General features: G+C 36.8%; 10 protein-coding genes and 1 long non-coding RNA gene across 11 annotated transcripts; 4 read left to right on the top strand and 7 right to left on the bottom strand.

The window, feature by feature from the left end:
* The first annotated feature begins 11818 nt into the window (after positions 1-11818).
* Positions 11819-13033, top strand: si:ch211-217g15.3 (uncharacterized protein LOC368914 homolog). The gene is made up of 4 exons (XM_038296335.1): positions 11819-11922; positions 12003-12057; positions 12155-12192; positions 12280-13033. The coding sequence occupies exons 1-4, from the start codon at positions 11915-11917 to the stop codon at positions 12935-12937; spliced, it is 759 nt and encodes a 252-aa protein (XP_038152263.1). The 5' UTR covers positions 11819-11914; the 3' UTR covers positions 12938-13033.
* Positions 13034-14577: 1544 nt separating this feature from the next.
* fuom (fucose mutarotase) lies at positions 14578-22175 on the bottom strand. Its single transcript, XM_038296351.1, has 6 exons — positions 22006-22175; positions 21816-21884; positions 21672-21742; positions 20655-20753; positions 20503-20576; positions 14578-14792 (listed from the first exon to the last, which is right to left on the bottom strand). Exons 1-6 carry the CDS (start codon positions 22088-22090, stop codon positions 14726-14728), a joined length of 465 nt encoding a protein of 154 aa, XP_038152279.1. The 5' UTR covers positions 22091-22175; the 3' UTR covers positions 14578-14725.
* A 2595-nt stretch (positions 22176-24770) lies between these two features.
* On the bottom strand, positions 24771-29568 carry echs1 (enoyl CoA hydratase, short chain, 1, mitochondrial). The gene is made up of 8 exons (XM_038296340.1): positions 29396-29568; positions 28339-28536; positions 27902-28029; positions 26948-27047; positions 26761-26865; positions 25414-25533; positions 25264-25331; positions 24771-25172 (listed from the first exon to the last, which is right to left on the bottom strand). Exons 1-8 carry the CDS (start codon positions 29484-29486, stop codon positions 25107-25109), a joined length of 876 nt encoding a protein of 291 aa, XP_038152268.1. The 5' UTR covers positions 29487-29568; the 3' UTR covers positions 24771-25106.
* A 1307-nt stretch (positions 29569-30875) lies between these two features.
* Positions 30876-32724, top strand: sprn (shadow of prion protein). The gene is made up of 2 exons (XM_038296350.1): positions 30876-31008; positions 31498-32724. Exon 2 carries the CDS (start codon positions 31498-31500, stop codon positions 31963-31965), a length of 468 nt encoding a protein of 155 aa, XP_038152278.1. The 5' UTR covers positions 30876-31008; the 3' UTR covers positions 31966-32724.
* A 44-nt stretch (positions 32725-32768) lies between these two features.
* Positions 32769-37871, bottom strand: mtg1 (mitochondrial ribosome-associated GTPase 1). The gene is made up of 11 exons (XM_038296334.1): positions 37642-37871; positions 37507-37571; positions 36546-36650; positions 36337-36423; positions 36191-36247; positions 34887-34977; positions 34740-34801; positions 34561-34657; positions 34391-34472; positions 34170-34282; positions 32769-32991 (listed from the first exon to the last, which is right to left on the bottom strand). Exons 1-11 carry the CDS (start codon positions 37742-37744, stop codon positions 32894-32896), a joined length of 960 nt encoding a protein of 319 aa, XP_038152262.1. The 5' UTR covers positions 37745-37871; the 3' UTR covers positions 32769-32893.
* A 1003-nt stretch (positions 37872-38874) lies between these two features.
* On the bottom strand, positions 38875-45724 carry LOC119790698 (peroxisomal N(1)-acetyl-spermine/spermidine oxidase-like). Its single transcript, XM_038296357.1, has 10 exons — positions 45477-45724; positions 43124-43300; positions 42825-42955; positions 42530-42717; positions 41037-41218; positions 40696-40865; positions 40508-40593; positions 40304-40416; positions 40008-40162; positions 38875-39637 (listed from the first exon to the last, which is right to left on the bottom strand). Exons 1-10 carry the CDS (start codon positions 45628-45630, stop codon positions 39485-39487), a joined length of 1509 nt encoding a protein of 502 aa, XP_038152285.1. The 5' UTR covers positions 45631-45724; the 3' UTR covers positions 38875-39484.
* A 307-nt stretch (positions 45725-46031) lies between these two features.
* Positions 46032-51854, bottom strand: LOC119790662 (peroxisomal N(1)-acetyl-spermine/spermidine oxidase-like). Its single transcript, XM_038296295.1, has 10 exons — positions 51370-51854; positions 50470-50646; positions 50251-50381; positions 49960-50147; positions 48744-48925; positions 48346-48515; positions 48030-48115; positions 47837-47949; positions 46684-46835; positions 46032-46570 (listed from the first exon to the last, which is right to left on the bottom strand). The coding sequence occupies exons 1-10, from the start codon at positions 51521-51523 to the stop codon at positions 46424-46426; spliced, it is 1500 nt and encodes a 499-aa protein (XP_038152223.1). The 5' UTR covers positions 51524-51854; the 3' UTR covers positions 46032-46423.
* Positions 51855-54939: 3085 nt separating this feature from the next.
* On the bottom strand, positions 54940-95229 carry rassf4a (Ras association domain family member 4a). Its single transcript, XM_038296336.1, has 11 exons — positions 95110-95229; positions 77249-77306; positions 77024-77099; positions 63170-63276; positions 61075-61154; positions 60357-60526; positions 59860-59961; positions 59730-59781; positions 59525-59646; positions 57928-58025; positions 54940-55359 (listed from the first exon to the last, which is right to left on the bottom strand). Exons 2-11 carry the CDS (start codon positions 77299-77301, stop codon positions 55290-55292), a joined length of 930 nt encoding a protein of 309 aa, XP_038152264.1. The 5' UTR covers positions 77302-77306; positions 95110-95229; the 3' UTR covers positions 54940-55289.
* On the top strand, positions 68164-69124 carry LOC119790700. The gene is made up of 2 exons (XR_005281750.1): positions 68164-68314; positions 68521-69124. It is a non-coding gene; the product is annotated as an uncharacterized LOC119790700 (long non-coding RNA).
* On the top strand, positions 79516-81108 carry LOC119790694 (C-X-C motif chemokine 10-like). The gene is made up of 4 exons (XM_038296352.1): positions 79516-79673; positions 79818-79947; positions 80038-80121; positions 80549-81108. Exons 1-4 carry the CDS (start codon positions 79607-79609, stop codon positions 80673-80675), a joined length of 408 nt encoding a protein of 135 aa, XP_038152280.1. The 5' UTR covers positions 79516-79606; the 3' UTR covers positions 80676-81108.
* A 2422-nt stretch (positions 95230-97651) lies between the features above and the next one.
* tmem72 (transmembrane protein 72) lies at positions 97652-107004 on the bottom strand. The gene is made up of 5 exons (XM_038296342.1): positions 106696-107004; positions 102518-102584; positions 101998-102069; positions 99737-99876; positions 97652-98398 (listed from the first exon to the last, which is right to left on the bottom strand). The coding sequence occupies exons 1-5, from the start codon at positions 106769-106771 to the stop codon at positions 97971-97973; spliced, it is 783 nt and encodes a 260-aa protein (XP_038152270.1). The 5' UTR covers positions 106772-107004; the 3' UTR covers positions 97652-97970.
* Positions 107005-132752: the final 25748 nt, after the last annotated feature.

Raw genomic sequence — 132752 nt, 5'->3', positions numbered from 1 at the left:
TAATTAGGAGGACCATGAAATAAATATCGTCCTCTATGCCTTTAAGTATGTTTGCCAATCACCTGCCCCTGCTCCATAGACCCTCTAAGAGGTTTAGCCTCACTGGAAGCGACATATTTTGGCGTATAAGTGACCTATTTTGGCATATTATCCAATTAGGGCTCTACTTTCTCAATGCTTACCTCAATAGACCGAGGCTCAAGCCTCAACAGGGATTTGTCACAGGCAGCATCTTGCTGCTCCTGACCGGAATGGGATATCGTGTCAGAGAGCGTGCTCAACAGCTGATTAATGCACAACATAGCCTGTATAATTTGATTGAATTGTCTCTGCCAACTGCTTCCAGATTACATGTTTCGTGAATTGGTGCCATATAAATAAACTGCATTGAATTACAAGCCTCTCTGTCTGCATAAGAGCACTAATGAAACATTGTGGTACCACACCCTTGTGAGTATCAGTTAAGCAGTATTATACTCCTAAAAGTAGTTTGTTGTTACAAAAATGGGAAGAAAAAGGCGCTTCACAATAGAAGAAATCATCTTAATTAAAAGAACCTGAAAAGAAAGTTAAGCAAACTGGATGCTGCTTCCTATAGGAGCCATATTTCTCTTGATAGGAGTTCTAAGGTTACCCACAATCCTTTGAGTGCCATGATATGTTGGCACAGACCACCTTACCTGTTTAACAAAAGATTTTTTTCTTCATATGTACTCTGTGACACATCTTTGTATGTTTTGGGTTTGGGTCCATGCTGGTTTCTGTTGTGTAATGATGCCCATAAGGCTGAAGGCTGTCTGGAATCAGCTTAGCAGTCTAAAGCTCCCTCCCAACCCTGGATAGTGTTCTTACTCTTGACTCCCTGTTGAGATGAAGGGATGGGAGTAAACAGGTGGTATCAGTTACAATTTACACTATTTGAAATCAGCCAAGCTGTCAGTAAGTAGTACAATTTTCAGCACCATCAAAATCCCTTGAAACTGGGGGGAAATCTGACAGGAGGAGGTCTAGTATTCCCAAAGCCACATCTGAATCTTAGGAGAAGCTTCTGAGAGCTAACAGCCTGAGTGACAGGTGACCCATAGGACAACATTTCAAGCACAGCTTAAGAATAGTTGTAAGAAAGTCTCAGTTTCAACTGTGAAGAGAAAACTTGGAGCTGCAGGTTTGATGGGACGAGGTGCCTGCATGAGATAAAGAGGCTTCCCTGGGTCATAAAACAAAATCTTTGGACAATTAAAGACAGAAAGAAAGTATTATAGATTGATAATTAATAATTAATAATTTTTTTACTACAATGCAAATGCATAACTGTGCAATGGAATGGGACATAAAACATACTTTTTTTTTTAATCAAATAGAGGAGAAATTGGTTTGTTTTAAAATTTTTGACGTGTATTAGGTATAATTATACAAAAAACAGTTTGTATGTATGCCAGTAAAAAAATTTACTGTTGTTAACCATTCTTCTTTAATGCTGCAAATAAATAGCTTATTAGTAGCCTTAATTAAGTTGCTTTACTGCTTCTTTGAAGGTTGAGACTTATTTTTGATCTAGCCACAGAAGTAGTAGCTGTCAGCACTGACACCATTCCCCTCCTACATATTTCCTAATACGTTATGACTCACACTTGCTTCAAAAGATGCTCCAGCCACGTCGATTATGTCAGTAAATTATGGTTTCATCTATCAGAGGCTCACATAATGTTCACCACATAAGAAGAGGCCAACACTGGAACAAATTGGGGTTTTCATGCTTTACTCCAGGGCATTATTTTTCTGCTCTAAATGGTGGGAATTGCCCTTTGGATTTATTTCCCATCAGAGTAAAGATGAAATCATATGCTTCTTCAAACTTTAAGACATGAATGTACTTTTATTTGAGCTTTAAGATTTGTGTAAATATCTTGCTTAAGTCAAATTTATTAAGGTACTAACCTCATTTTTTTTTGGGGGGGGGGGGGGTTCTAATTGTAGTGAGACGCTAAACAAATACGCTGAGATCACAATAGATTCCACGTCGTCTCACGAAGCCCTGAAAGGGATGGGAGGGTGCAGCAGAGGCCCCTGAATAAACAGCCATTAAATTCTTCCTGTGGTATGAAGGGAATCTTCAGTCTTTACTTTAAAGCAACCAAAACACAAAACCAAGACACAGAGAGAGTTAAAAGAATTGGTGAGAGATTTCTGTTTGCCCATATTACCTTTTTCTTTATCTTTTTAGGCTGAGAAGATATTTGCAAACCGGAAAAAGCAGAGGTTACTGCGTGTAGCAGGAGACTGGGGGATAAAGCAGATGAAGGAGAAGATGAAAGCTTTGTTGTGTTGATGCTTAATGAGCTGGAAAACACAATTGAACTTCTTTGACTGTGGAAATCGCTTTGAGGGCATCGTAAATTAGCACCAGTGTGGGAGCTGGCCCACTGATAGAAAGAGGGCTTTGTGCAGTGAGGACATCCTCAGAACCCTTAAGCTGCTGAGATCTTCAGCATTTTCATAGTGTGATCAGCAACTGAGGTTCATTGGCTGTTCTTAGACACAGAAGGGAAGGAAGGCGGCCTTGTTCTTTGGTATTAACTCTCACCTGATCCACATTAATATAGAGGCCTTTTTATTTGAAACAGTACAGCCACAAATGTGCAAAAGGGAGAAGACGCGCCTAATTCTCCTCTGATATTTGGAGAGCTCCAAAGGATGGCTCTTCATTCTGCCTTTGCAGGCTTGGCACATGCCTTCTGTTACTAAGTGGCTTCATATTGAAAGGCTCTGTGGCTGCTATTCTCTTACCCCCCGGGTGCCAGCCTCTCTGCCCTAGCAGCTGCTGGGCTTCAGAATGAACCCATAGTTTCCACTCTGCAGGTGAGCTGAACAACCAAAACAGGGCCCCTGAAAGGCCTTTTCAGAGTCTCAATAGGAAACTGACTTGGAGAGAGAAGAGCTGGCACACAATGGCTGCCTTCTCTGGACACAGAGAAGATGGAGATGAGCTATTGGGCTTCTGCTTTAGTGTTCTTATAGCCATGTCGGGAGAGGTGAGGAGTGAAGGGAGGAGAGGATGAGTCCCCTCTTTTCCAGTCTAAGAAGGCGGGGCTCTCTTTGCCACTTGGTGGGGATAACCTGTCACCTCTGCATGTCTTGAAACCTGATAAAATGCAGTGTTTTCATCAACGTCTAGAAGGACATTAAGCTACACATCCCTAACAACCCTCTTCTCCTGTCCTCTATCTGAGCACTTTGACTTTTAACCTCTTGCACTTGGTGTAGTAAGAACTGAACTCGTATTATTCTATATCACCTAATTATATATAGTTTAGCTTAAAAGCCTACATTTGTTACAGACTTTTAAAAGTATGGTCATTGAAAAACTGATGAGGGTGTGATGGTAAAGACGAGAACAGAAAAGATTACTCCGATTGTTTTTTCTGTGTCCTCCCATTTCAGCCATACCACATTAGTATTGGTTGTTTGCATGTATCAGGGATGTTTTAACTAACAAAAACAATGGGCAGGAAAAGTTATTCATCAAATTAGTCAGAGATTTACCAGCGTACGACACCAGATGGCATTCATGACATTTCGGGGTTTCATTAACAGATTTGTATTGTTGTATTGGAATTTCAGTCTCTCATGCAGGAGACATCCTGGGGCAGACACAAAAACTGCTAGAGAGACTCTACTTGCCTTTTAGACTGTAAACACCTTAAGATTCTCAAAATGAACTGGAAAGTGATCATGATGAAAGCAATGTCTTAGTTTCCCATGATAACTTCTAGCAAACTACACATTCCCTAATTTAACTGTCTTTCAACAGTCTATAGTTTCTTAACACTCTTTAAAATAAAATACAGAGGTATGAGGTGTAAAACTAAAAGTTGTCTTGTCATCAGATTCTCCCTTATGAGCTACATTACTCCTCTCAACTTAATATGTAAATCTTGGTCGGCGTCAATGCTCTTCTTGCCTCTAAGTTTATGCAGAAAATCAGGTCTTGTTAAATTTGCTGCAAACAACCAACAAGAACTGGCGTTGTAGTTAGAGAGCACTTCTAGCACAATGCTCTTTCCATACCTGAACATGGACTAAATTGTAATCTATGAAGCTTATAATATAATTTAATAAGCTAACCCAGCTTTAACCCTATAATCCAGTCTCCAGTTTCCAGTCTGCGAGACACCTACTCTTGGTGACATCTAAAGGTGATTAGTTCCACTGAGTCAGTGGTATTAGGCTAAAGCCAAGGGGCTCAACTTTTTAAATGTTTTTTGCAAAACTCTTTAAAAAAAACAATATGGCTTTTTCTTTCCAATTCACAATCATAAGTTAATTATATGTGTGTCTACTTAACAGATTTCAATAAAATCAGTTGAGGTTTATGCTTATTATGAGCTTTTAAAAACCTAACAAAAAAAACAAGGTCATCAATTACTTGGCAAAGCACTGTAAATGTTAGCTTAATTCTAATTTTAGCATAACCCTAATCAAAATTTGAGTTCCAATCAGTGAAATGAAATACTTTTAGATTTGCTCCAATTACCATTTGAAACCATCTCAAAGTTATTCACTAAAGCTGAACTGTGCTTCTTTTTTTGCTGATTTAATCATGAAGTATTTGTTTTTTGACAGTGGGTTTTTCATGTGAAATCCCTAGTTATTGATAATCTCATATTAATTATGTCTATAACTCTCCCTCCATTGTCAAATATTTCAATATCATATACTTTTGTTATTGTTTACATTTCATCAGCGGTTGTAGAATCAGCCGTTTCTGGTGGATTATTTTGTCTTTAGGTCTCTAATATTTTCATGTTGAGAAAAATGATGCTATCAGTCCCTGTCCCGTTTTTCCTTTCTTCTCCCTGCTTCCCTCTCCTCCTTTAATCAGTTCCCCTCTGTTATTGCTGGCCCTGGGGCTGTTTGCCTCCTTGCTAAACTGCTTTCATAAGCTTAACACCAAAGCCTACTTAGATGTCTATTAGACCCTTTAAATACCATACAGCTGGCCTTGCAATCATGATCAAATCACAACACTGATGGGGTTCTCAGCTTCTAGAGCCAGAAATTATTTTCTTTCTGCAGGTAGATGACCATTTTTTAAAGGTTAAGTGTTTAAAATGAGTCCTTGTGATGCAGCAGCAGCCTGCCCATGAAGGCCCATGAAGGATGATATTGAATCCAGCACAAACAGATCAATGTAAGATCCTAGCAGTCATGCTTATAAAACAACGTGCTTCATGTTCTTCTCTCTGTAGGGGCTTTAGAAGAAAGAAGCATTTCCTGCCATGGTTCCAGCTGGGAGTGATTTAGACATTGGTAAAATCCAGCTCTGGCATTTGTTTCCTCAGGGAAGTTCAGAGGGCTATGTAAACCAACAATGTAACACTAACCCTCATGGTAACCCTGCTCATTCAGATTCATTTTGTGCTGGTTTATTTAACGTGAGTGTGCTCACCATCAATTATTGTGTTAGTTTAATTCATGGTGACTTTCAAAAGTAATTCTTTTCCTGGTAATAAAGTTAACCCATGGCTGCCAAACAATCAGATCATTGCACATATACAGAGGATTTTAGAAGTGTATGCACCTCTGCTGTCCACATTATCAACATAATTTGAAAGTAAAATTATCTGAATGCAAAAATAATTGTAAGGGAAAATAATAAAAAGTGCACACTGTTTAACTAGTGATTTGTGGATTTTTTTTTTAAATTAAATTTCAGCAACTATACTTCTCTTAGAGGTCTTTCATCATGCCAGAGTTTTATCTGGTCACTTTGCCATCTTTACATTTTTGACTGTCCAATCTACAAAAAAATATCTGATACACAGAGCTTCTAAGGTGGCTTGATGTATTATTGGATTGATTTAGGTCCTTCATTTTTTAAGTTCACTGGAAAAATTTTCATCTCTCCTGATGGAGACATTTTTTGGATGGTTTGGATGATGCTATAATGGTGTTAAAAATCTAAACTGTTTTGCATCATCAGTCTTTGGGTCAAAATTGTATGGGTTTTGGTCCTATCTTTCACTCATCATTTATCTTAAATTTATCCCACAGTATGATGCTGCCACCAGTATGTTTCATTGTGGAGCCTCAGTATTATTCACGTGGTTTGATCAGACTGTAACACACAGAAAGTTTGCATCTTTACTCTGGAAGAAAACGCCTCACAGTCAGATTAGTCCCAATATTTGGATAAAGATCCAATTTTTCAAATGTTTTTATCTGTGTTTTCAACATCAAACAAATATCTGTCATATATGCCAACTTCAATATAAAATGGGAAAATTAATCTAAACTTGTCTTTTAATTAGTTTTGAAGGAACACTTAGTTGTCGGCTATTTGGACCTTGTAACTGTACTACAAAATGCAGATCTTTAGTAATTTAAAAGATATATTCCTAATATTCATTTAATTCACTTTATCTCTGTTGTTTAATGCACTAAACATTTTTCTTTCAATTTATTTCAAGGAATTGTATTTTCTGTACTATTCAAATACTTCTTAGTTGTTCTGATTATTTCCCAAAAAGTGTTCATATAAATTAACATTTTACTTAATGTTTATCTATTGCTAAATTTAATGATTGAATTATATTTTTCTTTTCTTTTTTTTTCTGTTTGATCTCTCATCAGGGTTTCAGAATCCATGTTATTTTTTTAAAAGCATTTTTCCATCTAGTTTAAATGGCTTCTTACCGTCATTATAATTAAAAAATGTCTTTTTCTGGATCTTTGGACCAACATCACCTCTGTCAAACGCACATAGATTTACAACTCTGACTAAAAAGCCGTTATCTGACATTAATCCTTACTGGAGGGTCTTTGATGATATTTTCATTTAAGGTTTTACATTTTTTTTTACTTTCCTTTAAAAGGAACAAATATTGCATTAAACATTTTTTAAGATATTTTAAAATCTTTCGAGAAATAATACTGTCATTTCACTTAAAAAAGTGCATTTGTTGGCTCTATAGTATTCACTTTATTTAAAATACCTAGAGCCCTGTGAAGAAATAGTTTTAACACAAATTAAGGGCTAGTTATATTATCAAGTATTAAAAGACCGCCTCTGAATCCTAAATTGATTTCAGATATATTATACTTCTGCTGTAAACATAAATACTACTGACTAATTATTTTTGTTTGATATTGTATAGAATTTTTCTTAAGTCTGGAGGGCTGGTCTGGTCAGGCTTAAAAAATCCTGTACTCTGCTTTCTGCAGATACATGATAACAATCTAAAATTGTTGAAGATAAGTGTTTTACAGGGTGGAGACAAATCAGAGCCTAATGTCCATGTTCTATAGATCATTTAAAGAGTCCATATTTACCTTCTCTGCCATCTGCTGGTACACTTTTCTTCATGTAAAGAATAAAAATGTCATATCCAAGATTATTAAGATATGCAGTAAGATCATGGGTGTTCAACAGAAAAACATGACTGAAATGTATGAAGAGCAGGTAATTAGGAAGGCTGAGTCCATCTTGGATTATTACACCAATCCCCTTCATAGCGAATTCCAGTTTCTACACTCTGGTTCCCATTTTAAATATCCACCAGCTCGGACCAATAGATACAAACACTCCTTTATTCCCTCTGCTGTTGAGCTGCTAAACTCTACTAGGAAAAGCAGATAGTCATATGTTGCATGCATATAGGCCTATGCTCTCATTCATCCCCTGCACTGCTTATTTATTTATTTTCACTTATTTATTTATTTTCTTCTCTCTTTTATCCACCTTACTTTTATCTTTTTGTAATATTTTATTTGTTTCTTGTGTTTCTTTTATTTTTATTTGTGAAATGTGAATGTGTGTATGAAAGGTGTACTGAACGGAACTACTGAACTCAGAGCACAATATCTGCCGGGCGACTTTAGTCCAGCTGCAAAGACACTATAGGACATTCATTAATGGGCTGTTGGAGCTAATTTAGAAGCCTGGTTAAGATCAGCTCACTATGCCATGGATAGTCTAGGCAACAATGAATGATTAGGAGGAAACAACTTACAGTCTTATGAAAAAAGGATTTTTAGTCATTGCTCAGTAATGCTGACTCACAGATGAAAGATTCATAACAGCTGCTATATACTATGATAAAACACATTTACAAGGGAAAGCAGAAATCAAGGTAATTTGTTTCAAGCTGTAAAAGGACAGAAGTTCTGTGGAAGACCCCATTTAGCCCCTTCTGAATATTGACTTAAAATTAGTCATTATTATTATTATTAGTAGTAGTAGTAGCAATAGTAGTAGAAGTAGTTGATTAAATATTGTATTTAACATGCTGGTGAAGATTTTGGAATTGTATTTAACACATATTTATAGTATAATTGTGTAATTTTTAATACTCAAATTAACTTTATCAATGTTGTTCTGCTTTCTCTTAGAAGAGAGAATAAATTTAAGAGATCTATGTAAAATGCTGTCTGTATTAAAAGCATTATTGAAGCACACGTTTGTTCAATAAGGATGAAAGAACCGTGCTCTTGTAACTCAATCTTCCTGTAGCAGACAGCTTTTCATTAAGGATCAGCGGGGTCCGCTCTTTAAACCAGGAGCATCAGGACAGATGGGATCTTGAAAAGCAAACAGAAACCTACTCAAATCAGGAGCGTGACAAAAAATGGCCTGAGGATTCCTGATTTCAATGAGTTCGGAGAAGCGAATGGCAGCAGTGTGTAAAGAGTAAAAACTCCTGCCCCACCTGTATTCATACTTAACACCTGTGCTTGCACAGTTTCTTTTTTTTTTATATGCGCCCCTCTGTGTTTGCCAGCTAGGGGCGCGGTGGTGAATTTCATGATGCTGGGGGTCAGAGGTTAAAGGTTAGGGGTACTCCAGCTGGCAGCTAGGGCTTCGTTGGACTCCAGTCAGGAGACATTCAGCGTCTGATGAAGGAGAAAGTCCGGGGGCTGAAGGGGGAAGTAAAGATGTTTGGGCCTCTATGTCTTTATGTTTGAAGATTCATGTTTGATGTTCTCTCCCTCTAGGCTTAATTTCTGGCATGAATCCTCCCAAAACATCTCACAGAAATGCCACTGAGGTTCTTGAAATAATTCAGTTTAATGTGGGAACTGAATAGTATTCCTAAGGAAACGGCAAGGAAATAAGATCAATATATTTTAAAAGAGAAAGCACTGGGTTTAATTTAGTGACATCAAGTTACCGTTATTATTTTTCACGTCATCAATACCAAATTCAATCTAATTGGATGGGAATCTACGTTGCATTTGACGCACCACTACAAGATGAATCGACAGATTCGGCGGTATTCATTCACGGCAATTCATTGCAGCTTGGTGGCGGTGGTGTTAGCATAGTAGCATGGACGACGAGATGATTGAAAATGAACACAACGGAGATCTAGTCCTATTGGCAGACATCCATTTAAAATGTAGGCAGCGGCATGAAAAAAGTGGTTTCTACTTTTACTTTTATACTTTAAGTAAATTTACAAGCCTGTACTTTGTTACTTTTACTTGAGTAAAGAAGTTTAATCAGTACTTTCACTTTTACCAGAGTATTTTTTAACACAAGTATCTGTAGTTTTACTCAAGTACGGAAAGTGAGTACTTTTGCCATCTCTGACCAATTAACAATACCTAATTCATCTCAAGGCACTTTGCAGAGACAATTCAACTAGATCGCAGTCAGATTGGTAAAAAGTTGATAAATTCTTCATTCTTTGCTATCATATTTTCATACAAACTCGGTGCACACATTTAAGTTAAATTTAACTTTAGATAAAAAACCAGGGAAGTATAAGTGATCCATCCATCTTCTTCCACTTATCCAGGGTTGGGTCGCGGGGGTAGCAGCTTCAGTAGGGAGGCCCAGACGTTCCTCTCCCCAGCCACTTAGGCCAGCTCATCCAGGGGAATCCCAAGGCATTCCCAGGCCACCCGAGAAACATAGTCCCTCCAGCGTGTCCTGGGTGTCCTTCTGGGTCTCCTCTCGGTGGGACGTGCCCGGAACACCTCACCAGGGAGGCATCCAGGAGGCATCCTAATCAGATGCCGAAGCCACTTCAACTGGCTCCTCTCGATGGGGAGGAACAGCGGCTCCACTCTGAGTCCTCCCCGGATGACTGAGCTCCTCACCCCATCTCTAAAGCTTGTATCCAGGTATTAGTTATATCAGGTTGAAAAGTCAAAAGTGTTTTATATGTATTTTTCCAAACATTTACCCAGAAAGGAGGTTTTGAAATAAAACAGACTGTAGTTCCCCCTTTTTTTCCTTTTTTTTCCCAGCATTTGGTAAATCCTTTAAATTACTGAAGAGAGCCACATGTGCCGCTTGTTGGCATGAAATGTGTTTGATTTAATAGAGTTTTCCAAAACATTAGCTTTCCTCAAGTGGAAAATCTTTTTAATGAGAAGTGCACAAAACACTGTAAATAGCCATTAGACGTACTTTAACAGCTCCCACATGTTTACTGTGTTTATGTGGGGTGTGTCTGAGAGAAGTTTCTTGGACCTGTTTCTGCTTAAGGAGAAGCTGAGGAAGACCACCTCAGCTATTCCTTCAGAATATTTGGTCTTAAATATGTTATTTTGATGACTGACAGAGCCAAAACTGTGCAAGTTCAGCTTTGCTGCTGTGAACAAAAAGATGAATGACAATGTTGTGTGCCTCCCTCTGACAAACGCCCAAGTGCCCTATCATCTGTTACATTACATCAGACTTTCCCTCTGCTGCAGAGCTGTGCAGCCCCGTTTCCATCCCCTACTAATATTGGTTGGAGGCTGTAATGAGAATTATATGCAGTCGTCAGGTAGCTCCAGATCCCATATTATCAAAACTCTATTTTACTCACCTTAAAAAAATCTCTTAAAAATGAATTTCTTAGAAATGTTGAAAGATAGATTATTTTTCCTCTGTTCTTCTATGGAGGTCCTTCCTTTGTGCCGTGTAATTATTGCTCTAAACTCCATTAGATGTCTGATGTGTGTTCAATGAATGTTGGTGAAGCATCAGTTAAGTTAATTGCAGATCATTGAGGTAATTTTAGTCATTTAGAAAACCCTAGATTTCCAACTGTTATGAGTGTCGGGGGAATTTGACTGAGGACTTAGTGAGCAGACAGAGCTGTGGTTAGCCTCAAATAGAGCCCTGCTGCAGGGCGACTTTTATGGGATTTTCTTACAGTAATGATGCTCATCATCAGGTGTCAGATTATTGTTTTAGTGAGCTGAAGTTTCTTTTATGTTTTTCCTTCTCTTTTATAACAAAGACCCGTACAATCTGTGCCTCAGCTTAGTGTGGAGTCTTCTGTCTCCAGCTGACTGCCACCTGTTAAATAATATGTTCTCTATTTGTTTCTTTAACCAGCAGAAATTGCTTTGTTACGATGGTACACGACAGCTGCATTATAAACCTGCTGCTATTATTAACTAAGTACCAATAAACTATGCTTTAATCACAGTTAAAAGAAACATAATGAAAAGGTATTTCTATTCCCTGTATCACACACTTACACATAACACTTTATTCTTCTGTACATGTGATTCAGTAAACATGTTTAGTATATGTTTGTATGTTTTCTAACCCACTGTTGATATGGTTCAGTTCTACTATTCAAATAGTAAAAGACAAACATATGATGCAATAAATAACAATTTCTAATGCATTTTTTCTGCGCTGGTGTCAAAAATTAACAATTCACGAAGGCTTGGGACCGGCAACTGGTACACATTACTGTTAATAACAGCTTAATGGCTGTTTTTAATGCACCGTATAGACCAGATAGAGAATGGTGACTCACTTACAGCTGACTTCACTAAGGTACGAGATTACAAAGGTCAAGAAAACACAGCAGGTTTATTGCTGGGACTTTGGTCCTTTTCTTTCCACTGTGGGTTAACTCTGGGAGAGTTCCTCATTACAAACCTGACTACAGAAGTAGACGCCATGATCCGGTATGCAAGTTAAAGATCTCTTAAAATAGTTATTGGAATATGCTTGAACTCTAATTAATTTAATGTCTTTTTATGTACAGAATTTCTTTCATATTCAGCGTTTTGCTGATATTCAGTGTTAATGCAAAGCCAATGGTAAGTATATATGGGTGCTGTTCAGATCAAATGATAAAAACTTTTAAGAGTTTTTTTTTTTTGGTGATAGATGACTAATATTTGCTCTCCTCTTCAGAAAAAAATGTCAGACGAACTCTTGAAGAAAATGGTTGTGTAAGTTGACATTTTCTCTAATTAAAGGTATGATTATGTGGACTCCTAGGATGAAGGCTGAGAATGCATTTTTTTTTAAAATCACAGGTCCCTTGATGAAAAAGGGAAAATTGCCTGGGGAACTGAGGTGGAGCCTCCAGAAGACATGGATGGTATTCATTATGAGATTGACCCCAGTATGAAGATCTGGAAAAACATGAAGATCAGCGAACATCACCTGAAGCCTGAGGAGGATCTGGATGAGATGTACCATCCTTCAACTCTTGACCTTCAAGCTCAGATCAGAAAATTTGAACAAAAAGCTGAAAAGAAGAATGAGCACCAACATTCACCTGCAAAGATGGAGCAAATGAGGGAGGTGAGAATTCATCTTCAGCCTGAGGAAGACATGGATGACCTTCACCACAAAGATCTCCTCCTACCAGCACTTAAACCAGGCCTGGTTCGCGCTGCTGTTGATTTGCCATCTCAACGAAAGTACTTGAAGCCAGAGGAGGACTTGGATGATCTTTATCATAGAAAACTCCTCCTCCCAGTGGTTCAACAAGAAGTCCGTGAAGCTCCTGCTGTCCTTCCTTCTCAAAGGAAGTACACCAAGCCAGAGGAGGATCTGGATGATCTTTATCATAGAAAACTCCTCCTCCCAGTGGTTCAACAAGAAGTCCGTGAAGCTCCTGCTGTCCTTCCTTCTCAAAGGAAGTACACCAAGCCAGAGGAGGACCTGGATGGACTCTACCACCAGTGATTCAGGATTAAACATTTATTGCAAACATGTCAGATGTAATACATACATGTGGATCAGTGTAATTTGATTCTATTAAACAATTTACAGTAACACCTATGTGTTAGTATTGGTGTATTTTGTCTTTCCTGTTGAGATGTTTTTTTACACAGTCATTAAAGGCTTACGGTTTTATTTAAAGAGGAAAATGAGAAAGGCACAGGGTTAAAACAAGATCAGATTTGAACCATGAAAAGCAAACAGACCATTTTTGTTACATTGATTAAAGTAGAATACATCAAAAATGATCTTCCCATGTTAACTAAATTGTTGGTTTAATGAAAGAAAAACCATAATGGTCACAGAAATAACTTGAATCTGACAAAAGTGATATTAAATAAAGATTCTATGGAAATGGAAAAATAGGCATTGCTTTTCAATCATGCTTTGATGAAATGATTAAAAAAAATAAACTAATGAGACAAGCCTGGACAAAAAAAAATTTGCATCACAACTGTTGACTATCTTGTAATTGGTCAATGGGCCTATATATGGGGCTACAAGCAGTCACTGTGCTGTTTGGCGACATGGGCCGTACCACACTCAACATGAACCAGAGGAAGCAAAGGAAAGAGATTAGAAAGAAATCTCTTAATGAAATCTCAGGAGATTAGAAAGAAAATGATAGACAAGCATGTTAAAGGTAAAGGCCACAAGACCATCTCCAAGCATCTCAATGTTTCTGTGACTACAGTTGCACATATTCTGAAATTTAAATTCCACGGGACTGCAGCTAACATCCCTGGATGTGGCCGCAAACTGATGATAAATCAAAGAGAACGGGAATTAAAATGTTAACAAAAGTGCCCAGAATAATTTTTTTTTAAGAGATTAGAGGTGGACTTCAAGCTCAAGGACATCAGTGTCAGATCGAAATTCCAATGTTGTTTGAACCAAAGTGGACAGGCCACAAAAACTTCGGAGAAAATATCCAGATGAGATAACATTTTAAGTTCCATGGTCACAGTCGCAAAAACGAAGCAAATCAATCCCTACTCTTTTTATCTGTACTGTGAAACATGGAGGAGGTTCTGTTATGATCTGGGGCTGCTTTGCTTCATCTTGAACAGGATGACTGGAGTCTCTGCAGGGTACAATGAGAACCAAAGACTATGAATGGTGTATAGAGAGAAATGAGCTTGGTTTCAGTGGCAGGTCATGGGTCCTGCAACTGGATAATGACCCAAAACACACACCTAAAACAGCCAGGAATGATTAAAAGGAAAACATTGGATTATTCTGAAGTGGCCATCTATGAGCAATGACTTTAATTCTTTTGAGCATCTGTGGAAGGAGCTGAAACATGGCGTCTAGAACAGGCACCCTTCAAACCTCAGACAACATGTGCAGTTTGCTCATCAGGTGTGGGACAAGATACCTGCTGAGAGATGCAGAATGTTATTGACACTTACGTGACTTGTTCGACTGAAGTTATTGCCTTAAAACATCTAAAAACTATTAGGTAAAGTATATCATCTTTGTCCAGGCCTGTTTTGTGCGTTTAGTTGTTTTTAATCATTCAATAAAGCATGGTTGGAAAACAATGTCTGGCATTTCATTTATTATTTTCATAATTTTTTTTTCTTATTATTCTTTTCTTATTATTCTTATTCTTTTGTCAGATGCAAGTCATTTCTGTGATCACTGTGGATTCCTTATTTTAACCATTTTTAACAGAAAGTAATTACATGTTTGACTTAGATTCCTCAAAAACGATACAAAATTAAAACATCTATCAAAAGTAGTTTGGCTTCAATGCAGCAGCTCAGCAGGAATAACTCCCTTCTTCAATATTAGGTTTCCATACAGAGCAGTTTCCCTGGGGATAAAAAAAAAAGTTAATATCAAACTCACTGTTTTAAAAAAAAACATGAAGTGACTGATGTGTAGCTTTTCAATTCAAAGAGTGAAGACCATATTCTTAAAAAAAAAAGCTTTTGATTGTGGGTCCCTAGAACACCGAGCTCAACCACAGATCATTAATTTAAATTGTTCACATTTGCTTGCTGAAGATATTTTTTACTGTTTCACCATGGTAAATAATGTAAATGTGTTGAAGATTTAAAAGCATTTACACATATTCTGCATGTATGTCAATATAGTTGCACTGTCAGGCTACCAGTTGAATCTGTTGGATTGCATAGCTATGAGTTTGGTTCATGCCACATACTCAGGTGCTGTCAAAGACTCAACAAGTAATCAAGTGGGAATGCTTATGCATTCCCACTTATTGTTGTTCACTTAAAATTTTTCTGACTCTAACTAGTCCCGCAGTTTTCCACCGATTTCAACAATTTTGGTATCAAAACGTTCAGCTTGTTCAGGAGAATTGTGCTATGTCTTTTGGTAAAGATATTTTTTGTAGTTTTCGCGATATTCAACTTTTTCTGCGATTTTTTTGTCCCATTGAAATGCATGTAGAATTCTTAGATTTCAGCAAAATTCAGCTAAAACTTCATTATCTTTGACCTTTAACTACTTCAGCATACTTTCAGCTAGAAACACCATTCAACTTTTAAAATGTTTCCGTATCTTTCTGCTATTACTGTTTAACTCGGCTTTCAGCTAACTTTTACAGTTTTGCTTCAGTGAAGCTTCAAACTTTTAAACAATTTTTACAGATTTTCAAATTTATAATGGAAGTCTATGGACGGGATGTTCAGCTGCTAGTGTGCCACTCTAGCGTTTTCAAACATTTCACTCATGCCGAACAGCTTCAACTCACTCGCTCATTTTTTACTCTATCTAGATAAATTTTACATCAAAACGTAGGGATTTTTGTCAGGATTCAGGAAATGTAACCCTCATTTGTGTGGGATTTACAGTTTTCCAACAGTTTGGCCCAGACCACGAAGAAGCCCACACTTCCCCCATAGAAATCCAATGAGAGCTCTCTGAAAATCTGAACTGAAAATAAAAAAAAAACAGACTTTTTCGTATCGCTCCCATTCGGGAACCATTCGACCTAGCAACATGAGCCTTGTGCAAGTTGTTCCTCAGACCTTCCTAGCACTCACATTGAAGGAAGTGTGTAGATATCTTTTATCGTTTAGCTAGGAAAAAGGTTTGTTCGGGGGTAACAAATCTGTCCGAACCCCAAAATCAAGATTTTGACAATTATACACTTTTTTACATCGTCACCACGCCTAGACCAAATATTGTAGAAATATGAAAGTTACACCAGTTGTAGTCCAAAGATTGCCGACGCTCACGGTGAAAGAATGTTTTGAATACCTTTTACGGTTTTGGCTCACCGCTCGTTTGTTCAGAGGGAAAGTTTTGCTTTTGAGAGTTCTGCTCTACCATTGAGCTGCACGTTATTTAATGAGACCAGCAGGATTTATAAACCTTTATATTTCTCCTTCCCATTAAGGCTGTGAATGAGCTACAGCCATGAAAGTTACCCCAATTGGAGACAAAGGATAGCTCTCGCTTAGACTGAAAGAATTTTTTAGATACCATTTACAGTTTGTCTTCAGCACTCGTTTGTTCGGAGCTGATATTCCCATTCAAAAAAGCCTGAGAGGAAAGGAACGAAAGTGAAGCGCGTTTCTCTCTGTCACTGACAGGCTCGTTAAGCGTTGTCAAGGTAACCGAGCTTCAAAGGGATTTTACCTCTGCCACTTTAAACAGCACATTTTAATCTAATGGAGGGAGACAACACTGATTTAACATTAGGAAGTGGATACAATATGACTATTGGCCATGACCCTTCCCTTCACATGCAACCCTGATAGACTTTCAAAATAAGACTCCGGGGACCCTTCAAAATAAAAGCTCCTACATTAAACTCATATTTTTGTTCCCAGCATATGGCTCAACATTATGACCCAAACTCAACCACTTTTTTAAAAATTAGACTCTAGGGGTTTTTTAAAACACACCCCACAGAAAATTTCAAAATAAAAGCCTCCCATTGCCAGTTCATCTACTGCCCTAATAACAAGGGAAAAGAGTGATTTAACGATTGAAAAGTCATCAAGTATCACTGCTGGGTCTGACCCATTTCTCTACACACAACCCTGCTAGACTTTCAAAATAAGACTCCAGCGACTCTTCAAAATAAAAGCCTCCATATTTTACTCGTGTATTAATTGATGCAAATGGCCCAGCATTATGACCCAAACTCTACCAGCTTGTTTCTATTAGACTCTAGGGACCTTTTCAAAACATACAACAGAGCAAATTTCACAAGAAAAGTCTCCCATTTACACTCTAATACAGCATCTATTCACCCAATAACATGGAAAACCAGTGATTTCATATTTAGAAATGGATTCTATATCACTGCTGGGCATGACCCTTCCCTTGACACACATCCATGATAGACTTTCGAAATAAGACTAAAGGGACTCTACAAAATAAAAGCCTCTTCCTTACATACACTCATTCATTGTGCCGTATGGCTCGTAGCTATGACCCAGACTCAACCAATTTCTTCAAATTACACTACCAAGGCCTGTTGACCACACACCTCAGTGCATATTTCTTAATCAGGTTCTAAGATTTACACTGTAATAAAGCATCTGCTAACCTCGTAACATGCAGCCTAAGCCTGCCAACGGTGCTGTCATCAACACAGCGGCTCGTAACATGCAGGTTAAATTTTTTGATAAATTCAGCTCCTTAAGTGGTATTAGCTCTCTTTTTATAAGCTTCTCTCTCTGTCCTTTCTCTTCTTCTAATGGTCAGTCTTGCATATAGGTTTGTAGATTTTCAATCCTCAAATGATGACACTGTTTACTTTATGCTGATCAACCGACACATTTTAAATATTTTCAAATTGTTTTGCCAAGTCTTGACATTTCCACAATTTCTAAATTTTGATACTTATTCAATACCATCTTCCTCAACATTTTACTTCCCATCCTTGAGCTACTCATTTTTTCTTCAACCAGATAAGATTCAAGTTTTTCTTTGTAATTTATTTTCTGATTCAGCTAATTTAATACTTTTCAGCCAAGGCTGTGAACTTTGGCTTCATTCTGCTCTCTTTCTGGACAGGAATTAAGATTTTCTGTTTGCTGCTAATTCATAACAGGCCTGACATGTTTCTGGGCAGTAGGTGCCCCCCTTCAAAATTTCTTTAGAACATTTCCTAGAAACTTGGGAGACATTACATTTAGACCCTTCTAGTGTCCACATTGAACACATTTTTTTATATCATGTATGGTTTGGCTGTGCAGCTTTTAAGATGAGTCTGTTTCTGCCATTTTACTGCCAGATGATTCTTCCCTACAAAATCTTCAGATTATTGTTTTCTGCAGTTTGTACTTTCTGATGACTTCCTATCACATTTTTATATGTTATGCAGTTAATTTCAGCTTTTTTCATTCAGCAAAAAAAGGATTCCCACTTTGCTGTTTTTCCGAAACAGCTTTTTCTAGTTACTAGTTTTCTTTGTTTTATTGTGAGGAAAAATGATTGAAGTTTGTCCATCCATCTTCAGTGCACCAAATATTTTAAATTCATATTCTTCCACAAAGTTTCTGTTGAACTACTGTCAGGAGGAAGGCTCGACCACTCTATGACCAAAATGTGCTACTTCTTTGTTATGGCTTCACATTTCACACTATTATCACGTTGGAAGACGTATGCATCACCTTGAATTATTCCCATTCTGACTCAGGAAAGAAGATTCTCAGAGCTTCTGAAACACTGCAGTATTCGTTGGACCCTTCAGTGTGATAAAGTCAACAAACCAATCATGGGCGTAGGTTTGCATAGGGACCATAATTACCAAAATACAAAAATTTTGAACCGACCTAATTGTCCCTACCAATAATTGGATGTGAGCAACAATAATTTACAGCAGTTGCTTCTTTTCCTCTCGCAGCTCCTCTGCCTGGTCTCTCCTGTCCCTTTCATGTAGCAGCGCATGGAACTGTGCTGCGCTGTTTAACTCAACTCTCATTGGTTGTTCTGCCTTAAGTTCCGCCTTCTCTCTCTCTGATTGGCTGTTTTCTAGTCCGCGTGTGCTTGTAGCGCAACATTGAAAATTTATTCACACTAGAATGCAGCGGTTACTACAATTAATATTAGGCTACAAAACTAGTCCCGATTAAAAAAAAATTAATATCATGTACACTAAAAAACAAAAACCTTTTTTTTTCTTTTATAAAACGAAATATTCTGAGTCAGCCAGGAGTTCTGAAGACTGCTGGAAAAATGGGCAAATAAAGGCTGTAAGCCATCAACATTTCTGATTCTTAGCCACAGCCACCTAAAAAAGAAAATGTGAGGGTTTGCTTTTTACCGATATTAAGTTGATATTACTGTTTTCATTTTTTTGTTTTTATTTTTACAATTTTGATATAATAACTGATCTAAGTGGGTTGCTCTGTGGGGAAAGGCACATTTTACATTTATATTACTGTGTGTTTTAAAGTCTCTATACTCCAGTTAATGATGAATCACTTACTAAATTAGTTGACGATTATTGAAATAATCAATTAATATGATTCATTTTTTTCAGCCCCAGATGAAATACATGAAATTGGCTTCACAGAGTAACTACAGCCCAGATGTTCAACTTTTATAGTGAAGTTAATATCTTAATGAATGTATTATTTTGTTTGATACAGAGAGAGAATAGTAGGTACAAATATTAGAGTGGGGTTTAACTCTGCACAATTCTATATCTTCAGAAGAAAATACTGTATTTACCTTCTCTCTTAGTCGTTCAAAGGAAACCGTTTTCAAAGTGGAAAACAGTCCTAATTCCACATTCATCAGAGCCGGTGATACTTCAAACATTGATAAACAGCATCTAATGAGTGTAGAGCTTATAACATTTTTATTAATGGAGCAAAATGTTGCTTTTCTCTTTTAACAATGAATTCCTCTTATCAGTACGGATGCTCACATCGAGCATAAAAAAGGGCATGCATATTGCATAGCACCAATGACACCAGACCAATGTGTCCCTACCAAAGTTCAAATCAAACCTACGCCCTTGAAACCAATGCATGACTGTGTGGATATTGTGCTTGGGGTATGCTCAGAATTTCTCTACAAACAGCTTGTATTTTGTCTCATCTGACCACAGCACTTTTTGTCTGTTGTGTGAGTGGTTTAACTCTTCATTGGGTAAACAAAAGACCGGAGAATAGTTCTCTCTTCTTAATCAGCAAAGCAGGGAAGTGGCAACTGTGGTCCCAGCTGCAATCAGTAACAAACTTCTCTGATTTCTCTTCTCTGTGTTTGCAGGCTGATCCTTACCCTTCCTCATAATCATCATTACCCGACAAGTCATGAACTTATGCAGCGCTCCAGAACACCCATGAATAATGGTCATTTATTTATTTGATTTTTTTCCATATTCACTTGCAGCCCTTGTCGAGACATTCTACCTACTGTGAAGACAATGTTTTCTTGTTCATCAAACTAAAATTCAATGACTGGGTCATTAGAAAACTTCTGCATAACCCGATAAAATACTCAGGATCTATAACATGCAGGGTGCTTTTTTGGACTCTGGTAGGAAACCCCTGTCAGTATGTTTAAGTTAAGGCTGAGCAGATACATACCCGGTTGCCACAACAGCGTAGGCCTTCTTGGCTCGTTCGTAGAAAGAAAATCTTTCCACTTTCTCCAAAGGACTCTGCAAGTAAATGAAAATCAGAACTCTTTGCTATTTAACATTCTGTCCATCCACATTAAGTGATATAGTCTTTAATACCTGAGAGCCTGCTTGGCTGAGGAGTTGTGAGTAAGTTTCCCACACAGGGACAGCTAGACATCTTTGTTTGTCACTGTCTACCAGATCCATGACCGCTGCCTGTTGGCAACACATATTATGTTGAATTACTAAAGAGAAAGTTTTTTTTTTTTTTTTTGTGCATTTTGTTGAGGTGTCAGCCTTATTCCAAATGGAATCAATTAAAATATTCCTGAAGTTTATTAATGTTATATCTCTAAATTGATAGAACATTCAAACACACTCAAAGTTAACTCAGGTACATCCTGTTCCACTGTCATCCTGCAGCTATTTCCACAACTTGATTGGTCAGTTCTGCTTTTTAACATGATATGTAATGGAGCATCCTGTGTGGTCTTTGATCTTCTTTGTCTAACATTGCGTGATTGGTCAAAAATTTCATGAGTGTGAAATGCTGCAGTGGTATGGCTACGTATTCGGTCCTGGAGCTAATTCCAAAATAGTTACACAAACCAATTTATCCTGATTCAAAAGACCAAACACATAACCCATACACAATAAAAGATTTCAACAACCCAGGAGAACAACGGGTGAGTCTTGGATTTGGATCTGGATGGAGAATGGACTCCAATGTTGCTAAAAAAAAAAACTCAGCATTCCAACTACACATTGCTCTAGTGCGAGACAAGATAACTGACAAAGGTCTCCTGGATATGTGTTGAAGGTCTTAAAAAAAAACTCACAAAACTAAATGAAATTTGAAGTTGCCTCTGATTTAAAACTGTTTTTTAATTTCTGCCAGGACCTGGATGACTGAGAATTTATACAGGCTTTTCAAGACAACATTAGGGCTGTAAACACTGATCAAAAGCTCATTGTTCAAACTTTTTTCAGTTGGTAATATTTTGCATAAGTGTTTTGAAGGATACATCTAATTAACTCAATTTGGAATAAAGCTGCAACAAAAAACAAAAAAAAATTAAAAGGCACTATAATAACAAAACATCTAATTTTGACATGCGTGTGTGGATCCTGTACCGGGCTGGGGACATAGGTATCCAGGGGCAACAGCTTTAAAATTGCATCTAAAAGCTGTGGGATTCCCAAACCTGGAACCAGGATGAGACAGAATTAGAGTAAGAAATGGTTATATACTCTGGCTTGATTTTTATTTTATTTTACCATCAGCTCTTATCTCTTTAGGGCCACATGCACAAATAGAAGATGTAGGGAAATTTGCATCTGCAAGAACTGCAGAAAGTAAAACATGAAAGCTGTTCAGTAGTGTTGACATAAAATGGCTCCATGTTGCATATTAGTTCAGACTACAGCGCTCAAGCACTGAGGATATGAATAGAGCTATGGATCATACCCAGTTCATCCCCGTGGCCCATTTTGGCGAGAGCATACAGCAGATCAGGGGACAAAACAGAGGGGATCCCTTTCAGAACCACCATCCTACCATCCGAGCAGTACAGAACCAGAATGACTGAAGTGAACCGAGAGGATTTCCCTTCAATTACTTCCGCCTTTAGTTTAGTTTCTAAGCCCCTGCTGGCCAGAAAATGAATCACAAGCAAAACAAATAAATAAATCTTATCTTTAAAAAAATATCTTGTACTCAGCAGACAGATGTTTATTTATTAGATACAGAAAAGGGTAATCTAAATTCTTCAGAAATTCTGCTAAATAAGTGTGAAAACTGTTAATTCAGATGCAAAATCTCAAATCCTAATCAAATATTCCTATAGTAGCAATATATTTTTCATTTTGAACAATCTTCCGATTGTGCTGTTTTATTAATAATAAATAACACAGGGCAATTTACTTCAAATTGGCAAGACAAGATAGTTTTCCATTCAATTTTTTCATAGTTGGTTGAATCAGAAAGTCTGTCTCATGAAAATTGCACCTGATCAAAACCTTTCTATATCTAGAGTCCAAGAATAAGTTCATCAAAGAAAACCACATTTAGGGAGGGACAGACCCAGCTCAAGATTGTATAAGGATCCAGGGCAAAGCATAATTGAGGGAATAATTCTAACTACCTTTCTCTCCTATACACACAAGCTTTTTCTTATTTTTTAATTACTAAATTCTCTCGGGTGACAAGGGACAGGTTATATATATATATGTATGCAAGGGTACACACAGCTAATTAATTAATCTTTTTTTCCACTTAAGCTCGTTGTAGGTCTGATGTTTACATAAAGTCGCTTTATGCCCCGTTGGGTTGTATTACACATTTTTCACAGTGGCTTATCATTTCAGCATTAACAAAATAAAAGTAAAAAAAACACAAAACAGCAATGTTACTAAGCCTCATAGCTGCTGTGTTATTACAAAATATACGTTACTTTGGGGGGAGGTGATTTGGGGCTGCTGTGCAGAGAAAAGGAACAGTGCAGGAGTCAGGCCTGTCTGCCAAATCTGAGAGTCCCTTCTCCCTCTATGGACCCATGCTGCTCTTGCTTTATCTTGGCTTCTTTAAATGAGTTTATCACGCTATGAGAGTCTGCGCTGCCAAATTGCTACGTTTTGCCCCCTTTGTGTGTGCTGAGAGCCTCATTTGAGTCTACATTTATTATTTTGACCTTTCGGCAGCCTCAAAGAGAGGCTCCTTTTTTGCTCCTCTCAGTGGATTTTTGTGCTTTCCTGCAGAGGGAGAAGACGATTTTTTTTAGTTCCGTTTAAATGTTTTGTGAGAGGAGCTGACAAGTGAGCAACATCCAGGGGGAATACGGAATAATAGTAATAACCCTCCCCACCAAAACAATTAGACCACCTCCTTGTGAGGATATGAGGCGCCGCCATGTGAAGATCAAAGGGAGGAAAGATGCCTCCTGATGATTGGAGCAGCAACAGAAAGAGAATGTTAACCAAATTGGTTCTGGTGTTCTCTTTAAGGATCAGTGCTGCAGTTACTGTGCAAAGGATCTCTTCAAGCAACAAAAATGTTTAGAAACAGCCAAATGTTCACAAGTTGGTAAATGATTTCCTATTTACAACATTAAGTATAGCATGCAGGTACACACAAATACACTTAAGAGTTAGTTTATTTCATTATTTATATAAAAAAAGAAATTTTAAATAATGTAGTTTAAACACTAATCTCTGTGGCTCTGCTCAGGTATTAAATACACCATGAATGCTATGTAAACTCCTATCCAATAATTGACAAAACCTCAAAGATTCTCTATGGGGTTCAGGTCAGACCAGGCAACAGGAAAAATCAATAAGAAATATTAAATCAGATCTTGGTTCTTGGTTCTGCCCGAAAATAAAAAAAGCAAATCTATAAAATTCATCAACACAAAAAAGCATGAAGCAATGAGCATCGAGCAACCACAGTGGTTCTCTCCAGAATCTTTCACTGGCTATACTGTACAATCCTCTCAAGTCTCCTTTAATCTTTGTATCTTGAGCATCTTTTTCAAATAAATATTTCCTTCTACTTAACTTAATTACATATTTAAACACATTAATGTATGAACATAATGACAGTTAACATAGAACAGCTGACTGTGAATTTATGAAAGAAATTTAGAATTTTACTTTAGCTACTCATAATTTACACTACTTACTTAGTAATGCTGTTTATGAACAACAGGTCATGGGTTACATTTTCAATTACATACAGATAGAATTAAGAAAATGTGAAGGACAAATAATTTCTTTTAAACTTTTATTATAAAGAGGCTTGCTTGTCAATAGTGTAGCAAAATATCTTCTGTGTTGTTTTCTACTCTACTTTAGGACATTTCTGTTTGTGGTTTTGATTTTCATTGGGAGATCCTGTTTAAATGCATCTTTACATTCAAATGAGAAAAAAAAGCTTTCTGAGTTTTACAAGTAAAATCAGTTTTCTTAAGTTCAGAGTAATGATCACAGCACTTTAAACATTAATGTGATTGTTTACTCATATTTTCATAGGACTTTCATGAGATGTTGCTTATTACTTGTTTCCTTAGAGAACTGAAATTCAACTTCTACCCAAGTGGTCTACAGCAGATGTTGCAGAAGTTCATGATCGTTTCCTTATTACAGCTGAAATTATACTTAAGAAAAATGAGGTAAACACATAAATTTATCACCTATAGCTTTTATTATAATTTTTAGAAAAAAAAACATCAGTTATTAGTGTTTAGATTGGTTTTTGTTTTTTTATTTGCAAAATGGTATACACATTTGAAAAGTGAAAAGGCAAAATTAAAACAAACTAGTCATCTGTCGTTATCCTTCCTGAACACACAGACTATGAAACAATTATGGAATCCACATTACATTTCAACCTCCTGATGCAAGACAGCATTTCATTTCATCACTCTGCCCCAAAAGGCTGTGATTTTCAGCTACACCTCATTATTTCGCCTGTTTGCTCTGCCACATTATAGTGCCACACAATGCACCGTTAGTGAGGGAGAGATCAATTTATACCAGAAACCTCCTGATTATTGGTGATTTTTTTCTTATCTACTGATCCTTAAAATTGGCTTTTCTTTTCTCCACAAATGCTGTCATGCCCTCCTTACGGTCATCCTGTAAGAAAATCCGATTTAAGAATAATTAGTTGACTCTGAGCGACGAGGTTAATATTCATACCTGACTCCAAAGACACTATTGTACTAACCGTTGCAAAGGTAGCGTGGAACAAACGCTTTTCCAAGCGATTCCCTTCAGCCAGAGTCAGTTCGAAAGCTGCAGCGGCACAGAGGAATATATTAGCAAAAACTGAAAAAGTAGATAACTGAACATTATGAGAATAACACTCACTACGTACCTGCATTTACAGCTTCTTTAGCCATGGCCGAGACCAGTTTGGAATTTATTGCAATTTTCTCTCCACATTGAACAGCCTGAGACACAAGCTGGTCCACTGGATAAACCTTACTCACCAAACCTGACAATACACAAAATCACACATGGCAGCTTGCCATGAAGCACATAGGATACCAGCAATTTCTCTGGAAGTCATTTAGATTCATAAAAGAAAGTTTCCTTGAAGTGCAACTCATCCCAATGTAAAAGAAAAACCCATAGAAAAATGTCACAAAAGCAGTTGGGGTAAAAAGACCCCAAGTGGTGAGGTGGCGGAGGGATTGTTATATCCTTCACCCTGGAGGTCGAGGAAGCCTTTGGGGAGGCCAGTGGGTCTGAGCCTTAACAGTTGCTGACTTAGCGATGACGCAGGGCTATGATCAATAAAGCAAGTAGTATTTGAAACAATAGGAAAATATAACAGTCGCAATTCAATCCTAAGAGGGCAGCAATGAGGTGATTTTAAGAACAGAACTCTATAAGTTCATTTAACAATATAAAAACTTGTACTATAAGATTAAAATAGAGCCAACAGATCCAGTTTGTCTGCAAAAAAAATGATTTGGGATGAGTTAAACTTTAAAGCAGAACACCTATTAACTGAATGATATTTGATATTTCCTATCAAAGAACCGGAAACATTTGTTCCTTATGACTTAATTTTTCTTCTAGTAAACTCTGAAATTGTAACGATTTGTTTTTACGCACGCATTAATATTCAAGGTTTATTTTTTATACTTATATTGGTTTTTCCTTTGATCTCAGCACATTCTTTTGCAAATATCTGAGACACCTTCGTGTTTTTAACTGTTTATTTCTGAAGTTCTCCATATTACTTCACACACAAGTTCTTGACATTTGGAGGTGTGATAACTTTTATTACTAACTGTAAACTATAACTGTTTATCCATTTGAAACTGTCAGCATAAATAGCTCTGATTCAAACAAAAACTGATCCTCACAGGTTTCCCTTGATTTTGAGAACCTTTAGCATCACAAACTTATGTCATAATTGCACAATCATTGGTTTTACTACTGCTTAGTAAATCAGCTTTTAATCAGGCAATAATTTCTACTTTTTCTTTTTTTTTATGTTGTAGAGTAATTTCATAAATAAATTAAGGAAATGTAAGCTTCCAAAATACACCTAGGTGGTATAAAAAATGCTACAAAAATCAACTAGTAAAAAAAATTACATTTGTGTGATCAAACTCTAAAAAAAATGTTTGACACCAAAAAACCAACAAACAAAAGTTTATACTGGTTGGTCCATCTTTACACTACAGTGATGAAACACTGTTACCATTACCTGACTGCTTGGCCTCCTGAGCGTTAATCCTGTCTCCTGTTAGTACCATTTCCATTGCCAAGGATTTGCCAACAGCCCGAGTCAGGCGCTGGGTGCCACCCGCTCCTGCAGGTGAAAACAGTAATAAAGCGTCAGAGCTAAAGGGCTGTAATGTCTGCCCAGGAATAAAAAAAAAAAAGGTCCTTACCAGGAATGGTCCCCAGCAGGATTTCTGGTTGTCCAAACTGGGCATTCTCTCCAGCATAAATGATGTCACACATCATGGCCAGCTCACAGCCTCCACCCAGCTGCAATAGAAACAGAACCAACGGGAAGACCATCACACTCTGTATGTGGAACCTGCACAGTGCAATGATTGGGTTGGAAATGTACAGAATGTGCTGTAATCCCCCAAATACACATATCTACTGAATATAAATGTGTATATACAGGTTTGAAGGTGTAAAAATGAACTACTTTAGAGTACCATTATGCAATAATCCAAAAAGCTGGTATATGAACAGAATAACATTGGACTCTATGACCCTGAAACTACGTCTCAGTCTCTCAGATTTCTCCACTTTGTTTCTCATTGCTTCCTCCCCTGACAATGCAGATGGTAAAGACAAAATGAATACGACAGAATCAAAGAAAACTGAACCTCTCTTCTAGGTTCTGAAGATCTGTTCTTTTTTAAATATTATAAAAATTAAAGTTCATAAAAAATGTCTAGTAGTTTACTTTGCACTGATTAGTATTAGACTTGGTTCAGTGAGAAAACCTTTACAAGCACAACAGCTTTATAGCATCTAAACATGAATTGTAAAGAAAATTTTTAAAATACTCAGGCAAACTGATAAATGCAGCAACAGGAATGTAAAATGTTCTTATTTTGATATAGATCCATACATTAAAGAAAGTATATGCATTAAATTTTAGCTAAATTCTTATTCTGATGGCGCCCTCATTAAGGGACGTATTTAGTTCCCATATCTGGTTGAGCTTTACCCAGATACTAAGGGGGGCTGAGGAGATGGAGTCTGAATACACCATGTAGTCTGCTTTTATTGACAATTCCCTAAAGCCTTGGGGCATTTACATGCACGATTCTTTCTGAGAGAGAAAGAAAAAGGGAGGAAACAAATAAGTTCATGATACTTACAGCAAATCCATTAACAGCTGCGATTACAGGCTTTCTCACTGTGGACACTCTGTTCCAATGAGCCAGAAAGTTCCCACCATAACATTCTTGAAAGGTTCGATTTTGCATCTCTTTAATATCAGCTCCAGCTGAAAAATGAAATCAATAAAAATAGAATAACTGAACATTATTGAACTAACATTGGAGAAATTTAACTGCATTTAACCCATCCCATTGGGGAGCAGTGGGCTGCCATCATGGGGCACCCGGGGAGCAATAAGGGGGTTAAGGGTCTTGCTCAGAGACCCAGAGTGGCAGTCTGTGGGATCTATACCCTAATCAGTAGGCCGCCACTCCCCGCCAGAATATAAAAAGCATCATACTTCTCTGACATGCATTGTTATAATCACGTTTATCCAAGAGACCTGCCCGAAGAAAAAAAACGTTTGCTTCCATACCAGCAAAGGCTCTCTCGCTGCCAGTGATGACAACAGCTCCAATGTGTGGATCGTCCTCAAAGGCGTCCAGTGCCTTCCCCACCTCCCTCATCAGGCCGTCACAGAGAGCATTGAGAGCTTTGGGTCGATTCAGCTGAATGAAGCCAACATTATTCTGCACGCCTCGCTTTTCCACCAAAATATACTCGTACTGACCACCTGTGTGAATAGGAAAAAAGCAGGGATAAGACAACCTAGAACACGTCTGACCCAAAGTTAAACCATGTTTGCCTTTATTTTACCATATTTCCATTAACTAGACAAGGTGGCATGAGAATTTACACCCCTACCAACAGCTTCTTTGGTAAAAACAACAACAGATAACTAAACATAATGAATACAGTCTTACTTAAACATCTGGTGATTAATAAGTTAAAGTATAGTAATCAAATCCAAAAAAAATCAGACAGTTTATCCGCCAAGAAGGAGAACAATCAGTCCTTTAAATGAATGGGAACATTCCCTGACCTCTGGCACAGTTTGGTCACTTGGGTTTCAGAGATAAAACGTTGAAAAATTATAAAGTTAATGTAAGAAAAAAAACAAAATTAAAACAAATGTTAGTCGACTTAATAGGAGTAAAGAATGAGCATTTATATCAATATCCAACTTGATATATTAGATTTCTGTCCACTAAAGAGTAAAAATCTGCATGGTTCGGGCCTCCTTAGGATTATTTAAACAATAAATGAAGAATAAATGACCAGATCAATATTTTAAAACCGTTTTCATAACAAAAAATTACTTTTGCAAAAAAATCTGAAGTTTTATTTCAGCAAAAAATCCAAACCATGCTGCTATGACAGCTGCAGCCTTTTTTTTTATTTTTTAGATACACTAGTCGGGAGTTCTAAAATATGCTTTTAAAATAACAGAGCGGTTCGTCCAAATAAATCTAATAATATTAAACAGCAAGGTTCAAGGGCCTTTTATGCGCTCCGAACTTGGAGATCACCCTATTGACATTGTGCTGTAGGGGCCAGATGTTCGCACCACTGGCTGTTTTCTGACCACAGACCTGAGCTGTAGAGGCGGGCAGCCGACAGCAGAGCCGGCGCTGCTCTGGAGGACCTCAGGACTAATCCTGCGTTTCTGCACAAAAACGCCATTGCTGTGGAGCGACACTGAACTTTGCAGCAGGTTGGTCAGCGAGTCCTTCCTCTTGCAATCTCTTCTTTGTCGTTTGATAATTGTGGTGGTATGTTTAAAAGAAATTACTTTACCGCCACCTAGTGCTTTTGGACGGAAGTGCATGCAGCCGTTTAAACTTCTTTCATGGCGCAGTTTGTTGGAGAATACATTTATTTACAGCCGAGAGAGTATGGAAGACCAATCCTGCCATAATCAAAAATAAATACAGAAATAAATAGATGCTCAAAAAATAAATAAGCATACAATTAATTGTCCACCCAAAATACAATAAACAAATGTTACAGTGAGACATAAATGTACATATCTCTTTTAATTAGCTTCTTTATTTATTCGCCTTTGTAATATTTACCTTATAATTAATTACCTTATAATTACCTTATTTATTTGCATGATGAGGCAGAAATGCAGACTGAAATGTAAATACGAGAGGCAGAAATAAATAGCATAGAAGAAATAAATAGGGTAAAAAAAATACAAAGAAAGGATAATACAGACAAAATATTATATAATGCACATAAGTAAAAACTTAAAAAAATAAGTAATAAATGGATCAAGCTGAAGATTATTACAGACAACAAATGAATAAGGTAATTATTACAAAGGTGAAAAAAGAAACAAGCTAATTAAAAGAAATATACATTTATGTGTCACTGTATAATTTAATTTCTACCTATATTTATTTATTTATTGTATTGTTGAGGGCAAATTATTGCATGCTTATTTATTTTTGGAGCATTTATTTATTTCTGTATTTATTTTTAATTATGGCAGGATTGGTCCTCCATAAGAGGGAACAGATAAGCTTATCAAAAAGACCAGCTTTATACTCGGATATAAGGAAAGACTATAGCTTTTTTTTAGGATTATTGTTGGAAAATGTTTCTCCAGTCTGAGATCAATAAAGTTTAATCATTATTACTGTATTATTATGAGACTGTTCCACCAGAACCTGAGAGATATTTAACTGACAGACTGCATCTTTGAAGTACAAATTATTATTATGCCAGATCCTTGCTTCTTCTTTATTTCTATCAACAAGCTCCATCAGTTATAATGCTATTTCCATCTTATTGTATTTTGTAAATAATCTGTCGCAGTTTGAATTTTACATAAGCGTTTATTCATTTTCAAACATTCCAGCTAAATTGCACAGTTCCTTTAATCTGAGTACACAATCATAATAACTTTACAGTAGGCTATACAAAGGTTTTTCCTTCTTGCTTCAGATACAACTGAATTTCCCCACGGTAGGTAACCTAAATAAATGTATTTTAATGCTATTGCTTAAAAAAATAAATAAAAAATCAGCTTTGAATAGGATTAAGGGTTAATGAAATACACAAAGAGATAAAACATGTTAATGCGTGTGTGGATGAGCGCGCCGCGCGTTCACGGCTTCGTCTGGGGAGACGCGCCTCTCCATCCACGACAATCCGCTCTTTCTCCGTGGGCCACATCAGCAAGGATATAAGCGATAAGGTAAGCCTTATATATTATTATTATTATTATTATACGCATTATTTCCCTGCATGTGGCTGCATTCATTTTAAAGATAAACCGTCCCTGTGGGAGAAGCTCATCTAGGCTAATTTAGGAGAGGGGCGCGCATCATAGGTGATACATCCGTCCATTTGAATTATATTTAACAATCGACACACTTGTAATTTTTATTTATTTGTTTGTTTTTTACCAAATGCACTAAACACTCAAAGAAAATAGGTTAAAATGGACGTAAAAGCGCATTTATTTTAAATGGAGGCCTATTATCAGAAAGACTGTCTGCATTTTTTAATTATCATTTTATAATCCCCCACTATGACTGTTATTGCATGTAGGAGACGTGTCAGGTGTAATGCATGCTCATTTTCTTTGTTGATCAGGAGTATTTAGCTTCACAGCACCTCAGATCATCACTGATCCACCCTGAGTCCTGGATTTTCATTATCTCACTCCATTTTTCTTGCACAGATGTCAGGAATGAAGCAGCTGGTCGCAGCATGCTGGACCTGCCTGCTGATCTCCGCCTTCCTGTGTGAGCCTGCGCTCTCTAAAGGAGGTCGTGGAGGCTCCCGGGGCTCCTCTCGTGGATCCCCCTCGCGCAGCTCCACGGGAGGCACCTACCGGGGAGGAGGAGCCTACGGTGGGACGCGCTCTCGCTTCAGGGTCGCTGGACGATCGTCACCGGTGAGGGTGGCGAGCGCTGCTGCGGCCGGAGCCGCGGTGGCTTTAACTGCGGACAAATGGTACGCGTCCGCTTACCGCCGCAGCAACACGGACAGCTCCGACGAGCAGCTGGATTACTACAACAGGACCAATTACTTTGATGCACTGATGTCAAGCTCAACTCAGAACGGATCATTTCTCTCCAATGTTGTTCATGTTATTATTGCAACAGTTTCCACAAAGTATGGACTGGCGTTGGACTGTATACTGTAAAAATAAAACCCGTATTTTATGATACATTCCTGATCATAAGCCCAAAGTGGAAGGACTCAGTAAAAAAATACATTACTCTGTCATTTTATACCAGTGGAAACAAGCATTCCCTCACACAGTTTATCTTGTAAGGAGTGAACCATGCAAAATGTTCTATAACTGAGAGCCAAATATAACTGTTTTCCTACAGTTATTACTATACTGCCATTTTATTTTTGCTTACAAAACATTTAATATAGCACTAGAAAAATGCAAAGTCAACTCAGACTGTGTTCAGTGCTCTACACCTCACCTACAGTTTTATGGGGTGTGCAGACTTTGATCCAATGATAAAACCTCTTGGTGGCACATGAATAACAAACTGAAATCAAGTGGGAACCAGCATAATCCGGTCTAAAATTAAATCGCTCTTACTGAATGAGAACCTTTGCTTTTTTTTAAGGTATGTTGCACAACTATTATATCCACAAAAATATAGGTGTTTTGAATAATTTATGTCCTAGACAAAACATTTCCCTTTACAACTTTCCTTTATCGTTGGTTTGAGATGCATCACAAATATAATCAAGCAGATGTCCTCTTCATTACTCCTTTTTCCCATTTTCCTCTTGTGTCCATCCTTCCCAAGTATCTCTCTCAGGAGCAACAGACTGTTCCATCGCTATAAGTGCACTCTAATATAGTCTGCAACACGTGTACATATCAAATACAAGGATTTGTATCACTCTTTCGGCAAATAAATAAACAGTTTGAATCATACCGACATCCTCTTTTCTGTCTTACAAAGATAACTTCTCAGATTGTTTCTGTTAAATAGTTTTATTTATACACAATATGGGGAAGCAGACATCTGCCTTGTATCAGATGAGACATAAACTATTCTCTTTTGTTGACATTTAAGTAGTGAAAAAAATCAAAAAATTTAAGACTAGTCCAGCATTACTTGTCCCAATTCTCCTTTCCTAAAAGCTCTGATGAAATTGTATGCTGCTGCTGTGTAGTTTGGAATGGTGACAGTGATGTTTCCTAAAAGAAAAAGAAAGAAAAAGAGCTAATTATGTTCAGTATTTTTATAAAATCATAAAATTGGTAAATGTGTAGTGAAGAGTGTCATGCCATTTCACTGTGGGTGTTTATGAAATGTAAATATATGTAGAAACAAGCTTAATCTGACTGAAAATCTGCAATACTTCCACCTTTAATTAGAATTATTTAGTTAGCAAATAAGTTTGATTTTTAGCTCAGATGTAATAAAGCTGGAACTTTATCTTTTCTTTTCTTAAGATGAGTCTCAAATTAAGCTTCGTTGGAAGAACACTCCTGGTTTGGCTTAAAAGAAAATTGACTAAAAATGAGAATCTTATGACCATTGCCAAGCATGGTAGAGGATCTCTGATGCTGTGGGCACGTTTCTCTTCCTCAGATCCGAGGGAAACTGCTTAATAATACACCTAAACTACTGCAATGGGAAATCTAAGGGTAGCTGCTAGAAAATCAAAAATGGGTTTTCACTGGTTCTTCAGCATAATAATGATCCAAAACGACCCGGTCAGGAGGAGAAATGGTTTATATGACATCAAATTAACCTTCTGCAATGACAGTCTCTGATTAGGTTAGAAGAACTGTACACAGAATAATGATCCATCACTCAATCTGCTCCAACATTCTCTAAAATGTTCCAGAATAAAGAGAGCTTTTCTCCTGTTGGCAAAACTAGACAATATATTCAGAGCTATGCTGCAAACAGGATATAAATACTCAAATTAAATAAGTTATTAGTTTCAGTGGCAGAACATGCTGCTAGAATAAAATGAAACATATCATTAATTTACATGTACCTCTGTAAGGAGGTTAAGGCTGAATTAATACACAGAATTCCTTAACGAGCGATTTTATAAAGCATATGAACTCTGCGGGCAGTTCTCCATAATTGTGATCAAAATATAAATCTCTCGTCATCAAGTGGCAGCAAAATTAGATTTTGATTCTTCATAGAAAAACTTTTAAAAAGCCAGGAAATATCACAAGTATTAGAACTATAACGGACCTAATACCTTTATGTTATCTTTGTGTCGTCCTGGTGCTGGCAAATATATTTTATTATCTTAGAACCTTACTGTGTAGATAACAAAATGATCTGAATCTAAACTGTATATTAGAAACTGCACAAGCTAGGTTGGCCTGTAGGACTCTCTCTTTCTCACCAACTCCAGTGATGGCTTTGACTCGCTGAGTCTTTCCAAGTTTCACAGCGATGCGTTTAAGGACATGCTGGATGTCATCACTTGGCTCTGAGAGGTCATATTTTTCCACGTACCTGTAGCCAAACACCCAAATAGTTAAAAACATAAAAGGTAAGAGATAAACACATCAGAGAATTCCACTTGCAGTTAAGTATTCAAAAAATGAATAGTCAAATTTATACCCAAACTTTCCAAGCCTGTTCAAAGAAAAGAGCAGGTAGTCTGCGATGATATCTTCACCCACTAAATGGTCCAGAATAGTTCCTGAGGGAGAAAATCTGCCATAAAATCTCTTACAAAGAAAATGGAACAGATTTCCCACTAACTCTTATATTGGACGTTAACAGCTCACCACAGAGAGCCAACTTCATGCCAGTTTCCACGTTCTCGATCTTAGGAGGTAATACACCGGGGGTGTCCAGCAGGTACATCAATGGTCTCTCTGACACCTGAGAACAATGGCTTGTTTAAACTGCACAGGTATGCATGCACAAAGACAATGGACCCACAAAAATAAATGGGTTCAGACACCTGGATTTTAGTCAAGACAGCTCTAGTTATCCCTGGCTCCCCACCGACTCGGGAAGCACGGCCTGAAATTTGTATAAAAAACACACCATTAAGTGTTACGGAGGCTATATATCACAATCTTATAATTAACCAAGTAAAATTTATCACCTTTTTTCAAATTTGTTCTTCTCAGCGAGTTAATAAGTGATGACTTCCCTACATTGGGGACTCCAATCACCATCAGGCAATAATCTCTATTCTGAAAGTGTTGCAAAAAGAAAGTCAAAGGGAAATCCCTCAACAACTCAAACAATTACCAAATAAAGAAGGATGAATTCTGTATAATATTTCTGAATTATGCAATATTGTAAAATATGCTGTCGCATAGATTTGCTCTTATGTATTCTGTGAGATAAGGGATGTGAGAGGTTATCTGAGCGGGTTTAGATACACAGAGAATCTGAGCTTACAGTGCATTGTAAAAACATCAAAACCCCTCAAATGTTCCCACATTGTGCCAGAAATAAAATATAACATTTTTTTGAGTGATTACTTAAAAGGCATCACAAGTGTAAGGAAAATCAAATGCTGTTTTTTAAATCCCCTACAAGATAAAAAACAAACAAACAAAAAAAAAAAATCTAAATTTGTGAGTTTGGATTTATTCCATGAATCACTGTGCAGTTACACTTCTTCCAGCTGGTCATTCTGTTTGTAAAATAGCCCAAGCTCAATCAAAGCTAATAGACGAAGTGCTCTTGAATGTTAATTCATTCACATCATATTCTCAAGTGGATTACTTTGACAAGGACACTCTAACACATCAAACTGCTTAAATATATATATACTCCATATATATGGAGCTTAAATATAAATATAAATATGCTCCATTGTAGCTCTCTCTGTTCGTCCTGCTGAAAGTTGAACCTCTGCCCCAGTCTATGGTCTTTAACAGACCCTAACATATCTTTCTTCCAGGACATCCATGTATTTAGCTCCATCCATCTTCCAATATCCTTCGACCGACTTCCCTGATACTGCTAAAGAAAAGAATAACTGCAAAGCGATGCTGCCAGCACTCTTTATAACAGTGTGTTAAGAGTACAATGTGTAGCTTCCTGTCATATTCTGCCTTTTGGATGGCGCTCTGTTTCATTGTGGTCTCATCTGACTAGATATAAATGTGTTTTCTGAGCTTACAGTATAACTAGTATAACTCGTGTCTTAAACAAGACCTCTTCTAGATGTGCTTCAACAATGGCTTTCTTCTCACCTCTTTGCCACGTAGGCAGGATTTGTGAAATGCCGAAAAAATCCGCTGCATTTTATTGTAATTTCAGTACCAAATTTAAAGCGTTTTTTCAGGTAATCACTTCTGAAAATAATTTTATATTCCCACATTACTATTTTGCACTACTACAGTAGAATTAAATCAACTTCAAACAAGTACAGATTTAACAAAGTAGGTCTACCTCTTCTCTGTTAAAACGGGGACTGGTCTCCATTATTTCCAACACCATTGGCACCAGCTAAAAGAAAATAAGACAGGGAAAAATAAAACTTCATACTTTCATTTAAAATCACTATGTAATTTGTTAACAGTGAAGACGGTGTATACCTTTTTGATGTTGTCGTCTCGTTGCTTCAAGCAGTCTGTGAAAATAACATTACTCACTCCATCTTTTTCTAGTTTCTTCAGGACTTTCTGTAGTTTTAATGCAAAACAATAGTGTGTGGTTTAATTTATATATATATCTATATGTATATAGATATATATATATATATACAAACATAAAATAATATATATATGTAAGCAAGACCTTTTACCTGCTTGTAGGATAGATCAGCAAGATCCATCTTGTTTAGAACAAGAAGATGAGGTCTGACATTTAATGTGTCCTGAAATATGGGGTTTCTTCCAGACAAAGGGATTTGCTTACTATTAAGAAAACTTTTTTTTTAAAGTAAACTTAGTCAATGACTATGGAAAGGACATATAATCTATATAAATGGTGTAGCTTAGTTTCTTGTTTTTATGAGATAAAGTTTATTAATACATTCAGATTTCTACGTTTCCATTAGGGCCTGACTATATATGAAAACACCAATGATAAAATGTACTAAAGACTTGCACTTTAACTGCGATCTAGTGGTACCACAAAATGTAACAATGTCAGCTTTGGTAGAATGATTAACAATCATCCCACTGTCCTTTAAAGCCATGAAATACAATAACTAAAATCCAAAGCTAAATGTATCAATCTATGAGCAATGAATGTTGCCAAAAACAATAATTGTGTGTTATATGAAAGAAAATTATGACAGCAATAGTTACAGAGGGGGCCACTAGAAAAAAATAAATAAAATAGGGCCACTTGAAAAAAAAAAAAAAGTTTACTGATTTTTCTGAGATTTAAGTCAGAATTTTGACATAAAAGTCAGAATTCTGATTTTTTTGCCTTATGAAACTCAAATAAAATAACCAGTTAACTTTTTTTTGTGTTTTTCCAGAGGCCCTAATTCTCTTCCGTAAATAGTTGATTACAGGAATTTGAAGTCATGCCTATTTCATTTAGAACATTAAATAAATCATTGTACTAATTTTATAAATAGGTAGTTAAACTGTACAGATTTTTTTTCATAAAAACCCTGCACAAGGAAAAAAAAATCCTCATATTTATGTATAATAAATAAGCCTACTAACATTGTAGAATAATGACAAATCTAATGGCAAAGACATAATTAGGTTTAATTTAAGTTAAGGTAAAGGCGTCAGAATAAAGGATATTCTGGCATCATGGATTTCTATGATGCAGTCCACATTCTTGAGGTTGGCTTTCATCTGCTTTAGCCCTGCAATAATCATAACCTTTAGCAATCATTCAAAAAAATATATATTTATCCTCGAGTCTGGATATGTCACCTTTTGCCATGTGTCCTGGGAACCAGTGAGCCACATCTCGACCTCCAAAGTCGAACACAGTCCTAAACTTGTCGACATTCCTGAGGGCCTGGTACAGTCTCATCACAACAAAAATGCAGTTCAAACTAACTTCTGGGGATTCATGTATGCGATAGTTTTTACTAAGGGGGGGAAAAAAAAAACCAAACACTTTCTATGTACTTGTGTATTTACGTACCGACTAGAAAATAACCCCAGAACACATTAGTTCCGCAGCGTTCCAATGACATCACATAATGGTTATCTCACGGGTTACACAGCAGCGCCCTCTGGAGGCTTATAGACAAAGAGCATTTTCTGTTGAGAGACAAGGCCCTCTGCGTCTTAACGTTATTTTCCTTTCTTTTATTTTTTTTTTTATAAAAAAAAAAAAAAGTCATTTTCTTGTCTAACAAGCCGTTGTATGGGTATTGCCGAATGTATGCATTTCAGAAAGCTACTGTAAAGTAGAAAGAATAAACAAAACATGTTTAGCAGAGGTGAGTGCGTGGTAACTATAATTACTTGAGTAACACAACAACAAAATTATTCTTAGGAATACCCCAACCGTACTTCTTTAAAACCGTTACCTGAGAAATATTAATTTTATTTTTATGAAGTTTCATCGATACATCAATGAATATAGAACATATTTCACCCTAAAGTACTATTTGCTGAGCTTTCAATGTCATAAAAATATCTGTCTATAGATATCTAAATAAATCTATATCTATATGACATAGATCTATATAGTATATATATATATAGATGCAGATATATATACATTTATTTTTTAAAGCTACTTGTAATTCTGTTATGTTCAGGCAGTGCTGTAATTTTTGGGTGCTGTACCTACTTCGGATAGACAAAAAGATCTGCAGCGGAGAATCCTATGAATGAGAAGTTACTGTCAGTATGAATGAAAAACTTAAATGAACGAATAGTTTTGTTAGAAATGTCTGAGCTTTTTTGTGGGAAACATTAAATTATATGCAAGTGCAGAGTGAATGAAAAACATTTTACAAAATATATGTTGAATCTAGATTATTATTATTATTACTATAAATTACTAATTCTATTAATTATACTGATATGCTTCCAAAACAATTTTTTTTGGGGGATCTTTAGAAATGCAGGTAAAAAAAAAAAGTTTTTCATAGACAGCTGCAGAACAAAATGTGTCCCTTCGCCGATACTATAGTCCAAATAAAGATGTAAAAATGACATACGTAGGATTTATTCAGTAAATTACAGTCAGATTATAAACAGTAAAAAGACAAACAAAAAAATAAAGTGATTCATTTTCAGCACTACATATTTGGTGTTCAGGTGAGTCTCAGTTTATTTGGAGAATGCCTTCTGATAAGGCTTGTCAGGCTGAAAGTACTTTTTAAACTTTAAGCAGGTATTACACACAAATTTCTGCATCACACATGTTTTTTTTAATTGGTCCAATCTAATATTCTAATTCCAAAATGTAATTTCTTCATAAGCAGTAAGTAAAAAAATTAATTACAAATAACTCAGAAACAAAGGCTTGAAAACATCAGTCTGTGTGTAATCCGTCTGTATGGGTTTAATTTTGTGAAATCGGTCACAGAAAGAAAAGAACTAAAAAAAATTTAAAAGCTGCAAGCACAGCAATGTATGCATTACTGCATGATCCACTAGTTCAGCCAAGCATTTCCTCATCTCTAGTTACCTGAATTGAGTCATTTGAAAAAAATAATAATTTTCACTGTTAAAGTTATTCTCCACAACATTCTTTGTAATTTATGTCATTTAGCAGTAAGGCTCATATTACTTCATCTTTTTAATGGCTGTTTTAAAGCTTGGATGTGGGGCGCTCAGAGGGATGACTGGAAGAGTAGTGGGAGACGAGTCGGTCAGCTTCTCTCCACCCAGTGAGAAGCGCTCCATGGACGGTGGAAAAGTAGCAGAGGTGTGTTGCCTCCCCAGCGAACAACACCTGCAGGGGCTTGAAAGAAGATAAAAAAGTTACAACCCCCCATTAAACTCTAAATATTACACTTATGAGGAAATAACATAAAAACACTTTATAGAAAAATTAAATGCAAAAAAAAAAAATCAGAAGTAGAGTACAAATAATTTATATTTATCCCTACCTGCTAACAAGCAGAGCAACAAGTACAGAATATAATTGAAATCATGGTGATATATTTATAGGACATGCTTCTACATTGATGCAGCTTTTATTTGTGAATCTGCAAAAACCTTTGAGTAGGATGGAGGGATTTTTTTTTCAGTTTTTAGGGATTCTGAATATCGGAACATTGGATCCCACATGTCAGATAGTGAACCATTAATGCACATATACATTAACATACTCGAGCATGCGATCCTTTCTGTGGAAGAGGCTCCATCATGTTCTCCAGGTCCTGCTCTGAGCAGCCCGTTGCCAGGTGGCTGTAGGATCCGTTTGTCCAGGGGTCGTGGAACCAGCGTGAGCGCAGGACTCTCCGTGGAGTGATGGAGGGATTCCCTGATGGCAAACATTAGAACCAAAACATCATGAAATAAATTGGCAACTGAAACTGTTTACAGTGATAAGAGGCTGAGTTGTTTATCATAAAAACACAAGAAAAATAGGATTGCAAAAATAAAGAGAGATTATAAAACTTACCAGTGAATCTGCGGATAAGCTGTGTGATAGCAAGTGTGACCTCTTGCTCAGACAGTGTCTCCATATACTCAGACTCATGCCCTGCGATCCAGCCGCAGACAAGGTGCCCATACCTGAAAAACAGAACAAGAAAACACAGGTAATTCCAACTGTGAAATTTTACTTAAACTGGTCAGGATTTGTGAGAGATTCATCTAAGCAGACCTCTCAATGGGTTTTGCCACTGTGAAGCCAAAAAGCTTCTTTATCCAGGATCTTTGGACATCAGGCACCTGATCCACCAGTTCATCCTGATCCAAAACAGACAATAAAATACAACAAGGATGTTTTTACTGGGAAGAAATCCCTCTGAATACTATCTGATGTAGAAGTTGTGCAGCCGACTGTCTCACCTCATCCTCCCAAACCAGCTGAATGGCATCACAGTCAGCATCCCACCACGGCGCGTCAAACTCCACAAATATTTTGTTGTTGGTTCCAAAGCCCAGCCTCTGGATGGAGTGCAGCTTGTGAAGGGGGAGCGGAGGCTGGAACAGGCTGGAATGGTGTCTCTTTAGGTATCCTAACAAAACAGGATTATTCAGCAGAAACCCTGAAGAACTGATTAAAGCTATTTTATGTCCTGATAGGATTGAAGAATGAATCTGGGTGGGACTACAAAATAAATTATAGCTGTTTATAAGCCAATACTGCTTTACAGAAATACATAAGGTTTATTTTTAATTGCAAATACCTAAAGGCACTGTTACAATAACATGATCTGCCACAATCCTTTCTCCATCCTCACACTCCACCGTTACTGAGTCTTGTTTCTCCTCAGTGTTGCTCCAGTGGACGCACCGCACAGGTCGGTTATAGCTCACTAAACCATCAGGGAGCTCTGCCATCAGGTTAGTAATGAGACCTTCATAACCACTTAACAGACAAGGAAAAAAAAGAGCAAAAGAAAAAAAAAATAACTGAATGGATAAACTGCAAATCAACAAGTTTCTGGCTCATCGGCCATTAAAATACATAAAGATAAAAGTTAATGTTATCAACACACCTGCTAAATAAGGGACAAAAATTGATTCCAAAAAGTTTTAATAATCCTAATTTTAATTGTACCCTCAATTTAAGGCAATTTATTTGACTAAATAAAGTTATTACAAGTTTTGAGCCAATTTAGAGGCAAACTTTGCATAAGTTTGTTTTTTTTTTTCCTTTATTGTACACCTCTAATGTACTTTCCTTTGTGCTTTTAGTCTTTTATGTTTTGTCTAAGTGCAGCACTGACTTCTTTTGCTGCTGAAATGGGCTATAAATACTGTATGAACTTGCCTTGCCTTGCAGCAATTTGGCGCGACCTAGAGGTAAGACTGAAACCTAAATCCAGCTCATGAGCGCCACATGAATCTTGGCTCATATAGACTTGGTAAACTGTCTGAAAGAATAAAATGATTTTTAATGGCAAGATTGTTTATTTTTATATTTATTATTTATATAATTTCCCTTAAGAATTAACAAAGTATGTTTTACTGAATTAAATTTAGATTAGAGAATCACTCCCCCTCTTTTTATTAAATAGCAATAGCAAAATCAAAACTGGTATTTGTTTTCTGGTCTTTTCCAAAATCAGTTTTTATTGTTATTATCTCACCATAATGACATTTTTCTAAAACACCGGCTCTAACTCCATATACAATATACAGACATAAGTTAAAAAACCCTTACATAAAAAGACAAAGAGGCAAGCTTCCTTAGAGGAGATTTTAAAATGTAAAAAAAAAGAACATAAGTAAATAGAAAGTGGCATGGTGTGCAGCTCATGAAGTTGGCTGGAGGTTTTATTTTTTTATTTTCATCAGGGATGTTTAGAGCCATCTTGTATTAAGAAAATAACTGTTTCTGGGTCTAATTGTTTTTGATTTAATGTTTCTAAATTGTTATACAAATAAATTCAGGCATTAAAGCAGAGTTAACATAAGAAATAATGGTGACCAGATATTCTGGCTTTGATATCAATGGCTTTGTTGTTACTGTGGTTATAAATAAGACATGAAACAAAGGGCAAGATAATATTAAGATACTGTTGAATGTAGCTCTGAACATAAGCATCAGATTTTTCCTCACATATTCTCTATATTTTCCCAACACTCTCCCTGAGCTCTGTGACCTAAATGACTTCAATCTGGATCAGTGCTGGAGATATATATATAATATAAACATATCAATAAATGAACGCACCCTGGGAACGTACAGTCCAAGCCAGGCAGGATCTTGTATTGGCCAAAGGCCCCCAGACCCACCTCATCCAAGCTGTGGGCCCCATTAATACAGCACTCTCTCTTCAACATGCTACTGATCGCACACAGCTGCAGTGATCTGGTGGCTGAGTCCAAGTCTTTCCATCTCTCTGCAGCTCGTTGTCTCACCTCCATACAGACAGCAGCAAAACAACAAATCATCTCAGCAGCAGCAAGAACGTCTCAAATCAATAGTTATTTTTCTTTTTAGGTTAATAAAAGTTAATAAAACAAACCTCTGAGCGTATGAAATCTCCCACACAGGGATAGGGCTCGCCTTTTTGATTCTGAAACTCTGAACTTTCACCAAGCAGCTCAGTAAATAACTCAGCAGCTGGAGAGATGTCCTCGACATTCAGCTTCCGACCTGCATAAGCACAAAAACTTTCTTAAATGTTTGATGCTTGGTGCACAAACGCACCAGCATATAGTCGCAGATTTTTCATTTTGATACAGCAACAAAAAAATACATATTTGACAACGTGCAGTTTGTTTAATCTTTCGAACTTTCATACCAAATCAGATTGTTGACTACCTGAACTGCTGAAGATGTTGGAAACCCAGGGCAGATGTCCTCCAGTGTCCAAGGCCTGGTTCTCGAGGGTCAGGGCCTCTGGATCTAGGAGCCCATACTGGCGAGCTAAACAAAACACTGGGTTCCCCTCAGAGGGTCCATGGATCCAGTTTGCCCCAATCTCAATGACTTTATCACCTATGCAAGACATGTTTTAAAAAAGAAACTATAAACTGGACTTTTTTTTCTTCCCAGAAACTTTAGTGACATTTCAAATTAAAAAGTTATACTGTTAAGAACTGTCTTGATTACGAACCATTAAATATGAGAATTCATGTGATTGGAAAAAACAATTTCCTATATATCCCTTCATAATATTCTAATATGAGTGCTGATTTTCAAATAGGTATTCACTTAGCCGTTCTACATTTACTAGGTTACACAGTATGTGGGTGAGAGGGGTTGCCGACTGTTTTGGAAGAGAGACCAGACTCCCTCCAATTAAATGTTCTTTCAGCATTAAGCTGTTTTCTTCCAATGTCTGTAACTTGTTACAGGCATTAGTTAGAGTAATCGGGTGTGACCACAACAGGCTGGATTATTGTATCTGGTCTCCCTTAAACATAGAATAAAGTGCTGGCTTGAATCAGGAACACCAGATTCCAAGATTTTGCTGGATAAGACTTAAATGTATTTTTTTTTTCTGTAAACATCATGCTGTTACTGGCTTCTATCATTATATTTCTCTCACTTTTAAATGTGATGATTTTCATAAACACATAGAATTCCTTTTAAAGCTCTCACATAATAGTTATTTGTATAAGTATTACTTATTTATTACTTAAATAACATTTATATAATGTTAATCCATAAACCTTATACCCAGGTCGTGTTTTCTTGAGTTTTTTTTACCATGTTGGCAAAGCTGTTATATGAAGTACTTGTAGGTAAACTACAGCTTTACAGTTAATAAGTTTAGGATAAAACTCCTGACCCCCTTTTACAAACGCATAACAAGGCTATAGATAAGGCTTTATTGTTCTAGAGTAAAGACAACCTTTTAAGTTATCTTCAGTACCAAGAACAGCAATGTAAATGCAAAGGTCATGTCTTATGAAATTATGAATAATGTTTTACAGAAAAAACAGCATAGATCATGAGAAACAAACAGACGGAAACAGGTGGATCTGAACCCATTTCATGTAGACCAACTTGTAGAAATTAGCCCTGGTGTCCTTCAGATGTGAATCAGAGACACGTCACATCCAAAAAGCCTTTATACACACACGTCTTTATGTGACTAATACAGCAGGATGCACAAACCCTTTTAGGATTTATCTCCAAAAATCTCCATTTAAACAAGACTTTAAAAAGAACGCACCAAACAAACTTTACAGCCATTCTGAATAAATTCAGTAAATTGTACATGTGTATGTACAGAAAGCCAGGAGGAATGCACTGTGATGAAAGAAAAGTACAGACTGTCTTTTTTTTCTTGAGTTTTCTGGAGCTAAAACTGCTCTAAGAACCTTTAAGTAGACATAAGTAAAAAAAAAAAAAAAAAAAAGAAAAGAAAAAGTGTTTTAACTATTTCTGCCATGTCAGTTTTGAAAGAAATTGATCAAGCTCATAAATAAAAATAATCCATTCCTCAAACTAGTTTCAGTTATTTTTTTATTTAGTCTAAATTATACACACAGTTTTATACATAGACACTGTAGGTGGGTAAGAAATAAAACACAAGTTGGGATAACCCAAGTGGGCACAGTGAGGTGATTTTCTGTATATTCCACTTTTTTTCTTTAAACAAAAAAACATTTTGCTCTGTTTAAGTGGGGAGGCACCTCATCCCCCATACAGTAGTGGATTTACAGGCCCTGGGAGGCAGGTTACATTACTTGTCACTAGTATCTTTTAACTACCACCACATACATTATATATACATTTTATAGTTTAATGAAAAAAGTGATTCTAAGTATAGGCGCTCCCCCCCCCCAAAAAAATGCGTGTTATTGATTTATGTGAACTTTTTCTATATATTTAAAGTCGTAGGGAAGTCATATTTAAATTTTGTCAAATGTTGTTTTTGATAACTTTTGCAATGTTGTTGTGTAATTTTCTTCTTGTTTCATTATAGAGGTTAATTCTGCAAAGGGATATTGCGAAATCTTAATTTTAAAAACATCTACCTGCAACCTGTGGCTTTAACTGAGTGGTCTGTCAGCCAATTTCAGGGTAAATTTACAATACCCTAAAAAAATGAATGTGTCTCAGGACATTAAATTCTCCCATTTCAACTTAAAGAACCGAGTGAAATAAATGATCGTCTTTAATTAGATCGTGATTGGTTATGTATCGTGTCCATCAGACTCACCTAATCTGCCCGTTTTAATGCGCCCCCCGCTCCTTCCGGTCGCTTCCAGTATCCGGACATTATTGAACCCAGATTTAACAAGCCTGTTAGCTGCCGCTATGCCTGCGATCCCACAGCCTACAACTACAATATTTACGTTCCTATTCCCAGCCATAGCGGCACACTTCCTCTGAAAAGTCTCAGCTTCCTACTTCCTCCTGACCGACGGAAGTGCTTTCTGGTTCAGGCTTTCAAAATAAAAGCCTTTCTAAACTCAAAATTTTCCAAAGTTATTGAGAAAATAAACAAGTGCCTATTTTGTCTTTCTGTTATATTTCCAAAATTTAATATCTTTACAGTAAATATGACCCCCCCCTCAATGCTGACAAAAAGAACAACACAAACACCGGATTAATATAGAAACATTATTTAATCATCTCTTTGTAGAGAACATTAATTTTATAGCTCTGCTGAAATAAACCTCTCAAACGACAATAGTGTACCAGTAAAATATTAATAATAAAAAAACACAACACTACTACAACAGAAATTTTATTTTGATATTCTGCTTTAATACAGATGTACTCTATTAGTTAATTCATTGTATATTTTAAAGCTTTTTTTTTTTTGTCCTTACAGCTCCTGTAAGCCTTGTCTGTTCAACAGGAAACTTTTTACAGATGTTCCCTGTGGACATTCCCATTCACAAATTGTTTCTCCATCAACATTTGAATCGAACCACTGACCAAGTTACATCAAATCCCAGTCAGATTAATTGCCTATTGGTGTACCTACTGAAAATTTGTAACCTGCTACAGATTTCTAGCCACTTATCAAAGCCTCAGTTTATTACAATGTGTGGCTTTGGTGTGTTCTGAAAACTAGATTAGAGTTCCTTCTTTTAACAATGATATTGATGTTTCACTTAATTTAAAAGGATAAAAAATATTATTTTATGCTATGGAGGTTTAAATCTTTTGTGAAGGATGGGGACATGTGACAGAATAATGAGAGATGAGTCTGTCAGCTTCTCTCCACCCAGAGAGGAGTGCTCCATGGAGGCTGGAGTAATAGCTGGGATGAGTCGCCTCACCAGCAAACAATACCTGTAGGGCCTGAAGCATAACCACAAGGTCCATAAATAACAGTTTACTATTCAGTCTTTTTTGCATGAATACTTTTTAAGCAAATATGAGCTTTAATTATCTAGAAAGGTTAATCTGTGAACCTGTTGCTCTCCTGTTACAGGCAGGGGTCCCATCATGTTCTTAAAATCCTGTGCTGAACAGCCGATTGCTGGATGACAGTAGGATCCTAACGTCCAGGGATCATGGAACCACCGACTGCACACGATTCTCTTTGGTGTGATGGTATGGTCTCCTAAACACAGAATATTATGCTAAAAACAGTCAGTTTGATAATAAACAATTAAATACATACTTTATGATAATACAAGTTTAATTTATATCTGGAAACCATAGAGCCAAACTATTTAACATTAATTTGTCCCTTTGAACTTGTTAATAGACACTTAAATGTCTTAGAAACATACAAACTTATAGTAAGATACTGTATCATTATGAAGTGGAGCAGCAATGAAAGAACAAGCCTTCAATGAATATTATTTGTCAATGTACCAATCTGAAAAGTGTGGCTAATAGTTAGATGTAATAGATAAGAAAATACTAGAATGCCAGACATGACTTAAAGTTGTTTGTTATTGTATTCACAAATGTGCAAGTGGATGTACTGTAAAGAGAGAGGGTCACTCCAGCTTTTGATTCATTTATCAGTAAACCAATAAAAATGTAATCACTATGATTTGTATTTGTACTCATTCCTCCTGTTCCAACACAGTAGAACTCAAAATGATTCTTTTTGCATTTATTTTGAGCTATGTCTCCACTCCTTTTCATTTCAAGTGCATACATTTATATCTGTTATACCCCAGACTTAGTTTACTCTAAGTCTTAATTTAGTTTCAGTCTTGGTCATTTTAATGCATGAAAAGGCTTTTATCTAAAACCCTCTACTGAAGCTCTGGTTATGTGTTTAGAGCTGCCCTACTGGATGGTGAACTTCATCACCACTCTATAGTCTATGACTAACTTTAACAGGTTTATTCCAGTATTGCGCCGTAAAAAGCTCCATGCGCTTCACAAAGCTGTAACGTTACAGAGAACATCACATTGGGTTAATATGTGACAATTGGTCACAGCCCTATGAAAAAAAGTCATTTTTAAATTGCTTGCAAAAACCATAAATGTAAAACTCTATTAGGTAATTTTTTTTTTTTTTTACTAACTTTGTTTATTAAAGTCCTATTAGGAAAATAAAAGTGTAATGGCTCTTATTTTTCTCTGATAAGATGTAAGGATCACCTGTGAAAGTATGTATCAGCTCGGTGATAGAGCGCCTGACTTCCTGCTCAGGAAGCATCTCCATATGCTCTGCCTCATGTCCAGAAATCCAACCACAGAGAACATGGCTGCCTCTGTCGGGTTCATAAGGTTGGTAATGTAACTGTTTGTGTCCTGACTTGTTAAATGTCGCTTTTCATGCAATGTTGCTGACCTTTGAGAGGGTTTCACCACAGTGAACGAGGAGATCTTCCTGATCCACTTTTCACCTATTTCCAACACATGATCTGAAATATTTTCCTGAAAAAAAAAAAAAAATCCATATACTCCAAAACATACATATTTGCTATGAATTAAATATCATTAAAAGAACTGGATCAGGCCTTGGTTTGAAGTGTATTTAAAAATAACATAAGCAAAAACCTTCTTTGCTACAGGATTATTCAAGATTTTGAGAGCAAATAAAAGTAAAACACATTTTTGTTATAAATAATACAATTTCGATCTTTTAACAGAGTGGTTGTACAAACCTCGTCATCCCACAGAAGATAGATGATTTCACAGTCAGCATCCCACCAGGGGGATTCAAACTCAACATGGATTTTGTCGCATGTTCCAAATCCTATTTTATGAATCGACCGAAGCTTCTGGGCGGGAAGAGGAGGTGAAAACAGAGTAGAGTGGTGCTTCTTTAAGTATCCTGTATGAAAAAAAAGAAGCAAAACATATAAAGTTTTTTATAAGCTTTGATTAGATGTTAAAAGCTTTTTGATTATTTGTAAAAAAAAAAAAAAAAAAAAAGTATATCTGGTTAAAACGGATCACAAAGCCTTAAATATGTAAACAAAAGAGGTTGACTCTGTAAAATCCCCTTTCCCATTTATATAGATATAGTGATTATGTGTATTGTGTATGGAAACAAGCCCACCTAGAGACACAGTCACAATAACATGGTCAGCAGGGATTCTATCCCCATCCTCACATTCTACCACCACAGCATTCACTCCGCTCTTTCTGTTGCTCCAGTGAATGCAGCGCACAGGCCGACTGTAAGACACCAAGTCAGCCGGGAGCTCTGACATTAAGTTGCTTACTAAGTCCTCTGTGCCGCTGCAAGACAATAGCATGGATATAATCAGTAGGGCTACAACTCAGGCAGAGAAAAACGATACATAGAGCCTATGGGCGGCTCGTAGAGTACAGATAGAAACTATAGAACTAACTGACTGACGAAACTAAGTGACGAAATGTGTAAAGTTAACATCATTAGATGTAATAGGAGTGAACATGGCAGAGCACAAGACTGCTATCTATGCTAAGAGGGATTGCTGAAAACTAAATTTTATACTATTCAGCTTCTAGATAGACAACTTACAAACTAATAAAATATGGATTTTAATTTAACTATTGTATTGTGATTTTGTAACTGAATCAGTTTTTTCTATAGGATTGTGTTATGCAATCTAGACTTTGCTCTATTCTTATTATCAATTTGACATGTTTATCTTATAAAGGGCTATTGGATAACAATTAAGTGGAATTGGTTTCACAAAAAAAGAGATTAGAAACAATCGCTATTAAGCAGCATTTCATTTCTCAGCTTTTATTGTCATTGCACTGCCACAAGTACAGAGCAATGAAATTAACTCTTTTTATTTAACCAAGCCCATTGGGGAGTAGTGGGCTGCCATTGTGCGGGGCCCGGTGAGCAGTGTGGGGTCTTTTCGAACTCAGAACCGCAGGATTCCAAACTCTACTGTATGCCCAAAGCACTAAGCCACCACTCCCCTGGCTTCATTTTATAGATGATACATAGTGAGAAACTGGGAATGAAGGTTTCCTCATTAAACATTTGCTAAACTTTAATTACTTCCCCTGAAGGTGCAATAGGTAGTTATTGTAAAGATATATATAATACTCGTCAGTTAAAACTGTCAGTATGGAATGACGAATATAACACACTATTAAAATAACAAAAATAAGCATCTTTAGTTCCTCCCAGTAATCAGAGCCAGGTTTTTCTTAAACTGGCTTCAATGTAAAGCATATCACAGATGTTTTGTCACTGTCAATCAAGATGCATAGCTTTTTATCCGCCATCATTGGTACTTACAAGCCAATTAACGTTCACCAGAGATACAAACCTAGGAAATGTGCAGTCTACTCCCTTGATACTTTGGTACATAGAAAATCCTACTAGATCCAGCTCCTCCATAGAGTTTGTAGCACTTGAACAGCATTCCTCCTTTAACATTGTACTGATGGCACCAAGAAGCAGCTTCCTGGTGCTCTTATCTTTATCTTTCCACCTCTTAGCTGCTCGCCTTCGTACCTGTATGAAGGATGAAAAAGAACTTAAAGCATCTAAGCACCTTAATACTCTTTCTTGCTTTGGACAACAAAAACATATTATTTTTCCCTGTATAAAATAGTACCTCAGATTTAATGAAATCCCCCACACTTGGCCAGGATCTTGGTTTGTGAGTCTTAGATTGCGGAGTATTTTGAAGAAGCTCATGAAACAGCTCCAGCGCGGGATTCATGCTTTCGGGATTCACCTTCTGACCTGAGATTCATGAAATTCACCAAAATAATTTTTTTTTTCTGCAAAGTCCTATCGTTTTAATGTCAATTGGCACAGGTGATTCTCTCACCTGAGCTGGTGAACCAGTTGGGAACCAGAGGAGGGTATTCACCAACATCTACAGACTGATTCTCTGGAGTGAGGCATTTAGGGTCCAGGAGGTTATAGTCACGGGCCAAACAAAATACTGGGTTCTCCTCAGATGGACCGTGGATAAAAGCTGCACCGATTTCTATACTGGTATTACCTGTGTTAATAAAGCAAAGATGTGAAAGAATTATATTTAAACTGTTAAACTACAGAATTGATTTGTTTTTTGAAAACAGAACAATAATTTACTCAAAAACCTTAAGCCATAATCATAGTCATCAAGTGGTAGCTTATTCTTTTGGCACAAGAGTGTCTCCATTTATGAAATCTTAAACTGAACTTTGATTAACAATTCTTGCGATTTTTTTCACTTGATTTCCACCTTTTTTGTTATGGCAAACATCCAGGGCGTTAAAAAACAAACATATGCAGTAAAAACTTCCTTGCAACATGTCTACACTTCATTAAGGCAGTGCAGAAGAGCATGACTATCTCTGCACAAAAATAAAATATTTCAAAAGCTTCAATATGGAATTGAATGATACAATTAGACACGGACCGTTAAATAAATAGTAATCTTTGAATTAAGTAACTGTAACAGAGTAATGATGTTCATTTTAATATTTTTTTTGTGAATTCAAATCATATAAATTGAAGCAAATAAAATGTAGGATCGCAGTTCATAATAACAAATAATCTTTATAAAGGCACTCAGGGACTTTCCTTTTTTAGAAATAGATATTTATCAATAAGACTACAGAAGGCTATTATAAAACATACATACATATACATACATATCATACATACATACATAATACATGGGCTATATTTTGCTGCTTTATTTAACAGTCTCCAATGAATCTTTTGCTTGGCTTCTTACCCAGTCTGCATGTCTTAATTCTTCCCCCACTTCTTTGAGTCGCCTCCAGGATCCGGACATTAGAGAACCCAGATTTAAGGAGCCTTTGAGCCGCAGCAATCCCTGCTATCCCACAGCCTACTATCACTACTTTTGAATCCACATTTGTAGCCATAGCTACTTCAGATAAAATTCTGTAAAGTGTTTTCTATGTTGCTCCACACTTTGTGCCTGTCTGTTCTCACAGGCAGCAGGCGCTTTAAGTTTACAGATTTATGAGCTATTAAAATATAGAATCTAGCTTTCTTGGAAAGAGTTCCAGAGGTGAATGGATGAAAAACAACCCTTAGCTGCACCTGTTATGTCCGACCAAAGGCTGAAGGGTTGTAAAAAATGACTCATGTCCATAAAACGCCTATGTTAATAGTAAGGTTAACCATAAACGGGCTTAAAAGCCGGACTCTCGTTCAGTTTTTTGAAGACGTTTCGACATCTATCAGGAGCCTTTGTCAATTCTTTTGGCTCACATTAGAGCAATATATAGTCAGTTGGAGCGCTGATTTATTTGTTCGGCTTTGTTATAATTACCTTGTTTATTTATTGTCTTTTATAATCTTCAGTTTTATTTATTTATTACTTATTTTTTAAGTAATAAATATCTGGGGGAAGCTGGCCGTCTAATTTTAAAGCTTGTAGCAGAACCAAACCCAAAGTTATATGTCCTGGCTTTACCTGTATCCGCCCCTCCCTCCATCCAGGCTCCTTTCATTTCGGCTTTAATCAGCCTCTGCTGACACCTGTGCGCAGCAGTTGCATAGTGCAGTTAGTGCACTCCACCGACAGCCAAGCTTGGATTGTTAAAGGTGGAAAAGCAAAGACCAAAACAATCCAAACATGCAAAGCACAACCAAAAATTTTAAATAAAAGAAAAGAAAAACACAATCTTGTTTTCGCCTGGGAATGTAGTGTTGGTGCATGCAACACAACACTATAGCAGCACGCACAAGCGGCCGTGGCCTGTGGGCCGGTTCTAATGGTAATTAAATATCATTCACGGGGCAATGGATAAACAATTCACGGGCCAGATACGGCTTTGACATTAGAGTAACTCTGTACTTTCTTACTTGATCAAGCTAACCTGCAGCATTTACTACCTGCCCAGAATGTTGTAGCTTCTCCATTTAAGCCCCTGTCAAACCTTGATGATTTAGACAGCCTATGCCTGATGTACGAAAAATCTGGCAAAAATGAGGGCACCCATTGGATAAGTCATGGGCATGTTTAGTATTATGAGCACGCTGAAGCACGACATACATGTCAACATATGCTCGTAGGTGAGTCATAAGTTACAGGTAAGTTTTTTGATCGTTGATATATGTTAAGTGTAAGTTACTCATAAATCTTAAGTCTAGCTTATCCAAAATCTATGATTAACATGTGTATAACTTATGAATAACTTATCAAAAACTTATCCCCAACGCATATCAACCCATCTGACATGTTCCAGACGACCGCTGAACGTGTTTCTAACTTACAGCTACTGTTTAATGGTGTATTGGCAGCGTTTTGGTATGAAAGGCTCAACCGTCAGTACTCCTCCAGACTGCATCCGCATCATAGTATGTAACAAGTACATTTCTCCACTGTGATCAATAAAGACAATCAATCAATCAATCATAGGGTGAGTGTGGAACAGCAGCTAGGTTAATGCAGCGATCAAATAAATCTATTTATGCAGGACGTCAGGCATACGCTGTCTAAATCGTCAAGGTGTGACAGGGCCCTTACATACAAACAGAAAACCCAAGTCCAGAGATGTTTCCATTTGGTGTCTGTTGTTCCAGACACCACTTGGAAAATACTAAAAGGTTTTTCTTCCATTAAAAAAAATATTTACCTTGCAATTTGTTTAGGGTTATCAAGAAAATAAAAAGCAGTGTTTAAATAAACTACATAAAGTGGAGTAGACGGGTCTTTAAAAAATTTGGGAAAATATTCCACAATACTATTAAGGTATAGATCTACCTAAAGTTGTAGTGTATGTTGTACTTAGGGTCACTGTCCATCTGGAAGACCCATTTGTGATGAAGCTTAAACTTTCTGGCTAATGTATTGGGCGTAGTTTGAGTATTTCCCCCAAAATTTTTTCGTTTTCAAGTAATTTTAGGAAATTTATATTCGCTATACCAGAACATGATGCTTCTATCCCACATACTGCAGTCTGGATGCTTACTGTTTCATGGGACAGTACTTATTTAATATGTTGAAAATACAACCTTTTACAATCTTCAACAATATTTAAAGCTTCAATGCTTTTTTAAACACTCGTACAGATCGTCTTCCGCTTCATCCCAGTCTGGGTCGGTGGAAGCAGCAATCTCAGCAGAGACTGCAAAACTGTCCTCCATTGTGTCCTGGTTCGTACTCTAGGTGAAATGTTCCTGGAACAACTCCCACGGGAGCATCCAGGGGTATCTGAAAAATATGTCCGAGCCACCTCTGCTGACTCCTCTTGATGAGGAGGAGAAGCGGTTCTTTTCTGGGCCTCTCCTCAGTGAACAAGCTACTCTCCTCAGAGAGCGCATTTCAGCCTCCTGTATCCAGGATCTCATTCTTTCTGTCATGGTCCAGATTTCACGACCACAGGTGAGGGTGGTAACATTGACCGAGATATAAATCGAGAGCTTTGTCTTTTAGTTTTTTGTGTTCTGTTTTGTGAATACAGCTCTGGGAATTGATGTCCCAGAGCTTGAAGATAGCCCAGCAGATTTGCAAAAGCAGACCATTATGGCCGCCTTGGCATAGGTGTTTAAATCATTCATTTTCATAGTTGATTTTTCCATTCTGTCGTTGATATGCATTTCACATCTTTATTGCAGGGATACCAAAGTCATCATCTGCGTACACAGATGATCAAAGCGTTTTAAGTTATCTGGACAGACTGAAATAATGTGAACCTATGAAATAACCTACAAACAAGTCTAAACGCTTAGTTTATGTGAGGTTGTGATTTTCATTAAAGTAATAAAATCATCATTTAAGAACACGTAGTTCTGCACTTACCCTGATCAATGTTCCAAACAGCAAAAGCTTGGTCTGATTTGATGCCAGTGAGTAAAAAAAAAGGTTGTTTTATATATTGTAAAAACATGTCTGGTTTCAAATAGGTTACCTTGTGGACATTTCTATCACTGATTCTACTGATATATGTATTTAAAGTTTTTACTAAATAGTCCAAATGAATTATCTAAATGTGTGTTAAAAGCAGTAGAACAATAATCTAATTTTAACAACAGTCACCTGACTGTGGCTTCTACGAATAATAGAATAGCCTTCCCACGTGTGAAACTGTGGGAAAAAGAAAATGGCCTCGTCTCAGAATACCTCTATTGTGTAATGTTGATAGACACACATACATATCCCATGGGAACTAGCTGGCGGGCAAGGTTACTTAGAAAAAAAACAATGATTATCTTTTCATGGAAGTCAAGGAAATAATAAAAAAGTGTTTGGTCCATTATCTTACATTCTTTGGGATTTGAACTCACTGTGGTTATTATGTTTTGTGCCAGGAGAGATTCACCATCAGCATTCAGCACAAATATCAGCAGGATTTATTAAATGTTTAAGGAGTACAAAAACATCATTTATAAATATTTTCAGAATTGATTTTTATCCAAATATGTAAATATTAAAAGCACATATACAAAGTGTGATAATAAAACAATGATGAATGATACAAAATATACAAAGAAAATGAAAAGATGTGTGGTTTATAAAGTACAATTTCAATATAAGCACTTGTTCAGTTTTACATTCGTTACAGTATCGGATAATCTTGCCAAAGTAAATCAACAGTCATTAGTGTATTGTCCACCCTTTCCTTTTTTTATAGACACACACACCCACTCACAAACAGTATGTCATATAAACACAAACAGTCATACTCTGTCACTGCTAAGATCTCTGTCTTCGAGCTGAAGCAGTATCATAGATTTCAGAGCACTGTACCTGCAGGATGAAAAAAAAACACACAATTAATATCAAACACAAAGATACAGAGGCTTATGAACACACAAACATTTTCAGATTCATAATATTATTAAAGTCCAGTAAATGGTTAAAAATGTAAAATCTGCTTAAAAGACTAGGTCAGGTTTGGATTTTGTCCTTCTGGATGTTGTACTATGTATGGTTCTTGTCAGTGAATTTAAGAGTTCCTGTGGAGTTCAAGAAATGTTTACATATGAGTAATGTCTTTGAGTCCTGGTAATAATATTCCTTAATTGTGAATAAAAATATAAAAACAATTCCTATAGTCATAATATTAACTATCTTCTGGGAGTATGGGAGTTCCCCCCCCCCCTAAAATGTCAACTGCATGTGCCAAACGTTATATACTTCTAATAAGAATGAAAATCAGGCTGCAGGTCAGCGTGCCATATTGCAGATTTGTATTCCCATTTTAAACTTATTTCAATTTTGTTATGAAAAATACATGAATATTGTACTTATGTATGGAGCTTGACCACTGTGTTTTCTGTTTATTCTATTGGTATTTTGGATTAACATTACTGGTTGTAAAATGAAATCTCACCAATGTATCAATTCAATGACGTAAGCATTTTCCTAGAAACATCAGAACTTGTTTTCAATAATTTCTTCATATAATTTAAGCCAGTTTAGTTGGTATCAGCTGCATTAAGGGATAATATAAACATCATATCAATATGACTCCATGAACCTCCTACTGGTGTAAAACATTTACTAGTCACCAAATTTCCTTATGGCAGATGGGTGGAAAGTACATTAAATTATAGATTATGACAGCATTAAAGCAGTTCTAAAGGGCTTTTAGTTTTGCTTGATTTTGTTTACCCAAAGTGGAAAAAAGATATAGTGTTTTGATTGAAGAAAGACAGCATTTCCCATGGGAACCAGCGCCCTGCATTGTCAAACTGTGATTTTCAAGTCACTTGTAGTTGGTTTGAACTACTGGTGTGTCCTCTGAAGCCCAGATTCATCAGCCGATTACATCATAGCATGGCACTGTGGCCTGTTTTGATTCAAAGGGTGTGTTTGATTTTAGAGGCTGCATCCTCCAAGGATGCAGACCCAGGAATAGATTGATTACTGAACTTCTCACTGCTGTTTTGGGTGTTAATAAAATTTTCGAGGAACTTCAATAGCAGTATCGTATCAGATTTATAGTCCCCAACACTGCAAATATATTAGAATCCTAGATTTAGACAACTTTTATTGTCATTTTGTATACACAGAGTGTATACAAAATGAAATTTCGTTTTGTACAGCTTTCATGACATTTCTATTTCTTAAAGTACAGCAGCGATCAAATGTAAACAGTGTGGGAGAAAAAACATGGTGCAAATCTGTCCTTAAATATCAGCCAAACCCATTTACACAGGGACGGATAAAAACATTTCAATAAACCAAACATTACCCACCACATATCTGACTCAATAAGCATTTAAAACAACTATTTTCATTAATTGAGCACGGAGCAGCCGGCTTGCTTGGACTTTGGACAATGAATCATGGGATACCCAAGGCTACATAGAATACACCGGACCTGTCCTTCAAAACGAGCAAAAAGAAGGCTGCATTGGTATCAGCTGCATGCGAGGAGTCTTGCAATCCGAACAGACCTCGGCGCCGCGCTATGATGTAATCGGCCGACAAAAATCTGGCCTTCGGAGGACACAGCCCATGAATTCGAATTCAGTAATAGACTACTTTGTATTCAGCCTTCTTTTTCCCTGGTTGGAAGGCTCAGTCTGCTGTAACATAACCAATTGTATCTCGTGGTTCGTTGTGAGACCAAACAAGTTGGCTCCTCTGTGCTCAGAGGGAAATGGAGCAAACAATGGTGAATAGTGCAAGTGCAGTATACTATGAAACAAGTAAGTGAATAATTTCATTCTAAATTAATGAAAATAGTTATCTAAAAGTGTTAGTGAGTCTGATATGTTGTGGGTAATGTTTGGTTAATTGAAAGGTTTTATCTGTCCCTGTGCAAATGAGTTTGATTGACATTTATTTAAAATGTTTTATTAACATTTTATTTTTGGATTGCTAACATCCGAAAGAGAGGACATAAGGACAAAAACTAGGTAACAGAAGTGCAGAATAACACATGTCTACCTTTGCACAGAATAAACAAAAAGATAAAGATTTAATTTAGATTCATAAATTATAAAGTTGCAGCAAAGACACAGACCATTTAATAAATATTAATCTTTGGGTACACAAGGGGTTAAATAAATGAGTTTTTGACAGGGAACCATACACAAATATAAGAGTATTATAAACCTTCAGTCATATCTTTAGAAATCTGTTCATAACAAAATATGACTCTTCAAACATTATGGCTATTATGTGTTAATAAAAAAAAACATTAAGAAGCAAAATTTTTCCCATTTCACTTGTGGGGCCATGCTGGACTTTCTAGATTTTCTTATGTAAAGTCTACAAATGTCAGACATGTATTAGATTTACATAATGCACAGTAAATTCTATAGTTCAGGAATGTATTTTGCTAAGCAGTTACTATTTACTTACTTCTTGGTCAGTTTGATTATTTCACGTTCCTCTTCCTCTTTGAGTTTCTCCACAAAACTGTCCAAAACAGGGATCTCAAATTTGATGTATTGAGCAACCTGTAAGGGAAAGGAAATCAAATGGACATGTAAAATAGATATTTGCGTGTTTCTCATATTATTATAGGATATTATAGGACTCTACACTCACAAAATGACATTTTAAACATTAAGGGACAATATTTAGAATGCCCAAATCATTCAGAAGTTCTCTATTGGATTGAGATCTTGACTTTGACTAAGCCATTTTACTCAAAACAATGCATTGATCTAAAATATCCTTTTGAAACCATATGTTTAGAGTCATTATCATGCCAAAAGCTGAACCTTTAAGATTGTCCTGTTTTTAGATGAATCTATTTTCTTTGTCCTGCGAGTCTTCTGCTGGACATTGAACCTCAGCTCAAGTCTAAATCCAGATTTTCTTCCTCCATTTCTTTGTTTTGTCATTTATCATCCAATATACTTTGAACTTCCTGTCCTTGCTTAAAACAACAGCATCCTGACAGCACAATGCTGTCACCACTTTTCTTTAAAGTGGGATGGTGTGCAATGTTTTTTTTTTTTTTAAAGGACTTTTTCTTGTCACCTATCCATAAAATGTAGCTTTGTGGCATACACCTTATCCAATCTGAGTCTCTGATCTCTGCAGCACCTAAAGGTCTCTTGACTTCTGTCATAAACGCTCCTCTTGCTGACCTGCTCATGTACATGGAAGGCCATATCATGGCCGGTTAACAGTTGCCGGTTGAACTTAATGAGATGTTCAAATTAAAAGATTGCATATTGTTTGATAATCTGACTAGCTTTAAACTTTTCCACGACCTTAATCTGACCTTTCTGCTGCTACCTTGTGTTACATCGTTTTTTTTTATACTTATCTTCATTTCCTAATCATCTGAAGCCTTTATGGAAGACCTGTATTTAGACTGAGAATAACATTATACACAGGTGGTCTCTGCTTACTAGTTAAACAACCGGTTGCATTGGATTTTATTTAGGGGCGATAAGTAAAGAAGTCTGACAATTGTGTCAAACCTTTCATGTAAACTAATTACACACATATGGTCTTTATTTCCTAAACTTTTCATGAAGTATTACTTTTTAGTCTGTAATATGCTACTGGATGTTATTTCGGGATATCACAGAAAAGGGGCAGAATACAAATGGACTCCTCACTGTTTAGGTTTTTATTAGAAAAAGAAATATTTAAAACTTTGATCATTTTCCATCAAATCAATATGTATAAAATAATTTGTGTTTATACATTGAATAAAATGAGAACATACATTTGAAGACTGGGGTTTTAACATAGCAAAATGTGGAACATTTAAAGGGGAAGAAAGCTTTTTCAAAGCACAGAATAAATCCAACAGGAACACAATAGATCTTCAATCTCCTTAGTCCATTGTTAGATTTGTCCCAAAACAGGACGTCATTCATCAGTTTCCTAATTTAACCCAACTATTCATCATTGGCCCATTTTTTTGTTGTGCTGAGATCAAATTATATTAAAAAAAGCATAATTTGTGTTGAGCGGGATAAGAAAACAGACTCACATCGTACGTAACTTCCTCTCCCAGGTCGACTTCTGTAATAAAGATTTTGGAGATTTTTTCACACGGCCCATAGAGCACACGAGTCACCAAAGGGTGTTCATCATCCTTCAGTCGTGTCCTTTCTAAAAGGTCAGAGACAAAGGGAAAAAAATCTGCTTATAAACCTTGAAAAAGCTACAAAAAAACACAGTAATAACAGACCTACCCCCAGATTCATGCACCATGTAAAGGACAAAGTCTTCAGAATTATTCTCAACCTTAAACAAAACAAATATAAATCATTTCATAAATCATTTATCTGTATAGAAATAACTGTTTCGAGGATCTCTGCTCACCCTAAACTTGTGTAGCAGCAGGTTGAGCACTTGTCCGGTCGTCATTGAGCTGTTTACGCGAACATTAGTGACCGAACCATAAGCAGGGGTGAAAACAGACGTCTGAATGTAGAGAAAAATCAATCAGTTTACATCTTGGTAAAGTACACTCTGTTTTAGTACACTTGTAACGTTGAGTGCATGTTCCTGAACATGAACATCTCGGACATTTTGGCCAGGAAAGCAAAGAGAGAAAGGATATCCCTTCATCTGCAGCTGGACTGTGTTCAACATCAACATTAGCTCATGCTGAATCAAGTAGAAGCTAATGAGGGTAACTTTGTCTTAAGCTTTTTTTGTGTTACGCATATTAAGGCTGGCCCAGGGCAGACCATTATGAAACTTAGTAGAAGTACAGTCAGAGGAAACCGCCGCCCTTGTGCACCTGGGGATATGTCAGCAGGGGGGATACATTAACATGAGGGCATGACTTATTGGGTGTGTTTTGTTTATTGTACCTTGTGGTTGTAGAAGTGACCGTTGATTGAGAACCTATGTGTTCTCAGGCGCTGCAGGTCTCTGGCAGTATGGGTGTTTGACCTCCTTTGAACACGCATGAAGGAAGCATCACTCCTGGTCCTCAGCAGCTGAGGGGAATCCTCTTCCTCTTGTCCAACATAATCACTATCTAAAAGTTACATTTAAACCAGATCTCTAATCTGTTTACATATATTTCGTAAAGTGACATTACTACAACAATTCTAAAATAGTCCATCAGACGTTTGAATGACATCATAAAATCAAAATTCAGTAGAGAGATATAAAATAAGTATAAGCCATTGAAATGATTCACATTTTAATCAAATTTTTATATTATTCACTAATGGATGTGGGATAAATAGAGCTCATTGAGTCAAGACATGCAAATAAAATCAGAAAAAATAGAGTATACTCTGTTATCTGTCGTAAGGCACAGGAAGCTGAACAGACTGCTAATAAAAGCTACTGTGATGGGCATAAGTAGTCTAATTTTGTTTATCATGTGTTACTGATCTGATCTGATGCTTTAGCTGGGATAGAGATAACATACAGTATAACACGTGAGCCAAGCTTTCCACAAGACGTGCTGATTGAAGCGCATGTGAGGTTTTAATCTCTTTCCTCGTGTAATCTATGTTAATCCAGCAGGTTTGTGTTGGGAGGGGCAAAGGGGTGACTGCACGTGTTTATGCTCACCAGCTGGCCTCCCCGCTCTGCTCAGGGAGTTATTGTTGGACTCTGCAGATGTCTGCTTTGCCACAGTAGATATTTCATTCCTGAAAAAAAAAAAAAAATCTACCTTATTATTTTAATCTTAAATTTGTGCCCAATCAGCATTTTTTTTTTTTGCACTTAAAAAAATTTAAAATTGTTCAGCACTTAAGGCCATTTGCTTGTTTCTTGGGTATCACATAACTTACAAATATAATAAAATTATCCATCTCTTATAGTTATCATTAGGTATTAATATCATTTCAAGTTTTCATGTCTAAATAAATCTAAGAAAAGAGTAAAATTTCATTGTGTCAAATTAAAACTCAGTAATTTCAGGGTAACCAAATGTTCAGTGCATCCTATTTATTAATAAGGTTAAAGCAACCAAATACTAATTTTGTTGCTAATGAAACATTTAAACTGTGTGGCTAAAGCATCCACAGACCACCTTTGTCTCACTCCGCTATGACTGCCTTTTAATATCATACAAATAAACATTTCTGTGACTATAATCTTTGAAAAACGTATTTTGATTTCTGTATCAAATCTAACATTTTATATAAATATTTGGGCTTCTTTTAGATCACGCCTTGACAGGTTAGTCATCTTCGTCTTGTTGTTGCTTCACTGATGTCTGTACCAGACTTTTATTATGTGATTTTATCCATCCATCCATCCATCCATCCATCCATCCATCCATCCATCTTCCTCCGCTTATCCGGGGTCGGGTCGCGGGGGCAGCAGCTTAAGAAGGGAGGCCCAGACTTCCCTCTCCCCAGCCCCTTCTTCCAGCTCTTCAGGAGGAACCCCGAGGCGTTCCCAGGCCAGCCGAGAAACATAGTCTCTCCAGCGTGTCCTGGGTCTTCCCCGGGGCCTCCCCCCGGTAGGACGTGCCCGGAACACCTCACCAGGGAGGCGTCCAGGAGGCATCCTAAACAGATGCCCAAGCCACCTCAACTGGCTCCTCTCGACGTGGAGGAGCAGCGGCTCTACTCCGAGTCCCTCCCGGATGACCGAGCTTCTCAACCTATCTCTAAGGGAGAGCCCAGCCACACTACGGAGGAAACCCATTTCGGCCGCTTGTATCCGCGATCTCGTTCTTTCGGTCATGACCCAGAGTTCATGACCATAGATGAGGGTAGGAACGTAGATCGACCGGTAAATCGAGAGCTTCGCTTTTTGACTCAGCTCTCTCTTCACCACGACGGACCGGTACAGCGCCCGCTTCACGGCAGACGCTGCACCAATCCGCCTGTCGACCTCACATGTGATTTTAATGCAAGCCTTTTCTGTTTTGTGTTTTGGAAAAGTTGTATTATATCCTGTTAAAATAGAACAACTATATTATTCTAGCAATATCTTCAAGTTTTTTTTGTTTGTTCAATAAAGATATTACAGAAAACAAATTACATCACTGAACTGGTCAGACTTAAAAAAAGAAAATATTAAATAGCACAGTAAAGTTCCCTTTTTTAACATGATATATGTCTATTCTTCTACAACTATGGTGGCAGCTTTATGTTTCTACACACCTGCTTTTAGGCCTCCGGACTTTCTATTCATCAAAACGTTTAGGTGGATACAGTCATGATTCATAGTGTGTCAGTACCAAAGGTCTGTACTCGACTTAGAAAAGAATCATCTAAATAAGCTGCCACTCACACCTGTATTTTAGAATAAACTGAGAAATAGGGTAATGGTTTGGTTCAACGTTTCTAAAAGACACGCTTCTAATCCATTTAGCTAAAACACATTTTTTTAATCAAAGTGAAAGATTGTTATATATGACTTATTTGTAAGTAAATTAGTACAGCCAACTACCATTCTGAGACAACTTCTTTACAATAAGTTAACCATTTTAGTGAATTTATTGCTGTTTAAATTATATTATATAAAAAAGCTATTTTGTTTTTTTCATTTATAACCTTTTTTGTATCTTTATTTCACATAATAAAATAATTGGGTTGCCAACTAATATGAGAGTTGCCCTGTTCAGAGTGTTGCTCTCATAAGATCCTCTATTGTTAGTTGAGGCCATTAAGGCAGCTGTATATTAGTATGAATCAGACTGCTTAACCTGTTAAGCCGAAATCTTTCGTTGTCATCAAACATCTGAAGTCTTATTGGCCGGCGGAGACCCCAGTAAATATTCAGCAACCCCTCTAAGATGAGCTCTCCATCCTCCTGCACAAAGAAAAGCACACAGAACAATGACAAAATGCAGCAATGTTCATGGAGGATATCCTACTTGGCTGACTGCCACGTCGGCTCATTTTGAGGTGTACGTGCTGAAACAGTCGCATACAGCTGCAAAATAAGCCCTTGAAAACTGGAGAAAAATCAGTGAGGTTGGACACCCCTTTTTTCCACAGTGCGGGGGGGAAGTCATGTCTGAGGCACCATCAGAAAGAACAAAACAACGAATGGCTCTAGGTCACGTAGATGCAGGGGGAGGCTAATCATTTGACATACATAAACCTAATTTCAGAAAATAAAATATATCACCATTCAGAATAAAATATCGCTTCTTTCCTTTTTTATGTGTACTGTTGTGGCATTTTAGGCATATCATATAGAGAAGGTGATTGCCTAACATGCCAGGACAGATTAGCTCTACAAAAAAATATCTCAGGATGGAATCCTAATTGAATGATGATCCAGTCTCAAAAGCACACATTGATGTAATAGTAACCTGCCTTTGCATGACTTTGAAATATTTGGATTATTTGTGTTTCGGTCTGTGTGGGTGAGTGACTGTATGTGTAAAAATAGGTTTATTAGTGTTGACTGTATGTAGGCACCTGGACGTGCCCAGTTGTCAGAGTAGTAACAATGGTAAAACGCCTGCAAAACACATTACCCAACAAATTAAAACAAAAATTAAAAACAATCCACTGGACTCTGTTTCCAACTTTGGTACTTTGGACTTTGGAAAAAAGGTCCAGTGGATTGTTTTAAGCTTTTTTTTTTGGAATGACTATGACCTGGATGACTGAGATTCTTCACCAGAAACACTCAACAAAGAAAGGGTGGATCCAGCTCTAGAAGGCCCCAGCAGCTTAGGACAGACAAATGCATCCCCTGGTGCAACAATGTGTTCTTGGGAAACCATGTTGACTAAATTTGTTAGTGAATTAAGGAGCTATAGCCCCCAGGCCAAAAAGGAACAGGTGAGGGCACAGAGGTCCTCTGATCCACCCACTCAAGGCCCATGAAGCAGTCCCATTGACAACCCAGGGCCTACACCAACCCTCATCAGTAAGACCACCTACTACCAACCAGCAAAGACCTCCCAGAACAGTTTCACCAAAGTCTCCCAGTCTGTGTCACAGCACTTCGCTGCTCCCCCTCCCCTCCTCTCTCGTCACCGTCTTGTATCATCACTTGGCTCAGACAAACAACCAATATTTGTTGTGGTGAGCTAATTTTGTTTGATCATCTTAAGATTTTTGTTTTACACATTACACATTGCATTAACACCTTGATTGGTTAATGTTCCATTGATCATTTGTAATAGTAAAGTAAAAATAATAAAAATAAAAAGGTCAATAGTTTCATGATACATCAAGCTTAAATATAAAAAACAGGTATCGACATTGGCAACACTGACTCTGTATTTACTTGGATACCCGGTATTACACAGCACACATGCATACGTGGTGAATTGGTCCAAGGAGGGTAAGGCTCAGTTCTAGCCTGAGCAGGCAGATATACTAACATTGGGTATAAATCAGTTGGAAAGCAGGCCCATAATGCAACAGTCAATGGTAAACTGTAAATGGCATATACTTATATAGCACCTTTATTCAAGTCAGGAGACTTGACCAAAATGCTTTACACTACATTCATTCACCCATTCATGCACACACTCACACACTGATGGTGGCAAGCTACATTGTAGCCACAGCTGCCCCCGGGCTCACTGACAGAAGCGGGGCTGCCGTACACTGGCGCCACCGGGCCCTCTGACCACCATCAGTAGACAATGCAGGTGAAGTGTCTACCCAAGTCACTGAAAGTCGGAGTCAGGGCTTGAACCGTCAATCCTTCCATTTCAGGGCAACTCCTACATCCAACGCCACCGTCGCCACCATCAAGACTGCAGCTCCAAGGGAACAATGTTTTTTGATATCCTTTTCTAAATGTTTCTCCCCAAATGTTTATATCATCAAAATTTCAACAACTGGTTGCTGTAAGAAGTTTTCTTTCTACAATAATTTGTTTCACAGATGTAGTTATCTGATTAGGTCTAAACTGTTTCCACCGACTCTGTTAGTCCTGCTTTTGAAATCAAGTTTTATTAGCTCTTTTCCAGACTCATTTAAGCCATACTTAAATAAGTCACTCTAACCAGGCTAGCTCAACCCCCTGAGAGGTTAATAGGTAGGGATGCCCAAGGTAGCCCCTACAGCCAAGGGCTAGGACCAACACATCCTATTGGCAACCTGATTAAAGCCCAACACTGTAGGATGTGGTCCTTGCTCGGAAAAAAACAAGACCTCACTCATGAAGCTGTAGGTGACCCTCGTGCCATCCCTACACCTCCATTCCAGTCAAACAAGAACTGGAACCACAAGCAAAGGAGGACCATATTATGACCTTCCAACCCAGCCCGCATCTAAACCAGCGCAGCACCAATCGAGGTCAGGGATCCAAGAGATCATCAGAGGCCCCAATGCACCCTGGCCTGTCACTGCCACAGTTCTAAATAAAAATAGTTTAAGACTGATCTACATACTGATCTACTGATATACATCTAGTGACTAATATGCATTGAGTAGGAATTATGACAAAATATTTTGATCTCAATAGTTTGGCAAAAGCGAGCAACTAATCAAACCATTCATACTTTTTCCAAGAAAAAGGAAGAAAAAGCACCCTAACTGTAAATGTAATAAAGGCTGAAAAGGCTATCTATTCCCCCCTTTTTAAAAACATTTGTTATATAACCACCATTTCTAAGTCATTACCACACAATACAATATGGGTCTTTCAACGCAGGTCTCAGTTGTTTCAATCAGTTCTTCACAGAGATCTCAACACAAAAGTTAAACAGATAAGATAGAAATTTGTTTTTATAACTAAAAAAGTCAGGCTGATCAGGTGATGTGTGATCAGAGACTGTTTACCCCTTTTTTAATCACAGGAAACATGAAGAAAACAGAAGCCCTAATTGAAGAAATGTTTGAAAACTTCTTTGAAAATGCGTTAGTAGATAATTTAATTTAATCTGTGTAGACTACCTAGAGAAAAACAGCAAAGATGGATGAACTTGATGAAACAAAACTAGCAAAAAAAATACTGAAAACAAATGAAAACTGAGATGTTATTGAAAATCAGAAGTTCAAATGAAAAAAAAAACAATGAAAATGTCAAAACTAATTAAATCTTTCAGAGAAGGCTGTCCACCACACATCGATAAAAGTTCCTCAAGACTGAGCTCCTGAGTCCAGCGTTCCAAAGTTTCCTGGGGAAGTATTGTAGATATGCTGATGGAAGTGTTGGCCCACCAGGTGAGGTCAGTGGGTAAACACAGTCAGGTGCCTGTAGCTGGAGACCACCTCCACAGCTGCTCCTCTGAGGTAGGGGATGAAGAGGATTCTTGTCCTGTCTGAAATCCGCCTCCATCTCCTTAGTTTTCTTCACATTTATGCAGTTTATTGTTCTACAACACTGCACCAGCTATCCAACCTCTTCTCTTTATGTGGACTCATCATTGTTTGTGCATCACACTACTGCTCAGTCATCTTTAAACTTCATGATATTAGAGCTGAGCTGTCTTGCCTTGCTTTCATATATCAGCAGAGTAAACAGGAGGGGGCTCAGCATACATCCCTGGGACGAGCATGTGCTGAAGCTGATGGAGAAGGAGAAGTTGTGGATTCTGACAGTACATATAAATTGGTTCATACTGTATAAAGCAAACTTTATTCCATCATCTGAAAATTGAATAAAGATAACACAATAGCAAATCTTCAAAGAAACTGCCATCAACCAAAAGTCACAGAACATCAAAGCTCTACAAAAACACTCGCCACAAAAGGTCAATGTAAAAAAGAAGCAATCACAAGAGACATGATAACTCATGAGAAGCTGCAGAGATTCACAGAAGAATCTGTCAACAGGACTATAATGAATTATTCTGGCTTTTATAGAAAACTTTTAAGAAGATTAACATTATTAAAGAAAATAAAAAAGATATGGACTATTAAGTTTGCCACATTGGACTATGAATTTGTATTCAAATTAGTTTCTAATCAAGATTTGAGATTCTTGAGATTGTTTTTCTCCTATTCATTTCATAGTCCTCACTGATTTAGCTATAATTATTCAATGAAATGATCTAGGAATCATATCCCAGTGTTTTAACATTCCGTTTTCTGTGAAATTGTCTTTGTTTCTTCTGCAGACCCGTGATTCCAGAGTCTCCTGAGATTCTCCTTCCTTTTTCCTTGTTTATGTGTATTCTGGGATTTCATTGAATTTGTTTTATTAAATCTATTTGGGTGTTACATAAAACCTGAATAAAAGAAAAAAGGGGGGTACCTGCCACTCTCAAAGCATGGTATAAACAATCTATAAGGGTTTCTGATTATGTTACCAGACAGAATATTTAATCCTACAAAGAATGGGTTGATTATAGCCTCAGCATAACAGGGCATTTATAAAGTTCATAACTGCATGCCTATAAGTTTTTAATTTTAATTTGCCAGGATGTCTGTTGATAAAACTTTTTTCAACTTTAGAAATCTAGCTCTGTCATGGTTTTCTATCAAAAATAATTAAAATGAGTGTTCCAATAAGAGAATATCCAATCCATTAAGTTATCTTGTTTTTGATTTAATTTTTTTATTGCCAAACAGAATTTAAAAAGTCACCTCCAGGCCAAACATGGAGCAGAAACATTTCATCTATGTTTGGTTAAAACAGGCTTTCATTGTTTCTGCTATGTAAACACTGAGCCCAGCTGCACTCTGTTAATCCACCACTCCTGAGTTTCCTGAGCATGCAGGACACACCCTCAAATGTATACGCTCGCACTGAATCACACAGATGCGAGTAAGGTCAGCCTGGCTATTTTTGGATAAAGCGGCTAATCACTGTGTTGCAGCCCGCCTATAAAGCCTGGACGCATTCTCCAGACCACTCATACTACGCTCAAGGATCACACAGCACTTATTTCACTGCTGTATTTCAAGGAGCACAAACAGAAACACTGAAGGTGAGGAGATTTCTTCCTTTTCTCTCTTTACTTTGTGAGAAACTATTAAAATGTTACAATTTAATCATTGGAAAAACAGAACTAAAGGTTTTTCCCTGAAAAATATTTTAGCTAAGAACTAAGAAAAAGAATAAAAATGATCATAATTCTTTTGGTTAGTGAAAACCCTTAAACTAACATTTGTATTTTTCCTCTTATTTCTACAGAATGAAAAACAGGAGGTTGCTGTTGTCTCTTCCTCCATTACCCACAATTACAGAGACACTGGAGGAGCTACCTGTCCATCCCACCTCCTTGAAACCATCTCAGAGCTCCCACTCTTTTGAGGACTACATGTCCAGCATCCAGGCACTAGCGCGACCTGTAGAAGGCCCGAGTTACGGCCCCGTCAGACTCCAGAGGTCACCCAGGCAGCGTCAGCTCTCAAAAGCTGCACGTGTGTCTTCACGCACACCGAGGACTTCTAGAGCCTCCAGTCTGTGCACACACAGCACAGAGGAGTTTTCGCTAAAGATGAGCAGAGAACAAGACTGCCGGGGCAAAGACCCCATGGACTGGCTCTTTGGACAAATAAGGACTTGAAGAGAGACATTTTTGTTGTTGGACATAATGTGGGTACTTTGATGGAGTGAAGAAATAAATTCTGAAGGGACCTCAGGAATAACTGCTCCACCATGGCTCATAATAATAGTGCAAATTCAACCTATTTATTTCTATTTACTAAAGACTCTATGAGACCTATATGTTTACCTTTAATATTTTATGAAGTCTTAAGCTGTTGTTTCTAATAAAATCCTAATATATCAAAAATAAATTGTTTATGTTTTAATTGTTTTTTTCCTTAATGATTATGTTTCTTGTTGTTGTCATGCCCCAAAAGCATTTTTAAAGGTTTAATGAACAAAGGGACGTCTAAAAACCTATGTTAACTAGAATCTTTAAAACTTCAGGTAAAAAAATATCAGGTGAAAATTGTTTCCTAACAATTATTTCATTAACTTATTTTATTTAAATTTTATAAGAGAGCAGATTCAAGAGTAATTTTCTGTTTTTTTTTTTTTACATTTGAAGTCATGGAGTAAACTGGACCATAAGTTTGTAAATTGCGATTTAATGTAAATTAAAAACATTTTTCTATTCTAAAATACATTATAAACATATTACTGATAAAATATCTGAAAACGTATATGTTTCCATCAAAGTTTCCAATTGAATTTTTTTTATGATTTTATTTTTCTACGAAAAAAGCACTTGTTTTAATGTATGTATAACATAACTAACATTGAACAGAACTTATTGGACATTTTTATCTAAGTTTATGAGTAAAATCCTTTATCAACATATATAATTAACATTTGGTCAAATTTAACATACAATACAAATTATATGAACCAAAAGTATCAAAGCACACAGTGAAATACTCCTGGGGCTATTAGGTTTCTTTCATAACCAAATCTTTCACCGAATAAATAAATAAATAAATAAATAACAAATATGATTAATGCTCAACTCTGCTGTGTACTATAAAAAACAATCCAAACGAGCTAAACTTGTAGTAATAACTACTGTCATCTAGTGGTCCTGTTAAAACTTGAATCTAGACATACTACATATAGCCACAAGGGGGAGCTGCAGAGTTATTGGCAGCTTAATTACCTCTGCCAAGGAGCTTATGTTTTAAGAGTTTGTGTGTTTGTCTGTCAGAGGTGTCCCTCGTGCCAAGGAATAATACATTTCAGTGTGATTAAGATCCAGATCATGTGTGAGTTTTAGCTTTAGGTTTAAGTCCCAATTTGGGGCAAAATGTACTGCTTGGTAGATTTCTGTGCTAGGCCAAGTCACGTCTGTGTTTCACCACGTTATGTGTCATAGCAAGTTATCTTCATTCAATAGAGAAAGAGGTTGTAAATATTGATGGAAGAAAAGATAGGAACGCAGTGTTCTACACCTGTTATAAAAATGCAAGACATACACACTGCTTTATGTCAGCTAAAATGTTTTAGATTAATGTGGTACCCTCCAGTTTTCTTTTTTAGAGCTCCTGCATGTCATTTGGAATGACTATGACCTGGATGACTTTTATGATAAAAATACATTTTAATCAGGGACGAATTCAGTGGTAAGTTTATCTTTAAGCAGGAAAAAAATGTAATCAAAATTAACAGCAGTTTTCTTAAAGAAATTTCACTGAAGAATTCATCTGTGATGAAGCCTGGCTGTGTTAGTTTTAATACTTATAAATCAACTGGGGCCTTCAGCGCTCAGAAACATTTTCAGTATTACAGCTAATAATGAGCAGTCCTGCATGTAAGAGCTTGCTCCCTTCTCAAAGAGGTTTGGTTCATTTGCTTTAAATCACTGTTGCAAAGTCAGGCCTCCTAACACGCCCGCTCCTAAATGACTAGCCCACATCACCTGACCTGATTATAATCTAATCAATCTTGTTAACTTTCAATTCCTCCAATGTCAACCTGTTTCTTCTTGCCATGCACCACCTGCTTACACAGAGCACTCTGTTTAGGAATGAGAGACGATCTTACACGTGTGTTACATCCAAAACAATCCAAATGGTCTCCATGTTTACTAGAACTTTACAAAAGGACTTTCCAAACTTTGGCTTTTGGGCAGGCATGCATAACCAAAGAATGTTACTGCTGAGCAATGGTTTAACCCTTATATCCACAAAATATCCAATGACTAAGTCCTTACTTCCTCTGGATCAGCTGAATCTGGAGCAGATATTCCCCAGATATAAGTGGAGAATCTGGAAAATAAATCTGGTTTAGATACCAACACAGTGCAGTATTTTATGGTTGAAATTATGCTTCTTTAACCAAAGCATACAAACCTCAATAACCCATGAAACCTGATGAAATTCAGGTCCTCCAAGTCTGATTTCATTGCTCTCAAATGGAAAAGGGTGATTTGCCTGCTCCAAACAGGAGTTCCTGCCTATAGTGGCGGGATATAATAACCTCCAGGTTTTGTTCATGAGAGGGGTGAGTAGAGCGTAGATTTAACCACCAGAATCAACAAAAAAAAAAAAAACGAAGCCATTGGGTAATGCTCTTAATTTACAGATCTGTTTACCACTGGAGGTTTCTTCCTGTTAAAAGGGAGTTCCCCCCCCCCCCACTATCACTACAAGCATGCTTAGTGTGAGGGATTACATTCGAGTCAATGAGTTGATGCAATCAATTGGTTTTCCTTAGATAGAAAACTGTGAATCAATTTGACTGTATGATCTGGTGAACTGTAAAGTGCCTTGAGATGACATGTGTTGTGAATCGGCACTATAGAAATAAACTGAATTGAATTTACGTTCCGACACTCACATATGGTCATGAAATCTGGATACAAGAAATGGGCATCCAGTGCATGGTGGCAAGGCACTTCTTTAGGTATAGGGGTAGGAGCTCAGCCATTCAGAAGCCTGCTACTCCTCATCATTAAGAGGAGAATTGAGGAATTCACAATATTAAAGCCAGGAAGACATCTTTAACGTCTCAGCAGAGCCAGAGTGACCACCTCATAATGCATCACAGTAATCCACAAATCATGCAAAAGGCGAACGACCGAGTTTAAATACATTACAATACAAATAATCTTTATCAGTCTTGTTATTCATATTTTTTGGGTTTCACATAGCTTTAGACCTTAATATTCCTTTTTATTACAATAAAACCATTAATTCAGTTATGTGAAGCTGCACAGCTCAATTTATGCGGCTTCTTTAAATCATGTGATAAATCAGTCTTATGGACAATAAAAAACAATTTAGCAGCAAACTTATATTGAATCTTTTTTGCAAAGAAAGATGACATTAAAATAAAAAATGAAACAGAATTTTATCACCAAAAGTAAAACAGTAAATCTTATTAGACCACTTTAAAAGATTAGAGGAAGATATATGGCTCCTAAAAAGCAATATAAACACAAAACAAGATGGTGTAAAATTAGTCCTTTTTAAAGGTTATATGGAATGCTTCTATCCTGACTTGAATGGTAGTCACATTTGGGTAAGGCGTCTTTATATTTAGAGCTTCTCTATATATTAGAAGTGTAAAAAACCAAACAGGACAAAAGTAAATATCAGGACAACAACTTTTGGAAGGGTCCAATTTCTGCCTCTAACGGGACTCTAACGAGTCTGATAAACCATTGTCCAGCTCTAGTTGGGTTGAATAACTTGATTAACAGCCACTACCACTGCATGAAAAGTGAGATTTTCGTCCCCGTAAACCCCCGTAAACTCCCGCAGATCTGCCTGATTTTCGTCAGTTTCCGACAATTTGCAACCTGTGCTTGTCCGCGTTTGTCGTGCCACAAATTGTCGGAAACGTACCGTGACGTATGTGGAGAGCGATCAGCTGTACTAATGGCCCTAATTAGCATATGAATGCAGCAAACCCGCGCGGCTGGCCAGGTCTGGCTTGAATAACCTACTCAGTATTGGCTGAAACCACTATTCTCAAACAAATGAAATCGCTCGTGATTGGCAGCAAAACCACACGTGGCCACGCCAGGCTTTAATTTTCTTACTGAGTATTGGACGGAACCACTTCTTTTTAAACAAGTAAAGTCGCTCGTGATTGGTTGGCATATATATATATTTACATATATATATTTATTCATATATATATATATATATATATATTTATTTATTCATTCATATATTTATTCATTCATATATTTATTCATTCATATGGTGTGTATTTATGTTATCCTACACTACTACACAATTATTATGCTACCATCAAGGACATGAATGAATTTATACAGGAAATGAACATTTGCCAGGAAGCTGTTTATGCAAAGAAAGAGCTTTATTAAAACACACACAACTATATACAACGCTTACCCAAACACATGCGTTTCTAAAAATTAAAAGTCCGTGAACGGTCCGTTTGCTTCCTCGGGGTTGGAGGTAACGGGCAGCATTCCCTCCGAGGCAGGTCCGATGTGCAGACGCCTACTGTGCGTGGCTCTGTACTTCGGCATCGCTTCTAACCGGGACTGCAGCTTAACACAGAGTTCAGAGGGATCCGGCCTACGAAATGGTGGCGACCGTACAATCCATCCAGAGACACCGCTGACGACGGCGGACTTCCAGAGTTCCACTTCCTCATCTGCTAGCACACTCTGCCTCGCTTTCAGCAGCTGAAAAAAAAAACAATGAATCAGCGCACTGCGTATGGACACAACACATCTATTAATGCACCTGAAAAATAGTCACCAAATAAAGTCTTACCCTCTTTCTTCTGGCCCGACTCCGAGCAGATTGCCTCCGCGCGCAGCGTGTTGGCTGGCAGCGTATATCTGAAGCTCCTGCGTACCGTCTGAAAATACGTCTTACAGGCAGCTGGAAAACAATTAAATGAGAGCGGTATAAATAAAAAATCAAACGCAAGTCACAGTAACAAGGAAGGAGAAAACATTAAAACAAGTCACTTACACACAATGTCGTCTTTATCATCATCGTGCAAATCTGGACTTGCTGATTATGGCTCCGAGCAAAAAGGAGGTCTGTGAAAACAAAATGTAAAGCTATGATCGGTATCCATGACCTTTTACCGCAGAATGAAAGCATATTCTTTAAATCTTACCCTTGCTCCGGTTCATAGCGCCTGCAATTAGTCTCCGAGTTGTTAAGACGGCGTACTGCTTCCTGTAAATCACAAAAAATGCACTTTAATAAAGCTTGTTCTTGCAAGGCTAGGCTAGATAGGCTAATAGCTAGGCTGCTATTAGCCATAGCTCAGGCTAGGCCGCTTTTAGCTTAGCAGGCAGTAATCGAACATATATTTACCGCTAGCATCTCTTCTTTGAGTTCGTCTTGTTCGATGCAGAGTCGCCATCGCGTCCAAGAAGAGTTTTACCCCGAAATCCCACATACTCCGTCTGCGCTCCGCTCCGCCCCGCTGCGCTCCAGACCGCCTGCACAAAGCAAAGCCTACAGCCGCCGCTGTGGCTCCGTCCCCTCCTCTCTGAGTTCCTTGGAGATCGTAGAGGGCATGCGCCAGATGAACCAGGGTTTCCGCGGATCATTAAAAATAATTACAATTCATAATTCTTTTTTTAATCATGGCCTTAATTGGCACTAAAATTAATTAAATATGTTTATCGTTGCATTTATGATTCTTTAATAAAAATGCTTCTAAAAACAATTTCGTCAGATATTATATCGCTATTAATTTGCGTGGAACTGTTTATAAAGCCGTATGTTCGGAAAGGAAGCTCGAGGCGGAGAAAAAGCTAGAGAATATATATACGTATATATGTGTGTGTGTGTGTGTGTGTGTGTGTGTTTACATACATACAGGAGTCATGGAACTCTGCTTGCAGCTCCTTCATATTTCATGTACACTAATAACTTGTGTACATGGTTCTTGTTGATGGCATTAAAATCATTTCTAATAGCATTAAAATAGCATTAAATTAGAGTCACTCATTCCTGTATGAACCCTGTGAGCGCTTAATTTAATATGACATATTAAAAAAATCCCACCATCATCCAGCATATGTTCAGTTTCTGCCCAAATATATATATATATATTTTTGTAGATTTTTGTACCAGAGATAAGGATAATTCAAAACTGCTTTTTTTTTTATGAACTTGTTCTCTACAACTTAGCATCTCTTTTCATTCCTGTAATAAGAAGTTTCTTTTAACTGGATTTGATTAAACTTTAAGTCCCTCGGTATAAAATAAATATTTTAATGGAGATGAGAAATCTGCTTCCTGGTTGGTGAATAACCAATAGTTTGGATCCAATCATTTAAATAAACGGTGTTAGTTTTTTTTTTTTTTTTTTTTAGATATTTATAAGAATTGTGCTATAATTTCTAGTCACCAATCTGTTGCTGCTATATTTTAATTTGACGAACCGGAATTTGTCGATGTTCTTTTTCCTGTTTGGTGCAATTGCAATTGCGGATCTTGACCTGGCCAGACCGTATGACCACAGTGTACCAATCTTCTGATGGCTACTTCCAACAGGATAATGCGCCATGTTATAAAGTGAATCATCTCAGACTCATTTCTTGAAACTTTTCCACTTAAGTAATTGTGAATTGAGCATATTGACAGACAATATTTTATTTTTTATCTTAAATGCAAATTTTTAAAAAAATAATTACTGCTCTAAATGTATTGCTCTGTCAGCTAAAGATCTGTTTTGGTCTCTATACTTTAATTAAATAAATCAATTCAAGCTAAAATGTGAGAGGCTATACTAAGCCTGATCTCTTTGTATCACAGATTTTCTTCCTCAGAAAGATGTCACTTGGGGTAAAACCCCCCCTGCAACCCTGGTTTGCATTTGTATAGCTCACAGCATGTTCATTTACATGTTAAAGCCTCCCCTAGAATTCCATGGGGGGGAGGCATGGGGGGAACACTGCCTAAGAAATTCCACGTCAATTTCTGACAATTTACGGGAGTTTTCGACGAAGCCTGCAAATTGCCGTAAACTGCCGCTAACCTGAAGTTCCACGACAATCTACAGTGCCGTATATTGACGAAAATCCCACTTTTCATGCAGTGCTACTTCCAGTCCAATATACTCTACATCTACTTTACCCCATAAAAAATCATTGAAACAAACAACATTTTGGACTCTTCTTTAAACACACTAAATATCTTACATATATTGGTCAGATTTCTTGAAGTCCAAGACAGCACAGTCTTACATTTACCGTTATCCTTCTATTATACTATTGTTTTTTTATTATTTGCTCTCATCTCCCCAGTTAATTATGACAAGTAAACTTAAAAAAAAAATGAAACCACTTCATGAATAAATCACTAAAGAACCTAAATAATGAAAAAGGAAGTTTATATTAAAGTTGGGTGAAGTTACATCATTCAACCTCTTCTTTCATTTATTTTCATCAGCATAGTTTAAAGATGAGAAAACCTCAAAAATATTTATCAAAGCTTCAGATAGTGTTAATCCGTGGAGTAACATCCTGTAATTTATAGGGCTGAGTCAGCCTGGGCTAAACCATTTTCTATTGAATTGACATGGTTCGGTTACATATTATCTTACAAGATATTTAAGCTTTTAAGGTGGTTAAGTTGTTTTCTTCGTGGCTCATGTCTCACAAACATTTTGACATGAGGATTTTTCCCTTTCTGTGCAGCTGTGTGGGATTTCCCCCTCAAATGACAATGCCATATATGTATACTTTTGTAACTTGAGTGTGTAAAAAAGGGACACATCTTGACCACCGTACCCGGCCCCTATGCAGTACACACAGACAAACATGCATGCTTTCACTGAAAAAAACTGCTGGTGAAAATATAGGGAAAGTCCAAACCATAAAAGCCAAGAAATGATGATCAAATAAATAACATAAGAAATGAGAGCATTTTGAAAAGAAAAATAGCTTACTGTGGAAATAATTTTACTAGAGGAGAGTTTTCTGACTGAGGTAAGGGCGTCTCTCTCCTCCTTTCCTAGATTGTGAGGGATATAGGGGCTTTTTGTGGTTTCTCAGCAATTTGCCATGTTGGGATACAAGACAGGAATTGTGAAGAGTTTTGTTTCAACATTCAAAGTCAGTACATTGGTTTGCTTGGTTTTCATATCTGTTATATTTCTATATGCTTCGGCATGTTTACACGAAATGTAATTGTGTGCATCAGTTTAAATAAGCTCTCTGCTGTTTATCCTTGCATTTCCAACAGCACAACATCATCCTTACCTCACGAGTCCGCAGCTGAAAGTTTTTTCCCTCATGATAGCAGTTGTAGGTTCTCAGCAGTGACAGGATGTCAGACCTGAATAACAACACAAAGGCTGGATTAGTGCTAACTTCAGTGCTAATACGCCAACAATGCAGGCCCTGGTGGCACCAGCCCTTTACAGAAGCACATTATCTCTAATCAACATCTTGACTTTGATTTATTGTCTGTGTTCCCTAACTTACTTTGGTATGCGCTTCTCTTCACTGAGTTTCACAAAGGTCTGACGGTCACACATTGTCTCTGGAAAAAATGAGACACAAAAGTTTATTTAACTTTAAAATGGAGATATAAAGATACAAAGGTCATTTAAAAAAAGGCAGCAAACAGAGTCAGGACAGTGTATGCAAAGGTACTCATCCTAAACTTATTTGTATTTGATCACATTTCAAGCTTAAACTTTAATTTTAATCATTCGTTCAGATTACTAAAGAAAATGTAATTAACAGATCATCAAATTTTTTTTTCAAAAATACCAAAAGGTGTTTAATACGCCCAGCCCACTTTACTCAGATACCCTCAACTAAAACCCAGTGCAACAATAGGGAACCAACTTTAAATGTTTGATCCCCTTATAAATATTTGAATAAAACTGCTTTTGAAAGCTGAGAAGATTAATGAACAAACACCATTTTGAAGACCATGACAACTGCTTGGAGGTCAAGAATAATGTGAATAAACTAAAAGCAGTGCTTAAAGCAAACATTACAAAAATGTGAACATCTCAAACAGCTCTGTTCAGTCCCTGAAATCAAAATACAAAGAATACAGTACAACTAAAGCAAATTCTACTAAAACATGGCCCACACCTGGGAAAAAGGCTGGATCAATTAAAGAGGTAAACCAAAGGTCTGTGGTAACTCTGAAGGACTCACCAACGCGGAGCTCATGGGCACCAGTGTGCCCTCAAGAGTCACATGATGCCCCCTTAAGTCTCTTCTATAAAAAGCACAACTCACCTGTGAGGAGAGTCTGATAGCAATATATAATATATATGTTTCAGTTGCTTTCTTTTAAATCACACTTGCATTTATAGTGATTTGAATATGTAAAAAAAAAACAAAAAATATTTTATTACACATTACATCCCAGTGAAATCTGACACAGTTGCAGTTCATAGCCATGGTAATTGTAGACCTTTGTACAACTCAGTTGCAGCTCTAAGCTTCAAAATGGTTGGTGACCCCAGGTTTAGTTGGTATAATAAAAGAGCTACACATTTTATGCTGCCTTATGAAAGAGTGAAAAGAACAAAGCCACAATTGAAAGTAAATCAACAAGTCCCATTTTTCAGTTTACTCAGATGCAATTTGTGAAAGTCTACAACTGAACACCACTGTGAAACACAGAAGTAGCCGTATCATGCTGTGGGGATATTTTATTTCAGCAGAGACAGTAAAAATATTCATTGTAGATAAAAGTGGATGACACTAAATACAGGGCAGAATTTAATGAAAACGTAGATGTATAAAAAAAAAAAGAAAAGGTAAACAAATGGAGGTTAACCTTCCAGTAAGACAAGAGTGGACTAGTTTAGATCAAAACCTACTCATGTTGACAGAATGACAGAAACAATGACAGAAAGCAAAGTACTAAACTATAATTGTTTGACATTTTCCCAAAACTGTAAAATTCCTGATCACACTTGCACATCATCCAATCTCTATAAACTTGAACTATTTTAATAATAATATTTTATAACATTTTAGCAACAAATGACCTTGAACATGTTCAAAGCTGGTCAAAGAAAACCTAAAGAAAGACTTGCACTTGTAATAGCAGTGAAAGATATTGCTATATTTACTATGGGTGATAAATACAAGTCCGAAAATGTATATATATATATATATATATATATATATATATATATATATATATATATATATATATATATATATATATATATATATATATATATATATATATATATATATATTTTATTTATTTATTTTTTTTTTTTTTGACATAATTGCTCTGTCAGCTAAAGGCATGTTTTAGAGTCTCTATACTATATATGTTTTGTTTTCCAATCTGAACAACTTATGGAAGCCATGCTTTAGAGTTACAGGCAGGGGCAATGAATTAAGAGAAATCACATGGAGTTGTTGGCAATGGGCCCACAGAGGGAAAAACGATCCTGTGCCAAGGTTACAGAGAACCAAGAGAGAAAGCTCTTTGTGTCATTCTGGGAAAAGGTCTGCAATCATGACCCCTTTATATTAATTAAGTTTAAAATATTTTACATTTTTCCTAGCTTTAACATAAATAAGCAAAAGATGCAGAGTTTCAAAGTTTAGGTTTTCTTCTGTTGCATAGTAAAAAAAAAAGGAATGATATGAATCTCTGACTCTGAATTCAAAATATCACATATGACATATCTAAAGGAATGCTCTGCCTTCTCCATGGATCCTAGTTTTAGGTGAACAGAGGGGGAAATTCCTAGTTTGGAAAGCCCAGCTCCTGAAGAGAGGGGGAGGAGCACTGGTATAAAACAAGAACATGTGGCTGGAAAGCTCAGAGCAAAAGCTTGTCTTGTCTCCAGCATGGCGCCTAATTTTCAGGCTGTCTGTCAGCTTTCTTTTCTGAGCCTCTGCTGTCTGCTCCTAGCAGGTAAGAATCTATTTTTTGTCCGAGGCTTAAACACAAGGCAAAGCAGGTTGTTGTTCTCTCCTGCAATAAACCGGGTGAGCTTGGACTCTCACTCTCGCTGCGCTGTATTGAATTAACCTTTAATCTTGCTTTGTGTCTGTGCAGTGAGGGAGACAGAAAGCACATATTTTCCTGGAAGATGTTTGTGTCCAGAGACGCAAACAGGAGTCAGGGGGCAACTAATAGACCTTAAAGTATACCCCAAAAGTGCCACCTGCAGCAACATCACAGTCATGTGAGTACCAGGCACTGCGAAAACCCATAAATCATGCACCCTTAGCAACATAAAAACAAAAAACTTATACTATTTTTTTTCTGCATTCAGAGTGACACTGAGGAGGAACAACTTAAATGTGTGCCTGAATCCTGAGGCAGCAATGGGTAAACAGCTGATTCGATGCTGGAACAGGTAAGATCCTCAACCAACAACAGTGGTTAACAGTTGAAAATTATAACAAAAAGCAACTTTTAAATATAGTAAAGGAACCAGGCAATAACTTTGTTATAGAAATAAGTTAAAACAAAGCGCTGGGTGGGATCCACCCATCTCCGGTTTCCCATAAATGAATCATACCCATATTTGATTGTTGCTAAGCCGGTTTTGGTAAACAGAGTGCCCAGTTTATCCCTTTGTTGACCTTTTTTACATCTCAGCATTGTTGGTGCTTAAGTATCCTCCCAGTCATATTTGTGATGTTAATTTTAGTAATCATACAAATGCAAATAATGGACAAGAGTTTATAAAAGCAAATGGTTAAAGATTACATTTTAAACTAGCATAGCAAGGCATCCATATCACTTGATCTGACAATTAAGTGTTTTTCTTTTCTTTTTAGAGCTCAGAAGTTGGGTAGAGATGTGAAGGTATGCCTGCGGAGGCGAAGAAGAGCTGGACCCCGTCAGAGGCCCCAGCAGAAGGCAAGGAGGCACAACAGAAGGGCCTCATCCTCTAAATCACAATAGCTCTGCAGGTTCAAAAACAGAAAAAAAGCTACTGCGTGAAGCAGTGTGTTCAGACTGCTTTTTGCTGCATTGTGGACTGTTATGGTGAATGCTGTTCAGCTTTTCCTGCTCAAATATTCCTCAATCTGTTATAGCATTGCTCATCCTCGTGCTCGTTCTCTACCCATCTGAGCAGTGAATCTGTATTAGTGGGCAGCATGGGGCTTCATCCCCGCCAAGACTGATTTTAATCCTTAAAAACAAAGCCCTGGAGGCTTGGCATAGGTGGTGACAGGTTTCGCTTTGAGGCATTTTAAAATGGTCAATGAACTGTATATATGATATTCTGTTCAAGCAGCTGGAAATATAATTTCATGTATTTATTTTTATAAATGTTTTATAAAAATGTATTATGTTTTACAAATTGTTTTATAAATAAATGCTAAGGAACAAATCTGTGGCTGTGGTTCTTCATAACTTAGTCTTTGATAAATCATCATAATCAAAGGAAGAGGAGGATGTCCTTGCCTAGCAGGACATGAGGGGTCACTAAGACATTTAGCTTAAAAGTTACAGGAAATGAGTCAGCAGCAGGCAAGACAAATAAACTACTCTCTCTTAAAATATCAAAGGAAGGAGCTGTGTTGCTTTTGAAGCCTGGTAACATCCAGATAAAAAACAGAGCCAGGTTAATCTGTTATTCAAAAGCCTAACAACATAGATCACGAAGTAGAGTGATAAAGTTTTACATTTTTATTGCTAGTGGGACACAACAGTAATTCCTGTTTGCATGAACCACTGTATTTTATGTCAGCTCAAAGATATGCAGCCTAAGAGGTCTTGTAAAATATTTTGATAAGATACACCCAATTACAGCCACAAGAAAGGACTTGTGCAAATAACACAGTTATCCTTAAGCCCTGTGTTCTAAAAGCAAAGCATGCTCCAACCTGAGCTGGTCCTGAAAAAAAAAAAAACCTAACCATTTTTGTAAAAAGTGTTGTGAAATCGTCTTGTGACTGTTTAATCACCAAACCGTTGAAAGCACATGGTCGTGAAATGAAAAGTGAAAGCTGTTTGAAAAAGAAAGGCTTTGTTAAATGTGGGGGAAAGGGGTTTTCCGTACCTGAGGAGCTTTCAGTGAAAGTCAAATATTAGTCTGCTTCTGGGCCATGTTAAATATTAACAGTTAAATTAACTGTGAGAATGTTAAAAATCCTAATCTTCCTAGAATCTGAGAAACACTACTCAGAGTATTACTACTTAAAGTAGAAGCAAATGCTTATAAGTACCACTTCTTAAGTAAATAAAACCTCTAATCGGATTCTATGAAAGATATGATGGAAACAAAAGTCAACACATCCTCCTGATGCAACACAAGATGCTGTAACTCATTAACACGGTACTCACACACTATATTGCTATATAAAATGTAGTTAAACATAACATCAAACATTTCTAGATAGCCATTTTCCCCTCTGTTAAAACCAAAATCGTCTTTTATTATTCATTAAAATTTTGTTTTATTGAAAATTAGAGACTTACAAAAATACTGCATCTGCAGTTGGTTTAAAATATATAATATTAAGGTTTGAATGACTTTTGATTTGCTACTATTTTTTCACAATCTAATAATACAGCAGTTACAAACGAGAATATTTTAAACAAATTTAGAATTTATTTGTTGAGTTTTTCAAACCTATAGAGGCTGAAAACTGTATACATGTTAAAATCTAGATAAACACCCGCACTAATTTGTGTCTAAATATCCCTTATCTCAGGGGTGCATTCAAGTCCAGTCCTCAAGCGCTACCATCCTGTAACTCACAAGTCGCAATAAGGAGCTATTCATTTGATTAAGGTGTGTTAAAAATGGAGTACATCAAAAAGTTGCAGGATAGTAGCACTACTGGACTTCGCAGTGAAAAATGCTTTTGGTAGCGGCACAGATGCCTCTGGCCAAATTCTGGTAAAATATTTAATTATTTGTGTATTATTTTGGATTTGGTATGCTTCCTAGCAGGGACTTGTCTTGTAGAGATAATTGCTGAGGTTGAAGTTGGGGCCCATTCCAAACGCTTGGTGTTAACCTGCTTTATAAAATTCTAATCGAGTTGATGTGTGTTTGAGATCATTGAACTTTTTGAATATACAACAGTTATTTTACACACTTGGATGTTTTTACATCGGGTAAAACATCATGCAGAAAGTTTTTGGGGCATATGGTGCTTAATGAGAAGAAATTCAAAGGGGAAAGCTCAGTTGCTTTTTTGGCATTACAGTGTTAAAATGTAGTGTAGGGCTGAAACAATTGGTCAGATGAATCATGACTAATCGATTATTGAAATAATTGTCAACTAATTTAGTAATGGATTAATCATTAACTTGTGTGTAGAGATTAAAATGTGTCTTTAGCTGAAAGAGCAGCCCACTTAGAGCAGCAATTATGCCATAATTATAAAAAAAAAAATCTGTCAATATGCTCTATCCAGATCTTGGATCAGTGGAAAAGTTTTAGTTTCACCTGGTTTCATTTCCTTAAAGGAGAAGTTCGGTTTTTTACACTTTAAGCCCATTTTCTGTAGTGTCCAGGAGGAAATCGAATGATCGACACCAAAAGTTTGACAATTGCTCCTGTCTCTGCTTTTTGGCTCATTTAGAACCCCCCCTGGCTGCTTTAGAATGGCTTGCATAGAGCATGTCCGATAATGTCCTTAAAACAACCTTAAACGTTCTTTTTTAAAAATATGCTACTCACCGGGTCGTCAGCGCTGTTCAATGACGTTCCAAAAAAAGTTTCGTGAAGAAAAAACGTTCCTGTAGTGTTTTATTTAGCATTTTGTAAATCCCATTGAGTTCTGTAGGAATAGTCAATATTCCGCTGCCACCGGAAACGGAAATGGGGCCTGTTTACACAGTTGTAGTCTTTTCGCTTCACTATGTGTACTCCGACGTCGAGAATCAAGAATCCACCTTTCGTATTCCATTTTCAGAGTTTTTTAAAGTGTTTAACAGAGACGTTAGCACCTCGACGTCGGAGTACACAGAGTGAAGCGAAAAGACTACAACTGTGTAAACAGGCCCCATTTCCGTTTCCGGTGGCAGCGGAATATCGACTATTCCTACAGAACTCAATGGGATTTACAAAATGCTAAATAAAACACTACAGGAACGTTTTTTCTTTACGAAACTTTTTTTGGAACGTCATTGAACAGCGCTGACGACCCGGTGAGTAGCATATTTTTTAAAAAGAACGTTTAAGGTTGTTTTAAGGACATTATCGGACATGCTCTATGCAAGCCATTCTAAAGCAGCCAGGGGGTGATTCTAAATGAGCCAAAAAGCAGAGACAGGACCAATTGTCAAACTTTTGGTGTCGATCATTCGATTTCCTCCTGGACACTACAGAAAATTGGCTTAAAGTGTAAAAAACCGAACTTCTCCTTTAAATTCTGATTATTAATCTAAAAATAATCGACAGATTAATCATTTTGCTAAATAATCATTACTTGCAGCCCTAATGTAGTGTGTGTTTACAGTATATAATTTCTCTACTCCATAAAACCCCATAAGATAATGTTAAACTAATTCCTCTTTGGATTCAAGCTATTAATTTCTTCTTCTACCAATTTGGGTATCTCTTATATCCTCTATTCCTGCTTTTGGATGGGTGAACCACTCCAGGGTTCAGGTAAACTGTACTAAGACTGGCAGGAAGGTGTAACTCTATCAGGGTATGGTTGCCAGGTCCATTTTAGTCACAATCTGCTCCAGAAACTAGATTCTAGCGCATTCAAAAGCTTTTTTCTTTACTCAATTTCACCAGTCCCTCTGGTGGTGAAACAAACCCCTTTGCTAGATATAAAGGTATAGTACCTGAGAATGGTGAATAGCCTCACAAGAAATAAAGCGGGGTATGAAAAGAGGTCTGAAAGAGCACAATAAATTTATTTTCTTATGCTAAAAATAATTAATATATACATTTACAGGTAATACCATAAGGATTGTATATGTTAAATATTAGGTAATGACTCCCTTAAAGCTACAGTGTGTAACTTTTAGCGACATCTAGCGGTCAGACTGCAGACTGCAGCAACATGAACATCTCCCCCCACCGCTTCTCCCCCCAACAGTACGGCGAGCGTTACGGGACAAAATGTCTTCCACGATGTCCGCTTCACCTACCTTCTCAAGTGATGAGGTTTGTTTACATAGATAATTTTACAGATAGTATTTCATTAGTCTGTGTAGGGTATAGATTTCATGTAGACTTAAGATAATAAATATACCCGTTATTTTTTCTACATCGTTGTGACGTTTTGGCGATCTCGCAATCGCTAGTTTGTTGGCTCTGCGCTGCCGTAGCGCAAAGATGTCTGCCTCCATGGCTGCGAGACCCGCTCCTATGTAATTATAAATAACGAATTCTAAGGCAACGCAAATATTAAGGTTAAGAGGCTGAGCTCGTAGATGATGATAAATAACATAGTTATGTATAATATATTACATTTCTGACTGTATATCCCTGTAATTATTACACACTGTAGCTTTAAAGCATAACATTGATTCCCTCGGACATTCTGTGCGTCATAGTTATATGGCACATAGTTATATGATCTATAATCTACATTCAGTCTTTGTCTAATCTAATGTTAACATCTTTCACCAAAGGAATTTTGCTTATTTAGAATAGAGCAGCTGCAAGATGTTTTCTGCTTTAAGCTGGAGATTTTTGATATAGACACTTCATTCTTAAGTGGCCCCTCCTTAGTTTGAGGAAAGGCAAAACTCATTTCCTGTTTGGTGTTGCTTAGAGGTTACAGTTCAGATTAAATAAACAAACTGTTCCCACTGTCTGTCCCACTCAAACAATGATTTAAAACAAAATTAGATTTTATGTTGGATGGATAAACCCAGGGTAATAATCTTTTTTATTTTTATGTCAAATACCACCTTATTGTAAATGTGTGACCTAGTTTTGAATCTGGTCAGTGTCAGGAAACCAACTAATTTGTAATGCAAGCAAAAGCCTGTGATTTCTCACCTTCTTGTGAAGCAAAATAAAGCCAGAGTAAACTTACACTTTTTCAGCAAATGAACCCTTTTTTAAACAAAATTCTCTAGCATTATCTATAACTATTTTAGTAGTAAAAGACCCAAAAATTTAAAAATTATGCCCATGTCTCCAAGTTGAATGGGTTTAACAGAGTTAACTGACCTCATGACTGACTGATTTTTGTCCACAATTATTTTGTAGCCTAATATAATGAAGCATGTCTGAGGAAAAAAAAAAAAAAGTTTTGCAAAAATGCTATTGTTCTGATTCCCTTTCATGAAAACACTATTTTCAAGAACACCTTTCATGTTGGTCAAACAGCAAAATTATCAGGAGACACTTCTTTGTCAAATATTAACCATGTTTCCTCTGGATGACTCAGGCGGCAACTGGATAAACAGATAAAATCACACAATATAATGTTTGCAGTTCAAGTCTTTATATCTGAAGGTCTGCATATCAGAGAGGATCCTTCACAGACCAATCTATTTCCATGTTAACATAAATAACATCAAATCTTAAAGAAGAACCCACGCACTTTTCTAACCAGGCCTCTATACAACATTTGAAAATAAACACTCCCTCAGTCAATGTTAAGGTTGAGATCCTGTCTGTACTAAAGTGTCCTATAAACGCGCTGCAGCCAACAGACTGGGTGCTGTGCAGAGAAGGAATTCAGGGTAATTTTCAGGAAATCCACTCTGATTAAAACAGCAGAAAACACACAACCAGTAAGGTTTTCAAAAACACTGAGGGACAAATATTGAAGAAACTTGTTAAATGCAAGAACTCTTTAAGCAGCAAATTTTGACTCAAGGTTCAGCCAGAAATATATTAAATGAATTTTCAGGTCAATAGTGTGCACCGATCATTTGTGTGGGCTGCTCTTCTCACCTAACTTGGGAAGGTTGGATCAATGTCTGAATGAGTCATGAGAACCAAAGCTTTGCTCTACAGCAGTCTAAGCTCAACTTAAACACACAAGAAAACTAAGCTTCTATCTAATCACACATATTTTGGCTCTCTGGTGTAGGATTTCATCTTGAATGTGCTCTTGTCTTTACAAGTAACTCAATAGCTTCTCAGTATGCTGTTCCAAAGTGATTTGTTATCAGATTCCAAAACACTGAGGGAGTCTGTATAATTATGCAACAGTGCAGTGTTCCCAGTGGCCTTCAGGGGGAGTAAACGTGGAAGTTACAGGTCTAGCACCCTTGAAGGGAAACTGGCTATATTCATACTGCAGGCTCATGTGGCCAAAATCTATTTTTTTTGCCTACATGAGATTAATGTTTGATTTTTTTCATACTTTTCAGAACAGCCCAATTCCAATGTTCTCACCTCCACAAAAATCCAAATGGTGCCACTTCCATACGTGGTACTAAATCTGATTCATAACTGACAGCTTTTAAAACAACAGCAGTCTGAACAATCATTTTGCATTTCATCCAGGTCTGATGTTATCATCCAAGTTATGATTACTCATTCATATAGATTTCTCTCCAGCAAAGGTCTCACTGCTCTGCAAAAACACATCATAAATAGATCTCTCTTTTTTCTTACCTTTTTTACACTGTTTCTCTTGTTTTGCTATCATAATATCTTCAGCCACCATAGTTTAGTATTTTACAAAAACACAGAGATGTTGAGAGTTGTGTAAACAGTGCACTGCTGTGTGACAAACAAATCATCCTGCACGTCCCTCCGTCCTATTGAGGCTATGGACTTTTCACGCTGATGGTAGTCGCATTTAAATAGTAGTGTGAACGACCATGCATAAATAAAAAAAAATCAGATTTCAACAAAAGATTGGAATTAAGCATCAAGACCTGCAGTGTGATTGTAGCCTTAGAGAGCAGAAACAACCTGAATATATAAACAAATCCATAAAGACAGATATTACTATAAATTAAGTTACAATACATGAACTAAATGATAAAGAAAAAGTACGGTATCAAACATATTAACAGAAATGTTAGAAATAATTAAATTAAAGTGTTTTTCTTGGTAAAACCTTTGATCTTACCTTTATAGAGAAACTAATCACATGCTTTTTTATTTTTACCCATTCTTTGACACAAACTGTATTTAAATCTTGAATGTGAATAACTAATTTTTGAAGCAATTATAAACTAATTTAGCAATCAAGTAAAGCCACTCTACCAAGCCACTTAGATCAGTAATCAAGCAAAAACTGCAAAAAAAACATGCAATTTGTATTTATTTCTGATTTCTGCTCTATCCAGAAATCAGATTGCTGATTAATGAATCTCTTTACATGTTTCACTATTTTTAACAGCGCTTAAAACCTGTAATAAATGTCTTTGTTTATTTAAACTTAAACACTTTTTTTTATACTGAGGTATGTTAATTTACAAAACGTTTAAACTTTTTCTTCTAATCATAAAATCAAAAATATATATTTTAATTATTGATTTATATATCACGGATACAATTAGCCAGATCCAAGCTTATTTCCCCTGGATACAAGCAGCAGAAATGGGTTTTCTCCGTAATGTGTCTGGGTTCTCCCATAGACATAGGGTGAGGAGCTCAATCATCCATGGAGGACTCAGAGTAGAGCCTCCACGTCAAGAGGAGCCAGTTGAGGTGGCTCGGGCATCTGGTTAGGATGCCTCCTGGACGCCTTCTTGGTGAGGTGTTCCGGACACCAGGAGGAGAGTCAGGACATGCTTGAGGGACTATGTTTCTCGGCTAGCCTGGGAACGCCTTGGGATTCCCTGGAGGAGCTGGCCTAAGTGGCAGGGGAGAGGGAGGTCTGGGCCTCCCTAGTGAAGCTGCTACCCCTGTGACCCGACCATGGATAAGCGGAACAGGATGGATTGATTGATTTATATATTGCAAATTCAAAACACAGGTCATGTAACGACATTTTACAAGTTGATTAAAAATATGTTTTCTATCAAAGGAAATATTGCAAATTGTATGAAGTCGTCAACTTCACAAAATTGCCTTCTACTGGATGATTATGTAGCGACAATGGACAGGAAAACTCCTCTTTAACAGGAGGAAACCTTCTACTTCAACAGACGGGGGAGTGAGAGAAGACACATCAGACACACCAAAGGAACAAAGAAGCACTGATGCAGGAGTCCTACTATCTATATGACAGAAGAGTAAAAGGTTAGGTGCAATAGTACATCTTTTAATGGTTTTATCTAGTAGAGAAACAGCTGAGCAGAAAAACTGAGCAAGCGTTCAATAGTAGAAAGCGAAGGAAACCTCTTACAGTTAGTAACATTAATTAAAAGACAAGCCAATAAATTTGTCTGGTTAACCAATCAAAGAGAGGATCAAGTGTCATATAAAGAGGGAGAATGTGATTAAATGAGAAAGTAACATGAGAAAAATAATTACCAAAAAAAATGATACCTGCAGCCCTAAATTTAATATTGGATATAAGTCAGCTGAGTAAATGTGTCATTCTGTTGTTATGACTTCTTTCTCTGACACATATTCTTTCTTCAGATTCTGATCAAGAATAAGGGCAGCACAATTCTACATAAATGTTGTTATTTCATTATCTGTGTATGGCAAAATGCATATGGTAAAGAACGGCAAATATGAGCCAATTATAAAAACAGAATGTGGGCAATGTTTAAGCAACAGTAATCTAATCAATCCCTAAAGGTTTGATAATTTTTACAATCATACCACCTCAGTATTTTAATATTAACTTCCTGATAGATATGTGCACATTGCTGTATGCTGCTGAGTGCATACAGATCAATAGATGTGGGTATAAAATATTAACTTCAAATTTTATAATTATGTTAGTCATATAAATGCATGATAGACAGAAAATAATTTTCATCTAAACCCTTCTTATATAGGTTTTCTAAAAAAAAAAAAAAAAAACATCTGTTCTGTAAAGGGTTGCTCAAGTCCATCCTGTAACATTTAGATGCATCTCATCTCTAACACACTTGAATCCAAAGGCTCAGTCCCCTCATTAAGCTCAGCAAAGGCATCGTAACGAGCCAATAATTTGATTTATGTGTGTTAAAAATGGGGTAGATCAAAAAGTTCCACGATAATAGCTATTAAAGGACTGGAATTGAGCACCCCTGCAACGCTATGACAATGATTATATGATGGCGTCATCTAGTGTTTACTACATGAATTACACCCACTGTTATAATCGCTTGTGAAATTCATAAACTGAAAACAATTTGGTCACAAGCTGGAAAAGACACAGCCAGTCCAATGGAACCTTACCTTAACGCTTTACCCTTTTTGACTATTAAGATCACAAACTGTACTAATGAGGACTGATTTGATATTTTTGTTTCCTGGGAAGAATTTCTATTTATGTAACAATGTCTAGTTTCTTTAATATATGTCCTAAAACAGACTAAATGCAAATATTTTTAAATACAGGCTATTAAAACCTCTTAAAAACAAAATAACACAGCGTATTAGCTAAAAAAGGGATTTGTATGGGGAGGAAGAAAAAGAGAAGAAAAACTGCTTGCATTAGCAGCTGCCACAAAAAACAAGGAAACAGACAATGCCGTCTGTCTGGGAAGTGATGAGTAGAAAGCACACTGCTAGTTCAGCCTAACATCTGGAGCAAAATAAAAACGAGATGGAAGACTATATATTTTTCACGTGGCTGCTTTTTTATTACCAAAATAAAATCCACCACAGGCAGTTTGTGTAATTTACTTTTAAAATAAAATCTGAAACAATTAGTTGCAACTGAGGCCATATCAGCACCACTAATAACATCTGACCCTTACATTCAACCAACCAGAGAGCTACTAAATGTATAAATGGATGTCCAGACTGTTGCTAATGCATATTTATACCCACTAAGAGATGCATAAATATTCCATAACTTAAAGGATTGCAGTATGTCATTAATATAGTAAATAATTTAACCTTCACACATGTCTGCACAGAGCACAGACTTAGCTTGATGTATGATGCTTTACCAAAGTATTGGCACAGCTGGAACCTTTCTAATACCTAGTCAGCGTACAGCCACTATAACAAAGTATTTTAATAGGGTTTTCTTATGGACCAATAGAAAATTGCGTATTGCTGTTTGTGGATTGTCAAAAAAAAGTATGCTTATATTTAAAACTTATCAAAAATAGTAGTGTGGTTCACATTTAGTCTGCAGTGGTCTTTTTTGCCTTCCTTCCAAGGTTAATCATAATGTTAAATAGTGCCTACACATGTACTCAGTCACCAAATGAATGAGCAAACCTCATATGTTTTATCCACAGTTTAATCTTGGCATTAAGGTGCTTTGTGATAACCTTAAAGGAGAAGTTCGGTTTTTTACACTTTAAGCCCATTTTCTGTAGTGTCCAGGATGAAATCGAATGATCGACACCAAAAGTTTGACAATTGGTCCTGTCTCTGCTTTTTGGCTCATTTAGAATCACCCCCTGGCTGCTTTAGAATGGCTTGCATAGAGCATGTCCGATAATGTCCTTAAAACAACCTTAAACGTTCTTTTTTAAAAATATGCTACTCACCGGGTCGTCAGCGCTGTTCAATGACGTTCCAAAAAAAGTTTCGTAAAGAAAAAACGTTCCTGTAGTGTTTTATTTAGCATTTTGTAAATCCCATTGAGTTCTGTAGGAATAGTCAATATTCCGCTGCCACCGGAAACGGAAATGGGGCCTGTTTACACAGTTGTAGTCTTTTCGCTTCACTCTGTGTACTCCGACGTCGAGGTGCTAACGTCTCTGTTAAACACTTTAAAAAACTCTGAAAATGGAATACGAAAGGTGGATTCTTGATTCTCGACGTCGGAGTACACATAGTGAAGCGAAAAGACTACAACTGTGTAAACAGGCCCCATTTCCGTTTCCGGTGGCAGCGGAATATTGACTATTCCTACAGAACTCAATGGGATTTACAAAATGCTAAATAAAACACTACAGGAACGTTTTTTCTTCACGAAACTTTTTTTGGAACGTCATTGAACAGCGCTGACGACACGGTGAGTAGCATATTTTAAAAAAAGAACGTTTAAGGTTGTTTTAAGGACATTATCGGACATGCTCTATGCAAGCCATTCTAAAGCAGCCAGGGGGTGATTCTAAATGAGCCAAAAAGCAGAGACAGGAGCAATTGTCAAACGTTTGGTGTCGATCATTCGATTTCATCCTGGACACTACAGAAAATGGGCTTAAAGTGTAAAAAACCGAACTTCTCCTTTAAGAGCAAAAACCTTCCCTAAACCACTATCCTGTGTGGCGGCATCATGGGAGGCTTTTTTTTAAGAAGTAAAGAAGCTGTAAAAAGCTGATGTATAGAGCTAAAAGCAGGACAATCCTGGAGGAAATACCTGCCAGCAGGATAACAGACCACCTCAAAGAATAACTGAAGTTCATTAGCTGTATTTTCTCATTGAGACAAACATACGCTTTAAATTTGGCTGTCAAATACCTAAATCAAAGCAAAAGCAATCATGATAAACACTTCTGATTGATATCATTACATCTTTTACACACAGTGCAACAACCTCAGTGAGTGTACAAGTACAATAAGTGGACCTGTTCATTTCAAGACAGCTGTCAAAAATGCCATCACTCTATTTTTTTTAATATAGGAGCTTCCCTTCTTTGATATTTACAGGACAATTTTAAAATTCAATTTTATATAAACTGTTTCACCCTTTTTCCTGCTGATGTCTTGGTACTATAATTTATAGTTTAGAAACGCAAGAAAAAAAGGAAACCTGTATAGCAAACTGTTTCAGATGATGACCTACGCCACTTTTCCCATTAAATAGGAGTTTTGTATCTCTAAGCGGAGCACAAAACAGGACAACGAGCTTTGTTATCCAGTTGGTATTGTTAATCTAAATAAAACAATAGAATATATCTACATAATGCCTTACTTGTTTTTCTCTGATTATTATTATTTGTAACAGAAATCTCATAAAGCGTTTCTACTCGTGTTTTTTTTATAGCATTTTTGGTAAATATATAACAGAATACTGTTATAGCATGCTGTGAAGATAATAGAGAATGACTATCCTGTTGTTTTTATCATGTAAATAATATCCAGTGTCTGTTTTATGTCTGATAGAGTAGTTGTCTACTCCTTTCACAGCAAAACAGATCTACCTAGAGGTGTCAATAAAGGAAGCTGAACTAAATAAGCATCCTCTACCATTTGCTCTGCTTCAGTTTTAAGTGTGAGTTTCATAAATCTTCTCCATGGCAGTTCTCATCTAGTTGGTTTGTATTTGCTGCAAAGGTGATTTTAATGAAACACCTAATCATATTGGGTATATGTTAGGGTTGTCAAAAGTATCGAAACTCATAAAAGTATCGATATTGAAATGTTGTATCCGGATACAATACTCGTTTTTTAAAAGTATCAATACAGTGCCACCACCAGTGGCACCTAAGCAGTCATTCATCTAAAGTGCAGAATAGAGGACAATGCACTTTCAGAACACTGTGTGATTGAATAATTCTGTGCACTTTTCAGTTTCAGACCTTTTTTTGTAAGAGGTGCAGCTGCTGAGAATTATTTTTGTTTCTTAACTGGTTTGGCTAGTGTCATTGTTACTGTATGTGTGCAAAGCATAGCCAAGGAAGGAACACTTAATTTCATACGTTTTTTATCAAGCTTGCTTAATATTGTGCACAGCTTACAACCTTTATTGTATTTATTTATTGTATTTTATTTATTAATGAAAATATTTCTGTAGAATTTTGGTGTCTTTGTTTTTATCCTTGTGGTATCGAAAATGGTATAGAGTATCGAATATTTTCCTTAGTATCGGTATCGCGTTGAAAAGTTTAGTATCGTGACAACCCTAGTATACTGTATGTGCTTCCCGGTTATGAGATTTTATAACCAGGGAGCACAAATAAGTTAACTGGCCTTATAACTGGCTTAAAAATTGTTGATGCCAGTATTTCTTATGAGCAACGCTTGGTGGTGGTACCACTTGGTTCATCATATGCAAGTGTCAGAATGGTCTAATCCAATGTTGTGAAGACACAACAACAGGCCCGTAAGCAACATTATCTGGGTGGGTCCCATATGAAGTACAGCAACCGATCCAATCCGAATGTTTATGTTGGGAATTTTTTTTTCCCTTTCTTCTTTGCTTTTTCTTTTCTGGAATCCGCTTAAGTACCTCTTTTGGGTATCCATCCTCGCTAACACGTCGTACGTAACGGTTATGGTTTTAATCTACGCTCGTGATTACCCCTAATTCCAAGTCGTATTGTAAAAATAAGATACATCCTTCCTTTAAGATTTTAAACGCGGTTCAAAACATATATGACCAACCGTCTAATGAACTATACACAGTTATAACATAGTCATTAAAAGTACCACTGTCTGCTTTGCTATTGGTGTCATGTTTAAACGGCTCACCATCATATTGAAATCTGGCATGTGTTGGGGTATAAATACAGTAAGGACCAGTCACTCATTTTAGTATCAGGTGGGTTTAAGGGGAATTTTTCGCACCTTTACATCTGCAAAGAAACGTACTAGTCCACAATTGTGTAGGGGTCCAACCAGGTGTTAGTGATGGTGCCCCTAAGGGGTCAGGGGCTCCTAAGCAACTGCAGTCTCTGCTTACCGATAGTTACGAAATTGGTCTAGTCAAAGTCCACTATTGAGAACCGTGACTAGACTTGTTCTTGTCTGTAAGTTCCCCTTTCGATCTAACTGAGATTTATTTTGGGTATGGATTTTTCTAACTGCTAGAGCAGAATGGGGGTGAATAAAACGACGGGATACATTCTTAGCTGTATACAAAAAATTATTTTCTAACTATTTCAAAATTATATGCTACTTGGTATTAGTTTTTCAGTGACATTTTTAAAATTGAAGTATATTTCTGTAATTTGACATGAAATGAATGAATACCTCTGCTAAGGCGCTGTAGTGGTCTGTCTGTATTAACTGCGCCTCTTCTCTGCGGCTCTCCCAGCGGACAAAGAACCTCAGCCTCTAATTGCTTTCATCATCTCCAGAATCGCATCCAATTATCGCACCTATATCAAAGGGCTTGTCCTGACGAATATAAAAATAACCAAAATTCTCCAGCTCTTATCTAAAAACCGTAAAAATATGATGAACTAAATCATATATCTCAACAAAAAACTACAATAGGGACAAACACCTGCATTAGGTGAGGAGGCGCACCTTGAGATTACTGCTAGTGCGCATTTTATGTCTTGTCTATTAACACGAAAGCAAAATGAGAACCCAAGAAAGTTACATTAAAGCCACTCCCTTTAGTATTCATGAATTAGTTCAAAAAGCGGAATTTTGCCGCAACCGGTCCTATTCTATTGTTTTGTAACCTCGGTAAACTTCCACGCCTTTTCATATAGTTGTAAAAGTCCCTCCTGTAGTAAAATTGATGATGTTGTCTCCTACCATAACAGAGTGCGACCTCGGCTCCTTCCGTGTGTCTCCCAGTGATGTATTCTCCTTATCTTTACAAGTGTTCATGCCTTTTTGCCAAAGCGGTATTCTGAGGACAGCAGTAAAACGGATAGGAGACAGAGCCAATGGGAGGAAGGTTGACCACTCCTCAGCCAATGGGTGTTCAGTATGGGCGGGACCTTATGTGTGATACTTTACATGACAGAAAACGGTGCAGCTTAATTTTCTACATGATATTTTTGGGTAGTATTAAAATTTATTTATAAGTTAACTGATGTTTTCTGCAAGTTTATATATATATAAACGTAAATAAATATATATATATATACATATGTATATATATATATATATATATATATATATATATATATATATATATATATATATATATATATATATACATATGTATATATATATATATATATATATATATATATATATATATATATATATATATATATACATATATATATATATATATGTTTCAATAAACGTTTTAGGAACTGCATTGTATTGATATGAGTAGCATGTCTTTTTTAAAGTTTGATTCAAATTCCATTGAAAAGGTGCATCTACTCTGAAAATGTTTTTAGTAGGAAAAAAGTGAATCTCATATTATATTAATTTATTACACATATAGAGATATTTTCAAGGAGCTATTAAGACCTCATTTTCTAGATGAGCTTGTTTGCTTTTTAAGCCCAAATATTAAATAATGTATATAATTTTTTTGTACATAGTTAGTAAGACCCTTTAATACTAAAAAAGCCTGGCTGTCCACTGAGGGATGATTCAAATGATATCACTGGAAAGTTCAGTGGAAGGAAAACAGCAGTGTTTAAAAAACTGCCTGACAAACATGTATCTTGGACTGGACAATAAGTGTACGATTTCGTTTCACTAAAGCAGAGGAAATGCCAAAAGTTTGAATGAGCTACAGAAAAAAAAAAATAAATAAAGTTTACAAAACAAGTTCTCAGTTTCTGGAGCAGGAGAGAAGAGGCTTAGCAAGTTTAATGTTTCCACAGTCAGTGAAAAGATTAAAGTTAGTGATTATTTGAATAGCTAGTCTTTAATTAAACAATATTCATTGTGATGATCAGAATTAAACACTTATTGTGCATATTGAATTGGGTGTAATATGATTTTATTTTTGTGAATTGAATTAATAGACAAAATAAAAATAACAATGATTTTTTTTAACTGATGGGAAGGACATTTACACTCACCAAAAGTGTCTGTTCTACATTTGACTGAGAACTATTTTATATTACACTTTATTAAAATCTTTATACTGAAGTGAAAAAAAACAAAACTCCCAGTATATCAAATGAAAAAATGTGTCAGATATATATAACTCATCCAGAATATATTCATGTTGTCTAGTTGAAGTGAAAAAGAAGACATTTCTGCAGCCTGGGAAGATTTATTTTCCTCATCCTGTTTTTGAGTCTGGATCTGCGATCTGTGACAGGGTGGAAACAAGAACTGTAGGAAGTTTCTTTAACCCTGCGTCTGAATGGGAGCTATGATTTACCATGCACAAAGGAAGTGAGTTGTTCCAACAGCTGACCAACTTCCCGATGTGAGAACAGCTCTACAAAAAAGGAGGGGAAGATGGTGGAGTGCTTATGAAAGCTGATGGGATGAAGCTTAATTACTATGGGGTCACATTGCTGACAAATTACCAAAGAGGAAATAGTAACACAACTCAGCATATGGGCCAGGGAGGGAATTTAGCGTGCTTTGGACAAAGAGTCTCTGTGTTTTTCCATAAAGCACCAGAACATCTCATCTCGCCTGACTTGGTTCACATTTTCAGACACAAAGCAATGAAGGGTTGTAGCTGCAGGGGATGCAGTTTGTGTTGGTCAAGTGTTAGGCTATTTCTGTGCATTTTCACTTGTCTGACACTAGTTATATTTGTGAAGAGCTTTTTTGAAGGATGGGGTGCTCTGTTCCTATTGATTCTCTCTACTGAGAGATGGCTGTTTAAAGGCTTACATGTTATCTACCTTGAGCAAAGTAAAAAAAAATGGCCAGGAGGTTTGGGTTGCATTCTTTGACAGAACAGCACTATTGATTTATAACCTGAACAAAAGGGGCACATGCATCTTTAATGAAACCAGAAGAAAGCTAACATTTTAACACCTAAACCCACACAAATATGCTAATATTATGATTTATGATGCTTCATTATGATGTCCAATCCACAGTAATAGCCATCATGCATAAGCTGTGATTAATCCAAACCTGGTTAGACACAGGCCTGTGGAAGTGGTTGCAGGGTTTATCTTTCATTTCTCTCATCAACATAATAACATGGGCTCCCCTCCCAGAGCTCCGTCTCCATGGTCACGGCTCACACATGACAAACACACAATGAGGAGGCTTTGAATGTGAGTAACACATGCATCCGCACACGTCGGTCCCCCCTTTTACACACTTCTGCATGTTTCCCTTTTCCTCTGAATGAAGAAATCAGCTGATGTTATTTATGATCTTATGAATAATGCATGCATCAGTAACAGCATTGACCCACCTTAACATCTGCTCTTTAATCAATGCTTGCTTAACAAAAACAGGCAATCAGACTAACAGTGTCCATGTGCTCGTGTGTAAACAAAAGGTTTTCATTTTATTTTAAGTTCGGTAGATATACTTTTAATTTTGAAATCTGCAAAATATACATGTTGGTTATCATGAAAGATAACAATGTGAGTTTTAGTTATATGATCACAACAGTAACAAATAATAGAAATATACTTTTATCAGACATTCTTTTTCACTTTTTTAATAAGTCTGCTTTGCGCTTTGCAAATAGGAGCATGATTTCAATGTGGAGCAGCAGGTCAGTCGGTGATCATAGGTGCAGTGTCTGAGGTGGTGTCTGGTTCAGCCTCATTGATCTCCTCCATCTCCCTCTCCACAGGCTCCTCCCTTCCCCTAAACCAGATAATTTTCCCCCACCACCTTGTCCTCCTCCTTTCTGTGTATGCAGGTGCTGCTCTCTGCTCCAGCTCCAGCATTGCCTGGACACTTGCTCCTCTGTCGTGTGGATCAAGGCACTGATCTGGGTCTGCGAGAACTATTTCCCCTCCCTTTCTTCCTGTCACTGCTTGGAGGAATGAAGACGTGACGTTGGAGCCAGATCTTTCTGTCACACAGACAGCTGTTACACCTTGGTCGCTGTTGCTCTCTAGTAGACTCTTGGAAGACTTGGTCTTTGCTTTTTTACTCAGTATGAAGTTGAACACGGCTGTCACCAGAAGCATTGATCCTGCAGTCAAAAACGACATACCTTTATTAATGTTTTCCTAAACAGAATATAAGATGTCTTGTGAAAGTGTAAAACCTCTAAAATGTTTCCACATTAGGTTACATCACAATCATACTCTTTAATGTATTGTAGCTATTCCATGTCAAAGACCAACATAAAGTTCAGAACTGCATATTTATAAAATAAAAGGAGAGTGGCACATGTTTTCAAAAGTTCTAAAACAAATTAGAAACCTGAGGCTTATATGCCAGGCCCGGATAAAAGTGATATTTAGATAAGCAACCATCCTAAATCCATAAAAAACAGAAAAACAAAAAAAACTTTTAGAGGTAATAAGACACCTGAGATGGGAACGAGGTTCAAATTATAACACTAAAACAATATCAAACAGACTTCTGATGGGCCATGTTAGAATCATAATCAGATTGAACAATGTTTATCAAATCACATCAAATCTGACTAAGTTTCAACAATTTGCAAAACATAATGTCTAAAATTCTGGGAGAAATGTACCCCAAAGATCAGCAGTAGTAACTGCAACAAATAAAAAGTTTGAGGGGGCTTTATATAAATTGACACTGTACCTTCAGTTTTGTTCTAGTAAAACACTTGAACACTGTAGGAACCAATTATTTGTTTTTAATAATTAAAAATGTTTTTTTGTTTTTGTGCATAATCTAGCTAAGTTTATTTTATTGTTTGATATCTGTTATGAGATTATGTTTTTTGGTTATTTAGTCATGTTTCTTTGTTTTTGGTTAGTTATAATTAATTTAGGTAATTTTTTTTTTATAAATAGGAAGTCAATGGTAGGACCAGCATGCATCTGGGTGGGCGTATGTTTTTTTTTAGCAGCACAAGAGAAACATGGAGGAAATGTTTGTCTTTTTTTGTTTGCTTGCCTGAGGAGAAAATAAACTATGAAAACTTAAGGAGTTTACCTGCAACATTTTTTCTTTTACCTGTGTAAAATTAGTCGATGGTGCATCTGTGGCCTTTGTGGATTTCCACTTTTTTGTGTCATCAAAAGCTGGGCCACAACATACGTAAGTAAAAAACCTGCCCTGGATCAAAAGGATTGATGGCAATCGTCAAGGATGGACTTTTTTTTAGTAAATTGGCACATCCTCTTAGAAAGAGAGAAAATGACTGCAGTGCCTTTACAAACACTATGTATGTTTTTTTTATATTCCGTTTCACATTTATCCTCTAATTTGTGTTGGTCTGATACCTACAACTTCAAGAGATAAAAGACATTTGGGTTTTTGGTTGGAATATAATATGAAAAGATGCAAAGAAGGTTAATACTTTCAATAATTAAAACAGTAAATTTTTTACCTGGGATGATTGCGTGCCAAACCAACACAGGGTGCAAAAAACAGACCACTGACATGATGGAGTAATAGAGGAATTTATGGAAGCCTCCAACACGAGCCATCTTCCCCCACAAGATAAATACTTGCCAGTGTGGAGGACATCTGAGGAATTGAAGGGAGAGCATGAGAACAGGAGCAGGCAAATGCGAGCTAAAGAAATTCCACTTTTAGCGCTATTTCTGAAGAATCTAAGACATCTAGAGACTTTAAACAAAAACAAAGTTTTGACAACTTTCCTTTGATAAGAAATTCTAGCCTCTCATGGATATTTTAGTTAGATAATGATCTAACTTGCATACCTCAGGGATAGTCAGGCTGTTTTTAGCTAAGTTTGGGTGAAGTAGTATTAATAGACGGCATCTTACATTCAATTAGAACCAGCAATATCTTCTGGGAGAAACAGGTTGACATTCTAATGGCCATTCAGGCTAAACCCTAAGATAACATAATAATCATAATATAAATAAATTAGTGGAGGTGTAGTACAAGGGCCGTTCAATAATAATGTAATGCCCTGGCCCACTTCAAGATAGTTGATCGAGCTGAAATTTTGCATTTGAAGTATTTTAAATCTCTATAAATTAAATAGCAAATGCAGCTCTGAACTAATTGTGGTTTCTGATTTACTGGTGTTAAAACTGAGTCAAGTTTGAGTTTTTGCATTCGAAAGGACACACAAAAGGTGAGAGTTTTGATCAAATGAAAATAACTTATAGTGACAATGTCCAATAATATAACCTTGTAAAACATTTTGCAAGGTCATATAACAGGCATCATCACCATAAGTTTCTGTAATTTCATCAAAAGTCTCATGTGGTGTGAGTCCTTTCCAATAGAAAAAACCGGATCACTGCTCGACCCTCAACAGGCTCCATTTCAGACTTTACTCAGTTCAAACACCTGTAAGTCAGAAACCACAAATAGTTCAGAGCTGTAATTTGCTACTTAATCTATAGAGATTTAGATAAATCCACATCCAAAATTTCAGCTCGATCAAACATCTTGAAGTGGGTCAGGGGCATTACTTATTGAACGCCCCTCACCAAAATGTAAATGGAGCAAAAACACTTAATTTGTGGTCACCTGAACAATAGAAAACTACCTCAGCAGGAAACATGAATGATACTGGAGAAATAATCTTTTTTTTTTTTTTTTTTTGGTGCATTCAGTTTATCCTTAAGTTTCAAAACTTGTTAAACGTGCAAAAACAAATAAAAGTTGGCTAACAACAAATAACAATTTTGAAAGTCAGAAATCCCAAAGTGACCCTGAGTCAAAGTGAGAGTCTTGTAAGAAAAACAAGATGTAGGATAGAAATAGGTATAAATATTTTATGAATCTGCTTGGCCTTTTACCACAACAGTTAGCAAATTCTGACAGATTTCCAATTTGGTACTAGAATGCACTTAATTAAACCACGTCTTGTTTCAGAAATCCAAATCTTTGACTGTTCAGGATTAATCTACACTAACCACTCTACACCAAAGGCAAAATGATTATCACAACATCCGAATTAAAAAAAAAAATCACCAAAGAAAACTCAGATTTTTCATGAAGCCCTCGCTTATTAAACTAAACACATCTACAGTATATATATGCTAAATAAATGTATAACTTCTCCCATATGACTGCAGATACACGACTTTCCCTTCTACCCCTAAAACACAAAAAACTAATGCTGAATGACTAATTAACTAATTCAAGCATTTTGTATTTCTCATCTTTAGTATTAGTATATTGTTGTGAATGATTAATTACAGTATTATTGTTGTTGGTTTATGGTTTATATTCTAACAATTAAAATGTCAAAATAGGACATTCAATCTAAGTACACTACTGCCACCCTTTGCTTTAAAGGGGAACTGCTTGTTAAAAAAAATACTGTATTATTTCCACATTGGAGCAATAGATCACCTGGTGGAGGCAAACTTATAAGCAACCTTTACCAAAAAGAGAGAAGATAAAAATGTTTGAGAAACTGTCAAAGGCAGATTTTGGCCTGGAAAAGAAAAGAAAAAATATATATATTTCAGTCTATGATAACCACCACCACTTTAATTTAGGGATGCTTAGTGAAAACAGTTGAGTTACTCTAGACATTCTCTATACTATTCAGCCTATAAAATATGCTACAGTAATTTCCAGCCTGCATGGGATATTTTACTGCTTTGAAAAAAAAAAAAAAGATGCAAAGGACCATTTTATGTAAGGTTGTGTACTCACGGCAAACACATGGACAGTAGAGCATCCAAGAAGTATGACAACTCAAACATCATGATCCCAGCAGCTGCTGTTCTGCATGCAGGGAGGAGATGCCATTAAACCCATAATTCCTTATGTATAAATAAATTCATATAAATACATTGGTTTTGCATTATTAAAATTTTCTACATGAGTAACACTTTTAAATAATTTGTGTATGTATGTGCATCTATGTTTGTGCTGTATGTGGAAAAACAAATTAAACAGATCTGGTCCGTGGAGAGACATTTTCCTCAAGCCCTGTGGGAGTTCGGCTTCGACACACAGTGATATTAAAAAGAGGAGGATGACTGCTGCAACCTTTGCACCCTCCCTTGTCCTTTTGACTCCTTCCCATCTCTTTTGCAAGTCTGCATGTGAGGTTATGAAAAGACTACAGTAGCTTTTTTTAAAAGCCCTCATACCACTTTTAATGTGTTATATGTTGCACTGAATCAGAATTGGGCTTTATGGAAAATTGTGGATTGCTTAAGAAACTTACATCAGATAGATACCCAGGCTGTTGAACTCTCCCTGGTGGACTGTTTCTACTCCCACAGCACACAATACTGTAAAATACAAAAAAAAAAAAAAAAAAAATGATTCAGCTGCTTGGTTTTGGGGTAATGAGCAGATTTTGTCCACCAGATGTCAGAGTTAGTTCAGCATTAGCCGGAAGCTGTAGCAAATTAGGGTAAACTACTCAAACTAAGACAAATATGTTTAATATTCCCACTTTGGTACAAAACGATGTAATTCTCTGTTATTGACCTTTCATGGAATATGTTCCATCATTGTTTATTTTGCAATTTTTGCACCCTTTCTTGAGGCTCTCATGTTTTTTTGTTTTGTTTTGTGTATGCATCAGTGGCATAACCAAACTAAACTAAGCTTAGCCAAAAAACACGTTTTTATTTTTAAATACCCAAAAGAGAGCCAACTCAAAGTCACCTATTATGTTAAGTACAAGTCATTTTTGCAATTATATTAATTTATTCTCTCATCGTCACAAAGCTTTCATAATAGTCTACTCATGCCTGGAATTACCATATAGTTCTGGTGTCAACAAATGACTTCACTTGAGTCTGTGACGGATTCAGTGTCAGCAAGCTAGTTTGCACCATTTCATCTAAAAGGAATATAGCCCCATGCCAAAGGTTTGTGCATTAAATGAGATTTGAGTACTCATAATAACATCCAGATGTCTGAGATTCTAACCAGCTTGTACAATCTTGATTAGAAAAAGCCTCAGAACATTAAAAAGGTTTGTAAGCATGCTGATTCATGAAATCTTGATTTGTAGAGCTCTACAGATGTTGGATTGTCAATATTCCTGCAGATATGTAAAATATTAACTCACAACACAGATGTTAACTTGGATTTTAAAGAAAGACAAAAAAAAATGAGGACAAACATTTTTCAGAAAGATTTGGACTATTAAACTGTTGGATGATTAAACTTTGTAAGGAGAAAATAATAAAATCAATTGGATAAACAGAAACCCCCCCAGTATTTTTAATATACTGAAACAGATGTTGCATACTCAAAAGTATTTATTTCTTTTACAAAAATGTCATAATTTTGACCCCAATTTTTTTTTTATTGGCCTCTGCAAAGTTTGAGGGTCAAAAATGAACTATATAAAACTGAGAAGAAGGCTAAGAAAATGCACCTTTAAATCAATAATAATAGGGAAGACAAGCTTAACGGTTTGCTTTAAAAAAACTTTTCCCAACATATGTTTTTTAAAATAGATCTGAATATGTGTATGAAAGCACAAATCTAAAGATTACCTTTTTCTTCTACTATCTGACATTAAATGAGACACCTTTTTTCCTCTTAGGTGAGTTAGAAAAAAATCTTAATATTTCTACCTGATAATTTATAGAATGTAACAATGAGAAATTATCTTTTTAACACCTTTTTTAAAAATGTTTTTAAAAATGTTTTTTTTTTTTTTTTACTAATTCAGACATTTAAATACAGCCCCTTACTACTTGGTATGCTTCTATTTTAAAATGCATGACTTAATTTAAGCATTTTTGGTGTACGTCCGAAAGCTTTTAACAATAAGTTGCTCGATATTTGGCCTATAAACCCCTGAAAGAACGGGTACAACTAAATTTGATTTCTTTGCCCAAACTTTTAGGCTCAGCCACATTTTTTATGAGTCTAAAATCATTTTTTTGTGAATGTTAACATTAATCACATAGTCACTAAGCTTGCACTTTATTGAGAAACAATGTGTTTGTTTGTGCTTTAACTTCCAGTGTGATGTCTTGAGATCGTGCTTCAGTATTTCCACATGACTTTCTGTCTTCATGATGCCATCTAATTTTTGGGGTGTTCTGATCTCACCTACAGAAAAACACACACAATACAGAATGGATGTATTTTGACTGGGTTTACAATACTATAAGAGTGCAATATATGCATTGCCTTAATATAGACACACTCCATGTAACTACAGTCAGAAGATTTAAAAGTTTACGACAAAGTCACAACCACAGCTTTTCCAAATTGTTCAAAGGAAGCTTGGTGTATGTAACCAAATTAATTTTGGGGGGAAAAAATTAAGAACTGTCTCCCATAAATCTACTGTTCTACAACAAACATAACTTTGATAATCCAGTTGATCCAAAATGTCTGATTTAATCCCTGAGGTTAGGCATTTATGTAGACTCAGAGCAAATAGATATTTTTTAGAAAACGCTATTTGGGAAAATGAAACAAAAATGAATCGAAATTTCTGTCTGCAGCTTAAAAATGTAGAAAAAAAACATCTAAGAATGTGTGAGAAATTCCTTTGTGGTCCAAAAGTATGTTTACAAGCTGTGATTATTGCCAGAGGGCTTGATTCTAAGAGCTAAACATGCCCAGTGGCACCTAAAACTTTTTCCAGACTCATTAATGATTTTAATATAATAATTAGACTTTATAAACTACCTTAGGATATCCTGCATGCAGTTTTTGGTGTTTTAAAAAATTATGTAATTTTTCATTTTGTTTTCTACTGAAAAGAAATATACAGGTGTAACTTCTGAATTTTCTTGCATCCACTTCATTCACAACTACAAATCGATGTCTACTAAAAAAAACTTTAGAAAACAGAGAAACCCCCTAAGAACTTTTATTTTCCCAAAGAGAAAAGCTTGGTGACTGAGTGATCGCTGTTCAACACATGGAAGCAATTTTCCTGGCTTGTGTACTTCAAATCCAGAGATGCAATCTTTGCTGGAGGGAAGTTGTGGGAACCTGACTGAAACGTGTTCTGGTAGTTGGAGAGTGAGAGGGGAATTAAGGAAGCTTATAGCTCAGCTGGATATTAACATACGTGCGCTCCTTGCATTAATGTCTGCGGCGAACACACACAGAGGCCAACAGGGTGACCCAGACTTCAAGACGCGTGAACAGGCAGCTGCTCAGACAGAGGCACACGCACACGTGAACCATAAACATGCATAAACATACACAGAAAAAACAATGTACACAACCATGTTGTTGGCATAAATGTACAACTGCTCATTCAGTAGAGCCCAATAACCCAGCTGGATATGAGGCATATAGCTGAGGCACATGTCTCCAAGTTAAGTGTTCAGTGTCTGCTGTTGCCAGAATTCAAGAATAGGGGTCCCATATTTGTCAAGCAGGCAGGAACCTGAGAACTCTACCTTCTATGTAGATTTAATGTGGTGTGGGTAATCGGTGTCTGAGGAGGAGCAATGATAGCTTACCATCAAGTATGCTTTTATGTCGGGACAATATATTATCAGTGAGACGGCTTTGTGCTCTATGGGATCACTTGGCCTCTGTTGAAATCAGAGCTTTTACTTTAGTACAGCGTTTTGCAAAGCTATGTTTGTATGTTTAACTTTAAACATTATGTGTCCTTATATGCTCGTAAAAAAAAAAAAAAAAAGTTTGATTTACTAGGTGATTCTAGATACTGTTCAGAGTACAGTTAAAGCGCACCACAATTTTTAGAGTGGATGTGCAATACTATTTCTTTTTTTTTGCAGATTATTGATTAAACAGTGCTCTCAGTGATGTTCAAAGGTTTTCATATAGTTATTTATATCCTAATTCTTTGTCAAAGTTCTCAACAGCTTTATTCCTGAACTCTCTGCCTTATGTTGGGGCTTCATGATGCTATTTATTAATTAATGTTTGAAGGACTTCTAAGATCTTGAGGGACCAGCTATGGCCGATATAAACCAAGAGTAAACTACATGAAGGTGGAGTCTATCTACTAACAGGGTGGCCATTGTATCTAGGAGTATCAGACTGAAAAGGTGCTAAATATATATAAAAGCAACAGTTTTTATTCTGTTTTTAAATTACTTTCCTTCCAATTAACAATTAGATACTACTTTGTGTTGATTTGTTTCATGAAATCCCATATGAATATTTGTGGTTATAACATCATAGAATTTAAAACAGATATAAGGGTAAAATTACCTTTATCAAGATCCTTAAAGTTGAATAAATCTTTAAAAAAAGGGAAAAAAAAGCTTTTTGTAGCTAGTTTGATCTTACCAAAAGCACTGCTGTACTGCGTGTTTAGATTTCTAATATCCTTTTTAAATAGAGATTGGTTAAGATACCCTTTACATTTGAAGTGAATACCTCTTTAGACATTTCTTTTTAGAATAACTTTTCAATGAGGCCCACAAGTCTTACCTGTTGCTGTAGAAACACCAAGAATCCTGCAAGTGCACTCCACTACAGTCCACCACACACTCCCTGAGTTACCCATATTATGTTCCTTTTTTTGCAAATTCAGCCTCTATTTGTGCTTTAGGAGCATTTTACGCAGACATTTTAATGATAGTTAGGCGAATAGTAGCTTTTGAAAGTCGAGTCATCCATCAGAGCTGTGATGCGGAGCCCTTCAGAGAGGACAAGTTCACCTCAAGAAAGTTTGTGGCTCACTGCTCCTGTTGCTCCAGCAACTGCTAATAGGTCACACACAAGCACACAGTTTTACTCCAGCTTTCTACTTATGCACCAAGGTGAAACTGTTCAGTTCAGGGTCATTTGATTAGCCAGTCACATTTGGCATTTAAGCTGGTTAAAAATTACCTCAGAAGAATTCATATAAACTGCCCTATATGTAGGGCACATATACGGTAATAGCAATAACTTCAGTAAAACCTGAACTAATAAAATGACCAAACCTCTTTATTCACCTTTTTCTAATGTTATTTTAAAACCATTTCTAAGCAGTATAATAATCTTATGCACATCTTCCATTGTCTACGGGCTTGCTGGTGGCAGGTCAGTTTCAGTACAAGTTTGACGACATGCTGACTTAACTTGCGTCAGCTTATTGCCAACTATTTCTACAGTTCTGCAGATGTTTTGAACAAAATCCACTTTGATGCATCAGTGAACTTGTGCACATTAGCAGTAGTGTGACAGATTCACACATGGATGAATGTAAGAACAAATAACTGGCAGGCCTAAGGCTTGGCTGAGGTGTGAGCTTGTTCAGACACAGCAGAAGTCTACTGAAACAAGAAAACAGAGTCACAAAGTTCATAAATGCAAACACACAGAGATTCTTGGAACAGGCCAAAGTAAGCTATATAAATCTCTCTAAATCTTTAACAAAGACGCTTTTGTGTTTTGGTACCAGTTCCGCTTGTTTCTAGCTTAGGATTCAGGTTATTTGTGGTTTTCCACTGAGAGTAGGTGTGTGGCCAAATCTAATGACGGAAGTGACAAATAAAATACAAGTAAAACTGAATAATATAGACTTTGACAGACTTTATTATCATTTTCTACACACAGAATGTATACAAAAAGAAATTTCATTCAGTACAGCTTAATATACTCTTCGTTGTTAGTTGTTTCTTTATAGTCTTTATGAACTACCCGCACATTTATTGCAATACAATAAATGTATTGCAATACATTTATTGTAAATACTTGGTTGATTGTAGATTTAGATTTTAAGGTAACACTTGCTGATGGATGTTTCCTCCATTTTGCAGTGAAATGAAATCACAGTCGGCAGCAGAGTCTGATTGGTTGCCGCCAAGCTGCTTTGAAAGTTGCACTTGTCTCAGTCTATTGCAGTAAAGAAAATAAAAATGTGTGAAGTGACTCACAGTTTGGTTCATAAAACTAAAATATGGCATTTTTACAATTTAATCGTTCAACATTTGCTATACTTATTATTTAATCTGTGATGTTTTTTATGATAGACACAGTAAGCCTAATTCATGTGTATCTATTCATACCACTAATGAACTCTTTACATCTTCAAAGTTATAACTCAAGTGTAATAAGAAGTAGTATGCTTTTATGTGTTTACAAAGCATTTATTGTTGAATATCTGCTATATTTTGAGAGCTTGCTAAGTGCTTATTTCTGCACCATGAAACAACAGCTGTATGGTATAAGGAGGAACCCCAGACTTCATGTTACTTCAAGGTAACATCTTCAAAACACAGAGCCAAGATTTAGTAATTTTTATTGTAAATAACCAATTTACATTTATATAGCTGAAAAAGCACCAGATTCAAAAGATTAAGATTAGGGAAACGTAACAAGAGAAAAAAGTACTGATTACAATTTCATCTCTGTTTTGCTCTGGAAATGTGACACAAGAGTTTCAGGAAAACTTATGGAAAAACTAATGATTGCCCTTTTAAGCTCTTTATAAATACAAATAACAGAACAAAAAGATTTTTAAAAAATTGTGATAAATAATTTAATGTTGAAGAAAAAGAAATATGGACAAATGCATGTCACATTTTGAGATTTTTTTTGTAAAAATATGAAACTAGAAAAATTATCCAATCCCTTTAATTCAAGTTTTTGTGTCTGTAAATCACATAAACATCACAGTAAAAACATTAAGATTTGTGTTGGGAATTAAATAAAATGTAAACGGGATCAAGTTTATTAATACTAGTACAAGCCACTGTAAATGGATGATGGCAAAAGTAAAAACTAAAATCTTTGGAGCAACAATGGTTCAGTGTCTCTATTGATGAGCTACAGACGTTCTTCCTGTTTAAACTGACCACAGATTCTGCAGAATATGATAGAATGAAATAGTTCAATTCTTAGGACATCCTGAATAAATCAAAAGGATGCTTAGACTGTCGAGTATTACACACTTCTGAAACAAACAGAGACGAGCCTGGAATGCATACTGTCTGGGCCATGCCATTGTGTCTGGAGACCTTCTTGTGTATTGTGCAATATCACTGTGCATTGTGAAGAGAATATTAGTAAACAAAAAAGAATTTGACTCACTTGTCTGTCATCCTGAAACTAAACTGTCATTTCTGTTGAGAGTTTATACTGTAGAGTAATTATCGGTTTTTGATTTCTGCTTCAAATGGAAGTACAGAAGTCGTATTTCCGCCCATATCCCAGGATCTCTGACCACCGGATCTTTCCACCTCCTCTTCAATCTTCACCCTGTCTGTCACCTTGTAATCACATCCACATTTTGCGACTTCAGACTCTTCATGATCTCTCTTTGGCATTTTCAGTCTTCTTTTTCCACTGTGCCTTTAGGTACTAGACATGAGATTAACCAGGCGTTGTTCTCCAAGCTCTCTCTCTTGTTTTCCTCCGTTCAGTCACTTTCAGCCCAGCGTGGTTGTCTGGTATGTGTCAGAACCAGTAAAAACAGCTCTAATCTTAATTACACAAGAAGCTTTATTACCCTGTGCCAGTAAATCAATAAACAAGACTCCTTATAGACCTGATGTGATCACAACAGATTCCAGTGCTCTGCACACTTTTCCACATCTCTGGTAAAGGAGTGGTAATACCAAAAAGAATCTTTCATTATTTAAACACCTTTAAACATCTCAATGGCAAGATAATATTATGGTCACCAGGATTTGTTTTTAATAATATATTTAACTGACATATTTTGTTTTTTTTCTTTCTTCTTTTTTTACACAAAGGTTCTCCTCTTTTACTAAAGCGTTATCATATAATACATAGAATTTAGGCTAGGCTATATGTAACAGAGTAAAGAAAACATTTGCTTGCTGACTAGGTCATTCTGCAGCAAGACATTCCCATATCATGACACCTCCACCTCTATGCTTCATAGTATGTATGAGTTTTTTTTTTTTTTTTTCCGGCAAAATTTCCTATTTTTTTGGATTTAAAACAAACATGATGCGGGCCCAACTAATTCAGTTTTAGATTATTTTTCTATAAAACAATTGCTAACCTACTTGTCTTTATCTATGCTCTTTCTGATAAACTTTAATCTAGCCTCAAAGTGTATTCTAGAGAGTAGATATTTCTTTCTTGCACACAGCAATGAATGTTCGTTTTAGTCAGTTTCCTTTCAGATATGCATATGTGCAGTTCTTTTCATGAAATTTAGAGGTTTTAAGTGATTTTTTTTTTTTTTTTTTACTTTCATACATTTCAATACATGTATATTGGAAAATGAATCCTGACATATTGGCCATGGTTTTACTGTCTTACACTTGCATACTATTTTCGAGGCAAGGGCATGGATATCACATAAAATCGCAATTTATCAGGGTAAGCCTCCTTCAAAATGGAGACTAAGGCTGTTCTGATCATGTGCATCTGATTGTATTACATCTGTGTGTGACTTTAAGCCGTTTAATGAGGACTGCCCTAACTTGTTCTTCACAAGAAATTGTTGATCTGAAAAATTCATTTTACAGAAAATATATAACTTTAATCTATAATATTAACTTTTAAACTTTAAATATTAACTTTTAATACGTTTTAACCATATGAGAAAAACAAAGTATGATGAAAAAAGAAAAAGGTTTTAATAAAAAAAAAAAGAAAAATCTACATTTTTCACTTGACTACCGCATCTAGTACAAATTACAATACAGGGAGTCATCTAGTGGTTGAGAGGTACTGGTACATTGCAGCACAGGAAATGTCACGGTGGTCAGTGACCAGTTACAAATACTGGAAATCCACGGGAGGAAATGTTTTCTTTACTCCTTTCTCAGATAGTTCTAATAACAGCAACAAAGGCCAACTGCAGAAAGATGAAGAACAGACTTGGAAGGAGAAGGAAATATGTGGTTGTGCAATAGAAGCAAATCATGAACAAAGTTTTTGTAAAGACATAAGATATATTTCATGTTCTTCTGTTCAGCATCTTACTGTAATCTCCAACTACATTAGTCATTATCATGGGGTTAACATTTTGGTTAAGCTGCTCAGTTTACAGGATAAAATGAGTCTCCAGAGTTATGAATAAGTAAAATGACCACATTTAATTTTTTCACTTTCTACTGCAGGATATAGGTATGAATTTTCTTTACAAAGATAATTTCTTGGCATATTTAAAGTGTTTGAGGGAAATGAATAACAACAGAAAAGAAAACTTTGAAAAATTCTTAAAATGTGGATACATTTTTCGTATTAACTGATCTAATCATATCCTACCTGGTGTTTTTGTATCAAGAGATTGTTTGGATTTATCAGCTGGTTCTTGTTTACAGTGAGGGGACTCCCCAGTGAGTCTTTTGTTACACTAATGGACTTGTCCAAGATCCTGGACTGCTGCCTATAATCTTTGCTGAGCTTTGCCGGCTGACATAATCCACTTCTTTATGTGCTGCTATAAAAATACCTCAGCATTGAGAGCGTTACTGGTTAGACAGCAGAAGGTTTTCACTTTAACCTTCCAGGTGTAACCTTCCCTCTCTGTTGATAAGGATATGAGCAGGGAAAGCAGTGTTGGATATTAAGCTGAAAACAGATGTTTTTTGATACCTTGTTCAGACCACTTGCAGTTTAGTCATACAGATCTTGAAATTGCACCTCCCATGGCTTTTAAGATGAGGGTCTATTTGCACTATACAGTACACATGTGTACAATCATCTATTTTAAGCTTTCAAAATCATTCTTATTAGTAATAATCAGAGAAAATCCGAGATGTAAAGATATTCAAGGAAATGCTCAGTAAACCAGAGTGAATATGGAGAGGTTGAGCAAAATTTCCTTCAGCTAATCTTTACTTAAATTCCTTTAAATTGCACAAATTAAATATATCACTGTTTTAAAGTGAGGCAGCAAAGAAAAGGTTGGTTTGAAAATTGTTTCAACCTTTTAAGTATATTGAATCTCTTTGTGTTTTTTTTTTATTTTTTATTATTATTTTGTGTCCGGAGGATTGTAATACACCTAGTGGTGCAACCTGGACACATCTTCAGTGACTCTCCCGAGATCACTGGGTGTTTCGGGTCTTAGTCATACACCCTCACTCGGGCGACCCAGCCGGGGGTGATCAGTTCCCCGACTTGTGTCCAGGTAGCGCACTACGCCACGCCTCCCCCCTCCTCAACCAGAGCCACCGTGAAGCCTTTTCAGCTGCTTCCAAGATGTTCTTGGTTGCTCTTCGTCTCTGCAGACCGCAAATCCCTAGGAGTCCAAGGACACGGTGTAGAGATCTGCCTGCGAAGCCCCTGCAGCCCACTTCAATAGGCTCACAGCGGGCCTTCCAGCCATTCCTCCGGCACTCAGCCACAAGTTCTGTGTATTTAGCCCTCTTCCTCTCCTGGGCTTCCTCTATTCTGTCCTCCCAAGGAACAGTTAGTTCCAGCAGCACAACCTGCCTGGTGGAATTTGATGACAGCACCATGTCCGGGCGGAGTGTCGTGGCTGCGATGTAATCCGGGAATCTCAACTGCCTCCCCAGATCGACCAAGAGCTGCCAGTCCCTTGCTGTCGTGAGCAGGCCCCCTTGGGTCTTCTTCGAGGGTTGCAGTTTCTCCCCTGCTCGAACAAAGGCAATCATGCTCCTGCTTAGAGGTTGACTCTTGCTGGTGTTTATGCCAGTGCAGATGGTATCTGCTATTGCCCGCAGGACCTGGTCATGGCGCCAGCGGTATCTGCCATCTCCCAGGGCCTTTGGGCAGCAGCTTAGGATGTGCTCAAGAGACCCTTTCCTCTGGCAGAGCTGACACGCAGGTGATTCTATCAGGCCCCAGGTGAACAAGTTAGTGGGGCTTGGGAGGACATCATACACCGCTTGGACGAGGAACCTGAAATGATGTGGCTCCGCCCTCCATACATCAGTCCAGGTGATCTTACGGCTGGAAACATGCTCCCACTTGGTCCAGGCCCCCTGCTTGCTCATGCCCACCACCCTGCTGAAGCGAGCTTCTTCCACCTCTGCCCGAACCTCCTCTTGGATGAGTTTACGCCTGTCCTTCCCTGTCACTCTGTTGTAGCAGGGCTTCGGGTTGCTGCCCAGTCCTGCCCGCCCTGTGGCCACTGTACCCACCATGGTGCTGTGACGCAGCCTCGCCTCGGCTCTTTCCACTGCGTCCTTGGCACGCCACTTCCTTCCAGTGCGGACCTCTATCCCTGCTGAAGACACCTTCCCATCAGTGGAGTCTCTGTAGAGAAGGACTTCTCTAGCCCGGGCAACCTTGAACTCCTCTGACACGCTGCTCAATGGGAGCGTGAGCTTGGTCCCATGTCCAAACAGGGCAATACTGCTCAGACTGCGAGGCAAGCCCAGCCACCTGCGCAGGTACTGACTGATCTTCCTCTCAAAGCCCTCCACGGTCGTAAGTGGGATCTCATACATCAGCAAAGGCCAGAGGAGACGGGGCAGGATGTTGTGCTGATAGATCCAAGCCTTGAACTTCCCAGGAATGCCAACAGTGTATTGTGCAGATCCGGGGATTCTCACAAGGTTTTTCTTACTTAATCAAAGGTAAGGCTTTTAAACCTTGTTTTAAAACACATGTGCTTGGTTTTCTATTTTTTGATCATCTTACAAATTGCAGCTTTAGGTAAAGTGATCTTTCCTTTTGAAAAAAAAAAGAAGAGAAGCTTTGCTTTTATAAAAACATAGTTTTCTGTGTATATAAATATAGATGTACCAATAACTCCAATGTATTATGCCAAATGTGACGTATAATAGTTTGAAATCAGAGGACTTCAACTAACTTGTATAGCCTATGTCCAGTGATCATTACAGTACTTCCCACTCATTAGACAGACTCCCTATCCATCATAGGGCAGCACAGAGACAGAAAAAAAAAAACAAAGCATGAACTGACAAAAATAGCTATTTAGAGAGGTCAGTTCACAGTTCCTAAAACTCATGGTTTTGGACTGTGGGAGGAAGCAAGAGAAAAGCTTATGCATGCACAATGGATAATATGTAAACTTCATGCCTACAGTTTACTACTTAATTCAAATCACTTGTTTAATTAGATGTCTGATAGTTGTAAAAAAAACAGAAAAAAATGGTGAAAACATGAAGGATTCAGGATAAGGGCTCTCTTTTACCCTAAACAATATGAAAGCAGCCATGTGCACAAACACAGTTTTTTTTTTCTTTTTTTCTTTACAAGCATCACATTTAAGACAGAAACAAATTATAATCTCACTGTTAGATGTTTTTTGTACTAATCCTGTGATGTAGCATCTTGAGGATGAAGCTCATGGCTCTTTGTTAGTCCCAGTCTACCTCTAAATTTAAGCAGAGCTCAGTACCAAAGCAAACAACTTCTGAGATAAGAGAGTTTTTGTTCTTTTGTGAATTTGTTCATATTACTTCATTCTTAATAAATATATTTGCTTTTTCAAATGGCAGTAATTAAAAAAACACAATGGGGCTCTTTATTCTGACAAATGAAGTCAGATGAGCAGTTGAGATAAGAAGGAACTTTCATTTGGCACATAATGTTTCCTAAATCTTACCATCATCTTAAGTGCTTACAGAGTTACAGTGCCCTCATACATTATGTAGAAGAGGCAAGGTTCAGGAATGTTGCATGCAGGGCCAACCTAGTCAAGCCTAAACTTCCATGAGCATTCATTCAAACTGTGTAAAAAATAGTACTTTTTGGCCTATGTGCAGTCAGGATCAATTATGCTTTCTTTATTTTACTTGAGAACAAAAATATCATAAAGGATTTTTGTGTGCCAAAATAAGGACACACACAACATTTTAAACATTTCAGTTTAGACAAAGCGATGCGAATCTAAAATGAATTAGACACAGGAATAATACATTCAATGAAAACCAGATCAGTTTCCTTTCAAAACTCATAGTGCACATCCCATCATCTGAAACATGATAAGATCTGAGATGGTGCTGTATTTCACAGCAAACAGGAAAAAAAATACAGAATGGGCATTTAAAGATTTCCAAACTTCTTTGACATAAACCTGTTTTTCATTTGATTTTTCTTTATTGTTCTGTTTGTTTCAGCTCAGAGGGAACCTTACAGAGTTCTGGCCCTGGTATAAAGAAAAGGTCCACAGAGTCATGATCTGTTCTTTAAAACTCTAGCTTTAAAAGAAGAATCCAAATATTAAATTATACATTGGAGCACAATACACTAGAGGATTCTAACAGTTTATTAGGATTTTCTTCCTAGTGGGAAAACCTGATGCATACATTGAATAGTCTGAATAAGAGCCCCTGCTCTTTTACATTTGTGTCCACATTGCATAAAACATAAAGGGTCTGTTTGGAGTTTCAGTGGAAAAAATCACCAACTTCATTGTGCATGAGGGAGTTGTAAATGGTTCTCATGCAGAACACAACTGCCAAATAAGATAAATTTAGGAAAATATTTTAGAAAGAAGCAATGCACACACTCCTTTAATTATCTTAATGTTGCTATGCACCGTGAGAGTGACTTTGTTGCTTTATGGTCCTGTTATCTGCAGGTCTTGGCTTTTAAAATGAAGCAAGTTTGGAGAAACTTAAAAAACTTCTTGGATATTAATAGTTTCAGACTTAAAGGTATAGTGGAGGATGTTCTTTTTCCAGGTGGATCGTCCTCATAATTGTCAATTATTCTGGCGATATGTTTACGTAAGGCCGTCCTACTGTAGGTGCTCTTCCCCATTTTCACTTACTTGTGGTGAGTCTGACATAGTGTAAAAATTACAACTCTTCTTTTGGAAAGTAAGCTTGTATGAGCGATGCAAACAGCAACATTTAAACAGAGCGTGCACGAGGAGAAATGGGATGGTGCATTGTCTTGCACGTGTTTAATAGGCTTTCCCTCTCGGGAGCGGGTACAAGGTTGTGCATTTTCTTTTTTAAAAGTGGAGAGGGCGGGTCTTTTCAAAAAAATTGTGGAAATCCTCCACTATACCTTTAAGAAATAATATAGAATAACCAGACTTAGCAAGACTTAAAACTAGACATACTGTAATCCTCCTGAACTTATTATTCCAACACTTAAACATGGCTGTAGCATCATCAAGCTATGGGGACAGTTGAAAGAGTCAACATTAATCTGAAGATGCATGCAGCTATTTAAAGATAAGAAAATATTTCCTTCTCAATACTGGAAAGTCTATCTCTTTGTGCCATGATTTCTTGTTGTTTGTCTTTCAGTTCTCAGTCCTTCTCAACACTTAAGTCATTTTGTTTTTGTCTCATTGCTATATTCAACAGTTTTCTGATTCCCAATGGTCTGGTTTATATAAAAGTTAAGTTATTTATTTATTTATTTATTCATTAAGATAAATTCTTTCTTTCACTCTCCACTATGTGCTTCTCTCTGTCCTTCAGGTATTTAGGTTTCCATAAGCAACTTTAAAACATAACAACCGGGTACAATTAACCTAATTTAAGTAAAGGGGTTATTAGCAGACGTTTGCAGCCCTTAATAGTATGTTTAGTTTGTTTGTTATGCCATCATTTATATCAGGTGTGCTGAAGCAGACATGGAGGAGGGCTTTAAGGTTCCCAATAAAAGTCCAGTGCTAAATCCACTTGGCCTTGTATCCAGATTACACTTAAAAAGAAAAAAGTTCTTCTAAAATCATAATGCACACAATTAAATGTATAGTAATTGGTAAGACAACATATATGATAAGTGTTTTGAAAAAAAAAACACTTTTTCCTGCTGGTTTGAAAGACAAAGTTACTATGAAATAGAAGCAGCTGTGCATGTATTTGAGATAGAAAAGATATATCGGTATATTTAAGCTTAAAGATTTGACTGACACTTGTTGAAATTCTTGTGACAGTCCAGCCTGCTAGACATCAATTATGTTCTACTATAGAGCACAATATTGATATAAGTTTATATTATCTCTGAATGTGGATTATGGCTACAAACCAGAGCAAAATTTATTTAAACTTTCACGGTAATGATAAAAAAATGCATTTAGCATTGCTTCTGTTTGACTTTCCATTGTATTCATGTTAAACTGGGAATATTTTTTGAAAAAGATACGATTTTAAAAAACTTGTTGAAAGAAAATACTGTAGACCAGAGGTTTGTCCCAATAAAAATAAGAACAGGCCTCTCCAATAGCACCATTTCTCATCTGGCGGTTGACATCTTGAGTCATTAAATCTACTTATAAGATGGCTGATAAATTAGATGGATTCAAGATCCACAAAAGAAAAGGAGATATGTAATATAATATCCAATAAAAAACTATATTATTTGACATGCCTGCTGTCTTCATTGTCACTAACCAAAGGAAAGTCATTATCCTTACAAATCCTCTACATGTGGCTGGATTTTATAGGTCTGTGTGGTGTTCAGAGTGAGAGCCATCCTCCAGTCTGCTTAAATGTTTCCAGGCTGATGTTGTGAACTTAAGCTCTTTATGTAATCGTAACCAATGGAATCAGGCTTGAAGAAGGACAATCTGAAAAGAAAATTTCTTTGGCAGCACACGTGGAACAAAAGTGTTGTGAGACAGGAATGAATGAAAAAAATAACAAACATGCACATGGTGGATAAACAGGATGACATTTTGTCAAACATCACAAAAATGATTGTTTCAGCCTCTTTAGCTCTGTAGTTAGATCAGTCCACAGTAATAAGAAAGTGCAGGATGCACAACTGAATACAATTCAATATCCAACTCCCTAAGCATGAATTTATATTTGTTCCTAAGTAAGGCAAATTCAGAACTAATGAGAAGGAAGCAAATGTTACCTTTATTGGGGTTCTGAAAGCCATTGATGTGAGGACTACTTTAGTCCAGAGATACCCATTTGTTGAACACCTGTCAGCTATATAAATCAGGTCAGAAATTCGAGGATGCTCAGAGAGAATGTTCTTTATCACGCCACTTCAATCGGTAGATATCCTAACAAGGTCTGAGTGAGAACAGTCATGCTCTGTGCTTTATAAATTAAATAAAAAACAGAAGAAATTTCTTATACAGACAATTTAGGCATACATGTAAGGCTATAGATTTCTAACCTTAATGACGTTTGCTATGGGTGGTTTTGGTAAAATAACCATTGTATAAAAACAGCAAACGCATGCTTTCTTCAGGCACTGATAGATTTGTTGGTGTCCTATCACCCCTGCTTCACCTTTCGCTGATCCAGGGTGAACCTCTGACCCTGTTTGACCACACGCAAGCTCTCCATTGACAGGGTCATGGCTGCTTTCTAGCCTTCTCTGCTGCTCCACTTCAAGGGTGTTAAAGATCATTTATAATCACTTTCTTTTTACAACTTTGGCTTTCCAGCTGGCTCCAGGCCTATTGTTAACAATACTTCAATGGTTTTCTCGATGTCAGAAATCAAGAAATATTCAAATAAGCATAACAAAAGAAAAAGAAGCAAGCTAGCTAAAAACCGAGCCAAATGATGCTTATGAGTGACTGTGTTAAATCTAAAACAACAAACTTGTATATAATATATTATACTATGGAAACTACATGAAAAGTTTCCAGTGTTCATAAAGATTTACAAGGTAATTAAATCAGACTAGAGAAGGAAGTCAGGAAAGTGTTCTGAGAGCAATAGTTTAGAGACCAATAAAAATGGGAAAATGGAAACCTGTGGAGGGATTTAAAAATGCTCTCCTGGATTAATATAAATTGTGCTTTAAAATGACTGTCATATATATATATATATATATATATATATATATATATATATATATATATATATATATATTTATATATGGTTTATTGTGTTTGAAAAAGATATGAAACATTAAGAACATAAATCATGTAAGGTGGATAGGTTCATTCTAGATTCATTGGATCTGGATGTGAGGTTTAAATCCCTTGAGGTCTTTTTGAATCTGTGTCATTTTTGTGAATGTGGAGACTCAGCAAGGTAATAAGTCATACATGAAATGTCTATCCATACCTAACAAGATGGAAAAACAAAGCACATCCTGAGTTAAACAGGTCCAAAAGTTGTAAATGGTTAGATAAATATGTGAGAACATGATTTGGTTACACTTCTAACATCGAGGGTAACGACTTTAATTGTTTCCCCATTTTAGCTGGTGTTGATCGCTAACAAAACATGCAAGAAGGGGGCAGTTATGCTAAAAAGAAAACTAAAACATGATTATTTGTTCTCTATAATATGAACCTGTGGTGTTAGTGAAAATCCAAATATCTTTAGTGAAGAAATGTCAGTGCCTGATTAGAGGATGTCTGGTTTCCATCTTCCCAAAGTTACAACTTTACATTAGAGAAGCTTAAAACGCTGAACATTTTCCTCCCCCCTAAAATTCACCTGCAAAGTGAAGCGATAACTAAAAGGAAATATTTGTTAACTAGCACAGATGAAGAAGCCTATAATCTACCTCCTCCATACAGAACGAGAGGAGGATGCTTTTCACTATTTCATATTCTCAGTTGGTTTTTCACTTCTGCCATTGCTTTCCCAAAGACAGGAGGTGTAGAGTGGTATTTTCGGACTGACAAAAAAAAGAGCTGGGAAGAAGCTTCCAGCTGTGAATCAGCTTAGTGATGAATGGATCAAAATCTTAATGGGGCAAGACAGGGTTAACACAAGCGGGGCGGTTCTAGTTGGCCTGAGTTCTTGGGGCAGAGGTTTTCAGAAGGGCTAGACAAGAGGGGAATATGGAATCCACTAACAGGAGGTTAAAAAAAACAACATACATGATATTACAGAAAAATCTAGAGTCACACTTACTAGGTTGAGTATTTTTCTCATTGCTGAATTGTCTACTAACATTAACAACTTTTAAGAATCGGGAAGTCGCCCACTAGGAGACCCAGGAATACACGGTGCAGCATAGAGGTGAAGCATCTCCCAGTAATTGGAACGGCTGCAGGTGTAACCACTCAGACTTTATTTTTTTTGTGGAGCAGAGGGAGCAGAAAGTAAAGGTAGTGCACACAGCAGCTTTATAGGCAGAAAAAGACAGGAATCAATCCACGACCATGACTTATGACCATCTGGAAGTGTGCTACCATTTGGGAAGCACACTTCCTTGCTACCCAAATGCATATAGGATGCATAGGTGGAGAATATGCTCCATCTACCGGTATGCCTTGACTGATACTATTCAGTGCAAGTCATCTGAGCGAGTTACAGTAATAAAAACTATCTATATAAGGCTGTATTGTTCAATGTGGATTCATGCAATTATACAAGGCACAACAACATCTATTTATCCCAATAGGGGTAAAACAGGAACGGATACACAGTTTTGGTCATTTCAATAATTAAAATAATGATAATTTAGAATAAATGACTGTATGTGTTGTATTTTATCATATGTACATAATTTTTACTTGATCATCTAATAAGTATCTGGCAAGCTAAAACCAACAAGATTTCTTTTAAGCATAAAACTTTGTAAACCAAGAATTTGCAGGTATAATTGCAATGTTTTATAACAGCTGTTAAGTTTTTCATACAAATTAAAGAAACACCGATCAACAATGGGATAGTGCTTCTTTTTGTAATCTTTCTAACACATTTTTGGTGTTTAATTTTTTGTTTTTGTTTGAGACATTTATTTTTGTACAGTTTTTTCACTTCCTTTGTTTGCTGTTTTAAAGTTTAAAACTTAGGAAAAAAATGGAAATGACGGAAAGGTAAAATGTTGTAAATCCAGGGACTCAGAACAATCTGCTAGATCTTGCATTATAGATAACTTTTAATTAGCTGACATTATATAACCATCTAAATTTATCTGGTTAGATTGATATTCAATAGGACTGTGGGTCCTAAAGTTTTTTAAGTTACTCTATGATTGGACTGTATTTAAATCGATCTGATTGACACTAATTAAGTCAAAGCTGATTTGCACTTTTGTAGATATAGTTTTTTTTTTCTTGTTTTCTAATGGATGCCACAATAAAATTTGCTGTAAATTGTTGCTATTAAATAAAGTGGAATAATATTAATATGTGATAATTCTTTTTTTGTTTTACTCCAAAGAAACATCTTGCCTCAACACCTGCAGGAATGTTTCCTTTGATTACAGGAGAATCCAGCAGGCTTTCTTCGATCTCTGCATTCCAAGCGTTGAGAGGAATTTGTCGATTAGCTCGCTTGTGATGCCTGATACCACACCTTGTCTAAATTTCATGGTTACTTTATTTGATGGGGGTTGCGCTGTGATATATCCTTACACTTGCAACCTTTGACACCGTGGTCTCTGGTGAATGCACAGAAAATGCGAATGAGTGATCCAAACATGATGTGGGATCAGAGTGAGAGCAATGTTGTTGACAGTCACAGAACACATTGACTCATAGCAGTCATAGAAACGCTTGACTTTTGTTTACCATAAGCACTAATTGAAAATGAAAACAAACGGATTTAGAAATGGCAAATTTTATTTATTTGACCACACTTAACTAACTTACTTTCAACATACTCACTAAATGTTTCTGATGAATATAATAATTATTTTGTTTTAGAAAAAACAAAGTAATCAGTTTGTTTTTTCTACAAAAATGATGAAGAGAAACAGTATACTTAAAGCCTAAAATGTATTTCAAGCAGAATAAAAAAACTTACTGCACAGTTTTATACTTTAATGTCATTCAGTTATTGACCATCTTAATGAGAATATATGAATGCTCGTTCACTTAATCAAATAAAAACATTCAACATAGTCCTAATGGTCTTTTGGCAAAATGTTTCTCTTCTGCTGATTGCACAGAACATATGAGCCATGACCTGTCATAAATACGGGTGATTTTTACTGGCAACTCAAACCGAACAAATGGTAGATGGTTTTGTATAAACACCTATTTAACCTGAACCTGTAGAATGGCTTTTTGCCTACCTGCCTGCTTGATGTAGATTTTGCCCACACCTAACAAGAAGCAAGTACAAAAGAGGAAAACAATTAACTTTCAGCTGAACAGGGAGCTGATTTGTCTCATAAATTAAGTCTTTGTTTGTGATTTCTCCTTGTGGACTCCATAATAAAAGGCTGATCTCAGTCTAAACAAATTCCAGATAGATAAGATTGCAGCAAACACCTCTCAGTGCCAAAAACCACACACTCAGATTCAAAGTGCACACCACATATTTATAAAGGAAAAAATGTTTACAATATGAAATCATCACAGGAACAAATAACTAAAATCCTTAAAAGGTAGTTGTCATACATAAATATTTCACAGACATCAAGGTCTGGACTTTTTTACATTCTAACGTGTCCTTTTTCATCTATGTTTCTCAAACTTATAGATTTTTTCAAACCTCTCTATTATTACTCTGTCATCCTTGATCTCGAATTACTAATCTCCAGAGCTTGGTTTCAAATTTCATGAAGTTAATTCAATGTGAATACTGTGACTTTACACTGGAAAAAATAAAAATCTAGATAAGTCATTTTTTCTTAAAATAAGTGCAGTTGTTCTTAAGTCGAGAAGGTAAAAGGGAGGTTTTGCCAATGGAACAAGACGATTTACATTTAAAATAAGAAAGCACGATTACATTGTCTTATTTTAAGTGCATTTTATCTAATTTTAAGAGTAAAAATACTCATTCCATTGGCAAACTATCTAATTTACCTACTCAAATTAAGGGGAAATACACTTAACTTAAGACATTTTTACTTATTTCTAGATCGTTTTTCAAGTGTACAAATGCCATTAGCCCACTCTGATTAGATAAAAATGTATTTTTGTGTTTTATGCTTTGTTTTTTCGCTTTTTGTAGCAAACAAAGCGCCTTTGACTATTTTTAACATAACAAGGCAGCATTTCCAGAGGTACAAATTAGCATATGGGGCTGATCTTCATCCTTCTTTTTATGATCTTCGTCATCTTTTGTGTGTATGTCTTCTTCAATATGCAGATCAAATTCAAATGGCCAAAGTGTGCAAATCCATCGACGAAGAATATGCTAGTGAACATTTCCCACATGCAAAGTGATGCAAAGTGATTTCCTAAATTGTAAAATAAACTGCTGCAACAGTTTTGGTGTCTTTTAGTATTTTTCAGTGCTAACTGATGCCCCAAAAAAATCTGTGGTCAATTTGGTCACAAATTGGGGATTGATAAATGGTAGAGGATAGAGGGATACTGTGCTTCAAACATATTTTGATGGTCAAAAATAACAATAGTTGATTCATATTAATACAAAAAAAAAAAATCTCTACAGGACGGCACAAATGAATGCAGCATGACAGAGGACAATCCAGATTAAATTAAAACAATCCAACAAAGATGACTAAACTAAAATATATTGGGACAATAAAATATCAAAGGAGCCTGCAAAAAAAGTGAGGGGCAAAAAAGCATGTTTAAAAGTTATGTTTTTTCGTTTGTTTGTTTGTTTGCTTGTTTAATGCTCTGGATCAGGAGCAGCAACAGTAAAGGAGGAAATCAACCATTTACAATATTGATTTAAATAAAATAAAATGACTGATCAGAGCAGGAACCCAATCTGAGGCAGAAGCACCCTCTGAATCTAAAACAGTGTCTTGCACAGAAACCAGGCATTAAGGAAAAGCTCTCTCTGTAGCAGGAACTGAGTCTTGAAATGATTCGGCCACACCTCTGCATGCCACCTCTTTTTATGTGTGTCTTGATAGAGACCAGACGAAAACAAAGTAGGAGAGACACAAAGGGACAAGTAACTCAAAACACAAAATGGGCAGACGCTATCACATAAGTAAAACATAAGAAGTGATGGTCACTTATGTCTGGAAAAAACTGAGCCTAGGGAGTCAGCAAGACCAGCAATAGGAAAAGTCCTACTTCAAGTGTTAAATAGCGTTAAAATGTTAGATAGTAGGAGGAACTGGATATAAGTGGTGTTTTGAATAGAATATGAACATTGCTGTTCACAGAAGCGGGAGCTAAAGCTATAAAAGCATTTTCAATTTGTTGCCAAGGTAATGTATGAGTATGGCATCACTGATTAGTGATAGCAATGCTTTTGCTTTTAGTTAGAGGTACAGAAAAGTTTATACTGTATGTAATGTGTATGATATTCACCATTGTTTAAATTTTCCATCTGCTGATAGATGATGACTTTTATGTCTTCTGATTGCCACTAGTGCAAAAATTTGCTCAGCCTTAAAAATAACAAAGTGAACACTATCAGGGTAAACGCTTGGCATTTATTGTTTACTTAAAGATGAATATATGTTTTTGAGTTTTTCTAATAGTCATAGTACATAACAAGGTTCCTTTAAGCTCCCTTTTGGTGCTGACCAATTGAACACTTCGAATTGTGACCCTGGGTTATTTTAACAGTTTAGGTCATACCTATTTGAGTCCGGTCTGTACTAGTTTATGTGTTTTGGGGGTTAGGGCGACAGGAAACCATCTTAATCCATCAGGATCAAGCTATTAAGCTCCAGACAGATTCAATTAAAGGAAGAATTATTACCTTAGAAACGATAACAAAAAAAAAGAAATGAAAATACTGCCCTAGACACTTACCTGCTCTGGACATGTGGAAAATATAAAATACAAGAAAACAAACTGGTTATCTTTTCTGCATTGTATTCTATATTTTGTAGTAGGTTACAGTGAAGCAGGAGATGGAAATAAAGCTAAGCCATCCTAACAGGAAACTAATGTTGCTCTCAGGACTTGTTGGAAGTATCTCTCTGTCGACTCAAACTAAAGCTGAATGTTAATAGGTTTCAAATTAACATTGTTTAGTTGTCCAAACGCTCAAGTCTATCCATGCAGTGTGGACCAGCTGTGCAAATATGACTGATTTACCCATGGGGAGTATAGTTTTCATGTCATACTACAGCCCTGTGCCATAGAGTGAAAGACAAGGTAATGCAGTTGGAGTTCAAATGCAATTCATAGAGGAAAAAGAGTTACTGCCAAGAGGAGCCTAAAGCACAGATATAAAACCAGCCAGGCAGGGTCACTAACCTTTTCCAGAAGCAGCTTCAACAAGAACGTAATATTTTAAACATCAATAATTTATTCTAATAATGCTTTCTTTTTTAAAAGATACTGAAAGAACCATAACTAGTTCTTTCTAATTCTGTCTTCTGTCCTTTGAGGACTCCAAGTCAACAGGTTTGTAAATTCTAGTATATATATATATTCAAATCAAGCATCAGCTCATTTTGAGGATACCCCTCAGATCGTTTGGCCATTCATTTGATCAGGTAATGTTGTTATCTGATTTTAAGATGCTCTACTAAAAAAAATTTAAATCAACAAACAAATCTAAAATTGCTGTTAGTTTGGACCAAAATTGGTTGGTAACTTTTGAAAAGCCTTTTTTTCCCTCTCGTTTTAACTGCTGTAATGTCAGCAAATTAATACAATTCTACATTGTTTGCAAGCAAAAGTAGATTTTTAGATAGCTTTATAAATGTTTTTTACTCCGTTCATGTTGGTAATATTGGCCCATTTTACCCTATCACACCGAAATGTTGAAAAATAGGCAACATCTGATGCTGATGTCATTAGTCATATATCGTGCACCACACTTGTTGTAAATAATCTTTTTTGTTATTCAATAGAAAAGCATAAGTGTTAGCAGGAAATAGAACCGTGTACGTATTTCGTGATTTAGATCACAGACTAACCTACCTCATTCTCCGTCTTTACCACTGAGTTTCGTTTTTGAGATATAAATATAGTCTTGGACATTCCAATCAAAATGTTGGAATACCTTTTCTACACCATCAGATGGTGATGTTGACATCAACTGCATTGAAATTAAAATAGAAGACTCTCAGCCTAGCTGAAGCATTGCTAGGTTGAATAAGCACTAGGCTGAAGATTGTTCAAAAACAATTTAGCACGTATTTTCCTTTGATATGTTTGATAGTTTGCTCTCAGAACTGTGCTTATTAAACTTAGATGTTAGCTTTATTGGAAGAGATGAGAAAAATGGAGATAGATGTACAAAGATTGTGTAATAATACTGTGTTCCCGGCTGTGTGCCACGTTTTCCCCCTTTAGCTCATTGATGATATATATGATCCTCCATAAACCAACTGCCTGAAAGTTCTTTTAAAAAATCCTCATAAAATTATTGCTTACTGCTACATTTGAACATTTTCTCTTTGACTTGCTGCTTTTCAATTTTGGTTGAAAATCCTTGGACAACCCCTGCTTCACATTGGGCAAACTCTTTGTTGGAATTCAACAGGTGTCAGGTTCATTTTTTGACAGAATTACCTTAAATGCCATTCCCATAGCTATGTGATCTGATTGAAAACAAACTGGCTTGTTTAGATGTTTTGAATGTAATATCTAGTGAAATATGTAAACCATTGAGTCTAGAAATATGTAAACCATTGAGTCTAGTGTTTATGAAGCTAAAATGACCCCATGTCTGTCTTACCCAATGTCAGCAAGAAAATCCTGTTAGGTAAGTATGCACAGTATGAGAGGTATGAAGAAAGAATAGAGGGGATCAACATTGATCTGCTTTTGAGACATAAGTCAAACAGCAGAAAACACCATTCCAACCACTAACTCCTTCTCAATGCTGCTCATTATTTAGTGTCTACCTGAAGTTTGAGAGTGAATTCTTGTATATGTTGATGAAACCCAACTTTGTTTGACGATCCCCCGTGCATTAATATAATTTGCTTTTGGATAAATGGAGAATAGAAAAATATTGCACCTTTCCTTTCACCCATAGAATGCCCAAGATAGGCTCCAGCACTACCACAACCATGATGGATAAAGTGGGAGAAAATGGATAGATGATTTCTGAATAAATTGAGTAAAACCAACAGATCAGGCAATTTTTGCACCTCATCGTCATCTTCCACTTTATCTGGGACTGGAATAGCCAACAATTTCAACAGACTCCAAGACTTCCATCTCAACAAAACCCCCCTCCAGCTCTGCTGTAGGAAGCCCAGGGCACTTTCAGGCCAGCCGAGGAACAAAGTCACTCAAATGTTTCCTGGGTTGTCCCCAGGGTCTCCTGGTGAGATGTGCCTGGAACACCTCCTGAGACAGTCCCCCAAATGGTCATCCAAAAACAATGTCAGAATCTCCTCAGCTCACTCCTCTGGATGTAGAGGAGAAACAGATCTACTTTGAACCTCTCCCTCCTCTTCAAGGATTTGTCCAGCCACCCTTCAGAGAAAGCTAATTTTAGCCGCTTGTTCTTTCTGTCATGGTCAAGATTTCCTTTTCGGTAGGTCAGGGTAGAAATGTAGACCCACCAGTAAATTAAAAGCTTTGACTTTTCACTTAGCTCTCTCCTTACCACAACAGACTGCAGCAGCTCCTGCATAATAGCAGTATCTTCACCAATCCATCTATTGATCACCTGCTCCATTCTCCCCTCACTTGTGAACAAGACTCCAAGATATTTGAACTCTAACGTTGTATCTACAACTAAGATCTATCATGACAGAAGAATGATTAATTGTGCCCTCCAATTGTCCATGTGTCAAGGCAACATCAGATGTGCACACTCAGACCAAAGTTTTATGTATATATATACAGGTAAAAGCCAGTAAATTAGAATATTTTGAAAAACTTGATTTATTTCAGTAATTGCATTCAAAAGGTGTAACTTGTACATTATATTTATTCATTGCACACAGACTGATGCATTCAAATGTTTATTTCATTTAATTTTGATGATTTGAAGTGGCAACAAATTAAAATCCAAAATTCTGAGTGTCACAAAATTAAAATATTACTTAAGGCTAATACAAAAAAGGGAGTTTTAGAAATGTTGGCCAACTGAAAAGTATGAAAATGAAAAATATGAGCATGTACAATTCTCAATACTTGGTTGGAGATCCTTTTGCTTCAATTACTGCATTAATGCGGCGTGGCATGGAGTCGATGAGTTTCTGGCACTGCTCAGGTGTTATGAGAGCCCTGGTTGCTCTGATAGTGGCCTTCAACTCTTCTGCGTTTTTGGGTCTGGCATTCTGCATCTTCCTTTTCACAATACCCCACAGATTTTCTATGGGGCTAAGGTCAGGGGAGTTGGCTGGCCAATTTAGAACAGAAATACCATGGTCCTTAAACCAGGCACGGGTAGATTTTGCGCTGTGTGCAGGCGCCAAGTCCTGTTGGAACCTGAAATCTCCATCTCCATAGAGCAGGTCAGCAGCAGGAAGCATGAAGTGTTCTAAAACTTGCAGGTAGACGGCTGCGTTGACCGACACCAGCAGATGACATGGCACCCCAAACCATCACTGATGGCGGAAACTTTACACTAGACTTCAGGCAACTCTGGGACCTCGATTTCCAAAGGAAATACAAAATTTGCTTTCGTCAGAAAACATGACTTTGGACCACTCAGCAGCAGTCCAGCTCTTTTTTTCCTTAGCCCAGGTGAGACGCTTTTCGCGCTGTTTCTTGGTCAACAGTGGCTTGACACGAGGTATGCGGCAGTTGAAACCCATGTCTTTCAAGCGTCTCTTGGTGGTGGATCTTGAAGCACTGACTCCAGCAGCTGTCCACTCCTTGTGAATCTCCCCCACATTTTTGAATGGGTTTTTTTTCACAATCTTGACTAGGGCGCGGTGATCCCTATCGCTTGTACACTTTTTCTGACCACAGTTTTTCCTTCCCTTTGCTCTCTATTAATGTGTTTGGACACAGAGCTCTGAGAACACCCAGCCTCTTCAGCAATAACCTTTTGTGCAATGTGTCGATGGTCGCCTTTTGGACAGCTGTCAAATCTGAAGTCTTCCCTATGTTTGTGTAGGCTTCAGAACTGGACTGAGAGACGATTAAAAGCCCTTATCAGGTGTTTTGAGTTAATCATCTGATTAGTTTGTGGCACCAGGTGTCTTCAAAATTTAACCCTTACACAATATTCTAATTTTGTGACACATGGAATTTTGGATTTTAATTTGTTGCCACTTCAAATCATCAAAATTAAATGAAATAAACATTTGAATGCATCAGTCTGTGTGCAATGAATAAATATAATGTACAAGTTACACCTTTTGAATGCAATTACTGAAATAAATCAAGTTTTTCAAGATATTCTAATTTACTGGTTTTTACCTGTATATATAAAAGCACATGGTCTAACAAAGGGTCTGAGGATCGCATCTCTGGAACCTAATGACAGTCATGCTAAGTATCTCTGGCGAGCACAAGGAGGGCTGTGCAGCCCTCCAAAGAAATGCTACCCCACACCATTGCTGAACCACTGCCAAACCGTTCATGCTAAAGGATGTTGTAGGCAGCAGATCGCTTTCCATGGTGTCTTCAGACTGTATTACGCCTGTCACACATGCTTATTTTGAACCTGCTTTCACCTGTGAAGAGAAGCTAGCGACAAATTTGCCAATGGTGGTGTTCCCTGGAAAAAACTAAGCATCATGGTGGGCCCACAGCAGTTCTCTGTCTTCATCCCCTGCCTTCCTGCTCTCCAACACAACATTTTCTGCAAGTACCAAAGCTCTCAGATCTCACTTTCTCCCCTGGACCTTTGGGGTACAGTCATCTACAGATCAATGCTATCTGTTCTTCATCTCTCAAGTAAGCAAATCAATTAGTCATCGGTTGTCATCAATCAACTTCTTGCTGATGAGTCTGCTATCTCCCTTCAAAACAACCAGAATGTTTAAATCATTTCCTGTAGTTCTCCTCTTCCAGATACCTGTTGCTTTTTGTAAATAAAACGTTTAAAACTCACTGGTTCTCTGAGTGATTCTGTATGTGGGTCAGAAAACTGCAAACCATCATCACTGCATCATCCGGCCTGTCTGATCCAGGAGAATCTCCCTCGGTCCTTGCACTGAACATGAATGACCTCATCACCACGACCAGTTAACCCACTATTTGGCTACACATCAAAGACCCTCAGATGGAGCAGTTTACAGAAATGTTGAAGGAGCTGCCTAACAGAACCACTCCAGCTGGGTCTACCCCCTCTACAGTCGGCATGTCTGCCATTTCTGCCATTTCCCATCAGATTTGGAATTTAAAACAGTGCGACCAGCCAGTATCAGACTTTGCCATTGAGTTTTGAACTCTAGAAGCCTAGACCCCTAAAGCTTTAGGGAGATTCTTCAAGTCTTGGATGAAATAATTAAGGATGAACTATCATGCAGAGGGGGGTCTAAAACTCTATAGAAAGTTATCGCCCTGGCTATTTGCATTGAAAACAGATTTTGAGAGACAACTCAGGAAAAACAACAGAATCATTTTTACCTTTTCCCCCCATTCTCATCTTCCAGATCATTCACAAACTCCCGGGCCAGATTTAGGGGAACTTCCTGGTTGTCATTGGAGGAACGACAATGTATGATGAAAACTGGACTCTGCCTGTACTGCAGTGACAGTGGTAACAAAATTTCTTCCTGCCTAAAGCAGATTAATGGGTGGGCCCACTGGTAAGGAAGGGACCAATGGACAGTTTTGAAAAGAGGTTCTTCTAGCATGATGTTACCCTGCTCTGTTCTACTGAACGAACCATTTCCCTCCTTTTCTCTAATTGATTCTTGTTGTGAACAAAGCCTTATGGATAACAATTTAGCTAAAAAAATACTTCTTCCTTCTGTAAGCCTACCTGAACTACTTATTTTCTCAGCTCTAGATGGAAATCCTCTGCATGTCTAAGTCTAATGATGCATAGAACAGCACCAATAACTTCTGGTGTCAGGCAATCATATTGAAAAAATAAATTTTTTTCTGGTTCTCTTCACCCCAATCTCCCATTGTTTTAGGGCACTCTTGGCTCACCCTTCATAATCCTCACCTGAACTGGAAAGACAATACAGTTGAGTCATGGAGTAACCACTGTCTGTCAAACTGTCTACCGTCTGTAGTGTCTTCATTCTCAAGGACAGGAAAAATCTCAATGAAGAATTAAGAATAATTATTTTCTTCACAATAAAGCAATTTCCTGTCATACTGGTAAGATTGGAAGTTGGCTACTAGCGCTCAGAAATAAACCCATATTTCCATAAATTGGACAATCTTGAGTGTGTTGGTTGAGTTTTTTTTAGGAAAAAACTAAAATCAGTATTTTCATTGCATTGCAAATAAAAATAATCCTTTATGCTTGCGGTTCTGTCTCAATTAATATAAACTATCAACAAGGACACAGTAATTCAGAAAATGAAACTGAAATGAATTAGGCATAGCCACTTGATAAAGGATTAAAAAGATCCTCAATGAACCAAGAGGTGTGGTATTGTAAACGTGAAACCAGAGTTAAGGCACCAAATAGAACTTTGCATCAGAAAAGCTCTTAAATACCTGTAACGGCCAGCATAAGATAGATAGAGGAGTGTGTCACTTAAGAATAAAAGAGCCTGAAATAATAATGAGCCAGAACAATCTTAAAGGCTTTGTAAGAAGGCGAGTTGATTCTAATGCTGTTCAGAAATCACCACCTTCAAAAAGTGAGCTGTTTTACTCTCTTTTCTAGCCTTCTTGAAAAGTGGTCACAGTTTGTTTCTGCCTTCTCTGTCTTCTCTTAAGAGGGCCTCAGCAAACTTCAGAGACTTGTCGTGTAGAGGTAAGAAGAACTTGGCAGCCTTCCATACCGAATCCCTACACAATCACTTGGAGAACTGTGTCATTATTCCTCTTGACTTGAAATCAGATGGATGCTTGCAGCTGGTGAATGGTGACAGTATAGTCAGCAAACTTTCTCTTCTTTCTGGAAGGCAGTCTTGACGGATAGCAATAACTTTAGCCTGCACATTTTATTTTCCTGACTCAGAAACTCCATACAGTCTTAAATTCCAACATCTAGATTATCTCGTTACGTATAAACTCTTCATAGACAATCATTTGTGCATCTTTCCTTGCGAGCTGCTTGCTTTTCTGTTGTGCTGATTTTTTTCTGTCATGCTTTTTATTTCTGCTCGTAGGAAGTCAATGGTTTTCTTTAAGCCTTCAATTTTAGTGTGTTTGTGCTAACATTGTCTTAAATATTAGTTGATTTTGAGTTAAGTAGGACACTGAGCAAAGTAATAGCGGTTTCTGGGTTGATTGAGTCAGGGTTCTCATGTGCACACATTTTTTGGGGAGCAGGAGACTTACTGGTTGTAACAGGTAAAGGAGGAAAACTTGTTACACCTGAAATTATTTTCTGAAAGAGATGAAGCTTTGCTTTTCTAGCCTTCTACTTCTTTTGTGACAAATCCTGTAAATGAGTGCTAGTGTTTAGAAACATTCAATTTAAAATAATCAGAGGTGGATACTCCAGGTTCAGAAAGTAACGTCTTTACAGAGATATGTTCAAATTATTTGCATTTCAAGCTCAACATCTGAGGCTATGTAAATCACGTGGTTAATTGAACAGGATGAAGGAAAACTATTGGCAGGTTTCTTTATGCTATGGACTGAAAGTCAACAAATTAAGCATGAAAGTTGGTTGTAACACTACAGGGGTAGGGACTAGTTGCATCTACTAGATTAGTTGTCACTAATTGGTTGTGTCATGGTTCTGTTTTTTTGTTCAAATTTTATCTGAGTTTTCATTAGTCTTGTTTCCCTTCTTGTGTTTTAGGTATTTTTGTTTGTATTTGAGTTCTTAGATATTTCTTGTTTGCCCTCTTGTATCAGTCTCCTTTTCCCTAGCTTGTTTCACATAATCTGAGTTTATTGTAGTGGTACT

This window comes from Cyprinodon tularosa, unplaced genomic scaffold, assembly GCF_016077235.1.
Source record: "Cyprinodon tularosa strain WSP-4 unplaced genomic scaffold, ASM1607723v1 ctg37, whole genome shotgun sequence".
NCBI classification, from domain to species: Eukaryota; Metazoa; Chordata; class Actinopteri; order Cyprinodontiformes; family Cyprinodontidae; genus Cyprinodon; species Cyprinodon tularosa.
The sequence above is the reverse complement of the archived record's forward strand: the minus strand, read 5'-3'. Positions and strand labels throughout refer to the sequence as shown.

Bases quoted from the DNA above. Each gene is read 5' to 3' on its own strand.
- si:ch211-217g15.3 (XM_038296335.1), top strand. The intron at 12,058-12,154 runs GTAAGTATATAT...TCTCCTCTTCAG, and splicing joins GTGTTAATGCAAAGCCAATG to AAAAAAATGTCAGACGAACT. The intron at 12,193-12,279 runs GTAAGTTGACAT...TTAAAATCACAG, and splicing joins CTCTTGAAGAAAATGGTTGT to GTCCCTTGATGAAAAAGGGA.
- fuom (XM_038296351.1), bottom strand. From the start codon at position 22,090: ATGGTGGTTCTGAAAGGGATCCCCTCTGTTTTGTCCCCTGATCTGCTG. The intron at 21,885-22,005 runs GTATGATCCATA...TACTTTCTGCAG, and splicing joins GGGCCACGGGGATGAACTGG to TTCTTGCAGATGCAAATTTC. The intron at 20,577-20,654 runs GTATTAAAGACT...ATTTACTTGCAG, and splicing joins TCAGCCAAGCAGGCTCTCAG to AGTCCTTTGGAGAAAGTGGA.
- echs1 (XM_038296340.1), bottom strand. From the start codon at position 29,486: ATGGCGTTTTTGTGCAGAAACGCAGGATTAGTCCTGAGGTCCTCCAGA. The intron at 26,866-26,947 runs GTAAGGACCTTT...TTTCACCTGCAG, and splicing joins CCTGCTGGGGACCATTCCTG to GAGCGGGTGGCACCCAGCGC. The intron at 25,173-25,263 runs GTTAGTACAATA...ATTTTCTTACAG, and splicing joins TCCACGCTACCTTTGCAACG to GATGACCGTAAGGAGGGCAT.
- sprn (XM_038296350.1), top strand. From the start codon at position 31,498: ATGTCAGGAATGAAGCAGCTGGTCGCAGCATGCTGGACCTGCCTGCTG.
- mtg1 (XM_038296334.1), bottom strand. From the start codon at position 37,744: ATGAGACTGTACCAGGCCCTCAGGAATGTCGACAAGTTTAGGACTGTG. The intron at 36,651-37,506 runs ATATCCTTTATT...AATAGTAAGCAA, and splicing joins TAGAAATCCATGATGCCAGA to ATCCCTTTGTCTGGAAGAAA. The intron at 36,248-36,336 runs GTATACACCGTC...ATTTTCTTTTAG, and splicing joins GAGACGACAACATCAAAAAG to CTGGTGCCAATGGTGTTGGA.
- LOC119790698 (XM_038296357.1), bottom strand. From the start codon at position 45,630: ATGGCTGGGAATAGGAACGTAAATATTGTAGTTGTAGGCTGTGGGATC. The intron at 40,866-41,036 runs GTATTTGCAATT...CTGTTTTGTTAG, and splicing joins TATTGTAACAGTGCCTTTAG to GATACCTAAAGAGACACCAT. The intron at 40,163-40,303 runs GTAAGTTTTATA...GTTTGCCATCAG, and splicing joins GCTTATCCGCAGATTCACTG to GGAATCCCTCCATCACTCCA.
- LOC119790662 (XM_038296295.1), bottom strand. From the start codon at position 51,523: ATGGCTACAAATGTGGATTCAAAAGTAGTGATAGTAGGCTGTGGGATA. The intron at 50,382-50,469 runs GTGAGAGAATCA...CATGAATCTCAG, and splicing joins CAACTGGTTCACCAGCTCAG to GTCAGAAGGTGAATCCCGAA. The intron at 46,836-47,836 runs GTGATCCTTACA...TTCTGTGTTTAG, and splicing joins GCTGATACATACTTTCACAG to GAGACCATACCATCACACCA.
- rassf4a (XM_038296336.1), bottom strand. From the start codon at position 77,301: ATGTGTGACCGTCAGACCTTTGTGAAACTCAGTGAAGAGAAGCGCATA. The intron at 58,026-59,524 runs GTGAGTCTGTTT...TTTCCCTTACAG, and splicing joins GAGAGGAAGTTACGTACGAT to GTTGCTCAATACATCAAATT. The intron at 55,360-57,927 runs GTAAGTAAATAG...TTCATCCTGCAG, and splicing joins ATAATCAAACTGACCAAGAA to GTACAGTGCTCTGAAATCTA.
- LOC119790694 (XM_038296352.1), top strand. From the start codon at position 79,607: ATGGCGCCTAATTTTCAGGCTGTCTGTCAGCTTTCTTTTCTGAGCCTC. The intron at 79,674-79,817 runs GTAAGAATCTAT...GTGTCTGTGCAG, and splicing joins CTGCTGTCTGCTCCTAGCAG to TGAGGGAGACAGAAAGCACA. The intron at 79,948-80,037 runs GTGAGTACCAGG...TTCTGCATTCAG, and splicing joins TGCAGCAACATCACAGTCAT to AGTGACACTGAGGAGGAACA.
- tmem72 (XM_038296342.1), bottom strand. From the start codon at position 106,771: ATGGGTAACTCAGGGAGTGTGTGGTGGACTGTAGTGGAGTGCACTTGC. The intron at 102,070-102,517 runs GTAAGTTTCTTA...CCCTGCATGCAG, and splicing joins AGCCTGGGTATCTATCTGAT to AACAGCAGCTGCTGGGATCA. The intron at 99,877-101,997 runs GTGAGTACACAA...TCAATTCCTCAG, and splicing joins CTACTGTCCATGTGTTTGCC to ATGTCCTCCACACTGGCAAG.